General features: G+C 46.8%; 2 protein-coding genes and 1 long non-coding RNA gene across 4 annotated transcripts; 2 read left to right on the forward strand and 1 right to left on the reverse strand.

Moving 5' to 3' along the window:
* Positions 1-7,559: 7,559 nt before the first annotated feature.
* Positions 7,560-94,318, forward strand: rnf13 (ring finger protein 13). 2 transcript variants are annotated; one of them, NM_001141810.1, is made up of 10 exons: positions 7,560-7,720; positions 20,030-20,234; positions 20,361-20,441; positions 35,923-36,048; positions 72,221-72,308; positions 75,928-76,018; positions 76,952-77,057; positions 77,871-77,964; positions 89,442-89,522; positions 92,257-94,315. In NM_001141810.1, exons 2-10 carry the CDS (start codon positions 20,121-20,123, stop codon positions 92,616-92,618), a joined length of 1,143 nt encoding a protein of 380 aa, NP_001135282.1. In that variant the 5' UTR covers positions 7,560-7,720; positions 20,030-20,120; the 3' UTR covers positions 92,619-94,315. The 2 variants fall into 2 exon arrangements, with proteins under 2 accessions (NP_001135282.1, XP_014005216.1); XM_014149741.2 differs by lacking the exon at positions 7,560-7,720 and adding an exon at positions 7,928-8,363 and having other exon boundaries at positions 92,257-94,318.
* LOC123727852 (uncharacterized) lies at positions 86,981-87,539 on the forward strand. The gene is made up of 2 exons (XR_006759783.1): positions 86,981-87,041; positions 87,262-87,539. It is a non-coding gene; the product is annotated as an uncharacterized lncRNA (long non-coding RNA).
* Positions 94,319-95,895: 1,577 nt separating the features above from the next.
* Positions 95,896-102,430, reverse strand: LOC106574126 (profilin-2). Its single transcript, XM_014149743.2, has 3 exons — positions 102,111-102,430; positions 99,589-99,781; positions 95,896-97,759 (listed from the first exon to the last, which is right to left on the reverse strand). The coding sequence occupies exons 1-3, from the start codon at positions 102,237-102,239 to the stop codon at positions 97,662-97,664; spliced, it is 420 nt and encodes a 139-aa protein (XP_014005218.1). The 5' UTR covers positions 102,240-102,430; the 3' UTR covers positions 95,896-97,661.
* Positions 102,431-144,179: the final 41,749 nt, after the last annotated feature.

Here is a 144,179-nt window from a genome sequence, read left to right on the forward strand (position 1 = left end):
TTCTGAAGTCCTATGTAACAACAATGTTGCTGTTGTCGTAATCACATGTAATAAATAAGATATTGTCGCGTACACCGGATAGGTGCAGTGAAATGTGTTGTTTTAGACGGGGCCCCTGGAGCAAATTAAGGTTAAGAGCCTGGAACAAGGACACATTTTTCACCTTGTCGGCTCGCGTATTCGAACCAGCGTCCTTTCAGTTACTGGCCCAACACTCTTAACTGCTAGGCTACCTGCCTCCCCCCTCTAACCACTAGGATACCTGCCTCCCCCCTCTAACCACTAGGCTACCTGCCTCCCCCCTCTAACCACTAGGCTACCTGCCTCCCCTCTCTAACCACTAGGCTACCTGCCTCCCCCCTCTAACCACTAGGCTACCTGCCTCCCCCCTCTAACCACTAGGCTACCTGCGGCCCCCCTCTAACCACTAGGCTACCTGCCTCCCCCCTCTAACCACTAGGCTACCTGCGGCCCCCCTCTAACCACTAGGCTACCTGCCTCCCCCTCTAACCACTAGGCTACCTGCCTCCCCCTCTAACCACTAGGCTACCTGCCTCCCTCCTCTAACCGCTAGGCTACCTGCCTCCCCCCTCTAACCACTAGGCTACCTGCCTCCCCCTCTAACCACTAGGCTACCTGCCTCCCCCCTCTAACCACTAGGCTACCTGCCTCCCCCCTCTAACCACTAGGCTACCTGCCTCCCCCCTCTAACCGCTAGGCTTCCTGCCTCCCCCTCTAACCGCTAGGCTACCTGCCTCCCTCCTCTAACCACTAGGCTACCTGCCTCCCCCTCCTAACCACTAGGCTACCTGCCTCCCCCCTCTAACCACTAGGCTACCTGCCTCCCCCCTCTAACCACTAGGCTACCTGCGGCCCATATGTATAAAAAACTTGATGTCAAGTCTGACTGTATTACATTACGTCTCACTCATTACGCAAATGTTTTTCTTAGTCATTTTGAAACTACACAAGTGTCTAATCTAATATTGAGATGAGTCCTTGTCCCTGACAAACTGTCGCTTATATCTAACTAAATGCCTGAAAGTGACAGTTTACTCAGCTCAACATTGTCAGATGTTTCAGGCCTAAAAATATGTCCTATCATTTTGGCGGTAATCGTCATCAAAAATGATTAACCACCATTTAAAGTGATTATCCACCGTTAAAAATGATGAATCACCATTTAAAGTGATTATCCACCGTTAAAAATGATGAATCACCATTTAAAGTGATTATCCACCGTTAAAAATGATAAATCACCATTTAAAGTCATTGGTTTACATTTGTCTTACTTTTTTTTTTTTTTTATCTTCAATTATTAAGTATTTAATTAATTCTACACTACATATTAAGATTCGTATCTGAAAGCCCTCAAAACCATACGCTAGCTGTTGTAGTTCTGGGATCTTCATCAAATAAAAATATTTCTGTTTTTAAATAACGTGCATATTCAAATAGCCTACTTTCAAATATTATTTGTGTTTTCTGAGCAGTATTCCAAATAGTTCAAATATGATCTGTTTTTCTGAAACCTGTTTTTGGATATCAAAAGGAAATAATTGCCTTTAGTTGATTCTCTACATTCAACTACCTCTAATATTTGAAAAGTTAGTATTTTCAAGTAAACTATAAAGATACAAATTTTCTGCACAGGTCTGCTGTACTTCCATTATGTAGGTTTAGCTTCCATGCACGTTGTTTTCTCAAATGAGCTTCTTTTAAGCATTTAGTTGGACGCAGCATCCTCTTATTCAGGTAAACTCTCTTTCTTGAGGTAACAATGAGTTAAAGAAGGCGATTGAGGATTTCATGGTGGTGGGAGGGACTGCTTTGCTCTATTTAGAGGTCATCTGGATGTGTTGTGTTTGGTTCCTATGGTAACATAGGCAGCAAATAGAACAATGATTAGAGATTCGGTTTTTTTGTTGTTCAGTTCACAAGATTCAATGGTGAACATGGGGAGAAAAGTAGAGCGAAATAATGAATGGTCTGTCTACAACTGGGCTCCAGTCTGGGTTTGCTTTCATGTTAGAACAGTGTGTCTGGTTCAATAGAGCTCAGTAAAACCACTAGACAAATAACTGTAAAAAAGAAAATATGAAAAAAGAGAAGACACTTTCAGAAAAAATGTACATCATTCAATGGTAGAACAATCCAAAGCCACTTTTCATGTAGTAAAAGTAATAACAAGTTTGGGGGACTCCAATAAGTCATTTTGTTCAGACCAAATGCAGATAATAAGTATACCAACATTGATCCTCTCCATGCCATTCAGAAAATCTGCAATGCAGTATGCTGCCAAACTGAAAGATGTGTTGCTGCCTAACTGAAAGATGTGTTGCTGCCAAACTGAAAGATGTGTTGCTGCCTTACTGAAAGATGTGTTGCTGCCTTACTGAAAGATGTGTTGCTGCCTAACTGAAAGATGTGTTGCTGCCAAACTGAAAGATGTGTTGCTGCCTAACTGAAAGATGTGTTGCTGCCTAACTGAAAGATGTGTTGCTGCCTGACTGAAAGATGTGTTGCTGCCGAACTGAAAGATGTGTTGCTGCCTTACTGAAAGATGTGTTGCTGCCTTACTGAAAGATGTGTTGCTGCCTAACTGAAAGATGTGTTGCTGCCAAACTGAAAGATGTGTTGCTGCCTTACTGAAAGATGTGTTGCTGCCTAACTGAAAGATGTGTTGCTGCCAAACTGAAAGATGTGTTGCTGCCTAACTGAAAGATGTGTTGCTGCCGAACTGAAAGATGTGTTGCTGCCTAACTGAAAGATGTGTTGCTGCCGAACTGAAAGATGTGTTTCTGCCTAACTGAAAGATGTGTTGCTGCCTAACTGAAAGATGTGTTGCTGCCTAACTGAAAGATGTGTTGCTGCCTATCTGAAAGATGTGTTGCTGGCAAACTGAAAGAAGTATTGTTGCCTAACTGAAAGATATACTGCTTGCCAAAGGAATTTCTATTACCGTCACATGATTGTTTGGTAGACTTTTACAATTGTGTTGTAAAGTTTTACAGAGGACTCAACTAATTTGCATGTGACCTTTTAAAATAACTATCTGTCTCCGAGTGCTGGGAGCTGTGCAGGATTTTATCACACAAAGGCAAAACAGTTGTCGCTCCTAGCTGTTGAATCAATAATGGTGGTTTTCACCCAAGACCTTTGAATGTAGGTGGGGGAATTGATCAATGGGAGGGTAGTCATATCCTCAAAAGAATGTAGGTCAGCAACCAGCTACTTATGCCATCAATAATAGTCCCACACCAGTGGCGGTCGGTGACATTTAAGATGTGGGAGGACAATTATTTATATTATGAGCATGGCCTTATTTCTATTAGAGTATATCTATTACAGTATACAGTCTATTACAGTATACAGTATATCATTTATATTCCATTCACCCAGCTCAATGTAACAACGCTAAGTTTAGGCTAATACACAATGCTCTTATTTTCCTTATATCTCATCATGCAGTTGCTACAATCTAGCCTATGAATGAAAGTTTACAACGTAGGTGCATAGGTCGAGAGAATTTTGAGGAATCAAGGTGACAGACAGTGACAGATTCAATGCCGCCTTGCACACTCTTGCCTGCATCTAGCTGATATAGGTGCAAACGAGAGTTTCTACTGGACAAATTCAGGTATGTTTTTCCCCGTTTTGTTCCGTTTGCTTCCGTTTAAGAAATGTTTTTCAACAGAACTGGCGAAATGGATACACCCCTGATCACACGCAAACACAGTTCACTTTCGTAGCAGCCACATACAAACAGCATGATCATTTTGCTCATTATATAATTCCTTCTCGCATGTACACACTCTCCTCCTCTCACCTTTTCCCTTCGCTTGTGAACTTCAGTGTACAACACATCAGCTGTCTGTGACCAGGTGAACAAACCTTTCCAAGCCAAACCTTCATATTATAACCACTACACACAGGCTACATCGTTGTCGCCATATTAGCTAATGTCATAATCAACATACAGAAGATACTAGAACTAACGCATTAGGAAACCCACTACAATCATGCAGTACGGTGTATAGTCAGCAAGCAGTTTAGCAGTTACACCGGCGGTTGCAATAAATTAATACAACCAAAAGCTTAACTTCACTTGGAAGAGTTCCAGTGTTGGATAGCCATAGCCAGCTAACTAACATAGCATCCCTCTCTGTTTGAGCAGGGTGTTTGAGTAGGCTAAACTAGCTAGCTGCATTCGCAACAAAAAAATACAACGGATTATCTCTCTCTCTCCCTCTCTCTCTTGCTTCTCCTTCATTTTTAAAGAAATTAATTTGTTCAAAACTCTTAAACTAAGCCTCCTGAGTGGCGTAGCGGTTTAATGCACTGCATCGCAGTGCTTGAGGCGTCACTACAGGCCTGGGTTCGATCCCTGCAAACAGGAGACCCATAAGGTGGCGCACAATTGACCCAATGTCGTCTGGGTTAGGGGAGGGTTTGGCCGGCCGGATGTCCTTGTTTCATCGCGCTCTAGCAACTACTGTGGCGGGCTGGACGCAATGCACGCTGACACGGTCGCCAGGTGCACACCAATGTATCCTCTGACACATTGGTGTGGCTGGCTTCCGGGTTAAGTGGGCATTGTGTCAAGAAGCAGTGCGGCTTGGCTGGGTTGTGTTTTGGAGGATGCACGGCTCTCGATCTTTGCCTCTTCTGAGTCCGTACAGGAGTTGCAGCAATGAGACAACACTCGCTGGAGCGCGATGAGACAAGGACATCCGGCCAGCCCAAACCTCCCCTGAACCCGGACATCACTGGGCCAATTGTGTGGCACCACATGGTTCTCCCGGTCGCGACCGGCTGCGACAGAGCCTGGACTCTCACCCAGAATCTCTAGTGGCACAGCTAGTACTGCGATGCAGTGCCTTAGACCACTGAGACAGAGCCTGGACTCGCACCCAGAATCTATAGTGGCACAGCTAGCACTGTGATGCAGTGTCTTAGACCACTGGGCCACTTGGGAGCCTGCAGCGACTCTCTCCAGTCTGCAGCCTGCAGCGACGCTCCCCAGCCCGGAGTCTCCAGCGACGCTCCCCAGCCTAGAGTCTACGGAACAGGAGCTACGCCCAGAGCCACCTCCGTAGTGGGAGGATTGGGGGGGGGGTGTAGCACAGGGACCGTTGTTGATGGTGGCCACCCTCCCTTCCCTCCCTTTAAGTTTGGGGTTCTTTTTGTGGGTTTTTTGAGGTGCATTCGGGGTCTGCACCTTTGGAGGGGTACTGTCACGTCCTGACAAGTAAAAGGGGTTATTTGTTATTGTAGTTTGGTCAGGGCGTGGCAGAGGGTGTTTGTTTTGGGTGTTTTTGGTTTATGTTCTATATTTTCTATGTGTATATATAGTTTTCTATTTCTATGTTGGGTTTTTGGCAATGACCTCCAATTAGAGGCAGCTGGTTGTCGTTGTCTCTAATTGGAGGCCATATTTAGTTGGGTTAGTTTTCTCTTGTGTTTTGTGGTGGTTGTTTCCAGTATAGTCTGTGCACCTTACTGGACTGTTTTCGTCGTCAGTTTATTTTGTTTAAGTGTTTTCTTTAATAAAGAAAGAAGATGTGCACTTTACCCGCTGCGTTTTGGTCCAATCCTTACGACGCCTGTGACACACCCATTCAGAAACAGTACGTGACTTACACCAGGAAGTAGGCGGGACTTTCATAAGGTAAAGAGCCTCACAGTGGAGGTGTCATAATACCCATAAAACCTAGCAGTCAAACAGTTCCAATAACTCTTCCAACATTCATTTGTCCCATAGGGGATTTTAGAAACATTTTTTTTTAACCTTCATTTATCTAGGTAAGTGAGTTAAGAACAAATTCTTATTTCAATGACAGCCAAGGAACAGTGGTTTAACTGCCTCGGAACAGGGGCAGAACAAGAGATTTTTTACTTTGTCAGCTCAGGGATTTGATCTTGCAACCTTCCGGTTACTAGGCCAATGCTCTAACCACTAGGCTACCTGCCGCACTTACAATAAGGGCTGTGTGTTGTGTAGGCTTACCCTGGTGTAACGTTCTGATAACCATGTAAATCTCTTTCGGACAAGGTGACTTTTATCAATATATTTCGGCTCCATTTACTCTCAGGTTCGAAAAGGCTAATTAGCATCAAAGTAGACATCATGCAAAAACACAAATCCCAGCAAGTTCCTGCACATTATCTCTAGCTGATACCTTTGCTAACAGGTACTGTGTCAATTTAAAACTTGAACAAGACAGTTGACAATTTAAAGAAATGTAGCCAATTTATTCATTACTACATTTAGCTGACATTAGATATTTAATCGAGAGATTCTTACCTTTGCCTCAATAGTCTCATCCAGATCATCATGGCATTTGTAGTTCTTTATGATAGCCACATTAGCATTTCATTTTGAGGGGGTAAATACAGACAAATACATTTTAGTCATTGAGCAGACACTCTTATCCAGAGTGATTTACAGTAGTGAATGCATACAACTCACACATTTTTTTCCCCATACTGGACCCCTGTGGGAATCAAACCCACAACCCTGGTGTTGCAAACACCATGCTCAACCAACTGAGCCACACAGGATATATTGATAAAAGTCCCCTTGTCCTAGAAAGATTTAGACGGTATTCAAAACGTCACGCCAGAGTAAGCCTACACGAAACAAAGCAATTATTTTAAGTGTTTCTAAAATACCCTATGAGAAAAAGGTTTTATGGGTATGACTCTGTGGTACTCTTATTGTTACAGAAAACACCAGTGTACATACAGGAATTATACAACCAACCAACCAACCAACCAATTACAGATTATTCAAAGACAGGTATTGATTGCTTTTACAGCTTTCTTATTCGAAGGATGTAGAATAACCTAGAACGCCTTATAGAAAACAAGGAAGACTGGGTCTTTATTAGTGAATTTACATGTATTAATGACTTTTTTTTCCCATTATTACAATTACATTTAAGCACATTAACCCATAATAAACAAAAGTATTCAAGACTATTATCAATTATAAATCTATAAATACCTTGCAATAATTTCTTTATACGTAGACAATGCCAAAATGAATGCAAAACTTTTTCTAGATGCTTTTCCCAAAAAGAACAATTCATGGTACTTTTTTTTTGTTTCTTCAGGTAATGATTCGCAGGGTTATACTTATGGATAATTCTGAAAGAGACCTTTTTGACCTTGTTAACAAGCAGCTATTTGTGTGGTACAATAACTAAACCTTCCAAAATATATTATTAACAATGTATTCCAGGCCAGCACTGCCCCGCCATTCGCTTCGCTATTATTCTCCCACATCTTGCGCTCGAATTCATAGTCAAACTGTCAGCCACCCAATTTAAACCTTTGCGTACATGGTCATACACCCCACACGTACAAAGACTATATATATTTGAGATCATTTTTCTACTGTAAATACATGATGCATCACGTGGTTACGTTTACCTCAGGAAACAGTTTCGGAAAGGAAAGATTGATTGTCATTCCGTCCAATCAGCAGCAACAATCTGCTCTGGGGTGGGCGGGGGTTGCAGATAGAGGAAGCTCTACACAACACTCACATGAAGGAGCTGGCTAGCTACGGATTATTGTTGACGTTCTGTTGTACTGACTTGTTAAAGTAAAGGAATAAAGTTGTTGCGATCATACGTATAGATAGCAATTTATTGTAATGTCAATATTATTCGCATATTTTTTAAACCAGAGGAAACTTCGGTCTGATTCAAAGGTAACTTTCCACGATCTAATGTTAGTTATCTAGCTAGCTGTTAGCAACGTCAAATACGCTGGTGTTTAGACTCGAGTCATGTCATGATGTTGCTATGAAGCTTGGGAGTTGCAAAACTGGCCTAATAATCGTATTTAGCTTGCTAATAACGGTAGCTTGCTCCATCGGGTATATTTAGAAGACTTGCAATAGCTTGCTAAACAGGTTTGGCACCTCTACAGCTGCCATATATTGTTAGTATCATAAAACCCGATTTACCACTTCTGCAGCTGTGTTTACGTTAGCCGGTGGTCATGACTCTCAGTTCCACTACATTACACATAATATTCATTGGACGAAGGCGTATTCTGTATGGGGGATGTTATCCGCGACGCATCGCTTGCGGTACGGTTTTGGAAAACAAAAGGTTATATTGATACACGCCTTTTTATAGGAATATGGTTCCCATATGGCCATATTTCCATGTTACAGCGCGTGTTTACCGGAAAACAGACGGGAGACCGAGTGGACTACTTGTGCTAATTAGCTATCTGCGTTTCCAAACACTGTATGTGTAAACGGAAGACATATGCCACAAACGTGTTGTCTTATCACTGAAAAATACTGTCGGCTGCTGTGTTAAAAGCGGTTAAAACAGTGTACAGTAAGTATGTATTTTGCATTTGTAAAATGTTTGATGTGATATGAAAGTCCAGGGATTTATTTTTCTATAACTGTATCGCAATGGAGAATCGATTCACGTTTAGATGGAACATTTGGCTGCTTTGGCTTCCAGAGCCAATTCGCCCTTTAAACAGCACATGTAAGGTTTTAAGGTCCTTGGACTAAGGAGTAAGGTTTGGCTCTTTAGTCCAATACTGGGCTATGATTAAGTAGGCTAGCTAGATAGATGGGAGATTTGTGACAAGAATAATATTAGCTAAGAAGTTAGCTTGGCTAACTGAATAGGTTGTTATTCAAGTAGGCTATGCGGTTAAAGTCGCTATCTGTCATACTGCTGGGTAGTCACATTACATGGGACTACATTGCCACATGACTTTGACATCATCCATCTTTTGCAACAAATACCATGACTTCTACTTTTAGGCTTTACATTACGAAGATCATAACATCTGTAGTGAGTATCTCACAGCAAATGTCCCCGTACTTTTGAAAGGACCTACCTACTTGAAACTTGAAATTGTTTATTTGTGGCTTTACACACCTGTGCCACCTTGAAACATACAACAGATCATGTTTAAATGAATATTCAATATTTGGGGAGATATTTTGTGTTATTAGTAGCGCTTGGTTCTGTATGGCTATCTGATGTTGTCTAATACATGTTATTTCCTCTCTGTCAGCATCTGTCATCACTGAGAGGCACAGTAGTAGGTCTACTCTTGATAAGCCTTTTATATATTTTCCTGACGACTCACCCTGAGTTTGAATTCCGCTGCTCTATTGATCGTAACACATTGTTTGAATCTGGCATCCTAGAAGTCGTTTGTGTGACTTCAAAAGGAGGGGTGTTGTACAAAACAAATTAATCAGCAATTGGATCATCTCTAACAAATCTAAGCAATCAGAATTTCAAAGTTGATAACGTCATCATGTAGGCTGTCTCTGGCCCAACTGCCGTTTTCTGGGACCAATCAGAATAGTCAGAATGTGTTTGGCCAGAGCGATGTGGATGGGTAGCCAGGGGTGCAACTTTCACTGCAGATGGGTGGGGGTCATGGCCCCTCACATTCTGAAATTGCATTCCCCCCCCCCCCCTTCCCACTTTTATCATTGGAATGTGATCCGCAACAATGGGTTTTAGGACCATGAGGACGCCTCCGAGCAGTCGGGTATGCTGTTTGGAGTGTTAAGCCGGCTGGATTTAGGACCACGCAAACACCACAGAGCGGTTTGACGGGCTGTGTGAAGGCAAAGCTTCTGGAAGGCTGGCTGGACCATCCCGGGAGAGTTGAGCATAGTTCAGTGTCTGTGTTGCGCTCTTTCACCGAGTTGTAAAAGCAAGCAGAGCAGAAACTGGCTTCTCTTTAGCTGACTGATGTAGCTGGCATGGTAACAGCAGTTTAACTTAACAGAAAAAAACAGAACTAGTGTTTGTTCACAGTGCTGAGCTAGTATTGTAACTGACGTAACGTTAGCTAATGTTTCTTTCCCTCTCGACTGAGGTGAATGAATTAGCTACGCTAGCTAGTAGCTACTATAGCCAGGCCAGCTCTTCGCAAGTTGATGTACCAATAGAGAGAGGGAGAGAGCTGACCAAAGGTTGGCTAACGGTAGCTATTGTTTTTGCCACAATCACATTAGTCCTGAATCAAACAATGAAACCATCAGCCAAATGATTGAAGATTGATATTTAGTTGTTTCAGTGCAATGTGAATAAAAAATATATATATTAGTCAGTATGGCAGTTTCGATATCTAGTTCCCTACTTTTCTCACTGACACAGTAGTAACCCGACTCCAACCTGCTACCGCAAGAACTGGTCCCAAACCCACCCGCAGTCCCACAATGTTATTTTAGGCTTGTTTGACGCAGCTCACTTGCCAGCCATGGTCCTAGCAATTTTATGCCCTATATGCACAAAAGTACATTTAAATTACCAGAGATTCTCACATTGCTCTTACATTGTATTACTAGGCTAGATCAGCCACTATGATAGATGTAGATTGAAGAGAGCAGAGCTGGAGAGACTTACTTTCTCTCAAACTATTTCTTATACAGTGGGGGGGGGGAAGTATTTGATCCCCTGCTGATTTTGTACGTTTGCCCACTTACAAAGAAATGATCAGTCTATCATTTTAATAGGTTTATTTGAACAGTGAGAGACAGAATAACAACAAAAAAATCCAGAAAAATGCATGTCAGAAATGTTATAAAATGATTTGCATTTTAATGAGGGAAATAAGTATTTGACCCCTCTGCAAAACATGACTTAGTACTTGGTGGCAAAACCCTTGTTGGCAATCACAGAGGTCAGACGTTTCTTGTAGTTGGCCACCAGGTTTGCACACATCTCAGGAGGGATTTTGTCCCACTCCTCTTTGCAGATCTTCTCCAAGTCATTAATGTATCGAGGCTGACGTTTGGCAACTTGAACCTTCAGCTCCCTCCACAGATTTTCTATGGGATTAAGGTCTGGAGACTGGCTAGGCCACTCCAGGACCTTAATGTGCTTCTTCCTTTGTTGCCTTGGCCGTGTGTTTTAGGTCATTGTCATGCTGGAATACCCATCCACAACCCATTTTCAATGCCCTGGCTGAGGGAAGGAAGTTCTCACCCAAGGTTTCATGGTACATGGCCCCGTCCATCATCTCTTTGATGCGGTGAAGTTGTCCTGTCCCCTTAGCAGAAAAACACCCCCAAAGCATAATGTTTCCACCTCCATGTTTGACGGTGGAGATGGTGTTCTTGGGGTCATAGGCAGCATTCCTCCTCCTCCAAACACGGCGAGTTGAGTTGATGTCAAAGAGCTCCATTTTGGTCTCATCTGACCACAACACTTTCACCAGTTGTCCTCTGAGTCATTCAGATGTTCATTGGCTAACTTCAGACGGGCATGTATATGTATTCTTGAGCAGGGGGACCTTGCGGGCGCTGCAGGATTTCAGTCCTTCACGGCGTAGTGTGTTACCAATTGTTTTCTTGGTGACTATGGTCCCAGCTGCCTTGAGATCATTGACAAGATCCTCCCGTGTAGTTCTGGGCTGATTCCTCACCGTTCTCATGATCATTGCAACTCCACGAGGTGAGATCTTGCATGGAGCCCCAGGCCGAGAGATATTGACAGTTCTTTTGTGTTTCTTCCATTTGCGAATAATCGCACCAAATGTTGTCACCTTCTCACCAAGCTGCTTGGCGATGGTCTTGTAGCCCATTCCAGCCTGGTGTAGGTCTACAATCTTGTCCCTGACATCTTTGGAGAGCTCTTTGGTCTTGGCCATGGTGGAGAGTTTGGAATCTGATTGATTGATTGATTGCTTCTGTGGACAGGTCTTTTTTACAGGTAACAAGCTGCGGTTAGGAGCACTCCCTTTAAGAGTGTGCTCCTAATCCCAGCTCGTTACCTGTATAAAAGACACCTGGGAGACAGAAATCTTTCTGATTGAGAGGGGGTCAAATACTTATTTCCCTCATTAAAATGCAAATCAATTTAAAACATTTTTGACATGCGTTTTTCTGGATATTTTTGTTATTCTGTCTCTCACTGTTCAAATAAACCTACCATTAAAAGTATAGACTGATCCTTTCTTTGTCAGTGGGCAAACGTACAAAATCAGCAGGGGATCAAATACTTTTTGTGCACCTGATTTCTCAGGTATGGCTACTGAACTTGAAACAGCAAGAATGATGACAGTGACACTTGCTATGTTTTGCATATACAGTGGGGCAAAAAAGTATTTAGTCAGCCACCAATTGTGCAAGTTCTCCCACTTAAAAAGATGAGAGAGGCCTGTAATTTTCATCATACGTACACTTCAACTATGACAGACAAAATTAGAAAAAAATCCGGAAAATTACATTGTAGGATTTTTAATGAATTTATTTGCAAATTATGGTGGAAAATAAGTATTTGGTCACCTACAAACAAGCAAGATTTCTGACTCTCACAGACCTGTAACTTCTTCTTTAAGAGGCTCCTCTGTCCTCCACTCGTTACCTGTATTAATGGCACCTGTTTGAACTTGTTATCAGTATAAAAGACACCTGTCCACAACCTCAAACAGTCACACTCCAAACTCCACTATGGCCAAGACCAAAGAGCTGTCAAAGGACACCAGAAACAAAATTGTAGACCTGCACCAGGCTGGGAAGACTGAATCTGCAATAGGTAAGCAGCTTGGTTTGAAGAAATCAACTGTGGGAGCAATTATTAGGAAATGGAAGACATACAAGACCACTGATAATCTCCCTCGATCTGGGGCTCCACGCAAGATCTCACCCCGTGGGGTCAAAATGATCACAAGAACGGTGAGCAAAAATCACAGAACCACACGGGGGGACCTAGTGAATGACCTGCAGAGAGCTGGGACCAAAGTAACAAAGCCTACCATCAGTAACACACTACGCCGCCAGGGACTCAAATCCTGCAGTGCCAGACGTGACCCCTGCTTAAGCCAGTACATGTCCAGGCCCATCTGAAGTTTGCTAGAGAGCATTTGGATGATCCAGAAGAGGATTGGGAGAATGTCATATGGTCAGATGAAACCAAAATATAACTTTTTGGTAAAAACTCAACTCGTCGTGTTTGGAGGACAAAGAATGCTGAGTTGCATCTAAAGAACACCATACCTACTGTGAAGCATGGGGGTGGAAACATCATGCTTTGGGGCTGTTTTTCTGCAAAGGGACCAGGACGACTGATCCGTGTAAAGGAAAGAATGAATGGGGCCATGTATTGTGAGGTTTTGAGTAAAAACCTCCTTCCATCAGCAAGGGCATTGAAGATGAAATGTGGCTGGGTCTTTCAGCATGACAATGATCCCAAACACACCGCCCGGGCAACGAAGGAGTGGCTTCGTAAGAAGCATTTCAAGGTCCTGGAGTGGCCTAGCCAGTCTCCAGATCTCAACCCCATAGAAAATCTTTGGAGGGAGTTGAAAGTCCGTGTTGCCCAGCGACAGCCCCAAAACATCACTGCTCTAGAGGAGATCTGCATGGAGGAATGGGCCAAAATACCAGCAACAGTGTGTGAAAACCTTGTGAAGACTTACAGAAACGTTTCACCTGTGTCATTGCCAACAAAGGGTATATAACAAAGTATTGAGATAAACTTTTGTTATTGACCAAATACTTATTTTCCACTATAATTTGCAAATAAATTCATTAAAAATCCTACAATGTGATTTTCCAGATTTTTTTCTTCTCTCATTTTGTCTGTCATAGTTGAAGTGTACCTATGATGAAAATTACAGGCCCCTCATCTTTTTAAGTGGGAGAACTTGCACAATTGGTGGCTGACTAAATACTTTTTTGCCCCACTGTACCTATAGGATATAGCCTACCTTTTAGGAGGACAATTTGCAGGCGGAGATAAATAAATTGGTAACCAATACTTATTGAAATTGAAAATGTGCACCATTGTAGCCTTTTCCATTTCAATTATTACATTTTCGATTGCACTTCGACTCACGTTGGTTGAGCGCCCTCTACTTATTTCCATTATCAATAGCCTATTTATTTACAGATATTGTAGTAAACTACAGTCTAATAATATTTAAGTTAACTGCCACGTGATTCTCCGACCATGTATGCAGCCTAGTCTATTTCAATGAGACTACACATACTAGGGACACTTGAACACGCACACCCAGCTAGGAGAGGAAGGCTACTGATGTTGAAGCAGCGAAATTTGAGCGTGTGATTAATGTGTTTTTAATACAATAGCTAGGCTAACGCATACAAAGCAGAAAGAGGACCGTTTCCAAATAATCTGTGGGACAACAGTTTAATCTGACTGTCCGCAGCATGAACAATGCCGACCACGCTGCAATGATCTCTGTCGGGACTCACAGGCATCACAAGGGAATGCAGCCCTCTAGTGTATAGTCAGTACACAACACTACTCATCATGTCTTAGCAGGATCAGATGGTGACAGTGGTCCCAACAGGGTCAGACAGCCAGGGAAAATCAGTCTACAGAGCTCAGGTGAATTTTGCAGTATATTAACAGTATCAGTGAATGAAACAAAGTTCCATCTTGAGTTGATGGGTAGATCTACAGTAGCTACAGGACAGCAGTTTAAAGAAACAGTCTGGGATCTGGGAATAATGGTCATTTCAATTATTGAACCATTGATTCTATTCTTGGATAATATAATGTATAAATGTACACCAAGGTAATTCTTCGTCATGCCTGATCTTATGAGGATCAGATGGTGACATGGGTCTCAGCAGGGTCAGGTAACCAGGGAAGACCAGTCTGTGACAGGGGTCTCAGCAGGGTCAGGTAACCAGGGAAGACCAGTCTGTGACGGTGACAGGGGTCTCAGCAGGGTCAGGTAACCAGGGAAGACCAGTCTGTGACGGTGACAGGGGTCTCAGCAGGGTCAGGTAACCAGGTAAGACCAGTCTGTGACGGTGACAGGGGTCTCAGCAGGGTCAGGTAACCAGGGAAGACCAGTCTGTGACAGGGGTCTCAGCAGGGTCAGGTAACCAGGGAAGACCAGTCTGTGACAGGGGTCTCAGCAGGGTCAGGTAACCAGGGAAGACCAGTCTGTGACGGTGACAGGGGTCTCAGCAGGGTCAGGTAACCAGGGAAGACCAGTCTGTGACGGTGACAGGGGTCTCAGCAGGGTCAGGTATCCAGGGAAGACCAGTCTGTGACGGTGACAGGGGTCTCAGCAGGGTCAGGTAACCAGGGAAGACCAGTCTGTGACGATGACAGGGGTCTCAGCAGGGTCAGGTAACCAGGGAAGACCAGTCTGTGACAGGGGTCTCAGCAGGGTCAGGTAACCAGGGAAGACCAGTCTGTGACGGTGACAGGGGTCTCAGCAGGGTCAGGTAACCAGGGAAGACCAGTCTGTGACGATGACAGGGGTCTCAGCAGGGTCAGGTAACCAGGGAAGACCAGTCTGTGACAGGGGTCTCAGCAGGGTCAGGTAACCAGGTAAGACCAGTCTGTGACGGTGACAGGGGTCTCAGCAGGGTCAGGTAACCGGGGAAGACCAGTCTGTGACAGGGGTCTCAGCAGGGTCAGGTAACGAACGACAACGAACATTGTCGCTGGGTGAGTACATCTGACAATGTGCTCTCCCGTCCATTGGACATTTTGTTTGCAGGAACTCGCTCCTTTTCACTCGTTCCACTCGTCCAAGTGCCGATGTATTTGTGGCATGATGTGAACATTACGAATTTGTGTCACTACCAAAGTCTAATGGTTTTAAATGACTGTTTTGTATTGTCTGGAAACTCACTTGTAGACTTCGCTTGCAGTAGGTCTCTTAAAAAAGAGAAGCCGTGCAAAGTTATTAAACAGAGGTGCCTAGTTATTCTTCTTTTGTTGATATCAGGTAACGTGCAGCCTAACCCTGGCCCTGAAATGCAATGTCTCCAAACCCCCTCTGATTTTAAATCAAGATCTGGTCTTGGTATTTTTCATTTAAATGTACGCAGCCTGTTGTCAAAAATGGATGGGGTTAGGATTTGGGCTAAATCAACTGATGCTGATATAATTGTGTTTTCTGAAACCTGGCTCAGCAAGTCTGTTCTTGATACGGATATTTGTATAACTGGTTACAATGTTTATCGCACTGATCGGGTTAAGAAAGGTGGGGGTGTGGCTATATATGTAAAAACGAAATTCCCTGTAAGTGTGGCAAAGTCTGAAACTATTTGTAAACAGTTGGAATTTCTTGCTTTGAATATTGAGGTTTCTAAGGGTCTTTCTATAACTGTGATTGGCTGTTATAGACCCCCCTCTGCTCTAGGTGATGCATTTTCTTCTTTGACGCACCTCATGTCTAAACTTCTTTACAGTGAAATGATTTTGATTGGTGATCTTAACTGGTGTTGGTTAATGCCGGTGTCTGATGATTTAAAAATGTTTTGTAATTCTATGAATCTTACCCAGTTGATTAACTCACCCACTCGCCCTAATCTAAAATGCCCTGATAAATCTACCCTGATTGATTTGATATTGACAAATGTTCCACATAAATATTCTGCGGTTGGTGTTTTTTGTAATGATTTAAGTGACCATTGTGCTGTTGTTGCTATTAGAAATACTAAGATTTCTAAGTCTAACCCGCGTTTTATTCGTAAGAGAAATCTGAAGTGTTTCATTGAGCAGGCTTTCTTTCATGATTTGTTTTATTTTGACTGGAGCAAGATTGAGCTTATCCCTGATGTGGAAACTGCCTGGAAATTCTTTCATGATGGTTTTCTCCAAATAGTAAACAGACATGCTCCATTCCGCAGGTTCAGGGTTAAAGGGAGGGATAATCCATGGTTTTCGTCTGAGCTTTCTTGCATTGTTCACGACCGTAATCTAGCCTGGGCTAAAGCAAGGAAATCGTGTTCTGATGCTGATTGGCTTGTTTTTAGGCAGTTACGAAACAAGTGTTCTTCTCTTCTCAGGAAGGCCAAATCTGAATATTTTATGTCTGTTACCACTGATAACCTGAATGACCCTAGAAAGTTTTGGAAGGCTATTAAGTCTATGTCTGGTAACTGCAATGTTAATGAATTACCGTCATGTGTATTGAAGGACTCTGTTGCTATATATGACAAAACTGAAATGCTGAATTGTTTCAATGAGCACTTTGTATCATCTGGTAGGCTGTTTGATTCAGTGTCCTCTGTCTCTGTACAACCTTGTGTGGATGAACCAGTGAGAGCTGGTCAAACTTTTAGCTTTTTGCCATTCTCAGTGCAGGTGGTACATAAAGCCCTGAAATCCTTAGATCAGAGAAAGCCTGCAGGTCCTGATCTTTTGGATCCCTGCTTTTTAAATCTGGCAGCTGATTTCATAGCTGAACCACTTGCATATCTGTTTAATCTAACCCTGGAATGTAATGAAATTCCAAAGATCTGGAAATCAGCATTTGTCCTGCCACTTTTAAAAGGGGGGAGATCCAACTCTTTTAAATAATTATAGGCCAATCTCAAAGCTGTCACCCCTGGTGAAAATACTTGAAACCCTTGTGAGTGACCAGCTAAAAGAGTTTTTATATACTAACTCTATTTTATCAATGTACCAATCGGGTTTCAGGAAGAAGCATAGCACAATTACAGCAGCCATGAAGGTTTTAAATGATATCACTGAAGCTCTTGACAAAAAACAGCATTGTGTCTCACTTTTTATTGATCTCTCTAAGGCTTTTGATACAGTTGATCATGCTATACTAAGGCAGAGATTGTCGAGTGTAGGTCTTTCAGAGCATGCAGTTGCATGGTTTGTTAACTATCTGTCTGATAGAACTCAGTGCACTCAATTTGATGGGCTTAGGTCTGTTAAATTGTCTGTCTTAAATGGTGTGCCCCAAGGCTCTGTACTTGGTCCTCTCTTATTCACTATTTATATAAATAATTTAGACAAAAATGTCCAAAATGCACAACTTCATTTTTATGCTGATGATACTGTTATTTACTGTTGTGCTTCATCTCTTACAAAAGCTTTCCAGAACTTGCAAACTGCTTTTAATACTGTTCAACATACCTTGTCTCAATTGAAGCTTATCCTCAATACTGACAAAACTAAACTTCTGGTGTTTTCTAAAGCAAGAAATAGACCCCTGAACCTTTCACCTATTACTACCTTTCAGGGCAAGGAGATTGAGGTTGTAACCTCATATAAATATCTTGGAATTTTGATTGATGATGGCCTCTCTTTTAAAATGCATATTCAACAACTTACAAAAAATTGAAGCTGAAATTAGGATTTTATTTTAGGAATAAGGCTTGTTTTTCTTTTGAAGCCAGAAGGAGGCTAGTATCAGCTACATTTATGCCTTTACTAGACTATGGGGATATTTTATATATAAATGCTTCCGCTCAGTGTTTGAGATCAATTGACACCCTTTACCATGGCACTTTGAGATTTATTTTAAATTGCAAAACCCTTACGCACCACTGCACTTTGTATACCAGGGTTGGCTGGCCTTCTCTAGTCACTCGTAGGCTCAGTCACTGGTATACTTTTATTTACAAAGCCATTTTGGGTTTACTACCTTTTTATTTGGGCATTTTTATTGTTCAGAAATGTGGTGGGTACTCTCTTCGTTCGAGGGACTTTATCTTGCTAACTGTTCCAAATGTCCGAACTGAATTTGGTAAAAGGGCTTTTATGTACTCTGCGCCATCGTCTTGGAATGCCTTACAAAATACTTTTAAACTGGAAGAACTTGTCCCGATTGGTATTTTTAAATCACTGATGAATGATCTTGAGACTGATTCCCTGACCTGTCAATGTTTTTAATTTGCTGTTTTTGATTTTGTTATATTCTTTGTTAATTTTATGGTTTTTACTAGATTACTTGTAGTTTTTCATGTTGTTTGTCTAATTTTTGTAATGACTTGGCGCTGCCTATCTTGGCCAGGACGCTCTTGAAAAAGAGATTTTAAATCTCAATGAGCCTTTCCTGGTTAAATAAAGGTTAAAAAAAAAAAAAAAAAAACCAGGGAAGACCAGTCTGTGACGGTGACAGGGGTCTCAGCAGGGTCAGGTAACCAGGGAAGACCAGTCTGTGACGGTGACGACGGTGACAGGGGTCTCAGCAGGGTCAGGTAACCGGGGAAGACCGTTCTGACGGAGCTGAGGTAAATTCTTGCAGATACAACACTTTATTCTCTCTGTGCAGCAAACACTGGACAAGCAAGAAGCTTCAAAGATGTAAACTATTTTAAGGCAGTCTGACAAACCTCTAAAGTTGATTTCCAAACCGTATCAAGGGTTGATAGAGGCTTTTCCCGATGACACAAAACAAAACTGTGAGGAAGACCTGGTAGAAGCTATTGATGTTGATGATGATGATGATGATGAATGGATACAGATATGTTTGAATGCCCAGTCATGTTCATATCATCTCAGACATAAATTACTGCAGGTGAAGACCATCCATAGAACATTCTATATGCCAGTGAAACTGAATATCACGCACTGAGAAATGTCATTCCTCTGCTGGAGGTGTTAAACACAAAAGGTGACATATTTGCATATGTTATGGTCTTGTGAAGGCTGGCTGAATTCTGGCAAAGAGTATGTTCTTTTATCTCACCATGTCTACAGATTCTCTCTTCTCCCTGTTTTTGTTTGCTTGGAAATGTTGATACTGGAGACTTATCTGAAGAAACTGTGTAACCTAGCATTTATAGTGGCTAAGACATGCACTGCCATTCATTGGAAGATTGGTTATCCTCCCACAATGTCAAGTTATGTATTGCTAGCTTGGATTTATTACTAGATTAAGGGTATACTGGGGAACTTTCATAAGGCCTGGATGCCTTATATGGAATACAGTACGGTAAAAGGAGTCTATATTGAAAACATGCCCTCGTCAGGGGAGATACCTATATAGGCAATCCCTAGCTGCTGGGCTGCTCAGTCCTGTGGGTTGTCACTCGGGTCTTGGCCTAACACCCCCAAAACCAATAAATTAATGTTTCACTAAGGTCCTAAAGCTGAGTGGGGTGTGTTGGGTAGAGGTCGACCGATTATGATTTATGTAATTACAGTTTTCCAGTGGAACTTTGGGGTGTTTGTTCTGTGGGAGGCTGGGAGCAGACGTAGGCCAACAGACATTGACAATTTTGTGTGTGTGTGTGTGTGTGTGTGTGTGTGTGTGTGTGTGTGTGTGTGTACGTACACTGCAGGTGTGAGAGCTTCCAGTGCTGGGACAGTCCGTCCGTGTGTGTGTGTCTGCGCAGGTGTGTGTCAGTTGACTGGCACAGCGCGGAATGCAAGATGCTGCTCTCCCTTGGGATGCTGATGCTGTCTGCCACACAGATCTACACCATCTTCACCGTGCAGCTCTTCGCCTTCCTCAACCTGCTGCCCGTTGAGGCCGACATCTCTGCCGTGAGTTTCCGCAGACAGAGACGGGCGGATGGACAGACAGACACGCAGACAGACTGAATGACTGACTGACCAAGAACTATTAGTTATTAACTCCACATGTGATATGTATTCTTCTTTCTCTTTCAGTACACATTTGACAACAAAACGGGTACTTTTGATGACCTGCCTGCACGCTTTGGGTACCGGCTGCCCAGCGATGGACTCAAGGTGGGTACAACAAGGGTCATTTTCTTTCTGTCAAATGCAAATGTTTAATCACAGGCTTACAAATCCCTGCAGTTCATTACAGGACTCAATATGTCGACTGATACATATACCCTGTAATTCTTACTGCTATTGACACTAGTTAAAGTATAACCAATGATATACAGTATCTCTCTCTCTCTGGTCAAAATGTATGCACTGAATATGGTGCATTTTGGGATGCGGATTTGTGTTGTGGCCAAACTGGAACTACAGATAAGTGCACTGTGTTGTGAATGTGCAGCAGCAAGATTACCATGGCTTTCTAATGAGAATGAGGTCATGGGTTGTGAGGTGACCCACACACAGCTGGCAACAGGGCTGACTCATGTCTGTGCTTCTAAGCCAGGCCATTGTGTGTCCCCCCCCCCTCAGTGAAGAGCTTGTTTTCCATCGCTATGCTTGCCTTGCTCTCTTACTAACCTCTCTGTTTGAAATGTCCATGATGAATCATTCATTTCAGTCTCTTGTTGAAACGTCCATGATGAATCATTCATTTCAGTATCTTGTTGAAATGTCCATGATGAATCATTCATTTCAGTCGGGTTGAAACGTCCATGATGAATCATTCATTTCAGTGTCTCGTTGAAACGTCCATGATGAATCATTCATTTCAGTATCTTGTTGAAACGTCCATGATGAATCATTCATTTCAGTCTCTTGTTGAAACGTCCATGATGAATCATTCATTTCAGTCTCTTGTTGAAACGTCCATTGAAAAAGAGCATCATTAATTGGTGGTGAACTCCGATAGAGGTGCCGATTTAGATATAGGTGCAACTGCACCGGCGAACACGACAAATGAGAAGTAGGATGGACTACTGGACGTTTTTGGTGTAACAGAGCATGAATGACCATAAAATCACTAACACACAGTTAGCGAAACTGAAAGAGCAAACCACCTCATTTATAACCACGGTAAGGTGACTGGGAATATGGTCGAATACAAAGTGCAGTTATGATCTCCATAAGGCAATCAAACAGCCAAAACGTCAGTACAGAGACAAAGTGGAGTCGCAGTTCAACGGCTCAGACGCGAGACGTATGTGGCAGTGTCTTCAGACAATCACAGATTATAAAGGGAACACCAGCCACGTCACAGACACCGACGTCTTGCTCCCAGACAAGCTAAACACCTTCTTCGCCCGCTTTGAGGATAACACAGTGCCACCGATATGGGCCGCTCCAGAGAACTGTGAGCTCACGTTCACCGTGGCCGACGTGAGTAAGACATTTTAAGCGTGTTAACCCTCAAAAGGCTGCCGGCCTTGATGGCATCTCTAGCCGCAACCTCAGAGCATGCGCAGATCAGCTGGCTGGAGTGTTTACGGACATATTCAATCTCTCCCTATCCCAGTTTGCTGTCCCCACATGCTTCAAGATGTCCACCATTGTTCCTGTACCCAAGAAAGCAAAGGTAACTGAACTCGGATGATGCAATCGCCATTGCACTGCACACTGCCCTATCCCATCTGGACAAGAGGAATACCGATGTAAGAATGCTGTTCATTGACTATAGTTCAGCCTTCAACACTATAGTACCCTGTCGGTGTGGTGGGTCATTGTCCTGTTGAAAGACAAATGATAGTCCCACAAAGCGCAAACCAGATGGGATGGTGTATCGCTGCAGAATGCTCTGGTAGCCATGCTGGTTAAGTGTGCCTTGAATTCTAAATGAATCACAGACAGTGTCACCAGCAAAGCACCATCACACCACCTCCTCCATGCTTCATGGTCGGAAGCACACATGCAGAGATCATCCGTTCACCTACTCTGCGTCTCACAAAGACACGGCGGTAGGAACCAAAAATCTCAAATTTGGACTCATCAGACCAAAGGACAAATTTCCACCGATCTAATGTCCATTGCTCATGTTTCTTGGCCCAAGCAAGTCTCTTCTTATTATTGGTGTCCTTTAATTGTGGTTTCTTTACAGCAATTCAACCATGAAGTCCTGATTTCACGCAGTCTCCTCTGAACAGTTGATGTTGAGATGTTACTTAAACTTTGTGAAGCATTTATTTGGGCTGCAATTTCTGAGGCTGGGTGAGTTCTTGACATTTACGGCATTGACTGACTTTCATGTCTTAAAGTAATGATGGACTGTAATTTCCCTTTGCTTATTTTAGCTGTTCTTGTCATAATATGGACTTGGTCTTTTACCAAATAGGGCTGTCTTCTGTATACCAACGCTACATTGTCACAACACAATTGATTGGCTCAAACGCATTAAGAAGGAAAGAAATTCCACAAATAAACTTTTAACAAGGCACACCTGTTAATTGAAATGCATTCCAGGTGACTACCTCATGAAGCTGGTTAAGAGAATGCCAAGAGTGTGCCAAGCTGTCATCAAGGCAAATAATAATCTCAAATATAAATTTACTTTGTTTTGTTTACCACTTTTTTTTGGTTACTACATGATTCCAAATGTGTTATTTCATAGTTTGTCTTCACTATTATTCTACAATGTAGAAAATTGTTAAAATAAAGAATAACCGTGGAATGAGTAGGTGTGTCCTAACTTTTGACTGCTACTGTATTTTTATACTCCGGACTCCCACAATGCTAGGCCTTATTTCTATATTTCTTAAATCCATTCTTTTACTTTTAGATTTGTGTGTATTGTGAGATATTACTTCACTGCTGGAGCTAGGAACACAAGCACTTCGCTACACCCGCAATAACATCTGCTAAACGTGTGTATGCAACCAATAAAATTTGATTTGATTTATGAAATCCAGGGCGGAGGCTTGTACTTGTAGGAAGGGTCCAGTGGTGAGTTGTGTTGAGGTGGTGCAGAGTTCTTCTGACCTGTAGTCTCTCTGCACCCTTGTTCCCAACTAAATTGCAGGTAGGAATGGGGTTGTGCTACCCCATTAGATAGGGCCTGTGATTGGCTGACCAGGTCAGCGGACTGTGTTCCCTGGAGAACTGGTCCTTTACACAGAGGTGTGAAGTGGCCTCTGCCACTGGACAAGGAGGTCAGACTGAGGTGGGGATGGTACCCTCTGCCACAGCTGAAAAGTCACAGAGTTTGTCTCTATGTCCTAGCCAGAGAGAGGGGTTCAGTGAAGGTTTAATAATAGAATGTATGTAGTACATGATCCCTCAGTCAAATCATTTTTTGCGAGCATGGCTGTGTGTCTGTCCCCTTGGCCGCTCGTTAAAGGCCGGTGGTTGTAGGGCACTGAGGAATGTCCCACATTCCCATGTAGTCACCCCTTTGGTGGAATGGTTGGAGTGGGCAGTGAGGGACAAGGTCACCCTTTGGTGGAATGGATTGAGGGACAAGGCGATCGTGATGTCCATGAGGCAGGGTCGTCCAGCAGGAGTGGGGACAGTCCGTGTCCATGCTGCTGGAGGTCTCCAGGTCTGGATGACAGACCCAGGAGTGGAGCTGGGTCAGGTGCTGAGGCGTCAGTAGGTGAAGGAGTGGATGATAGACCCAGGCTGGTGCTGAACTGGTTCCCAGGAACGGCAGTGGACATGGAGATCAGAACTGCGATCTGGTGTGATGCTGGCAGGTCCAGGAGAGACGGTGAAGTCTTATGTGCTAGATTGTACGCCGACTGGGACTCTGACTGTAGAGTCCGCTTGGGCGTGAGATCCAGGCCATGCCGGTCTGCGAGGGCAGACGGTAGTGTAGGGACTAGCACCAGTGTTGAGTCCGGTGATGTCTGGTCCAGGAGAGACACCAGCTGGTGTGTCTGCTCGAGTGTCTATTGAGGGGCTGGCTCGGGCACTTGTGGATCTGGTCCTGCAGGTTGCGGAGTGGAGCTGGGCTAGGTGCTGGAACAATCTGGGCCTCTGTAGCTGTCGCGGGGCAGGCTTGGGCACTGGCAGTCGCTGATCTGGCTGCACCACTGGCGTCGGTTTGGCTGACTGGAGCAGGTTGGATAGGACTGGGTGTGGCTCTGGCAACGGTGGAGGCCGGGTTGGTTCCGGCGGCGACCTGGGCATGTGAATGGATGCCCGTTGTGCAATCGATTTGGGTGGCAAGATCCAACTCTGGCAGCTGCTGGACGGACTTGCGTGCTGGGGGCTGCAAGGTTGGCTGGAGCTCGGGGCTTCGTTCCTGGTTGGACATACTGAAGTCCTGGTTGCTGTCTGATGGGCCAAAGCACTGGCTGGTGCACCGGGGTAACCTGTGGCCACTCCACGAGTCGGTGGCGGCTGGACCTGTGGCCATGGCACCCAGGCCTTTTGAGGCTGCTGCACCTCCTGGTCACAGGATACAGCTGGTCGATCCTGTGGTACACAGGGACTTAAGGTGCAGGCCAGGTGTTGGGGAGGGGTGCTACCAGTACCCAGTCGGCGGTTGCGGATCTGGTGAGTGCTGGACAAGAAAAGCATTTAGGACCTGCGCTGTGGGTTCTCTCTGCCAACGGAGTGCCGTGCGTTGGTCCTGGTGTATCGTGCAACTCTTCACAGCTACCTGGGTTAGGACGGTGGGTGGGGGGTGGGTTAGGACGGTAGGTGGGGGTTGGGCTAGGACGGTAGGTGGGGGTTGGGCTAGGACGGTGGGTGGGGGTTGGGCTACGACGGTGTGTGGGGGTTGGGCTAGGACGGGGTGGGTTAGGACGGTGGGTGGGGGGTGGGTTAGGACGGTGGGTGGGGGTTGGGCTAGGACGGTGGGTGGGGGTTGGGCTAGGACGGTGGGTGGGGGTTGGGCTAGGACGGTGGGCGGGGGTTGGGCTAGGACGGTGGGTGGGGGGTGGGCTTGGACAGGGGCTGGGACAGGGAGTGGGCTGGGACAGGGGGTGGGCTGGGACTGGGGCTGGGCTGGCGAAGAGCAGGGGTCACGTCTGTGTGCGCAGCCTGCCAGGCTTACTTAAGTAAGGCATCGGGTTATGAAAGCTGAGGGATTTAAAGGCCTACTCTCTTGTTCTCTTTTTCATCGTTTTTTTCTGTTTTGCTCTCTCTCCAAGCAAACCATCTCCTTTTTTCTCTCTTTCTTATTTACTGTCTCTCACTCCACCTCTGTACTTCTCCTCCCTAGTGATGGAGAATACCTCATGATAAGCTGAAGACCGTACTATTTACCAAGAATTTTAGTCTATATTTTTTTGTAGCTGTCTATTTACCACCACAAACCAATGCTGGCACTGAGACTGCACTCAACGAGCAGTATAGGGCCATAAGCAAAAAAGAAAATGTACATCCAGAGGATTCGCTCCTATTGGCCGGTGATTTTAATGCAGGGAAACTGAAATCCGTCTTACCTCATTTTAACCAGCATGTCACTTGTGCAACTAGAGGCGAAAAAAACCCTCAACTCAATCACCTACACTCCACACACAGAAACGCATACAAAGCTCTCCCTCGCCCTCCATTTGGCAAATATGACCATAACTCTATACTCCTGATTTCTGCCTACAAGCAAGAACTTAAACAGGAAGTACCAGTGATGCGCTCAATACGGAAGTGGTCTGATGAAGCAGATGCTAAGTTACAGGACAGTTTCGCTAGCACAGACTGGAATATGTTCTGTGACTCATCCGATAACATTAAGGAGTTTACCACATCAGTCACCGGCTTTATTAATAAGTGCATTGATGACATTTTCCCCACAGGATATAAACGTATGGTCACTAACCGGAAGCCATTTATTACAGGCAACATCTGAGCTAAAGGCTAGAGCTGCTGCTTTCAAGGAGTGGGACACTAATCCGGACGGTTGTCAGAAATCCCACTACGACCTCCGACATAACATCAAACAGTCAAAACATCAATACAGGACTAAGATTGAATCATACTATGCTGGCTCTGATGCTCATCGGATGTGGCAGGGGTTGCAAACTATCATGGATTACAAAGGGAAACCCAGCCGCGAGCCTACCAGATGAGCTAAATTCCTTCTATGCTCGCTTTGAGGCAAGCAACACTGAACCATGCATAAGCGCACCAGCTGTTCCCGACGACTGTGTGATCTCGCTCTCTGTAGCAGATGTTAGAAAGACCTTTTTAAACAGGTTAACATTCACAAGGCCATGTGGCCAGACAGATTACCAGGACTCTTACTCGGGTAACCGGGATCAGCTGGCAAGTTCAACCTCTCCCTGACCGTCTATAATACCTACATGTATCAAGCACCATATTCCCAGCGCCCAAGAACGCCAAGGTAACCTGTCTAAATGACTATTGCCCTGTAGCACTCACATCTGTAGCCATGAAGTGCTTTGAAAGGCTGGTCATGGCTCACATCAACACCATCATTCCAGACACCCTGGACCCACTCCAATTAGCATACCGCCCCAACAGATCTACAGATGATACAATCTCTGTTGCACTCCACACTGCCCTTTCCCACCTGGACAAAAGGAACACCTACGTGAGAATGCGGTTCATTGATGATAGTTCAGCATTCAACACCATAGTCCCCTCTAAGCTCATCACTAAGCTCAAAACCCTGGGACTGAACACCTCCCTTTGGAACTGGATCCTGCACTTCCTGATGGGCCGCAACTACAACATCTGCCACGCTTACCCTCAACACAGGGTCCCCCTCGGGTTCGTGCTTAGTCCCCTCCTGTACTCCCTATTCAATCATGACTGCGTGGCCACTCTAACACCATCATTAAGTTTGCTGACAACACAATGATGGGGGGGGGGTATGCAGACCCGTGAGCAACTGCAGCACCTCATGATTTTTAGATTTTTTTTGTGGGCCCCACCCCCGTCAAAGTTGCCCATCTCTGGCCTAGAGGGAAGGGGTCAGTGACCTGGCAGTGTGGTGCCAGGACAACTTCTCAACATCATCAGACAAAGGAACTGATCATGGACTACAGGAAACGGCGGGGCGAGTACGCCCCTATCCACATCGACAGGGCTGTAGTGGAGCGGGTCGAAACTTCAAGTTCCTCGGTGTCCACATCACTAAGGACCTATCATTGTCCACACACTCAAGCACAAATAAAACATCACAAATCACCCAGAAAAACAGTTACATTTGTCCACAAATAAGTCACCAATTAATACTTTCAATTGCTTTCAATGGCACCAGAACATCATACATTTTGTTCCAGCAGTACGGTGGATTAAAACTAAAAGCAGATTTACCTAGCTCGGTGGAGACCCTTGAAACCTTGAGTTAACCAATCCTGTGAACGGGTTAGACAAGCTCAGTTGTTGATTTAAAATATAATTAAATTTTCCTCTGCGTTGTTGGGAAGGGCCCATAAGTATTTCACTCTTAATCTTCACCTGTTGTTTACGAAGCATGTGACCAAATAAAATTTGTTCTGAAAAATTGCTACAGTTATATGTGGCAGAACTCCAGTATTGTTCATCCTATGGCTTGTTCTCCATCTTCTTTTAAATAGTGAGCACTTTTTTTTATTTCCGTGACTGATTTTAAAACTCTCTTGTCCCTCTGTAGCAGACAGAAGAATTGTGATATCGTATTGTGAGGTCCCTGGTAATTCCCAGCTCTACTTCTCCCCCCCCTCCCCCAAGCCCAGCCACTTCACACACTCGTTTGAACTCTCTGCCAGCGTCTGTGTGGATGCACTGCGGCGCTTTGAGCAAGGCAGGCGTGGCAGCCCACACCCTAGGGCTCATCGTCTGTCTCACTTTGACATCTTGTTCCATTAGTGTTCCATCTTGTAAAAACAATATGGTGTCCTACATGTTAGTTCGGCTGCCATTTGGCTTCAGCAGGTCGCCCTGCGACGGTTGCAGTTCTACCAGTGGCATGCTGTCAGTGTTTGGACAGTAACTTGTCCTGCTGTGTTAACAAACTGTTTGGTAAATGTGGCGTGTCGACCATGTTTCGGTCTACTGTCCAGTGATTATCTGTGCAGTCGGGTGCACTGACCCAGAACCCATTTCTTCTGTTTGGTGCTTAAAGGGGAAATCTGTAGTTTATACATTCATTTTGACTTTTTTAAAGTAATGATATGTACCCAGTGATTCTTGAAGAATATAACTTATAAATGTTTCATGAGCTTAGTTCAACTGTTGTCTCCCATCAGAACCTGAAGTATAGCTTGTTTTACTCCAATGCTTGTTTACATATACTTTGTTTACAAACACTTCGTATAGCTTCAAAACATGGTTAAAACGATCATTTTGATATAATGGCTGGCCACTCCTTACATCCATAGCTTGGTTATGAATTTGAGTGGTTACATTTCTCCAGCACCACCCCTGAGCGTTTTTAATAAAACAGGGGCGGTGAGCTAGCTTTGTTATTGTTTCAACTGCTGATTGTAGCTTTATGGAACACCACTACTATTCCCTTATGGCTTCCACCTCTCCAGTCCCTGTGAAGGCTAGTGAACCACGGAAGAACTGAGAGAAGAATGTTTAGGAATGAACTGCAGCAGCTTCCATGTCCCAACGGATTGCAGTCCTGATGGAACAAACTTTCCATCCTACAATGGCGCCTGCAGCTTGTCCCAGAATCACAAGACACTTACCAGCTTGCTTGTCTCTCATGATTTCCCAGTGGGCCTCATTCTGGGCTTTCTTTCAGTGGAACCACACCCCTCCCATGCCCCGAAATGGCACAGTGTATGACTAGTCGTGTGTCCCAAATGGGACAACTGGGATCATTAAAGGAAAGTGTGCGAAGTGAACGTGCGCCAGCCATTCCCTCAAGGGTGAAATAGTACTAAAGGCAATGATATTAGTGACAGAAATGTAGCCGAGTCCTGATGTTCTCTTCTAGAACACAGTGTGTCACGAACAGAGGTTTTCCCGCTAAATCTCCTGTCTGTTCAATAGGATGTAACAGAACTTTCTAGTTGAAATGTATCATGTTGAAAAATGACTTGTTGTCTGTCAGCTTCATTCTATTTCTATCTACATCGGTAGGAATTCCCCCTGAATACACCCCTTCCTCTTTTAATTTGGTCAAAGCAATGGTTTTCATGTTGTGTTCCTCATGCGAAGCACCGGACTTTCACTTCCACTCTTCTTACAAACTATAGACTGAACATCGATACCAGCGTGACCTGGGGATGGTTTATGCTGCCAAGGTTGCAAAAACTGGTGTTAGATTAGGCCCTGTTTACGTTTAAATATGTTATTCCTCCCTACTTTGGGGTAGTCTAATCACTAATCTAACATGACTAGAATGCTGTAGGCTATGTGCTGGAAATGCTGATTTACCCCTATCAAGTCATGTCAGATCTGTGATTAGTTAAGGAAGGATAATAAAAATTTGTCTGAGTCGCTTCCCAGTTTATTTGGGGTAAATATATGCAGAGAGATTCCTAGGGCTTTGTTCAATTAGTGATAAAGCAGCAGATAATTGCCCTGGGGGAACTTAACGGAACAGTGACTGGCTTTTAGCAGGGACAGGAAGCACTGTGTCATATCCTGTCATATGTCTGGCTCGGGATGCAGGAGTGGGAGTGGCCTGGGAAGTTGAAGGGCAGCTGGATTCGGCCTGTGGCTTTGGAGATGGGATGCGGCTATGTACACATGTTTTAAAAGGGGAAAAATCATGCTGACCCATTTCCATTCCACACAGCTACAGGGCCTTCAGAAAGTATTCACATCCCTTAACTTTTTCCACATTTAGTTGTGTTACAAAGTGGGATTAAAATGGATGTATTTTTTTGTTGGTCCACAATCTACACAAAATACTCTGTCAAGTGGAAGGAAAATGTGTGAAAAATGAAACACTGACATACTTTTGTGTGTGTGTGTGTGGACACAGCTTCAAATTAGTGGATTCGGCTATTTCAGCCACACCCGTTGCTGACAGGTGTATAAAATCTAGCACACAGCCACGCAATCTCCATAGACAAACGCTGGCAGTAGAATGACCTTACTGAAGAGCTCAGTGACTTTCAATGTGACACAGTCATAGAATGCCACCTTTTCAACTAGTCAGTTCGTCACATTTCTGCCCTGCTGGAGCATTTGAATCCCTGGTCGTTGTGTTTTTTGAACTGCTGCTTGCGTTCGCAAAGGGAAATGTTTTGTTAGCCTTAACCTACTTAGAGATTGAAACCCATGCAGTCAGATCCTGAAGCCTGACTTTCATCTGAGCGTGTCCCAGTCCTCTATCTATACCACTGTGTTACAGTGGCCTGGCCTGGCACTCCTAGGATGTGCCACAAATGGCACGGACCCTGGTCAAAAGTAGGGCACTACATAGGGAATAGGGTGCCATAGGCCCTGGTCAAAAGTAGGGCACTACATAGGGAATAGGGTGCCATTTGGGACGCAGACCCAATTCAGAAAATACCACTTTATTGTTCTGTATCAAGTATTACAACCCAGTTTTGGCCTGTAAAAATGTTCCACTTGATTCCTTATTTCATGCGACAGATCAACATTAAAATGGAGAAGTTGATATGTTTCTGGGTGCCGATATTACTTGATTTCCTAGATAAAATGTTTGGCTCTGCTGGTTTAGTTCCCATTTTTTGTGCTGTCTACAATTAACCTTACATGTTAGATCCTTGTCATGTCATCTGCTTAGTGTGCATGTGCTTAGTGTGCATGTGCTTAGTGTGCTTAGTGTGCATGTGCTTAGTGTGCGCGTGCTTAGTGTGCGTGTGTGCGTGTATGTGCTTTGTGTGCATGTGCTCAGTAGTTTCACTGTAACATGAGATTGAGGGGTTTAGCCATTCTTCAATACAGTTGAATCCGTTGAGCTGCTGCTCCTCTGTGTGCAGTGTATCTATGAAACCTTCTCTACTAATCTGATTTTTAGATTCATTCATTTTAATCTGCTTAAAACTGCACAAACTGGAGGCTATTTAATAATTCCTCTGTTTTTCCTCTGTTATTACCGAAGCAAATCCATAAACAGGGTCTGCGTGAGTGACATTTTACGGACTGGGATTAGGTATAGACCTGGGTTTAGTGACATTTCCGGACTGGGATTAGGTATAGACCTGGGTTTAGTGACATTTCCGGACTGGGATTAGGTGTAGACCTGGGTTTAGTGACATTTCCGGACTGGGATTAGGTATAGACCTGGGTTCAAATACTGTCTTATTCTGTGCTTGATTTGAGTTTGTTCCATGAAACCACATAATCAAATAGTCTCAAAATTGTAATATTCATAATCTGTCAGGCCAAAGAAAACACTCAAGTATTTTTCAAATAGTATTTGAATCAAAGTCTGATTTAGGTTTCACGACCACTAGGTAATCCCGCAGTGCAGGAGGAGGAAGATGACTGTATTGTCTGTAAATGCCCTACAGATAGAAATGGGTAGTGATTTCCCCATCCAGTTGGGTTTGGGTAAGCGTGATCCAGTCCCGCTGTCCTCCAGAGTGGAAAGTCTCTCAGCACTGCGTCAAGTCAATGCTGAAACGTCAGAGGAAACCCACCTCCAGCACCAAAATGCTTCCTCTTTTATATGGTAAGGAAATGATTTACCAACATTGGCCCCGGATTCAAAACCTGAAACGAACAATCGGCTGTTAAACTTTAAAAATAACGTTTAAAAAAATGGCAGGTGTTTTATTGTATTTTTCCCCTTAAAAGTATACTGTGTTCTGTACAGAGGAGTGTTTCGGCATTTCCTTGTGGGTCCATTGCCAATAGGGGGAGCTATTGCAGCTTGTTCTGAGCCAGGTGTGAATGTGAGGCAGTGGCACAGTGTTGTCATAGCAGGCTTTGCAGAAGGTATCCAGTGAGATTTCCAGTCTGTGTTCCTTTTGGAAACAGGATTCAATATAAAGTAGACCATGTATCAGCTTCCATTGCCAGTTCTTCACTACCTCTGTGTATCAAATCAAGAATGGAACAAGCTTTTGGAGCGACTGACAACATAAAAGGAAACACTTGATTAAATGAGGGATACAAAGCATATTGAAAGGCAGTTGCTTCCACACTGGTATAGTTCCTGAGTTAATTAAGCAATTAACAATCCCATCATACTTACATGTATAAAAATGCCCAGTTGCCCATTTATTTTGGCTAGAAGAAGAGATCTTTGACGTTGAAAGAGGAGTCTCAGAGAACCGAAGGACGTTTAAAGGGTGTCTCAGTCACCAGATCTCAACCCAATTGAACACTAATGTGATGTTCTGGAGCTGGACCTGAGACATATGCTACGGTGCAGCTGTTCCGCTCAGCTGGTGGTGGCCCCACACCCTATTAAGACACTATGTTGGTGTTATCTTTTATTTTGACAGTTACCTGTACATATGAGTTGCTGTCCATCCTCTGGGGAAGTTGATGGTATGTTTTTATACCTTTTACTCTTTCATTGATCATCCTTTTTTATTTGGAGAGATTGACCTCAATGTGGCAGCTTGCAAGAGTTGTGTCGCTGCCATTCAGAAAACACACACACACACACAGTCTTAGCGGTGTAAGGCGTGTACACACACAGAGAAAAGTACTGGCAATGCAGGAAGTCTGGGTCTGTTTTTGAAGTTCTAGGCACTGGCATGTCTCCTGAGACTGAACTCAAGCTCCTCCACTAAACCTTTCACCGCTGGCTGTAGCTGGTGCTGAGTCAAGGCCCCACCCCCACCCAATCCCACAGCAATTTACAGCTCAGCTGCGTCCCAGATCGCACCCTATTGCCGACATGGTGTACTACTTCTGACCGGGCCTTAAAGGCCTCTGTGTATATGGGGAATAGGGTGGGTGCCGTTTTATCTCCCGAGTGGCGCAGTGGTCTAAGACCCTGCATCTCAGTACTACAGACCCTGGTTCCATTCCAGGCTCTATCACAGTAGTCTAAGGCACTGCATCTCAGTGCAAGAGGGGTCACTACAGACCCCGGTTCGATTCCAGGCTGTATCACAACCTGCCGCGATTGGGAGTCCCATAGGGCGGAGCACAATTGGCCCAACGTCGTCCGGGTTTGGCCGGTGTAGGCCGTCATTGTAAATAAGAATTTGTTCTTAACTGACTTGCCTAGTTAAATAAAGGTTAAATAAACAACAATTTGGGACACAACCCTCTCTCTCAGCCTGTCACCCCGGGCAACCATCTGCACTCACACCTGATAGGATGTGCAGTTACACTGTATTTAAGATGTGCAATGCAGAAATCACTCTGCCATTTCCTGGTTGCTAAAATTCTAATGGTTCATCTAATTTCAGTTTGTGACAAAACAAGCAGGTCTAGTGTAGAGAGTCATTGTACCATCTAAACCGCTGAGAAATATAATTTACATCGCCAAATAATACTCAGCTGTTTTTTTTAAGCTGGTGTACAAAAACCGAAAGTAAAAGACTCAACTAAACTTAAGAACGGGAAGCATAGAAATAGCGCACATAGAACAGATCTGTCTTTTCAATGAGAATTACAGATCTATAACAAATTTCTATGTGAATTTGGGCTGGTCGTCCAATAAGTTACATATTGCAGCTTTTAATAGTGCAAGGAAATGTGACAGATATTACCAAATCAATAAATCTGGTTAAATGTGAAGCCATGTTGGCGGGAGGTTACTGTGAAGCCATGTTGGCGGGAGGTTACTGTGAAGCCATGTTGGCGTGAGGTTACTGTGAAGCCATGTTGGCGTGAGGTTACTGTGAAGCCATGTTGGCGTGAGGTTACTGTGAAGCCATGTTGGCGTGAGATTACTGTGAAGCCATGTTGGCGTGAGGTTACTGTGAAGCCATGTTGGCGTGAGGTTACTGTGAAGCCATGTTGGCGTGAGGTTACTGTGAAGCCATGTTGGCGTGAGGTTACTGTGAAGCCATGTTGGCGTGAGGTTACTGTGAAGCCATGTTGGCGTGAGGTTACTGTGAAGCCAGCTGGCGTGTGGTTACTGTGAAGCCAGTTGGCGTGAGGTTACTGTGAAGCCAGTTGGCGTGAGGTTACTGTGAAGCCATGTTGGCGTGAGGTTACTGTGAAGCCATGTTGGCGTGAGGTTACTGTGAAGCCAGCTGGCGTGAGGTTACTGTGAAGCCAGCTGGCGTGAGGTTACTGTGAAGCCATGTTGGCGTGAGGTTACTGTGAAGCCATGTTGGCGTGAGGTTACTGTGAAGCCATGTTGGCGTGAGGTTACTGTGAAGCCATGTTGGCGTGAGGTTACTGTGAAGCCATGTTGGCGTGTGGTTACTGTGAAGCCATGTTGGCGTGTGGTTACTGTGAAGCCATGTTGGCGTGTGGTTACTGTGAAGCCAGCTGGCCTGAGGTTACTGTGAAGCCAGCTGGCGTGAGGTTACTGTGAAGCCAGCTGGCGTGTGGTTACTGTGAAGCCAGCTGGCGGGAGGTTACTGTGAAGCCAGCTGGCGGGAGGTTACTGTGAAGCCAGCTGGCGTGTGGTTACTGTGAAGCCAGCTGGCGTGTGGTTACTGTGAAGCCAGCTGGCGGGAGGTTACTGTGAAGCCAGCTGGCGGGAGGTTACTGTGAAGCCAGCTGGCGGGAGGTTACTGTGAAGCCAGCTGGCGTGTGGTTACTGTGAAGCCAGTAAAACAAAACACTGGAGAGCAGCAGTTTGTTCAGGAGGGCACAACATTACAGAATATTCAGATAGAAATAGAATGTGCAGAACAGATAGGATTATCTGTCTTGTAGAAGAGAATTGTGTCATTTGGCTCTATTCATTACATTTCTGTCTGCAATGTAATGAACGTTTCACTCACTGAAGAAACCCCAGGACACCTCTCCATGAATGGAAACACTTGAACAGTACCTCAGTGTAATTGGACAGCATCAGGCCCTGAAATTAGGCCTGCCTCTCTGGCTGTGTTCTGACAGGCTGAGTCATGCCCGAGGCGGGTCCGAGACTCCAGAGCTGCAGGACCTGCTGGGTTTCATTAGCACAATGCTCTGTGGATCACACCCTGTGGAGTCTGACTCACTGGGGGTATAGATGTTACCATTTTGGCCAATTTTGGCACCGATATTCCCTTGAAAATAGCATTATAACTCAAGGACTGCCAATTTGGCTACCCATCTCAAATCAAGTTTACCAGCCAAACTCATTTTCACTCTTTTTCTCTCACTCCCCCTCTCTCGTTCTCTCTACCCCCTCTCTCTCTCTCTCCCTCCTCGTTCTCTTTCTCTCTCCCTCCCTCCCTCCTCTCTGGTGCTCTCTCCCTCCGCCCCTCCCTCTCTCATTCTCTCTCCCTCCCTCCTCTCTCTTTCAAAAAGTGAAATATTGCAGCTTTAATTAAAACAAAATTCAGGACCCATATTGACTGTTACTTTAGCCATTTACATGTTTTTATTTTATTCAATTGTTATTTGTCATTTCTGTTATCTTGGTTCAGTACGTGGCTCACCATTTCTCTCTAGTCTAATTGATCTAATTTTACATGTTTGATCTTCCAGTGAATATTTATTTAGAATCCAGGGAATAATTATTTCCAGCGAATGTTTCTGTTGAGGAGAGCAAAGATAAAAATGGACACTACCGCAATTTTCAGTTTTTGGTATTGGAACGTAAAGTTACTTAGTCGACAGAATCCATCACACACACACGTTGCTTGGTCGTGTTGACCATGTTCCTAATACAGCGAATAACTGATGCTCTAACTGTACTGTGATGTCACACCAACAGGGCTTTCTGATTGGTGCACGGCCCGCAAATGCCTGCGAGCCCATCGACCCACCCCCTATCCGGGACAACCTCACTGGCGCCTTCATCGTGCTCATCAAGCGCTTCGACTGTAACTTTGACATCAAGGTAAGGTGCATCGCACTCACAAAAACCTCCCCACATGATGTATTATTGGTTTTCCCTAAGTGGTCCCTAGCCACTTATACAACATCAGATATTTTAGCATCCCCCTAATGGTTAAGGTTACGATTGGGGTTAGGATAATCTGATCCAAGATATGTTTTAATTCTACCTCAAGGCCCCCTTATGGTCTACGATGAAGTTACCACTTAGCACTGATCCAGACTCAGTTTCCTCTCTTACCTCCTGATGGGATTGGGAAAGCTGATCCTAAGGCACAACTTCTGCCTCGAGGCCCTCTTACATGCAGCACAGTACACAGGAAATGGCTGTTGCCCAGTCAGGACTTCCTGTTCTGGCACTGAACCCATCCCTCCGTCCCTCCCTCCTTTCATCCCCAGCTTCTCTCGTGTTCCATTAACTTGGTGCCCTCAACGAAATACAAAGCTGTAAACAAAGGAATTGTCATCATTTTAACATGGTATTTTTATTTATTTTTTATTTATTTCACCTTTATTTAACCAGGTTTGCCAGTTGAGAATAAGTTGTCATTTATAACTGCGACCTGGCCAAGATAAAGCAAAGCAGTGCGACAAAAACAACAACATAGAGTTACACATAAACAAATGTACAGTCAATAACACAAAATAAAAATATGTACAGTGTGTGCAAATGTAGAAGAGTAGGGAGGTAGGCAATAAATGGGTCATAGTGGCGAAATAATTACAATTTAGCATTAATACTGGAGGGATAGATGTGCAGATGATGATGTACAAGTAGAGATACTGGGGTGCAAAAGATCAATAAATAATATGGGGATGAGGTAGTTGGGTGTGCCATTTGCAGATTGACTGTGTACAGGTACAGTGATCGGTAAGGTGCTCTGACAGCTGATGCTTAAAGTTAGAGAGGGAGATACAGGACTCCAGCTTCAGAAATTTTTGCAATTCGTTCCAGTCATTGGCAGCAGAGAACTGGAAGGAAAGGCAGCCAAAGGAAGTGTTGGCTTTGGGGATGACCAGTGCAATATACCTGCTGGAGCGCGTGCTACGGGTGGGTGCTGCTATGGTGACCAGTGAGCTGCGATAAGGCAGGGCTTTACCTAGCAAAGACTTACAGATGACCTGGAGCCAGTGGGTTTGGCGACAAATATGTAGTGAGGGCCAGCCAACGAGAGAATACAGGTTGCAGTGGTGGGTAGTATATGGGGCTTTGGTGACAATACGGATGGCACTGTGATAGACTGCATCCAGTTTTCTGAGTAGAGTGTTGAAGGCTATTTTGTAAATGACATCGCCGAAGTCAAGGATCGGTAGGATAGTCAGTTTGGCAGCATGAGTGAAGGATGCTTTGTTGCGAAATAGGAAGCCAATTCTAGATTTAATTTTGGATTGGAGATGCTTAATGTGAGTCTGGAAGGAGAGTTTACAGTCTAACCAGACACCCAGGTATTTGTAGTTGTCCACATATTCTAAGTCAGAACCGTCCAGAGTAGTGATGCTAGTCGGGCGGGAGGGTGCGGGCAGCAATCGGTTGAAGAGCATGCACTTAGTTTTACTAACATTTAAAAGCAGTTGGAGGCCACGGAAGGAGTGTTGTATGGCGTTGAAGCTCGTTTGAAGGTTTATTAGCACAGTGTCCAAAGAAGGGCCAGATGTATACAGAATGGTGTCGTCTGCACCAGAGACTGCCAGAGGTGGATCAGAGAATCACCAGCAGCAAGAGCGACATCAATGATGTATACAGAGAAAAGAGTCGGCCCGAGAATTGAACCCTGTGACACCCCCATAGAGACTGCCAGAGGTCCAGACAACAGGCCCTCCAATTTGACACACTGAACTCTATCTGAGAAGTAGTTGGTGAACCAGGCGAGGCAGTCATTTGAGAAGCCAAGACTATTGAGTCTGCCGATAAGAATGCGGTGATTGACAGAGTCAAAAGCCTTGGCCAGGTTGATGAAGACAGCTGCACAGTTACTGTCTTTTTTATCGATGGCGTTTATGATATCGTTTAGGACCTTGAGCGTGGCTGAGGTGCAACCATGACCAGCTCGGAAACCAGATTGCACAGCGGAGAAGGTACGGTGGGATTCGAAATGGTCAGTGATCTGTTTGTTAACTTGGCTCTCGAAGATTTTAGAAAGGTAGGGCAGGGTTGTTATAGGTCTATAACAGTTTGGGTCTAGAGTGTCTCCACCTTCGAAGAGGGGGATGACCACAGCAGCTTTCCAATCTTTGGGGATCTCAGACGATACGAAAGAGAGAATAGGCTAGTAATAGGGGTTGCAACAATTTTGGTGGAAAGTTTTAGAAAGAGAGGGTCCAGATTGTCTATCTCAGCTGATTTGTAGGGATCCAGATTTTGCAGCTCTTTCAGAACATCAGCTGTCTGGATTTGGGTGAAGGAGAAGCGGGGGGGGAGGGCTTGGGCAAGTTGCTGCAGGGGGTGCTGAGATGTTGGCCAGGGTAGGGGTAGCCAGGTGGAAAGCATGGCCAGCCGTAGAAAAATGCTTATTGAAACTATCGATTATTGTAGATTTATCGGTGGTGACAGGGTTTCCTAGCCTCAGTGCAGTGGGCAGCTGGGAGGAGGTGCTCTTATTCTCCATGGACTTTACAGTGTCCCAAAAGTTTTGGGAATTAGTGCTACAGGATGCAAATTTCTGTTTGAAAAAGCTAGCCTTAGCTTTCCTAGCTGACTTTGTATATTGGTTCCTGACTTCCCTGAAAAGTTGCATATAGCGGGGGCTATTCGATGCTAATGCAGAACGCCACAGGATGTATTTGTGCTGGTCAAGGGCAGTCAAGTCTGTGGTGAACCAAGGGCTATATCTGTTTTAGGGGGGGTTTGACAGTGATGAGCGTTGGTCGTTTGACCGCAAAACCCATTACGCACGCAGGCAATGAGGCAGTGATCGCTGAGATCCTGGTTGAAGACAGCAGAGGTGTATTTAGAGGGCAAGTTGGTCAGGATGATATCTAAGAGAGTGCCCATGGTTACGGATTTAGGGTTGTACCTGGTAGGTTCCTTGATAATCTGTGTGAGATTGAGGGCATCTAGCTTAGATTGTAGGACGGAAATGGTTTTAAGCATGTCCCAGTTTAGGTCACCTAACAGCATGAGCTCTGAAGATGGATGGGGGCGATCAAGTCACATATGGTGTCCAGGGCACAGCTGGGGGCTGAAGGGGGTCTATAACAAGCGGCAACGGTGAGAGACTTGTTTCTGAAAAGGTGGATTTTAAAAGTAGAAGCTTGAATTGTTTGGGCACAGACCTGGATAGTAAGACAGAACTCTGCAGGCTCTCTCTGCAGTAGATTGCAACTCCGCCCCCTTTGTCAGTTCTATCTTGTCGGAAAATGTTATAGTTAGGGATGGAAATTTCTGGATTTTTGGTGGCCTTCCTAAGCCAGGATTCAGACACGACTAGGGCATCAGGGTTGGCGGAGTGTGCTAAAGCAGTGAATAAATCAAACTTAGGCTTCTAATGTTAACATGCATGAAACCAAGGCTTTTACGGTTACAGAAGTCAACAAATGAGAGCGCCTGGGGAATGGGAGTGATGCTGGGGGCTGCAGGGCCTGGGTTAACCTCTACATCACCAGAGGAACAGAGGAGGAGTAGGATAAGGGTATGGCTAAAGGCTATAAGAATTGGTCATCTAGTGCATTCGGAACAGAGTAAAAGGAGCAGACATCTGGGATCAGACATCTGGGAGCAGACATCATAGATTCAAGGCATAATGTACAGACAAGATATGGTAGCATGTGAATACTGTGGAGGTAAACCTAGGCATTGAGTGATGATGAGAGAGGTTTTGTCTCTAGAGGCACTATTTAAGCCAGGTTAGGTCACCGCATGTGTGGGGGGTGGAACAAAAGGTAAGGCATATTGAGCAGGGCTGGAGGCTCTGCAGTGAAATAAGACAATAATCACTAACCAAAACAGCAGTAGACAAGGCATATTGACATTTGGGGAGGGAGAGAGAGAGAGGGAGGGAGGGAGGGAGGGGGGAAGATGGGAAAGAAAAAGTGAGAGAGAGAGAGAGAGACGGGGAAGAAAAGGAGGTGAGAGAGACGGTGAAGAAAAGGAGGTGAGAGAAGGGGAGGGAAGGTGGGGGATGCGATATGTGAGGAGAGAGAGAGAGACAGAATAAAAAGCTCTGATTTTGATCATTTGAGCCATAGCATCATAGACTGTCTGCCTCTCAGATGACAACATATGATACATGCTTCAAATGAACAATACTGAGGATGAAGGTGAAAACACACAATCGTGCACAAGGAAGCACAGTTCCTCACAAGAGAGGAAAGAAGAGGGAGAGAACACAGTTTTATTGTGTCTGTGAAATCATAGCAGGAGTAAAGAGAGGATGAGAGGAGACGGAATCACACGGAGATGGTAGGAAATGAGAGGAGACAGAATCACACATAGATGGTAGGAAGTAAGCGGAAACAGAATGATAAGATTAAGGGAAGAGAAAGAAGAGAACGAGGGAAAGAGTAGAGCTCTGGAGCTGGCTGTAGTCCCTGGTCTCTGGAGCTGGCTGTAGTCCCTGGTCTCACAGCTCCCCTCCGCCCCACCAAGCTACACAGCTCCCCTCCGCCCCACCAAGCTACACAGCTCCCCTCCGCCCCACCAAGCTACACAGCTCCCCTCCGCCCCACCAAGCTACACAGCTCCCCTCCGCCCCACCAAGCTGCACAGCTCCCCTCCGCCCCACCAAGCTACACAGCTCCCCTCCGCCCCACCAAGCTACACAGCTCCCCTCCGCCCCACCAAGCTACACAGCTCCCCTCCGCCCCACCAAGCTACACAGCTCCCCTCCGCCCCACCAAGCTACACAGCTCCTCTCCGCCCCACCAAGCTACACAGCTCCCCTCCCCCCACCAAGCTACACAGCTCCCCTCCACCCCACCAAGCTACACAGCTCCCCTCCCCCCACCAAGCTACACAGCTCCCCTCCGCCCCACCAAGCTACACAGCTCCCCTCCGCCCCACCAAGCTACACAGCTCCCCTCCGCCCCACCAAGCTACACAGCTCCCCTCCGCCCCACCAAGCTACACAGCTCCCCTCCGCCCCACCAAGCTACACAGCTCCCCTCCGCCCCACCAAGCTACACAGCTCCTCTCCGCCCCACCAAGCTACACAGCTCCCTCCCCCCACCAAGCTACACAGCTCCCCTCCACCCCACCAAGCTACACAGCTCCCCTCCCCCACACCAAGCTACACAGCTCCCCCCCGCCCCACCAAGCTACACAGCTCCCCCCTCCGCCCCACCAAGCTACACAGCTCCCCCCTCCGCCCCACCAAGCTACACAGCTCCCCTCCACCCCACCAAGCTACACAGCTCCCCTCCACCCCACCAAGCTACACAGCTCCCCTCCACCCCTCCGCCCCACCAAGCTACACTACTCCCCTCCCCCTCCACCCCACCAAGCTACACAGCTCCCCTCCGCCCCACCAAGCTACACAGCTCCCCTCCGCCCCACCAAGCTACACAGCTCCCCCCCTCCGCCCCACCAAGCTACACAGCTCCCCTCCGCCCCACCAAGCTACACAGCTCCCCTCCGCCCCACCAAGCTACACAGCTCCCCTCCCCCCCACCAAGCTACACAGCTCCCCTCCGCCCCACCAAGCTACACAGCTCCCCTCCGCCCCACCAAGCTACACAGCTCCCCTCCGCCCCACCAAGCTACACAGCTCCCCTCCGCCCCACCAAGCTACACAGCTCCCCCCCGCCCCACCAAGCTACACAGCTCCCCTCCCCCCACCAAGCTACACAGCTCCCCCCCGCCCCACCAAGCTACACAGCTCCCCCCGCCCCACCAAGCTACACAGCTCCCCCCTCCGCCCCACCAAGCTACACAGCTCCCCCCCTCCGCCCCACCAAGCTACACAGCTCCCCTCCACCCCACCAAGCTACACAGCTCCCCTCCACCCCACCAAGCTACACAGCTCCCCTCCACCCCTCCGCCCCACCAAGCTACACTACTCCCCTCCCCCTCCACCCCACCAAGCTACACAGCTCCCCTCCGCCCCACCAAGCTACACAGCTCCCCCCTCCGCCCCACCAAGCTACACAGCTCCCCTCCGCCCCACCAAGCTACACAGCTCCCCTCCGCCCCACCAAGCTACACAGCTCCCCTCCCCCCCACCAAGCTACACAGCTCCCCTCCGCCCCACCAAGCTACACAGCTCCCCTCCGCCCCACCAAGCTACACAGCTCCCCTCCGCCCCACCAAGCTACACAGCTCCCCTCCCCCCCACCAAGCTACACAGCTCCCCCGCCCCACCAAGCTACACAGCTCCCCTCCCCCCACCAAGCTACACAGCTCCCCCCGCCCCACCAAGCTACACAGCTCCCCCCCGCCCCACCAAGCTACACAGCTCCCCCCGCCCCACCAAGCTACACAGCTCCCCCCGCCCCACCAAGCTACACAGCTCCCCTCCGCCCCACCAAGCTACACAGCTCCCCTCCCCCCTCCACCCCACCAAGCTACACCGCTCCCCTCCACCCCACCAAGCTACACCGCTCCCCTCCACCCCACCAAGCTACACCGCTCCCTCCACCCCACCAAGCTACACAGCTCCCCTCCCCCCTCCACCCCACCAAGCTACACAGCTCCCCTCCCCCTCCACCCCACCAAGCTACACAGCTCCCCTCCACCCCACCAAGCTACACAGCTCCCCTCCCCCCTCCGCCCCACCAAGCTACACTACTCCCCTCCCCCTCCTCCCCACCAAGCTACACGGCTCCCCTCCTCCCCACCAAGCTACACAGCTCCCCTCCGCCCCACCAAGCTACACAGCTCCCCTCCGCCCCACCAAGCTACACAGCTCCCCTCCGCCCCACCAAGCTACACAGCTCCCCTCCGCCCCACAAGCTACACAGCTCCCCTCCGCCCCACCAAGCTACACAGCTCCCCTCCGCCCCACCAAGCTACACAGCTCCCCTCCGCCCCACCAAGCTACACAGCTCCTCTCCGCCCCACCAAGCTACACAGCTCCTCTCCGCCCCACCAAGCTACACAGCTCCCCTCCCCCCACCAAGCTACACAGCTCCCCTCCACCCCACCAAGCTACACAGCTCCCCTCCCCACACCAAGCTACACAGCTCCCCTCCACCCCACCAAGCTACACAGCTCCCCTCCACCCCACCAAGCTACACAGCTCCCCTCCACCCCTCCGCCCCACCAAGCTACACTACTCCCCTCCCCCTCCACCCCACCAAGCTACACAGCTCCCCTCCGCCCCACCAAGCTACACAGCTCCCCCCCTCCGCCCCACCAAGCTACACAGCTCCCCTCCACCCCACCAAGCTACACAGCTCCCCCCTCCGCCCCACCAAGCTACACAGCTCCCCTCCGCCCCACCAAGCTACACAGCTCCCCTCCCCCCACCAAGCTACACAGCTCCCCTCCGCCCCACCAAGCTACACAGCTCCCCTCCGCCCCACCAAGCTACACAGCTCCCCTCCGCCCCACCAAGCTACACAGCTCCCCTCCCCCCCACCAAGCTACACAGCTCCCCCGCCCCACCAAGCTACACAGCTCCCCTCCCCCCACCAAGCTACACAGCTCCCCCCGCCCCACCAAGCTACACAGCTCCCCCTCCGCCCCACCAAGCTACACAGCTCCCCCCCTCCGCCCCACCAAGCTACACAGCTCCCCCCCTCCGCCCCACCAAGCTACACAGCTCCCCTCCACCCCACCAAGCTACACAGCTCCCCTCCACCCCACCAAGCTACACAGCTCCCCTCCACCCCTCCGCCCCACCAAGCTACACTACTCCCTCCCCCTCCACCCCACCAAGCTACACAGCTCCCCTCCGCCCCACCAAGCTACACAGCTCCCCCCTCCGCCCCACCAAGCTACACAGCTCCCCTCCGCCCCACCAAGCTACACAGCTCCCCTCCGCCCCACCAAGCTACACAGCTCCCCTCCGCCCCACCAAGCTACACAGCTCCCTCCCCCCACCAAGCTACACAGCTCCCCTCCGCCCCACCAAGCTACACAGCTCCCCTCCGCCCCACCAAGCTACACAGCTCCCCTCCGCCCCACCAAGCTACACAGCTCCCCTCCCCCCACCAAGCTACACAGCTCCCCCGCCCCACCAAGCTACACAGCTCCCCTCCCCCCACCAAGCTACACAGCTCCCCCCGCCCCACCAAGCTACACAGCTCCCCCGCCCCACCAAGCTACACAGCTCCCCCCGCCCCACCAAGCTACACAGCTCCCCCCGCCCCACCAAGCTACACAGCTCCCCTCCGCCCCACCAAGCTACACAGCTCCCCTCCCCCTCCACCCCACCAAGCTACACCGCTCCCCTCCACCCCACCAAGCTACACAGCTCCCCTCCACCCCACCAAGCTACACAGCTCCCTCCCCCCTCCACCCCACCAAGCTACACAGCTCCCCTCCCCCTCCACCCCACCAAGCTACACAGCTCCCCTCCACCCCACCAAGCTACACAGCTCCCCTCCCCCCTCCGCCCCACCAAGCTACACTACTCCCCTCCCCCTCCTCCCCACCAAGCTACACGGCTCCCCTCCTCCCCACCAAGCTACACAGCTCCCCTCCGCCCCACCAAGCTACACAGCTCCCCTCTGCCCCACCAAGCTACACAGCTCCCCTCCGCCCCACCAAGCTACACAGCTCCCCTCCGCCCCACCAAGCTACACAGCTCCCCTCCGCCCCACAAGCTACACAGCTCCCCTCCGCCCCACCAAGCTACACAGCTCCCCTCCGCCCCACCAAGCTACACAGCTCCCCTCCGCCCCACCAAGCTACACAGCTCCTCTCCGCCCCACCAAGCTACACAGCTCCCCTCCGCCCCACCAAGCTACACAGCTCCCCTCCTCCCCACCAAGCTACACAGCTCCCCTCCTCCCCACCAAGCTACACAGCTCCCCCCTCCACCCCACCAAGCTACACAGCTCCCCTCCGCCCCACCAAGCTACACAGCTCCCCTCCGCCCCACCAAGCTACACAGCTCCCCCCCGCCCCACCAAGCTACACAGCTCCCCCCGCCCCACCAAGCTACACAGCTCCCCCCGCCCCACCAAGCTACACAGCTCCCCTCCGCCCCACCAAGCTACACAGCTCCCCTCCGCCCCACCAAGCAACACAGCTCCCCTCCGCCCCACCAAGCTACACAGCTCCCTCCCCCGCTCCCTCCGCCTCACCAAGCTACACAGCTCCCCTCCGCCCCACCAAGCTACACAGCTCCCCTCCGCCCCACCAAGCTACACAGCTCCCCTCCGCCCCACCAAGCTACACAGCTCCCCTCCACCAAGCTACACAGCTCCCCTCCACCCCACCAAGCTACACAGCTCCCCTCCCCCTCCGCCCCACCAAGCTACACTACTCCCCTCCTCCCCACCAAGCTACACAGCTCCCCTCCCCCCTCCACCCCACCAAGCTACACAGCTCCCCTCCACCCCACCAAGCTACACAGCTCCCCTCCCCCCTCCGCCCCACCAAGCTACACTACTCCCCTCCTCCCCACCAAGCTACACAGCTCCCCTCCCCCCTCCACCCCACCAAGCTACACAGCTCCCCTCCACCCCACCAAGCTACACAGCTCCCCTCCACCCCACCAAGCTACACAGCTCCCCTCCACCCCACCAAGCTACACTGCTCCCCTCCACCCCACCAAGCTACACAGCTCCCCTCCCCCCTCCGCCCACCAAGCTACACTACTCCCCTCCCCCCTGCTCCCCACCAAGCTACACAGCTCCCCTCCCCCTCTGCCCACCAAGCTACACTACTCCCCTCCCCCTCCTCCCCACCAAGCTACACGGCTCCCCTCCCCCTCCGCCCACCAAGCTACACTACTCCCCTCCCCCTCCTCCCCACCAAGCTACACGGCTCCCCTCCCCCTCCGCCCACCAAGCTACACAGCTCCCCTCCGCTCCACCAAGCTACACAGCTCCCCTCCCCACACCAAGCTACACAGCTCCCCCTCCACCCCACCAAGCTACACAGCTCCCCCTCCACCCCACCAAGCTACACAGCTCCCCTCCACTCCACCAAGCTACACAGCTCCCCTCCCCCCACCAAGCTACACAGCTCCCCTCCCCCTCCACCCCACCAAGCTACACAGCTCCCCTCCCCCTCCACCCCACCAAGCTACACAGCTCCCATCCACCCCACCAAGCTACACAGCCTCCCCCCGCCCCACCAAGCTACACTACTCCCCTCCCCCTCCTCCCCACCAAGCTACACGGCTCCCCTCCACCCCACCAAGCTACACAGCTCCCCTCCCCCCTCCTCCCGACCAAGTTACACAGCTCCCCTCCCCCTCCACCCCACCAAGCTACACAGCTCCCCTCCACCCCACCAAGCTACACAGCTCCTCTCCACCCCTCCACCCCACCAAGCTACACAGCTCCCCTCCTCCCCACCAAGCTACACAGCTCCCCTCCCCCCACCAAGCTACACAGCTCCCCTCCCCCTCCACCCCACCAAGCTACACAGCTCCCCTCCCCCCTACCAAGCTACACAGCTCCCCTCCCCCCTCCACCCCACCAAGCTACACAGCTCCTCTCCACCCCTCCACCCCACCAAGCTACACAGCTCCCCTCCCCCCTCCACCCCACCAAGCTACACAGCTCTCATCCCCAGTCCACCACACCAAGCTACACAGCTCCCCTCCACCCCACCAAGCTACACAGCTCCCAGACTTTTTACTGTACCCGAAGTGTAAATGTCAGTGAAACAAAGCAGAATCCAGGAATCCATTTTGGCCCCCTTACGGAGAGCATTGCGCTAAACAGTACCATGTGACCGTTTGAAAGAGAGAAGGATTGTTTCAGCAATAATAGGAGATAACAACGGTGTGTATTGAGTGTAGTGTCTGAAAGACGTGCCACTCTGTGGTAGTGGAGGGGAGACGTGCCACTCTGTGGTAGTGGAGGGAGACATGCCACTCTGTGGTAGTGGAGGGGAGACGTGCCACTCTGTGGTAGTGGAGGGAGACGTGCCACTCTGTGGTAGTGGAGGGGAGACGTGCCACTCTGTGGTAGTGGAGGGGAGACGTGCCACTCTGTGGTAGTGGAGGGGAGACGTGCCACTCTGTGGTAGTGGAGGGGAGACGTGCCACTCTGTGGTAGTGGAGGGGAGACGTGCCACTCTGTGGTAGTGGAGGGGAGACGTGCCACTCTGTGGTAGTGGAGGGGAGACGTGCCACTCTGTGGTAGTGGAGGGAGACAGTCATACAGGGCTAACTGATAGCCAGGGAGGCTTTAAGAAACCCACTGGACCAGTGCACCATCCACATTAGTGGCCTGCTATTTTCAATCTATACTATATAATTAATGTTAGTTCACTATGTAGATTATTTAGCACCCGTGTGCTGCACATGCAGCCTAGTTGGAGAGGAATCATCTGTCGAGCACCTCTCAACTGGTTGTTGCATGCATCAGCTCACAGAAGAACGACGTCGGTAGGTTAGGTTGTCAGATCTACCAGTAAATGTTAACTAAGGCAACAATGAGAATGCGAACCAGTTATTGAAAATGTTTAGTTGAAAGTCTTGGTTGAATGAAAATACTTTTACCCCCCCAAAAAACTTCCCAATTTAAATGATGACTGCAAAGTAGGCCTACCAGGCAGAATGATATGATGATGAGCTGTATCAATCGGAAGGGCATTTATTTTTCAAACTCTGCCTTCACATGTAGGCTACACTGTAGACCTATGTTGACATTACAGAAACACTGCAGTCAAACACAACGGTGTCTTGCTAGGTGCACAGTTGTATTTAAAGGGCAACCCCAAAGTGTGATTTTGAGAGTAGAAACTAATGGGGAAAACCCCAGAAAAACTAAACTGGAAAACAGAATTAATCAAATGATAATGCTGATTTTATAGGGCCCTACAACGTAGCCTGCTGATTGGTCAAAATCAACTAACAATAACACCCTTTTCAATTCAACTGTAGCCTGCTGATTGGTCAAAATCAACTAACAATAACACCCTTTTCAATTCAACTGTAGCCTGCTGATTGGTCAAAATCAACTAACAATAACACCCTTTTCAATTCAACTGTAGCCTGCTGATTGGTCAAAATCAACTAACAATAACACCCTTTTCAATTCAACTGTAGCCTGCTGATTGGTCAAAATCAACTAACAATAACACCCTTTTCAATTCAACTGTAGCCTGCTGATTGGTCAAAATCAACTAACAATAACACCCTTTTTGAGATTGCATCAAGTTTCATTTTTTCCCCCCAATAAATATAAATAATACAAATAAAAAAAAACAGTAAATATGAAATTGCAAAGTTAAAATGTAATTATTTGTGTATGAAGGGTAGGTTATTATAGGCTAGTTTGGTCAGTCTGATTTAATTAAAGATAAAATCACCTGATATTGAAACGATACACACATCATCCACTACCCTGTGAGATATTGGCCCGGGCCAATAGGCTTGGGCCAAATGCCATTGACAAATTGACCTGAATGTCAAGCCTTGTTTTAGAACAGCAGCCTCCTGGGGTAGATTCGTTTTAGAGGGCTCACAGCTAAAGGAGAAGTGGGGATGAAGAGGGGGGGGGGGGGGTGTACAAGGTTAGCACTTCCTGCATGCTGGGCCTCTGAAATGAGGGGAGATGAAGGGGGGGGGGGGGCTGGTTGGTGACCCATTTGACCCCAGCTGTGGGGGAAGGAAACCCGACACTACACTACACCGCCCCACTTTCTCTCCCCCCCCTCCGTGCCCGCCTGTGTGAAAAGAGGCCCTCCTCCTCTCTTCCCCCCCCTCCTTACCAAGCTTCGCCTGGGACAGAAAGCGGAAAGCCGGTGAATCGACCCTTTTCCTGCCCCTCTCACCACGAAACGCACTCTTAATATAGAGGCACAAAATGGCCGTGTTGTGTAACGCACATGCTCTGTCATACAGTGTAAAGGCAAGGCGTCAAAATGCTTCAGTTCGGCTGGCGCCTATCCGACCTCGGCTAGCCGAACCAAATGAGTGTGCTCGCATACTCCCTTACAAGGCCTTTGCTTGAAAAAATGAGAAAAAAGCGGCAATAGTACTGTTTGTCCATTTTGAAAGTGAGTGGTCCCTCTTTGAATTAAACCCTACTGTTGACCAATCACAGACGAAGGGGCGTAGACTTCGGCTTAAAACTGGCTTGCCTCCAGAAAAAAATGCCCGAACAACAAAAATAAACTTGCCAATGAACAAAATGTATTTTTACATTGCCAAAGCAAATGGAATAGACAAACTTATATTTTGTTTTTGCCATAAACATATAAAAGTGACAAGTTCTGTTTATAATACCTGACTGACTTACAGTACGGTTTAGTAGTCATTGACCTTAGCTTTCAGCACCTGGTGTTCCCAGGTCTCCTCCCATCCAAGCACTAACCAGCCCGACCCTGCTTAGGTTCAGTCACTGACCTTATGACTATTACTGCTTTCACTTAGGATTTATGGTATTTTGTCTGTAAAACTAATTGGGTAATGTTTATTTGACCCCCTTACAAACAGGCCCATTTTTACCACATTCTTGTGATGTAGGTGGGCACCTATTGTAATAAATCCATTGAAAGGAAAGGGGGATACCTAGTCAGTTGTACAACTGAATGCATTCAACTGAAAAGTGTCTTCTGCATTTAACCCAACCCCTCTGAATCAGAGAGGTGCGGGGGGCTGCCTTAATCGACATCCACGTCTTCGGCGCCCGGGGAACAGTGGGTTAACTGCCTTGTTCAGGGGCAGAACGGCAGATGTTCACCTTGTCAATATGCACCATAAAAAATAGTCCATAATTGATTCGTTTAGGCAGGTCCTAAGAAACATTATAAGACTAATGAAATGTATTTATTTTAAAAGATGGAATGTCATTTTTTGTTTGTTACATCCAAATGAATGAAATCAATAGTTCATTTAGTTTAATTAAACAGACAAGACACACCTACCTCGATCACAGTCAACACACATATTTTGTAGTAAGAATATAATTAAATATAACAATAACATACAAATATTTTTCTCACACAACTTGCATCATGGTAACATGTGGAACCGCTGTCATATAATAAAAAGCTGTATTTTGAAACAGAAGCAATGTGCAAAACCGATGTCAAAGCTGAAGTGCATCCCTATATAACGTAGGTACATGATGTGCATCCCTATATAACGTAGGTACAGGACGTGCATCCCTATATAACGTAGGTACAGGACGTGCATCCCTATATAACGTAGGTACAGGACGTGCATCCCTATATAACGTAGGTACAGGACGTGCATCCCTATATAACGTAGGTACAGGACGTGCATCCCTATATAACGTAGGTACAGGACGTAATGACGCCACGTAAAATGTTGCGCTATACATGCAACACAGCATTCCTAACCTAGCCCACAATGTCTGCTGTGTGGATCGAGCAGTCAACAAGTCAAGCAGTCATTTGAAAGAGTAACAAAATTTCAGCGAGACAACTCAAAGGCGAAATCCATTAAAGCCAAAATAATGGAATTCGTTGCCCTTGACAATCCCTTGTCGTGGGTGATGTTGGCTTTCGCCGACTGGTCGAGCACCGGTTAACACTGCCAAGTGCGCTATTTTTCAGATGTTGCCCTACCGGAGTTACACGGTAATAGCGTCACTGCTATTAGCTTCACGACATACATACTATGGAACGCCGTTTGGGTCTTTGTGTGTCAAAAAAGATGCAGTAGCACTGTCAAAGCTGTACAAAAAAAGTCAACAAACAAGCAAACACCGACCACAAATTATGTGTTTACAATACCGAGTTGGTAATAAAGCATCATTTGTTCGACCGCAACTTCTGGGGTAGCTAGCTTTAGCTTGGTACCTAGCTAGCACCAATACTGCCAGCCTGAAAACAATGACCAGTAGAAACTGCAGTCATTTTCATTATTCTTAGCAATGATTTAGGAATCCTTGTGAGTAAGTATTAGCTAGGTTGCCACTTGTTGTTCGCCTATTGTCATTGAACTTCAGTTCATGAAAATAAATAGCTAACCAGCTACTTAACCCTGTTGCCCAAAGCTAACGTTATAATCAGCCAGCTAGCTTCATCTGGCTATGGAGGCTCGAACGGACCGGGTTATGTGTTGTGAAGCTAGCCACAATAAGGATCAGGCACAATAGTGAAATTTGCAGTTTGCCTTCAAAATAAAAGCATGTAATTGACAGTAATGCAAATGAATACAAATAGTAGAATTATGCCATACTTTTATTTTGAAGCCTAACCGCAAAGTCCACTATTGTGGCTAATCCTTATTGTGGCTAGCTTCACATAGATGGGTCCGACCACCATTAATCAAATAATAACTGTCTTGTAAATTAGGGTTATTTTAGATGATGACACCTAGCTATATAGTTAGCTAGCTAACTTTAGCTACTGAAACAGATTGTCGTTTTGCTATGTTTTTGGGGAAGAATATTTTTGCATCCATGACCTAGCTAGCACTGTAGGTGTGCGAGACAACTTTATCAGCATCATAGCATACGTATCGTTGAATCAGTGTGGCATGTGAAATACGAGTGATAGTGTAATCCATGTGCAATAACTAGGTAAATGAATGAACGCGTTAAATTATTATGTGATGTGCAGTCATATTCAGGTCCTGATTGGTCAACAAGCTTATCTGACTCATCAAATAGAGATTTTTTTATTTTTTTTATTATTTTTTTTATACACGCAAAGACCCAAACGTTCCATAGAAATCCTGGTTGAGAATGAAACGACTGAACAAATGAACATCGAAACAGCACAGCAAGTAAGTGAAAGAAATAGGTTTTGCTGGTAATGGGGACATACCTAAATGCCAACAAAATAACTTTCTTGTGTGTGTGTGACCTTTATTTAACTAGGCAAGTCAGTTAAGAACAAATTCTTATTTACAATGACTGCCTACCCCGGACGAAGCTGGGCCAATTGTGAGCCGCCCTATGGGACTCTCAATCACGGCCGGATGTGATGCAGCCTGGATTCGAACCAGGGACTGTAGTGACGCCTCTTGCACTGAGATGCAGTGCCTTAGACCGCTGCGTCCGTGTGTGTGTTAACTATTTAACTGTACTAGAATGCTTAAAAGGCCGCTAACATTTTTAATATCAGTTATTGGTACTAGGGTTTCTTTGGCAAGGAAAATATTGGATATCGGCGACAAAGCCTCTTATTTCCGCCAAATGACCTAGTCATGATTGCATTAAAGTTCTGCCTACAGCTTAGTATGAAACGTAGCCGTAATGCTGAGGTGGTATTGGCACACACTACGTTCTTACATCTAGACGTTCCGCTAGCGGAACACCTGCTCCAATATCCAATGATAGGCGTGGCGCGAATTACAAATTCCTCAAAAATACAAAAACTTCAATTTTTCAAACATATGACTATTTCACAGCATTTTAAAGACAAGACTCTCCTTTATCTAACCACACTGTCCGGTTTCAAAAAGGCTTTACAGCGAAAGCAAAACATTAGATTATGTCAGCAGAGTACCAAGCCAGAAATAATCAGACACCCATTTCTCAAGCTAGCATATAATGTCACAAAAAACAAAACCACAGCTAAATGCAGCACTAACCTTTGATGATCTTCATCAGATGACAACCCTAGGACATTATGTTATACAATGCATGCATGTTTTGTTCAATCAAGTTCATATTTATATCAAAAACCAGCTTTTTACATTAGCATGTGACGTTCAGAACTAGCATACTCCCCGCAAACATCCGGTGAATTTACTAAATTACTCACGATAAACGTTCACAAAAAACATAACAATTATTTTAAGAATTATAGATACAGAACTCCTCTATGCACTCGATATGTCCGGCCGTGATTGGAAGTCCCATAGGGTGGCGCACAATTGGCCCAGTGTCGTCCGGGTTTGGCCGGGGTAGGCCGTCATTGTAAATAAGAATTTGTTCTTAACTGACTTGCCTATTTAAATAAAGGTTAAAAAAAAATTATTTAAAAAAATATATCCCTAATCTTATGTGTATGACTCGACTGGGTCAGGGTGTATCCTATGTGTATGACTCGTCTGGGTCAGGATGTATCCTATGTGTATGACTCGACTGGGTCAGGATGTATCCTATGTGTATGACTCGACTGGGTCAGGATGTATCCTATGCGTATGACTCGACTGGTTCAGGATGTGGCTTATCTCCTGTTGTTATGTCTCTGTACTGTTGTGGTATCAACACAGTCCGTGCTGCTCTGCTCCCCTGACCTTAATGACATGTGGCCTGGTGATCTCATCTCCAGGGAGTGGCGCACACACACACACACACACACACACACACACACACACACACACACACACACACACACACACACACACACACACACACACACACACACACACACACACACACACACACACACACACACACACACACACACACACACACACACACAGAGTTTCAGTGCTATAGTGCAGCTGTGCATTATTATCAGTTGCAAAGCCCCTCCCTGCAGTTTCAATAGCTCTTATCTAATCAGAAGTCTGAACCTTGAAACGAAGCCCCACTTTGCAGCAGATTCTTTCCTAAAGCGAGAGATGGAGAGAGAGAGAAAGGGAGGGAGAGAGGTTGATGCAGGGAAAGGGGGGAGAACAAGAGAAGGAAAGCGAGAGAGATCAAGGAGTGTGAATCAAGCCTAGAGAAGAGAGGAGGGGGGGAACTGATGTGCAGCTACTGTATAAACAGTAGAGGGAGGGAGAACAGAGAGAGCCTCAGTTGGCCAGGAGAGGAAAAGGCTGACAACTCCAGGCCAGGAGACGTTGGTTTTTGGCTGCACCACCGTTTTGAGGAGCCCTGATTCTGCAGTGCTGGCTGACAACGCAGCAACACACACATTGACGCGGCAGTAATTACTGATGCTATCAGCTGTCTCTGTCATCATCGATAAGGCTACGGATCCCACTGTTGTGAAATGGTTTCATCATTAGAGGAATACAGTACTTAAACATTTCATATTCTTTATTTACTTCACTCTGAGAGTATTTCAATTTTATTATACAGCTTTCCCCACTCCCTGTCCTGCCCATACACATTTAAATCAAATGTTATTAGTCACATGGGCCGAATACAACAGGACCTTACAGTGAAATGTTTACTTACGAGCCCCTAAACAACAATGCCGTTTAAAAAAATACGGATAAGAAATAAAAGTAACAAGTAATTGCTCCAAGTGCTAACAGTTGCAGTACAGTTTGTCCACCTCTCTGCTCTCTACGCTTCTGCCCATAGACTATCTATCAGGCATTCCACAGGTTTACAGTACTGTACTAGTTAGTCAGACATCTCCAGATGGTTCCATTTAAACAGCTCTATCCATGACCAATGAGCTTCCTCTTAACTCCTGCCTCCCACATTACCCAGCTGTCCCGTACTGGACGTGTTTTCAGAACACAGTGTAGTGGTCACACACACACACTACCACCACTGCAAATTCTTCCTGGTTACTCTTCACCATTCAAAACTGATACGAGATGACTTCTCCCTCCTCTAAGTTCACCTTTCACCTTGTTTAGTTCCTGGTTAGTGTTTTTTACCATGACATAACCAGGTTCATATAGGATACTGTTTTGTAGCCACACGCTAATTAAGTCATAAGAGTCTACATTTGGGAATTTAATTGCAAGTGTTCCCTCTTTTTTTTTAAATTCATATTCCCTTTCTGACATTGACTTGTGTATTTTCATATGAGGGAGAACGTAGAGCACTGAGGCAGAAAGTAAGGTACAGGTAATGAAATTAGCTTCGTTAACAGAACTTTGTATTTAGCACCATCTGGTAAACCATATCTCAATCAAATTGGCATTAAAGGTAGACTCAGCGATATGACGTAGGTGCACAAAGTAAACCGCATAGTGGGGTCAATTTCCACAACTAAGAGCGTTAAAGCGTGAGGCTCAACTTCTCAGCTGTTTTTGTCCCATACCTACCACGCTCTAACAGCGTGAAGTGAACCCATGCACATGTGCAGATACTGTGTGTGACGGTGAGAGCGAAGTCTTGCATCTCGCTCATCTCAATATCTGCGGTGCTGCTCGTAGCCACGTAATTTCTCTTGAGTCTACCTTCTAAGTTCAAAATGGTAACCCTACTTAGAATTTTCTACAGTCAAACTGGAAATGGGATGAAAAGCACTGAAGAAAATAACAATTCTTGTGAATTTGTCATTTATCGTCAACAATCCTCAATACACCTGAATGTTTGCACATAAGAGGTAGCTAACACCTTTCCTTGGTGACTGACACTGACCAGTGACCACCAATAAACATTCCTTGGTTGACCCAGTTGCTTTGTGAGACATAAATTCAAACACATCCATGCTGATACTGAGCAGAACTGCAGAAGCCTGAAAGCTCACATTGCACCCCAGTCTGTCACCAACACATCAGGACGCTAGAGAGTGTAGCTCTGCTACACAGATGGTCCAGTCTAGGTCTGTTACGGTGACCCTATTACCGGCAGTCATGAGTCATGACCACAGTCAAATTCCATGTGACTGTTGAGAGTCACGGTAATCTCCTTTTATGCACTCTGCGTTGGTAGTGCCCAAGTCGCTAACGACTATCCGGTCGCTAATGGACTGCTACACTCAGGGCTCTATTATCCCTCCATCAGGTCCTAATGGCCTGGTACTCAGGGCTCTATTATCCCCCCCATCCGGTCGCTAATGGCCTGGTACTCAGGGCTCTTTTGTCTCTCCATCTGGTCGCTAATGGCCTGGTACTCAGGGCTCTATTGTTCCTCCATCAGGTCCTAATGGCCTGGTACTCAGGGCTCTATTGTCCCTCCATCAGGTCCTAATGGCCTGGTACTCAGGGCTCTATTGTCCCTCCATCAGGTCCTAATGGCCTGGTACTCAGGGCTCTATTGTCCCTCCATCAGGTCCTAATGGCCTGGTACTCAGGGCTCTATTGTCCCTCCATCAGGTCCTAATGGCCTGGTACTCAGGGCTCTATTGTCCCTCCATCAGGTCCTAATGGCCTGGTACTCAGGGCTCTATTGTCCCTCCATCAGGTCCTAATGGCCTGGTACTCAGGGCTCTATTGTTCCTCCATCAGGTCTTAATGGCCTGGTACTCAGGGCTCTATTTTCCCTCCATCAGGTCCTAATGGCCTGGTACTCAGGGCTCTATTGTTCCTCCATCAGGTCCTAATGGCCTCGTACTCAGGGCTCTATTGTCCCTCCATCAGGTCCTAATGGCCTGGTACTCAGGGCTCTATTGTTCCTCCATCAGGTCCTAATGGCCTGGTACTCAGGGCTCTATTTTCCCTCTAACCACTTTGACATCAATGCAAATATAATCTAAAATCCCATCTCAAACTCATCAAAACAGTATCATGCTTTTAAAACTCACCGTTGGGCTCCATTTTTGGACCTCACTGTGATTATCAATTTGAAGAAAGAAGTTCAACAACAAGTTTAAAATGAGTAGAAAATATGGTGTTTGTGGATGTTGTTTCAAACCCAAACACAACGAAGTGGACATCGTTTTCTAACTTATTGATTAATTCACAGCGTTTAAGATGTTGAATTTAGAACACCCAAAGGCATGTTAGAGCTGCTGCATACGCTGATATACGAGTCCCCCCCCCTCCAACCGCATATTACGCACGGCAGATTTTCATTATATATATATATATATATATATATATATTGGAGTAAAGACTAGACCACTTACATAAGTGGTCTAGTCTATACTCCAAAATGAAACAAGTAATCATAATCACCTTTGTGTGTGGACTGTATTATTATGCGTACTGGATGGACTGGCTACCCTTTGCTGCGCTCCAAGCGTTCTATCCATGGGAGAGAACGTACAGGCCTAGGTGATGCTGCTGCTTCTTTGATTGTGCACGGCGACTTAGAGGTAGCCTACAATTATAGTGAATCTGTATTTGATTTTGAATAGCCTAGTAATAGGGCATTTAAAAACAAAACTACTTTCATAATTAATAGGCTGACACGTTACCTTTTTCGCTATAGAATATATCTCACCACCGTGAGTTTCCATCTCCTCCTCTTTCTCCTTAATTCCTTTCTCAAGCGAGCGTGCAGAGATAGGGGCTGTCAACAGTTTTAATGAAATATGTTTTGTTGTGAAAACAATATTTCACTTGGTTTCCCAAAGTAACCACTGGGTAGCTGCAGGAACAGGGTTGGAGAGCCCATGGCGTACAGAGATTGGGCGGAATATCACCTGTCGTGCAGCATGTTCCTCGAACAGTGGTTGATGCATGAAGTTGCTGGGAAAACGACCTCCATTCGCTGTTTGAGTGCGTAGATGACACGTCTTTTCCCCTCTGCCACTACCCATTTGATAATGGGCCGTTCTAAATTCAAACAAATTTTACGCGTTAGTAAAATCTGATGGGTGAAAATATGATCACATGATTAGAGAACGGGGTGTGCCACCTGAGGTAAGAAACAGAGCTCAGCCTGTAGTCGCATCAAGCAGCCCATATATGTTTGGATTTCTAAAAACTTCTAAGGTTTTTCATCATTCGCAACTAAATTATCCAAATATCTCTAAATCTAGCATATAGGACCTGTTTCAAGTGATCATTGATATGCTCAACATAGCTACTTCATATGCACACTCACTCCAGAATGGGGGGAAAATATCCTATCCATTTTAGTCAGCTAAATTCATTTGTATTATTCTTATAAAAGAATGGCACAGGACTTGTGCATATCTTGTCAGCTACACTGAACAAAAATATAAACGTAACAATTTCAAAGATTTTACTGAGTTACAGTTCAAATGAGAAATCAGTCAATTGAAGTAAGTTCATTGAACCCTAATCTCTGGATTTCACATGACTGGGAATACAGATATGCATCTGTTGGTCAGAGATATGGATGTGGATCAGAAAACCAGTCAGTATCTGGTGTGACCACCATTTGCCTTGTGCAGCGTGACACCAATCCTTCGCATTCAAGTTGATCAGGCTGTTGGTTGTGGAATGTTGTCCCGCTCCTTTTCAATGGATGTGTGAAGTTGCTGGATATTGGCAGGAACTTGAACACGCTGTCGTACACGTCGATCCAGAGCATCCCAAACATGCTCAATGGGTGACATGTCTGAGTATGCAGGCCATGGAAGAACTGGGACATTTTCAGCTTCCAGGAATTGTGTACAGATCCTTGCAACATTGCCATCAATAAAATGCAATTGTGTTCGTTGTCTGTAGCTTATGCCTGCCCACACCATAACCCCACCACCACCATGGGGCACTCTGTTCACAACGTTGACATCAGCAAACCGCTCGGCCAAACGATGCCATACACGCTGTTTGCCATCTGCCAGGTACAGTTGAAACCGGAATTCATCCATGAAGAGCACACTTCTCTAGTGTGCCAGTGACCATCGAAGGTGAGCATTTGCCCACTGAAGTCAGATCAAGACCCTGGTGAGGACAATGAACACGCAGATGAGCTTCTCTGAGATGGTTTCTGACAGTTTTTGCAGAAATTCTTTGGTTGTGCAAACCCAAGGTTTCATCAGCTGTCCGGGTGGTTGGTCTCAGACGATCCCGCAGGTGAAGAAGCTGGATGTGAGGCCGGTTGGACATTCTGCCATATTCTCACAAACAACGTTGGAGACGGTTTATGGTAGAGAAATGAACATTAAATTCTCTGGCAACAGCTCTGGTGGACATTCCTGCAGTCAGCATGCCAATTGCACGCTCCTTCAACTTGAGACATCTGTGGCATTGTGTTGTGTGATAAAGCTGCACATTTTTGTGGTCCTTTATTGTCTCCAGCACAAAGTGCACCTGTGTAAAGATCATGCCGTTTTAATCAGCTTCTTGATATGCCACACCTGTCAGGTGGATGGATTATTTTGGCAAAGGAGAAATGCTCACTAACAGGAATGTAAACAGATTTGTGCAAACATTTTGAGAGAAATAAGCTTTTTGTGCGTATGGAACATTTCTGAGAACTTTTATTTCAGCTTATGAAACATAGGACCAACACTTTACATGTTGCGTTTTATAATTTTTTGTTCAGTATAAATGAACTGGCCTACAGCATGGTGCATAGCCAGATAATAGTGTAGGCCGACTCCAATTCTGTTCTTCTGAAATACATTTTCTTCATATCATAATGTTTTTGTTGTTGTTAACCAAAATAATAATAACTAAAATAATGTATTTATTATGATGATTTATATTAAATGGACTTATTCGATATAAAAAAAAATCTATATATAGATGTTTGGAGGCCTGGAGTTGCTAAAAGTGTATGTTAATTAATGGTCAATAACCGTGAGACCAGTCAGTCATTTGCATGATAATAACCGGCCGACAAAATGCAATGACTGCCAAAGCCCTAGTCCAGTCTCTCTATAATTCATCATACACAGGTTATTAACCCTTCACAAAGGCTTCACGAAGACGCTATGTTCATTCGGTGTTGTAGTTATTCTTTAGCTAACCTTGGGCTTCCAGCGTGCTAAAATGGGAGAGTGAAACATTTTTGTTTCTTACCGTGGACCTCAGTTTAGAGGTTTAGACTTCAATAAATACTCTGTCAAGCTGACAGTAAAGGAAATGCATCATTAAAGTGCTTTTGTTTTATTGTCACCCAGGAATTACAGTAATTAACAATAATGGCTGTTCAATTCTGATCGATGATGTTGTTACTCTGGTGCTTGTTTGCAGACATTTGGTGCCTTCAGGCTGGGATTAAGAAAAGAGCTGTGTGTGTGTGTGTGTGTGTGTGTGTGTGTGTGTCCGTCCATCCAAGCATGCGTGTGTTTATGTGTGCTATCGATTTCTCATTGTGAGGGTTCATGACTCGGTAGGCTCTGATTTGCACCTTTTTTTTCTTCTTTTCATTCTCTCTCTCTCTCGCTCTCTCTCTCATTCCGCAATGAGGAATGCACTGAATGTCCTTATCTCTGCCCATGCAAACATTCTGTGAGCCAGTAGAGGTTGAATTCCTCTCAGATTCCAGGCAGACTACACACTGGCATTAGAGGAGAAGCAATTCTCACCAGTACACGAGGACCCTTCAAAACCGCTTAAATAACATGAAAAAACGCTTAAATAACATGAAAAAAGCCAAACGCTTATAGAATACTTGAAAAAATCCCCAAAGGATGCTTATTTGCAGTGCTGCTGGTGGCAACGTCGTTTAGCTGAGTCTACCTTTTAAGAACACTGAACAACATTTAAACAACATGAACAGAAATGCTAAGTCTAGCTCCTCACTTCAACCACCATCATAGGGTTCTCAAGGCTTTCCCCAAAAAACATCCCAATTAAGGGGCTCCCGAGTGGTGCAGCGGTCTGAGGCACTGCATCTCAGTGCTGGAGGCATCACTACAGACCCTGGTTCCATTCCAGGCTGTATCACAGCGGTCTAAGGCACTGCATCTCAGTGCTAGAGGCATCACTACAGACCCTGGTTCCATTCCAGGCTATATCAAAGCGGTCTAAGACACTGCATCTCAGTGCTAGAGGGGACACTACAGAAACCCTTGTTCGATTCCAGGCTGTATCACAACCGGCCGTGATTGTGCGCAGAATTGGCCCAGTGTCGTCTGGGTTTGGCCGGTGTAGGCCGTCATTGTAAATAATAATTTGTTCTTAACTGACTTGCCTAGTTAAATAAAACATGTAAAAAATGTAATGATCAGTAACATGATGATTTGTATCAATTGCGGGGCGTTTGTTTTGCCAACTCTGCCATCACATGTAGCCTACACTGTACATTGTGCTGTACAAAACCACCACAAGTCTCTATTACTGTACAAAACCACCACAACGGTCTATTACTGTACAAAACCACCACAACGGTCTATTACTGTACAAAACCACCACAACGGTCTCTATTACTGTACAAAACCACCACAAGTCTCTATTACTGTACAAAACCACCACAACGGTCTCTATTACTGTACAAAACCACCACAACGGTCTATTACTGTACAAAACCACCACAACGGTCTCTATTACTGTACAAAACCACCACAAGTCTCTATTACTGTACAAAACCACCACAACGGTCTATTACTGTACAAAACCACCACAACGGTCTCTATTACTGTACAAAACCACCACAAGTCTCTATTACTGTACAAAACCACCACAACGGTCTCTATTACTGTACAAAACCACCACAACGGTCTCTTACTGTACAAAACCACCACAGCGGTCTCTATTACTGTACAAAACCACCACAACGGTCTCTATTACTGTACAAAACCACCACAACGGTCTCTTACTGTACAAAACCACCACAACGGTCTATTACTGTACAAAACCACCACAAGTCTCTATTACTGTACAAAACCACCACAACGGTCTATTACTGTACAAAACCACCACAACGGTCTCTATTACTGTACAAAACCACCACAACGGTCTCTATTACTGTACAAAACCACCACAACGGTCTCTATTACTGTACAAAACCACCACAACGGTCTCTATTACTGTACAAAACCACCACAACGGTCTATTACTGTACAAAACCACCACAACGGTCTCTTACTGTACAAAACCACCACAACGGTCTATTACTGTACAAAACCACCACAACGGTCTATTACTGTACAAAACCACCACAACGGTCTATTACTGTACAAAACCACCACAAGTCTCTATTACTGTACAAAACCACCACAAGTCTCTATTACTGTACAAAACCACCACAACGGTCTATTACTGTACAAAACCACCACAAGTCTCTATTACTGTACAAAACCACCACAAGTCTCTATTACTGTACAAAACCACCAACGGTCTATTACTGTACAAAACCACCACAACGGTCTCTATTACTGTACAAAACCACCACAACGGTCTCTATTACTGTACAAAACCACCACAACGGTCTCTTGTACTGTACAAAACCACCACAACGGTCTATATTACTGTACAAAACCACCACAACGGTCTCTATTACTGTACAAAACCACCACAACGGTCTCTATTACTGTACAAAACCACCACAACGGTCTCTATTACTGTACAAAACCACCACAACGGTCTCTATTACTGTACAAAACCACCACAACGGTCTCTATTACTGTACAAAACCACCACAACGGTCTCTTTTACTGTACAAAACCACCACAACGGTCTCTATTACTGTACAAAACCACCACAATGGTCTCTTGTACTGTACAAAACCACCACAATGGTCTCTTGTACTGTACAAAACCACCACAACGGTCTCTATTACTGTACAAAACCACCACAACGGTCTCTTGTACTGTACAAAACCACCACAACGGTCTCTATTACTGTACAAAACCACCACAACGGTCTCTTGTACTGTACAAAACCACCACAACGGTCTCTATTACTGTACAAAACCACCACAACGGTCTCTTGTACTGTACAAAACCACCACAACGGTCTCTATTACTGTACAAAACCACCACAACGGTCTCTTGTACTGTACAAAACCACCACAACGGTCTCTATTACTGTACAAAACCACCACAACGGTCTCTTGTACTGTACAAAACCACCACAACGGTCTCTATTACTGTACAAAACCACCACAACGGTCTCTTGTACTGTACAAAACCACCACAACGGTCTCTATTACTGTACAAAACCACCACAACGGTCTCTTGTACTGTACAAAACCACCACAACGGTCTCTATTACTGTACAAAACCACCACAACGGTCTCTATTACTGTACAAAACCACCACAACGGTCTCTATTACTGTACAAAACCACCACAACGGTCTATTACTGTACAAAACCACCACAACGGTCTCTTGTACTGTACAAAACCACCACAACGGTCTCTATTACTGTACAAAACCACCAACGGTCTCTATTACTGTACAAAACCACCACAACGGTCTATTACTGTACAAAACCACCACAAGTCTCTATTACTGTACAAAACCACCACAACGGTCTCTATTACTGTACAAAACCACCACAACGGTCTCTATTACTGTACAAAACCACCACAACGGTCTCTATTACTGTACAAAACCACCACAACGGTCTCTATTACTGTACAAAACCACCACAACGGTCTATTACTGTACAAAACCACCACAACGGTCTATTACTGTACAAAACCACCACAACGGTCTATTACTGTACAAAACCACCACAACGGTCTCTATTACTGTACAAAACCACCACAACGGTCTCTATTACTGTACAAAACCACCACAAGTCTCTATTACTGTACAAAACCACCACAACGGTCTCTATTACTGTACAAAACCACCACAAGTCTCTATTACTGTACAAAACCACCACAACGGTCTCTTGCAATTGAATCAAAGGGCAACTACACCCTCCATTTTTTTGTAGGGAGGGATTGTCCCCAGACTTCTCCTGATATGCTTTAAGCATTGTTGTGGACTTAGAACTTCCAATTGTTTTAGTTTTTCTATAAAAAAGTGAGTGAAAATCTGAAAATGAACTGGGAAAAATAAAACCGGGAAAAACGTAATTGATCAAACTGATTTTATAGGGCTGTTCTCTAACAATAACACCCCTTTTTGAGATTGTGCAAAGGTTTACATTTTTTTCCCTCCAAACAGTCAATGTAAATATGATATTGTAATGTTAAAGTGTAATTATTTGTTAGGGTAGGTCATTGTAGGCTACCTGCTCAGCCCGCAAATTAAAGATAACATTTAAATGTTGCGCATCATCCACTTTCGTGGGCCAATATTATTTTAATTCGGGCCAGTAGGTTTCGGCTGGTAATGGCCTGGTGTGCCGCTGGAAAATTTACCTGAACGTCAAGCTCTGCAAGGGCATGCTAATTTAAAAATATGGCTAGTCGTTATTAGCCTGGTTCTGGATGGAATGCAGGTACATTGTGGGCATGGTTTCCCAAAAGCATCTTAAGGCTAAGTCCATCTTCAGAACCTTCGTAGGAGTATCGCTAAATCTCTGAGCTAAAAACCAAAACCATCGTTGTTAATGTTGCACTTGAAAATGCTTGGAATCTTAACGCCTGCCTCAGACTACTCGTAGAACAGCCTAGTGCATCATTTGATGATTTCCCCCTGAATCCTGTGTCACTTTATACAAAGAAGATCTATGTTAAACATAATCACATGGTTTTCTTCTCTCTGTGACCTACGATAACTTTATTATTATTTATTTAACTAGGCAAGTCAGTTAAGAACTAATTATTATTTACAATGACGGCCTACCCCGGACAGGTCAAGTATAAAATGCTTCAAATGAAAACTGAGATGACTGCATTAAAATATCAACCGTAGGCAAAAGGCTTATTTCAATCATATTGAAATATATTTCATGTGCAATCAATTGTTCCATGTTGCTTCTTGTAAGATACTGTCTGTAATTTGTCTCAATATATTTCATGATGTGTAGTCTAACGTGTGCAATGATGTACCAAATCTGTGATTTTAGTGAATTTTTATTGGAAAAGCATTAGAATAAGCCGCCTCAAAATTTGCAGCCGTAGGTGCTTATATCTCTCTAGGAGCTGATCCGTCATCAGTATTGTGAGCAGCGTTCCCTTTCTTTTGATACTATCAGTATCGACAGATGCTCCAACGACGCAATATCCATCGCTATTGGAAAACCGAGCAGCTGTAAAATATATATATATATAATTGGTGCGACCAAGTCATGTGCTGGTGCCATCAACTGAAAAACTGGTAGCATCAGTGGGAAAAGTTAGTCTGGAACTCTTGCCTCATCGGGTTGGATTTGTCTCCTCTGTTCCAGTGTGTAAGCTTTTTATGCAGTGGGAATGAAGGGGGTGGGTTGAGACAGCATCAGGGCTGTTAGACTTAACAAGAATTATCTGCTGGCTCTCTCTGTCTCTCTTCAAAGGCAGCCTCCTTAAGGAGACACACAAAGAAGCACACACACACACGTTCACACACAAATACACCCACACGAATCAGAGCGCAGAAAATGACAGTGATTAACAAAAGGCTGTGCTAATGTCTGCTAGCATCTTGATTCCGTCAAACAACTCTTCGCTCATCCGCTTTGTCTGAATGAACAATTACATTTTGTTATCTTAGCATAGCAACAGAAAATTATACCAGACTATTATATTGGATATAATGTGGGGAGTGAAAGCCTAGAATAACCTATAGGCTCAGGGCTTAAACAAGCTATCGCTAGGCTACTTTGGTGCAGTCAGTGGAGAGAGCCACACATCCATTATTTATCTCAACAGATGAGGTTCGCTGCTCTGGCTATCTGGGCTCACAGCGAGTTCCGTGTGACTGAGAGAACCTGATTTCTCAGCTCTCTTCATGGTTTATTTTGTTACAGTATTTCCCTGTGCTTCACTCTCACTTGCAATTTACACCAAGGATAACACATCTTTAGCCCATATCATTTATGAGGGGACTTCTTAGAAGGATTTTATTCCTTTTTATGTTTTGTTTTTGTAAGTGAAGTTGAATTTAGGCATATGGTTATAACATCTAAAGTGATTCAAGCGTCTAATATGACATTTTCTTCCCGCTGTTTTGCAATTGTAGCATCCTTACACACTACACTTACACACTACACTTACATCCTTTCACTTACACACTACACTTACACACTTCACTTACATCCTTTCACTTACACACTACACTTACACACTTCACTTACACACTTCACTTACATCCTTTCACTTACACACTACACTTACACACTACACTTACACACTACACTTACACACTACACTTACACGCTTCACTTACATCCTTTCACTTACACACTACACTTACACACTTCACTTACATCCTTTCACTTAGTCTAGTTGTACATTTAAGTATTTGATTTGGTCTTGATTGAATTTAAAGCCAAGGATCTATGTAGTTAGGGGAGGATGTGGGGTCTTGGCTTCTCCATTAACTGGACGTTTAAAGACCGTAAGACCTTCGTGTGTTTATGCAAGAATTTGGCTGTAGCTAAAAGGTGCGTGTTCGGGCGAGAGAGAGAAACTAGTACAGACCACAGCAGGGTGGAAGGGTGGAAGAAACCTCTGTAGTTTACCACACTTACTGTGACAGTCTGTTTGGCTGTCTACTCTGTGAGTAAAGGAAACAGGCCATTGCCTTTTTACACACACACACACACACACACCACAATATCACAGGCTTCCTCAACAATTTCAACCATGACTTAAACTGGAATTCTGCACCAACCATAACAGGTTGCCTTGCCAACCCAGCCTGTGTGCGTATAGGCCATGATGATCCACACAGAGAAAGACCATGCAGGTCTAAACAAAATGGCTGCCAAACAGGAAATACTGATGAGATGTGTTGACACGACTGCCATATTGCATCTCCATCCCAAAGCTCTTGCTTGGAAGTGTACTTCACCAGACTGCCAAGAACCTTGCCCTCATCCAGGCCAAGGTGGTGAGACACGGTAGTGATGACACCATAGGCCTTGTTGATCTCTGCACCAGACAGGATGCCCTTGCCAGCATACTTGGGGTCCAACATGTACACTGCGGCATGTATGGGCTACAGGCAGAAGTCTTCACACTTTTTGATGTATTTCAGAACTGCAGTTTCCTCTGCTTGGAGCAACAGTGAAGTGGGCAGGGCAGTACGGATTTCTTCTCTTACATCTGCAAGCAGAGTCTGAACATCAGACAGGATGGCATTGTCTCCCTAAATCCATGCAATGGCTACTGCTATAGGTTTCTGGAGTTTCAGGCTGCGTTCCACTCTCTCCCAAAATACATCCAAAATACATCATCCAGGAGGATCCTCTTGATGGGGCAGTCCATATCGGCAGACTGTGATATGGCCATTTCTTGGAGAGACTCTTTCCCCTCCAGGAGACTGTCAAACATGATGACAACACCATCCCAACGGGTGTTGCTGGGCAGCTTCAATGTGGTGCTCTTATTTTTCTCACTTTGCTTGGTGAGGTAGATTGCTGCTATAACTTGATGACCCTTCACATACCTAACCATTTCCTTGGCTCTCTTGTAGAGTGTATCCATCCATTGTTTTCAGTGACATGATGTCCTTGAGGAGCAGATTCAATGCATGAGCAGCACAGCCAATGGGTGTGATGTGAGGGTAGGACTCCTCCACTTTAGACCAAGAAGCCTTCATGTTCGGAGCATTGTCTGTCACCAGTGCAAATACCTTCTGTGGTCCAAGGTCATTGATGACTGCCTATAGCTCATCTGTAATGTAGAGACCGGTGTGTCTGTTGTCCCTTGTGTCTGTGCTCTTGTAGAATACTGGTTGAGGGGTGGAGATGATGTAGTTAATTATTCCTTGCCCACGAACATTCGACCATCCATCAGAGATGTTTGCAATACAGTCTGCTTTCTCTATGATTTGCTTGACCTTCACTTGAACTCTGTTGAACTCTGAATCCAGCAAATGAGTAGATAAAGCATGTCTGGTTGGAGGGGTATATGCTGGGCGAAGAACATTCAGAAATCCCTTCCAATACACATTGCCTGTGAGCATCAGAGGTGAACCAGTTGCATACACAGCTCGAGCAAGACGTTCATCAACATTTCTCTGACTACGTTCCTCCATTGAGTCAAAAAAACGTTTGATTCCAGGAGGACCATGAGCTGTTGCTATCGGTAAGGTGTCTGATTCATCATTTTCGCCTCAAATAGAAGTAGAGGGACTTTTGTCAGAGGTTGCTTGTTGTGAGCGCTGGGGGAACTTTATGCACTTGGCCAGATGATTCTGCATCTTTGTTGCATTCTTCACATATGATTTGCCACAGTATTTTCAAATGTACACAGCTTTTCCTTCTACATTAGCTGCAGTGAAATGTCTCCACACATCAGATAGTGCCCGTGACATTTTCCTGTAAAGATTAGGAAAATGTTTTATAAAAAAATAACCCAAATACAATCCCATGTACAGATAAATAGTTAAGCAGTTAGATTAAACAACTACTTTGTAAGATAAATATTTAAAAATGAAACATATGGAAACAGGTGAATTAAGTTAGCAGGCTCAAGCAAGCTAAAACCCACATGGTAGCAAAAACTAACGAGCAGAAATTGTTAACAAGTTAGAAAGGTTTTAAACATACTTTGCTGTAGGCTACTATTTACTAAATATATTCACCCCACCCAGTATTGTAATCAAAACTTACCAGAAAGCATGTAGTCCTTGGCCCAGACAGTGTAGTAGTGTGGGCTCAATAGCATCTCATTAGTGTGCAAGATCTTGAGAATCAGCTGCACATGTGATGGAAGAATGCACTGTGCATGCAGAGGGTTGCAATTCCATTGAATTGTGGATAGTTTAACCAAAATATGGCACAACACCTAGTATTGCCTTGTGTACCCTACAAAAAGGTTCACTGTTATAAGCTAACTTCTTTGATGAATTTAAGCAAAGTTCCCCAAATTCCAGAGCTTAATTTCCATGGAAAAATTCTGTAAATTTACTGGAAAGTTTCTGACCCTTTGCAACGCTAGTGCTTGGGGTCGTTGTCTTGTTGGAAGGTGAACCTTTGCCCCAGTCTGAGGTCTTGAGCGCTCTAGAGCAGGTTTTCATCAAGGATGTCTCTGTACTTTGCTCCGTTCATCTTTTCCTCACATCCTGACTAGTCTCCCAGTCCCTGCCACTGAAAAACCTCCCCACAGCATGTTGCTGCCACCACCATGCTTCACCGTAGGGATGGTGCCAGGTTTCCTCCAGAAAGGACGCTTGGCATTCAGGCCAAAGAGTTCAATCTTGGTTTCATCAGACCATAGAATCTTGTTTCTCATAGTCTGAGAGTCCTTTAGGTGCCTTTTTGGCAAACTCCAAGCAGGCAGTCATGTGCCTTTTATCGAGGAGTGGCTCCCGTCTGGTCACTCTACCGTAAAGGACTGATTAGTGGTGTGCTGCAGAGATGGTTGTCCTTCTGGAGGGTTCTCCCATCTCCACAGAGGAACTCTGGAGCTCTGGCAGAGTGACCATCGGGTTCTTGGTCATCTCCCTGACCAAGGACCTTCAGAAATATTTTGGTACCCTTCCCCACATCTGTGCCTCGACACAATCCTGTCTCAGAGCTCTACAGACAATTCCTTCGACCTGACATGCACTGTCAACTGTGGGACCTTATATAGACAGGAGTGTGCCTTTCCAAATCATGTCCAATTAATTGAATTTACCACAGGTGGATACCAATCAAGTTGTATAAACATTTCAAAGATGATCAATGGAAACAGGATGCACCTGAGCTCAATTTCAGGTCTCATAGCAAAGGGTCTGAATACTTATGTAAATAAGATATTTCAGTTTTTTTGTGCAAAGAATTTCAAAATCTTTTTTGAGAAAAAAAAAGATTTAATCAATTTTAGGTTAAGGTTGTAAAGTAACAAAATGTGGAAAATTTAAGGGGTCTGAATACTTTCCAAATGCACTGAATACGTCCCCTTCTTTTCATCCATAGCCCAGTGGCAGTTTGTGAATATAAATGAAGGCTGTAAAGCAGTATTACTTAATTCATGATATTTCCTCTTCTCATCAAGTTTTTCTTGTTTTGGAGCGTCAATTGTAGCAGGGACACAGTTACATGAGGGAGAGGGACCAATGTTTACCACTGCAGGGGAAGCTGTTGTATTTTAAACTCAAACATGTTTTCTTTTCTTTTCTTTCTCCTGAGAGTACAGTTTTCGACATGGAGCCCGAAGCACACTCTCAGGTTCCATGGCTACATGTTAACCTGTAGGGCACACTGTTATTACTGGAGTCTGCCAGTACATGTCATAACATTACATACCCTCTATAAGTTAATGTCAATGCATACCATCGACTCTATGAAATAAGTTATTTTAGCCTTTAGATTTCTTTCAGAATGCTATGTGTTTAGCCACATTACATACTATGCTAATTATGTTGATTAAGGCAGCCCTCCGATTCAGAGGGGTTGGGTTAAATGCAGAAGACACATTTCAGTTGAATGCATTCACTTGTACAACTGACTAAGTATCCTCCCTATTTTAATTCTAGCCTCATTGTCCTTCGTGTTTTGGTGTGACCATATAGCATGTCATTATACACACAGTGCACCTATGGACCAGACGTCTGCGCGGCCATTATCACGTATTTAATCACACACTCACTCCCTGCCCCGAAGGGATGTCAGTTACAGTACAGTTCAATCCCTCCCCTTAAGCCAGTAGGCCTATCCCAGGGCCCAGAGAGTATGGGTGATGGAGTTGGAATGAGGGCTTGGCAGAGGCGTTGGGGACCGTACGGAGATAGTTACTGCATTACATTTGACATTTTAGTCATTTAGCAGACACTCTTATCCAGAGCGACTTACAGTAGTGAGTGCATACATTTCATACATTTCAATTAATTTCATACATTTTTTTTTACCCGTACTGGCCCCCCGTGGGAATCGAACCCACAACCCTGGCGTTGCAAACACCATTGCAAACACCATGCTCTACCAACTGAGCCACAGGGAAATATATCCATACTGCAGTATGGATATCTCTATACCGTAACTATCTTCATACCGTATCCATGCAGCATGGATACGGTATGAAGATAGTTACTGCAGCATGGATACGGTATGGAGATAGTTACTGCAGTATGGATACGGTATAGAGATAGTTACTGCAGTATGGATACGGTATAGAGATAGTTACTGCAGTATGGATACGGTATAGAGATAGTTACTGCAGTATGGATACAGTATGAAGATAGTTACTGCAGTATGGATACGGTATAGAGATAGTTACTGCAGTATGGATACGGTATGAAGATAGTTACTGCAGTATGGATACAGTATGAAGATAGTTACTGCAGTATGGATACGGTATGAGAGATAGTTACTGCAGTATGGATACGGTATAGAGATAGTTACTGCAGTATGGATACGGTATAGAGATAGTTACTGCAGTATGGATACGGTATAGAGATAGTTACTGCAGTATGGATACGGTATAGAGATAGTTACTGCAGTATGGATACGGTATAGAGATAGTTACTGCAGTATGGATACGGTATAGAGATAGTTACTGCAGTATGGATACGGTATAGAGATAGTTACTGCAGTATGGATACGGTATAGAGATAGTTACTGCAGTATGGATACGGTAAAGAGATAGTTACTGCAGCATGGATACGGTATAGAGATAGTTACTGCAGCATGGATACGGTATAGAGATAGTTACTGCAGCATGGATACGGTATAGAGATAGTTACTGCAGTATGGATACGGTATAGAGATAGTTACTGCAGTATGGATACGGTATAGAGATAGTTACTGCAGTATGGATACGGTATAGAGATAGTTACTGCAGTATGGATACGGTATAGAGATAGTTACTGCAGTATGGATACGGTATAGAGATAGTTACTGCAGTATGGATACGGTATAGAGATAGTTACTGCAGTATGGATACGGTATAGAGATAGTTACTGCAGTATGGATACGGTATAGAGATAGTTACTGCAGTATGGATACGGTATAGAGATAGTTACTGCAGTATGGATACGGTATAGAGATAGTTACTGCAGTATGGATACGGTATGAAGATAGTTACTGCAGCATGGATACGGTATGAAGATAGTTACTGCAGTATGGATACGGTATGAAGATAGTTACTGCAGTATGGATACGGTATGAAGATAGTTACTGCAGTATGGATACAGTATAGAGATAGTTACTGCAGTATGGATACAGTATAGAGATAGTTACTGCAGCATGGATACGGTATAGAGATAGTTACTGCAGCATGGATACGGTATAGAGATAGTTACTGCAGCATGGATACGGTATAGAGATAGTTACTGCAGCATGGATACGGTATAGAGATAGTTACTGCAGCATGGATACGGTATAGAGATAGTTACTGCAGTATGGATACGGTATGAAGATAGTTACTGCAGTATGGATACGGTATGAAGATAGTTACTGCAGTATGGATACGGTATGAAGATAGTTACTGCAGTATGGATACGGTATAGAGATAGTTACTGCAGTATGGATACGGTATGAAGATAGTTACAGCAGTATGGATACAGTATGAAGATAGTTACTGCAGTATGGATACGGTATGAAGATAGTTACTGCAGTATGGATACGGTATAGAGATAGTTACTGCAGTATGGATACGGTATGAAGATAGTTACAGCAGTATGGATACGGTATAGAGAGTTACTGCAGTATGGATAGAGTATCCATAGGATCCATAGGAACCACACACACTTAACACAAATATTTTGTCTCCCGCAGGTGCTTAATGCCCAGAAGGCCGGGTACAAGTCGGCCATTGTTCACAACGTGGACTCTGATGACTTAATCAGCATGGGATCCAATGATCGTAAGTCCCCCCCTCTGACAATCCTCCTCCTCTGTACAAACACATAAACAAACAAACATGCAGCAGCACTACACACAGTCTTCTGTTCATTTGGGTAGTAGAGGAGTAGAGGGGTAGTATAGTAGAGGTGTAGAGGGCTAGTATATTAGTGGAGTAGAGGGGTAGGGTAGTATAGTAGAGGGGTAGTGGAGTAGAGGGGTAGTATAGTAGTGGAGTAGAGGGGTAGTATAGTAGTGGAGTAGAAGGGTAGTATAGTAGTGGAGTAGAAGGGTAGTATAGTAGTGGAGTAGAGGGGTATTGGAGTAGTTTATTAGTGGAGTAGAGGGGTAGTATAGTAGAGGGGTAGTATAGTAGAGGGGTAGTATAGTAGTGGAGTAGAGGGGTAGTGGAGTAGAGGGGTAGTGGAGTAGAGGGGTAGAGGGGTAGTGGAGTAGTGGAGTAGTATAGTAGTGGAGTAGAGGGGTAGTGGGGTAGTATAGTAGTAGAGTAGAGGGGTAGTGGAGTAGTGGAGTAGAGGGGTAGTATAGTAGAGGGGTAGTATAGTAGTGGAGTAGAGGGGTAGTGGAGTAGAGGGGTAGTATAGTAGTGGAGTAGAGGGGTAGTGGAGTAGTGGAGTAGAGGGGTAGTATAGTAGTGAAGTAGAGGGGTAGAGGGGTAGTATAGTAGTGGAGTAGAGAGGTAGAGGGGTAGTGGAGTAGAGGGGTATTGGAGTAGTTTATTAGTGGAGTAGAGGGGTAGTATAGTCAGAGGGGTAGTATAGTAGTGGAGTAGAGGGGTAGTATAGTAGTGGAGTAGAGGGATAGTATAGTAGTGGGGTAGTATAGTAGTATAGTAGTGGAGTAGAGGGGTAGTATAGTAGTGGAGTAGAAGGGTAGTATAGTAGTGGGGTAGAGGGGTAGTATAGTAGTGGAGTAGAGGGGTATTGGAGTAGTTTATTAGTGGAGTAGAGGGGTAGTATAGTAGAGGGGTAGTATAGTAGAGGGGTAGTATAGTAGAGGGGTAGAGGGGTAGTATAGTAGTGGAGTAGAGGGGTAGTATAGTAGTGGAGTAGAGGGGTAGTATAGTAGTGGAGTAGAGGGGTAGTATAGTAGTGGAGTAGAGGGGTAGTATAGTAGTGGAGTAGAGGGGTAGTATAGTAGTGGAGTAGAGGGGTAGTATAGTAGTGGAGTAGAGGGGTAGAGGGGTAGTATAGTAGAGGGGTAGTGTAGTAGTGGAGTAGAGGGGTAGTATAGTAGTGGAGTAGAGGGGTAGTATAGTAGTGGAGTAGAGGGGTAGTATAGTAGTGGAGTAGAGGGGTAGTATAGTAGTGGAGTAGAGGGGTGGTATAGTAGTGGAGTAGAGGGGTGGTATAGTAGTGGAGTAGAGGGGTAGTATAGTAGTGGAGTAGTGGAGTAGTGGAGTAGAGGGGTAGTATAGTAGTGAAGTAGAGGGGTAGAGGGGTAGTATAGTAGTGGAGTAGAGAGGTAGAGGGGTAGTATAGTAGTGGAGTAGAGGGGTAGTATAGTAGTGGAGTAGAGGGGTATTGGAGTAGTTTATTAGTGGAGTAGAGGGGTAGTATAGTAGAGGAGTAGAGGGGTAGTATAGTAGTGGAGTAGAGGGATAGTATAGTAGTGGGGTAGTATAGTAGTAGAGGAGTAGAGGGGTAGTATAGTAGAGGGGTAGTATAGTAGTGGAGTAGAGGGGTAGTATAGTAGTGGAGTAGAGGGGTAGTATAGTAGTGGAGTAGAGGGGTAGTATAGTAGTGGAGTAGAGGGGTAGTATAGTAGAGGGGTAGTATAGTAGTGGAGTAGAGGGGTAGTATAGTAGTGGAGTAGAGGGGTAGTATATTAGTGGAGTAGAGGGGTATTGTAGTAGTGGAGTAGAGGGGTAGTATAGTAGTGGAGTAGAGGGGTAGTATAGTAGAGGGGTAGTATAGTAGTAGAGTAGGGGAGTAGAGGGGTAGTATAGTAGGGGAGTAGAGGGGTAGTATAGTAGTGGAGTAGAGGGGTAGTGGGGTAGTATAGTAGTGGAGTAGAGGGGTAGTATAGTAGTGGAGTAGAGGGGTAGTATAGTAGTATAGTAGAGGGGTAGTATAGTAGTATAGTAGAGGGGTAGTATAGTAGAGGGGTAGTATAGTAGCGGAGTAGAGGGGTAGTATAGTAGTATAGTAGAGGGGTAGTATAGTAGAGGGGTAGTAGAGTAGGGGAGTAGAGGGGTAGTATAGTAGTAGAGTACAGGGGTAGAGGAGTAGAGGGGTAGTGTTGTAGTATAGTAGTGGAGTAGAGGGGTAGTATATTAGAGGGGTAGTATAGTAGTAGAGTAGGGGAGTAGAGGGGTAGTATAGTAGTGGGGTAGTATAGTAGTGGGGTAGTATAGTAGTGGGGTAGTATAGTAGAGGGGTAGTATAGTAGAGGGGTAGTATAGTAGTATATTAGAGGGGTAGTATAGTAGTAGAGTAGGGGAGTAGAGGGATAGTATAGTAGTAGAGTAGGGGAGTAGAGGGATAGTATAGTATTGGAGTGAGTAGAGTAGATGTAGCTTTGATTCCCAAACCTCGGGGTGTAGAGGAGCATTAGGACACGCTGGGAGCTGCTGCATCCATGGCACCAAGTCCAACTCGTAATGTCGTTGTGGAGGTATGTAGTGCCGTAGTTTACAGTACGTCTCCAAACGGTTCAACTCCGTCCAAGCGGATCGCTCAGCCTTCGCTACCGTCACATGAAGGAGTTTTTGGGAGGAGAGATATCTGTTTCTCAACTGCTTTTTCTTCACATCATTTTCTCCGTGTCTCCTCCGTCTCTCACGTCTCCTCCGTCTCTCACGTCTCCTCCGTCTCTCACGTCTCCCCCGTCTCTCACGTCTCCCCCGTCTCCCCCGTCTCTCACGTCTCCCCCGTCTCTCACGTCTCCTCTGTCTCTCACGTCTCCTCCGTCTCTCACGTCTCCTCCGTCTCTCACGTCTCCCCCGTCTCCCCCGTCTCTCACGTCTCCTCCGTCTCTCACGTCTCCTCCGTCTCTCACGTCTCCTCCGTCTCTCACTCCAGGGCGTATGACAACATATCATGAGTAACGGTGACAGCTCCTCATGCTGGTAACTGTCTAGAACGGATCATCCGGTCGGATGGCTTCTTTTCAAACATTGGGCAGTGAGCCATTTCTTAATTTAGCAGCCATCCAACAGATTTCTGCCACTGGGGTTCGGTGGGCCTTAACAACTGCCCGCAGTCACACATGAGCAGAATACTAAATGACAGTGGCACAAGTGGGCATCAGCCTGGGTCCCATAGACTACCTCATCTGAAAACTATCTCATCTGAAAACTATCTCATCTGAAAACTACCTCATCTGAAAACTACCTCATCTGAAAACTACCTCATCTGACAGCTTTAAAGATCTGGGGTTCGCCATGATTATGGTCTATCTAAGTAAATGTTTTCAGAAAAGGCCAGATGTTGAACTGCGTTGATATACAGCAAACAGGCCCTTCTTTCTATTCCAGTATTTTTCCCCAATAGCTGACTGGTATCTTGGCATTTCCTTCAAAACGTAATGTTATTTCATGATGGTCTAGTGTTATTTCATGGACATCAATATGTAGCCACTCCACATGTGTATAAATAACTTCCTCCTTTCCCATTTAGTGGATATTTTGAAGCAAATCGACATTCCATCAGTGTTTGTTAGTGAAGAGACTGCCAACTCCCTGAAAGAAGACTACACATACGACAAGGGGTGAGTCGGACGTAAATCTAATTTCCATGTCTATCAACATCAAGGCTAATTCAAGCCTCTGACATTACAGGCACCTTAACTGGCATAGCCTAACTGGGCTCTTTAACAATGATGTCCACATAAATCTGTCTGCGTCATGTTGTTAAATAATATATTCCTTTATTCAATGAATTCAGTGGAAAGACAACATAAACCGGATTGTCCATCTTTTTAAAGAAATATATTTCTATCTTTATGACGTAATAATGTAACACAATGTGTTGACTTGTCGGCGTCGTAAAGCAGATAATCTGCCTCACGACGGACGGGTCATCACTTTCCCAGCGCTCTGCCCGAGATCAGTGGATCATCTGGGAATTTAAAATGTCTCGAGTTCCTCAAAAATAGCCGACGAAATAGGCAGACTGCCATGTTGTCACTAATGGACCTCTTTCTCCTCCTTGATATCAACCCTGCATTCAGGTTAGCATCTCTGTTAACCAGGTATACTATAAATGTACATGAGTGGCCAATCCTCAGTCTGTTTGCCTGGAAATATTGTGTTGTTCTCTAGCAACGTTAACTGAATTAGCCTACTATGTATTTGGGCAACAACGATGACAGGGAGAAAAGTAAATGGGTCTTATAGCACCATAACCCATTATTTCAGTGTGATGGACGGAGTTGTTTTCTCTTTCAGTTTAAAATGTAAATGAGTCGCCTCGAGATGACAGGCTGTGTCCAAATGCTCCAATCATAACGACTCCTTTTTTAGGTCACTATGGGTGCGTTCCAAATAGCATCCTATTCTTTTATATAGTGCACTATATAAGGAAGTGTACTTTATAGGTTAAAGGGGGAGCCCTTTGGGATGCAGATCATTATTTGGAGTGTGTTATTGTCAGTTATAAACCCTCTTGAATATATCTCCATAATGGTGCTGTTGTTCTCCAGGGGTCATGTGGTCCTCATGCCAGACTTCAGCCTGCCTCTGGAATACTACCTGATTCCCTTCCTCATCACCGTGGGAATCTGCCTCATCCTCATCGTTGTTTTCATGGTAGGCAAATACACTGGAGAGTTAATTCATTCATGTGATTGAGTCAATGGTGGCATGGCAGATCTGTGGGAATCCCAGTAACACTAGCAGTTCTGGGGGGTGGGGTGGCAGTGCCCCTGTGACAACAATTTTGGATCCCCTTGTGGCCCCCCTAAATGTGGAGTATGAAATAATTTTTACATACATCTTTGCTATTGTTCTTTTTTTACATCCATTATTAGACAGTGGCAACGCGGAACATGGTCTTTTGCCTGCAATGCAGTGAAGAAAACGATATGACAACAATAACGTCTAATGTAACTGGCCCCTCTAACAATACAACTGGCCCCAGCTTGGCCCCCCCCCCCAGTTCAAATGGTCTAGAACCGCCACTGCCCAGTAGTAGGGAGTTTTCTAGAATGTTCTGGTCTCAGGGCACTAGGCATAGGGCTGGTGATGATATCATCAAGCTAGGACGAATACGATTTGTTTCTAGATAACTCAAACATTATTACGAGAAGAAGAACCAGTTACCCAAGCCATCCCATTTCCTACAGAATTGACACAAGAATGTTGATTAATGTAATTATGTTAAATGCCTTAGTTGCTTTAGTATTAGTTGTGGAATTTTTCAACTGCAGAGAATTCTTATAATTTGAAAAAACATTCAATCAAATGGTGACGTTAGACTTTTGGCAAGAGGGTGCATGGTTAGAAGTACAAGGGCATTGTTCGGTTCAGAACAACTCTTGTGGAGTATTCATCAGGATTTTCGGTGAGGTTAAGGGGCTTAAAACTCACTAACTGACTGTTGACTTTTCCCTATTCGCTCAGATCACCAAGTTTGTCCAGGACAGACACAGGGCTCGGAGAAGCCGTTTGCGCAAGGACCAACTGAAGAAACTACCCATTCACAAGTACAAGAAAGGTATGGATGGATATAGCTATCAACATGGCAATCTGGACAGTTTTGTGTTAAGCATTGATGGCACTCCCCTCATGATGTGTAATGCCCTGATCTTTTTACATCTGTGAAGTGTTGTAGTAATGTCTGTTAGTCTGTTTTTCTCACTTTGTGTTAATGTAAAACTGCTTCAACACAGGCTCAGGTCGCCTCCGCTGAGGGAGTACCTGTGTACATGGGGATTTGACATGGGAGAACAAAGAGTCTTAAAATAGTTTTGTCTTTGTTTGCCTGCCTTTTGTATGCGTCAACAACACAAAGATTGAAATGTGGCTTTATGATCGGAAAGCACACTACCCTTGTATGAGGGCATTATCTATCGACCTTTGTCCTCAACGAACAGTTGACCGTAAACGCAGATTCATCCTAACCCTCGACCTAGATGACAACTCCAAACTGACCTTATCTCAACCGGCTCTAGCCTAGTGTCATGTGACTGGGCCACGATGAGGATGACGTTAAGAATGACTTATGAAATAATGAGATTAGCCAGGCTGTCATTGGAAATAAGAATTGGTTCTTAATTGACCTTTCTGGTCAAATAAAGGTTAAACAAATATATAAAAAAAATACGGCTTGATTTTCCAAAAAGCCAACCCCACAGATTAAGGCTTCTTACTCTTGAGACTAAATACAGGGCTGAAGGTGAGTAATGCCACTATCTCAATATAAATACATCTTCTGTTTACCTTGAGGGAGGTATTTTAAACTCCTGAATTGAAACTCCTGGACTTCAGAGGTTTTCCTCCATTTTGCACTTGTCTCTCTTAGCGCAGGAGGAATTTATAGTCCATACTTTTGCATTGCAAATAGTGTTTGTCCAAGATAGTCTGTAAATGTCAGTCCTGAGTAGCATGTTGGCTGCATTCATTCTTCTTTTCACACTGGGAAGGAGTTTAGATGCCTCTGCCGGGTTTGGGGTGGGAAGCCATTAAAAATCTGCTGTGCAGGGAACACTGAGGAGATTTTGTCTGAGTCTGGCTGGCGCATACCAAGTAGCCCCCTCGCAGAGCTTATAATGGGGGTATGGCAAGACTCCTCCCTCTGGCTGGCAGTAGCATGTGCTCTGAGGAGAGGCAAACGGGCAACAGTGCGACAGCCCTTGTCTGACTGACTGTTTCCGCGGGCGTTCCAGAGAGTTCAGACGTCCCAGGGAATGAATCATCAGTGAGCTGGGTTTCTGCTCACTCTGCCAGTGTTGTGGCGATTCAAAGCGGGGACACCAAATCTCTACCTAATCACCCTTTTAAGCCCTGAACTCCGGATCCCTGCAATCATCGCACAGAATGGGTCTGTGGGGACTCCGGAAGGCCTCGCCGTTTTTATAGAGCGTTTAAGTAGTGGCAGGTAAGGGGATAGAATTGAGTGTTATCAACGACAGAGATTGGACTGTTTTGTATTTAAAACTATGATCTGAGGGTTTTCTCGCTGCTGATTGGCCTGTTAGGCCTGAAGGGGAGTATGCCAATATTGTTAGTTGTTCCTAATAGGCCGAAGTGGGTTTGCCAGCTTGGCGCCATTTCAACGTGGAAGGTGAGTAGCTAGGCTAGCAGAGCTATGTTCTGGGATGGAATTGCATCCCAGATTCACACTCGTCCGTGGCCAAACCTTGCAGCCGCCCCATACATCTCTCTCTCTACATGGGGCGGCTGATGAATCATGGAGCCTTTTAAAATCACTCGTCTGACACGTTCTGTGCTCATTGTTTACACGAACGGGCTGCTCTTTATACGCAACTCAGCGCTCATGTTCTCCAGCCCGGGGTATTTTTAGCTATCCCTAACACCACTCTGCGACAGCAGAGTTCTTCTGTCTTGGCTGGCTTTCTGGCTTCTGCTGCGATGTGGTAATGATGCCTAATGGTGCCCTCAGCCACTCGCCTCCTCCCCCTCAGCTAAACCTTGATGCCTGCTGAGTCTGGTCTGTAGGGATTTGTTTTAGCAGGCTGTATGATACTGTGATGCCGTCTGTCTGTTTTGAATGGTTTTGTGGGCCTGGTCCTCATTGGCTGTGTGTGTGTGTGTGTGTGGTGTGTGTGGACAACTGAAAGAGAAGGCCTGTCACTAAGGGATTTGGATTGGAACCAGTCTGTGCACACTGCAAAATGAAAATGTTAATTGAAGATGGGAACCACACGCCGCAATGATTTAATCGCATCATCTCCCACAAGTGCCTACAAGTCAGACAATTAAAATCAACTTCTCTCTGCGCTGGCCTCGATGTCCTGTGCTGATAACACATCTAACCTACAGCCAGTGTTAACAATGCTAATCTAATGGTATCACCACAGATAAAAGGGGAAACCCAGATAGTTCATAGGGGGTATAAATCACAAGCAACCATTTTTAGAACTTCCAGTCGCCACCAAATATGGTGATGAGAGGAAGTCCAGTGGCGGGAAGATGGAGCAAGATGAAACTGGGCTGACCTTTAACACATTTTCTCATCAAAGAAATATTCTGTTCCCAAAACAAATATCTGTCACGAACAGAGTGTATATACGTTTTGTAGACGACTCTTTGCCAAAGTTTCCAAAAACTGCATTGTTTAGGGCGAATTGAGTTATCGCGCAAACGCACTTCAGAGTAGGCGTTCCTTAACGGAAATATGCAAATACATGCTAAAAACACACCAATAGGATCTCGCTCGTTCGTGCTTGGCTCTATACCCACCTCCTTACTTGTTCTACTCACTGTGTTCATATGCTCCCTTTGGAAACGACGCAGATGAACTATCTTCAGTTAGTTACCAGTATCTTTGAAATCACACTGGAGTGTTTTTAGTTGTTTTCCCTGTCATTCCAGGGGCTGTTTGGGGGCTGCGAGACTCATCCCACAGAAGCACAGTGTGCACTGATGCAATTATACCTCCAGTGGTGTGAATAAAGCGAGTATTAATTCCCTTAACTGAGCGATGCAGGCTTCTATGGGCAGCGGGATGACATGTGGGCGAGATGCTAGCTGATTAGCCGGCCTAGCGTATTGTCTGTGCCTTTGCAGAGCGGTGCGTCTAGCCTGCAGCGTTAATGAGAAATTTTGTGTGTGCGTGTGTGTGTGTGTGTGTGAGAGAGAGAGACACGGGCGTGGGATGATGTCAGACTTGCATGTCTGGAGATGAGACTCACATGCAGAACACACTGTACATAGAGCACAATGGGAGGGGCTCTGAATAGACCAGTACCTGTGTCAATGCCATGTACAATAGCAGCGTAATTACCACACAATACTAGTCTGAGGAGTATTATGTAAAGCATACAATAATACTAGGCTAGTAAACATGATGTAATACTAACGTTAGCTAATTCTGGAGCACAGGGCCTAGTACCACTGTGACGTTTCTGTACCTTGTGTTGATGATAACTGTTTGCAAGCCTTGTTGTTATCCCTTGATTAGCTTTTGCATTAGCTTTGATGCTATCCCTAGTTTTAGTTCCTGTGGTCTTCCTAGGAGGCTAATGCAGTTTTATAGCTCCTCGAGTATTGACTTTGGTGTGGCCTTATTGCTAGCCCGTGCATTATCCATATAAGCTTGCCGTGTGACTGTGTGCTTTTTGATTGTCTTTCCGGCTCTGGTTAAGGCGGAGGGTGTGTGTTTGGTGTCGCCACCAGATGAGGAGCAAACACAAGAACCTCAATACCAGAGAAAGCCAGGGAGATTAATTTCCCCTCGCTCTAGTTCACCCTTCTAAAACCACTCAACCCAAGATGGTACCTCATTGCTCCATGTCTGAGAGGGACCGGGCTCTCCCTCTGACCCCTGCGTCTCTCCCCGGGGCTCTCTGACTGATGAGTCAGTGTCTGTGCTCCTCCCCTGTTCCAGCCCTGGGCTGAATATATACACTCTGAGGCTTTGTGAACAGTGAGGCAGGAAGATGGTGATAAAGCCCTTCTATCTGTAGGTAGCTGTGCAGATCTGTGCCCGTCACACAAAGTCACAAGTGTACACACACAAACACATTGTCTCCTCGCTCTGATTAGTTCAGTAGGGCAGTATGATTCTTCCTAAGACCCAGGAATGCTGGCTGGTTGACTGGCTGGAGCAAAATAGAAGACTTGTATTGACATTCTGGCTCTTTTTAAACTACTGGCCCCCAAAATCCTTAGGGGCCTCTTCAACACGATGTCAGTTGAGGGTAGTGTTGAAAAGAGCCTATCGCAATCAGCGATATTGGGATAATAACGTGTTAATCAAACCGTATAGAGAGTCTGATTTAACATTATTGACTAAACAGAGACTCTTCCAAATGGTTAAAGGTTTAATGCTTCAATAATTTGTTTTTTTGACGCTGCTGTGTAAAAAAAGGTTATTGAATCCTTCGTTCCCACATATGTTGACGTGTGATGTATCTAATGTAAACAGTGATATCATCACTACTAACAGTACTCAGTACATTGAGTGTAAAGTTCCAGGAAATGTGAGTAATATGCTCACATCAGCTCCTCTGGTCAGCATGAGTAGTTTAATCCCTTTGCTTTTGTGAGAAGGGATGACCAGACAGTGAATTTTGCTCAACCAGATAATTCTGCCGCCATGCTTCTCTCTGACCGACACAAACTTGAACTGCTTGATAGAGACAGTGGCCTTGAAGAATATACTGAAATTAGACCAATCAGATTATGCCCTCGTAGTAATGTAGATATCATAAAATGAAGACTGTAAAATGAACTTGAAGTGAGGCAAGTTTAGACTCCCGAGTGGCACAAGGCACTGCATCTCTGTGCTAGAGGCGTCACTACAGACCCTGGTTTTGAGTCCAGGCTGTATCACAACCGGCCGTGATTGGGAGTCCCATAGCGCGGCGTACAATTGGCCCACCGTCGTTCCGGGGTAGGCAGTCATTGTAAATAAGAATTTTGTTCTTAACTGACTTTCCTAGTTAAATAAAGGTAAAAAAAAATTTTTTTTAAACAAGCTCAATGGAGTACTGACGACCATAAGGCACACGTTTTGTTTACTTTGCTATATCAGGTTGTTAAACTGAGCTGTTACGCTGCGGAGCAGGTCTTAGATGTCACTGTGTTTGTGCCTTCTGTTATTCACTATGTCTTACTTCATACCACTAATGATACTAAGCAGTGCACCACTGAGTTTGTGGTGTTGGAAGTATTTTTCTGCTTAGTGCTAAACTTCACTCAGAATAGCCCAGCGACACAGTTCAGCATTTCCTGAGTGTGCCTGACCCATGACTTTTATAAAACGCTCCCCTTCTCTCACCCCTCTGTCCAGCACTGGGTTAGAGAGAGAGAGAGGGAGAGAAGGAAGAGAGACTGGGGGAAATAAAAAGAGAGGAAGTGTGACAGAGAGAAGCAAGAGAGTTGGAGAAAGGCGACAGAGACAGTCTGAGAAAAAGTGAACGAGACAGAGGCAGAGGGGGGGGGGGGGGGCAGAAATAAAGAAGGGGGCAGAGGAAGGGGGAAAAATGAGGGAGAGTGACGTTACTGTAGGAGGGAGTGGCCGTGACTCCTCATCCTTATACGGTCACATGCAGTCCTGGCACGGATACTGGGGAACAGCCAAAACATGCTCATTTAAAGCTCACATAAACACTGGCCCCTCCACAGCACTGCACATCCTCCTCCCCACAAGCGAAGTGGCAGGGAAGAATGCTGTGGAATTTCGAAAGGGAGTGCATTTAGAATTCCTGGGCTTTTAGAGGGAGCGTTTTTTTTTACTTGACCCTAGCCAAAAAGTCCTCTGGAACGTCAGGACTGAAAAAGGAAATGCGCATAGGCCCTGTTCAGCAGCCGCCTACCTGGCAGCCATTTTGGAAAGAGTGAGAACTTAGTACGAAACGAATGTAGAGGAATGACCAGTGTGAGAATGTAGGGGAATGACCAGTGTGAGAATGTAGAGGCATGACCAGTGTGAGAATGTAGAGGAATGACCAGTGTGGTGTGAGAATGTAGAGGAATGACCAGTGTGAGAATGTAGAGGAATGACCAGTGTGGTGTGAGAATGTAGAGGAATGACCAGTGTGGTGTGAGAATGTAGAGGAATGACCAGTGTGAGAATGTAGGGGAATGACCAGTGTGAGAATGTAGAGGAATGACCAGTGTGAGAATGTAGAGGAATGACCAGTGTGAGAATGTAGAGGAATGACCAGTGTGAGAATGTAGAGGAATGACCAGTGTGGTGTGAGAATGTAGAGGAATGACCAGTGTGAGAATGTAGGGGAATGACCAGTGTGAGAATGTAGAGGAATGACCAGTGTGAGAATGTAGAGGAATGACCAGTGTGAGAATGTAGGGGAATGACCAGTGTGAGAATGTAGGGGAATGACCAGTGTGAGAATGTAGAGGAATGACCAGTGTGAGAATGTAGGGGAATGACCAGTGTGAGAATGTAGGGGAATGACCAGTGTGAGAATGTAGGGGAATGACCAGTGTGAGAATGTAGGGGAATGACCAGTGTGAGAATGTAGAGGAATGACCAGTGTGAGAATGTAGGGGAATGACCAGTGTGAGAATGTAGGGGAATGACCAGTGTGAGAATGTAGGGGAATGACCAGTGTGAGAATATAGAGGAATGACCAGTGTGAGAATATAGAGGAATGACCAGTGTGAGAATATAGAGGAATGACCAGTGTGAGAATGTAGGGGAATGACCAGTGTGAGAATGTAGGGGAATGACCAGTGTGAGAATGTAGGGGAATGACCAGTGTGAGAATGTAGAGGAATGACCAGTGTGAGAATGTAGAGGAATGACCAGTGTGGTGTGAGAATGTAGGGGAATGACCAGTGTGGTGTGAGAATGTAGAGGAATGACCAGTGTGAGAATGTAGGGGAATGACCAGCGTGAGAATGTAGCGGAATGACCAGTGTGAGAATGTAGGGGAATGACCAGTGTGAGAATGAAGGGGAATGACCAGTGTGAGAATATAGAGGAATGACCAGTGTGGTGTGAGAATGTAGGGGAATGACCAGTGTGGTGTGAGAATGTAGGGGAATGACCAGTGTAAGAATGTAGAGGAATGACCAGTGTGAGAATGTAGAGGAATGACCAGTGTGAGAATGTAGAGGAATGACCAGTGTGAGAATGTAGAGGAATGACCAGTGTGGTGTGAGAATGTAGGGGAATGACCAGTGTGGTGTGAGAATGTAGGGGAATGACCAGTGTGAGAATGTAGAGGATTGACCAGTGTGAGAATGTAGAGGAATGACCAGTGTGAGAATGTAGAGGAATGACCAGTGTGAGAATGTAGAGGAATGACCAGTGTGAGAATGTAGAGGAATGACCAGTGTGGTGTGAGAATGTAGAGGAATGACCAGTGTGAGAATGTAGGGGAATGACCAGTGTGAGAATGTAGGGGAATGACCAGTGTGAGAATGTAGAGGAATGACCAGTGTGAGAATGTAGAGGAATGACCAGTGTGAGAATGTAGGGGAATGACCAGTGTGAGAATGTAGAGGAATGACCAGTGTGAGAATGTAGAGGAATGACCAGTGTGAGAATGTAGGGGAATGACCAGTGTGAGAATGTAGAGGAATGACCAGTGTGAGAATGTAGGGGAATGACCAGTGTGGAGAATGTAGAGGATTGACCAGTGTGAGAATGTAGGGGAATGACCAGTGTGAGAATGTAGGGGAATGACCAGTGTGAGAATGTAGAGGAATGACCAGTGTGGTGTGAGAATGTAGGGGAATGACCAGTGTGAGAATGTAGGGGAATGACCAGTGTGAGAATGTAGGGGAATGACCAGTGTGAGAATGTAGAGGAATGACCAGTGTGTAGAATGTAGGGGAATGACCAGTGTGAGAATGTAGGGGAATGACCAGTGTGTGAGAATGTAGGGGAATGACCAGTGTGGAGAATGTAGAGGATTGACCAGTGTGAGAATGTAGGGGAATGACCAGTGTGAGAATGTAGGGGAATGACCAGTGTGAGAATGTAGAGGAATGACCAGTGTGAGAATGTAGGGGAATGACCAGTGTGAGAATGTAGAGGAATGACCAGTGTGGTGAGAATGTAGGGGAATGACCAGTGTGAGAATGTAGAGGAATGACCAGTGTGGTGTGAGAATGTAGGGGAATGACCAGTGTGAGAATGTAGAGGAATGACCAGTGTGAGAATGTAGAGGAATGACCAGTGTGAGAATGTAGAGGAATGACCAGTGTGAGAATGTAGAGGAATGACCAGTGTCAGAATGTAGAGGAATGACCAGTGTGAGAATGTAGGGGAATGACCAGTGTGAGAATGTAGAGGAATGACCAGTGTGAGAATGTAGAGGAATGACCAGTGTGAGAATGTAGAGGAATGACCAGTGTGGTGTGAGAATGTAGGGGAATGACCAGTGTGAGAATGTAGGGGAATGACCAGTGTGAGAATGTAGAGGAATGACCAGTGTGAGAATGTAGAGGAATGACCAGTGTGAGAATGTAGGGGAATGACCAGTGTGAGAATATAGAGGAATGACCAGTGTGGTGTGAGAATGTAGGGGAATGACCAGTGTGGTGTGAGAATGTAGAGGAATGACCAGTGTGAGAATGTAGAGGAATGACCAGTGTGAGAATGTAGAGGAATGACCAGTGTGGTGTGAGAATGTAGGGGAATGACCAGTGTGGTGTGAGAATGTAGGGGAATGACCAGTGTGGTGTGAGAATGTAGGGGAATGACCAGTGTGGTGTGAGAATATAGAGGAATGACCAGTGTGGTGTGAGAATATAGAGGATTGACCAGTGTGAGAATGTAGGGGAATGACCAGTGTGGTGTGAGAATATAGAGGAATGACCAGTGTGAGAATGTAGGGGAATGACCAGTGTGAGAATGTAGGGGAATGACCAGTGTGGTGTGAGAATGTAGGGGAATGACCAGTGTGGTGTGAGAATGTAGGGGAATGACCAGTGTGAGAATGTAGAGGAATGACCAGTGTGAGAATGTAGAGGAATGACCAGTGTGAGAATGTAGGGGAATGACCAGTGTGGTGTGAGAATGTAGAGGAATGACCAGTGTGAGAATGTAGAGGAATGACCAGTGTGGTGTGAGAATGTAGGGGAATGACCAGTGTGAGAATATAGAGGAATGACCAGTGTGAGAATATAGAGGTATGACCAGTGTGAGAATATAGAGGAATGACCAGTGTGGTGTGAGAATGTAGGGGAATGACCAGTGTGGTGTGAGAATGTAGGGGAATGACCAGTGTGAGAATGTAGGGGAATGACCAGTGTGAGAATGTAGGGGAATGACCAGTGTGAGAATGTAGGGGAATGACCAGTGTGGTGTGAGAATGTAGGGGAATGACCAGTGTGGTGTGAGAATGTAGAGGAATGACCAGTGTGAGAATGTAGAGGAATGACCAGTGTGAGAATGTAGAGGAATGACCAGTGTGAGAATGTAGAGGAATGACCAGTGTGGTGTGAGAATGTAGAGGAATGACCAGTGTGAGAATGTAGAGGAATGACCAGTGTGAGAATGTAGAGGAATGACCAGTGTTGTGTGAGAATGTAGGGGAATGACCAGTGTGAGAATATAGAGGAATGACCAGTGTGAGAATATAGAGGTATGACCAGTGTGAGAATATAGAGGAATGACCAGTGTGGTGTGAGAATGTAGGGGAATGACCAGTGTGAGAATGTAGGGGAATGACCAGTGTGAGAATGTAGGGGAATGACCAGTGTGAGAATGTAGGGGAATGACCAGTGTGAGAATGTAGAGGAATGACCAGTGTGAGAATATAGAGGAATGACCAGTGTGAGAATGTAGAGGAATGACCAGTGTGAGAATGTAGAGGAATGACCAGTGTGAGAATGTAGAGGAATGACCAGTGTGAGAATGTAGAGGAATGACCAGTGTGAGAATGTAGAGGAATGACCAGTGTGGTGTGAGAATGTAGGGGAATGACCAGTGTGGTGTGAGAATGTAGAGGAATGACCAGTGTGAGAATGTAGAGGAATGACCAGTGTGAGAATGTAGAGGAATGACCAGTGTGGTGTGAGAATGTAGGGGAATGACCTGTGTGGTGTGAGAATGTAGAGGAATGACCAGTGTGAGAATGTAGAGGAATGACCAGTGTGAGAATGTAGAGGAATGACCAGTGTGGTGTGAGAAAGTAGGGGAGTGACCAGTGTGGTGTGAGAATGTAGAGGAATGACCAGTGTGGTGTGAGAATGTAGGGGAGTGACCAGTGTGGTGTGAGAATGTAGAGGAATGACCAGTGTGAGAATGTAGGGGAATGACCAGTGTGGTGTGAGAATGTAGAGGAATGACCAGTGTGAGAATGTAGAGGAATGACCAGTGTGGTGTGAGAATGTAGGGGAATGACCAGTGTGAGAATGTAGAGGAATGACCAGTGTGAGAATGTAGGGGAATGACCAGTGTGAGAATGTAGGGGAATGACCAGTGTGGTGTGAGAATGTAGAGGAATGACCAGTGTGAGAATGTACGGGAATGACCAGTGTGGTGTGAGAATGTAGGGGAATGACCAGTGTGAGAATGTAGAGTAATGACCAGTGTGAGAATGTAGGGGAATGACCAGTGTGAGAATGTAGGGGAATGACCAGTGTGGTGTGAGAATGTAGAGGAATGACCAGTGTGAGAATGTAGGGGAATGACCAGTGTGAGAATATAGAGGAATGACCAGTGTGAGAATGTAGGGGAATGACCAGTGTGAGAATATAGAGGAATGACCAGTGTGAGAATATAGAGGAATGACCAGTGTGAGAATATAGGGGAATGACCAGTGTGAGAATATAGAGGAATGACCAGTGTGGTGTGAGAATGTAGAGGAATGACCAGTGTGGTGTGAGAATGTAGAGGAATGACCAGTGTGAGAATGTAGAGGAATGACCAGTGTGAGAATGTAGGGGAATGACCAGTGTGAGAATATAGAGGAATGACCAGTGTGGTGTGAGAATGTAGGGGAATGACCAGTGTGAGAATATAGAGGAATGACCAGTGTGGTGTGAGAATGTAGGGGAATGACCAGTGTGAGAATGTAGAGATTGACCAGTGTGAGAATGTAGAGGAATGACCAGTGTGAGAATGTAGAGGAATGACCAGTGTGAGAATGTAGAGGAATGACCAGTGTGAGAATGTAGGGGAATGACCAGTGTGAGAATGGAGAGGAATGACCAGTGTGAGAATGTAGAGGAATGACCAGTGTGAGAATGTAGGGGAATGACCAGTGTGAGAATGTAGAGGAATGACCAGTGTGAGAATGTAGGGGAATGACCAGTGTGAGAATGTAGAGGAATGACCAGTGTGAGAATGTAGAGGAATGACCAGTGTGAGAATGTAGGGGAATGACCAGTGTGAGAATGTAGGGGAATGACCAGTGTGAGAATGTAGAGGAATGACCAGTGTGGTGTGAGAATGTAGGGGAATGAGTCAGTTGTCAGCAGTTTGACTCAGCTCTTCATTGAAATAAATGCAGGCAACACAATGTCTTTTTAAGGAGGATGTTTATGCATATTGTCCTGCCATTGAGCTTTGTCTTTTTGACCCAGGCGACGTCTACGATGTGTGCGCCATCTGCCTCGACGAGTATGAGGATGGAGACCAGCTCCGGGTCCTTCCCTGCTCCCACGGTGAGCCTGACCTGACCAACACATACCCCCAACAACCTACTGTCCTCTACCCCCAACAACCTACTGTCCTCTACCCCCAACACATACCCCCAACAACCAACTGTCCTCTACCCCCCCAACACATACCCCCAACAACCTACTGTCCTCTACCCCCAACAACCTACTGTCCTCTACCCCCAACAACCTACTGTCCTTTACCCCCAACAACCTACTGTCCTCTATCCCCCCAACACATACCCCCAACAACCTACTGTCCTCTACCCCCAACAACCCACTGTCCTCTACCCCCAACAACCTACTGTCCTCTACCCCCAACAACCTACTGTCCTCTACCCCAACAACCTACTGTCCTCTATCCCCCAACACATACCCCCAACAACCAACTGTCCTCTATCCCCCCAACACATACCCCCAACAACCTACTGTTCTCTACCCCCAACAACCTACTGTCCTTTACCCCCAACAACCTACTGTCCTCTATCCCCCAACACATACCCCCAACAACCTACTGTCCTCTACCCCAACAACCTACTGTCCTCTACCCCAACAACCCACTGTCCTCTACCCCCAACAACCCACTGTCCTCTACCCCCGACAACCTACTGTCCTCTACACCCCCAACAACCTACTGTCCTCTACACCCCCAACAACCTACTGTCCTCTACCCCCCAACACATACCCCCAACAACCTACTGTCCTCTACCCCCAACAACCTACTGTCCTCTACCCCCAACACATACCCCCAACAACCAACTGTCCTCTACCCCCCCAACACATACCCCCAACAACCTACTGTCCTCTACCCCCAACAACCTACTGTCCTCTACCCCCAACACATACCCCCAACAACCAACTGTCCTCTATCCCCCAACACATACCCCCAACAACCCACTGTCCTCTACCCCCAACAACCTACTGTCCTCTACCCCCAACAACCTACTGTCCTCTACCCCCAACAACCTACTGTCCTCTACCCCAACAACCTACTGTCCTCTATCCCCCCAACACATACCCCAACAACCAACTGTCCTCTATCCCCCCAACACATACCCCCAACAACCTACTGTCCTCTACCCCCAACAACCTACTGTCCTCTACCCCAACAACCTACTGTCCTCTACCCCAACACCCCACTGTCCTCTACCCCAACAACCTACTGTCCTCTACCCCCAACAACCTACTGTCCTCTACCCCCAACAACCTACTGTCCTCTACCCCCAACAACCTACTGTCCTCTACCCCCAACAACCTACTGTCCTCTACACCCCCAACAACCTACTGTCCTCTACACCCCCAACAACCTACTGTCCTCTACACCCCCAACAACCTACTGTCCTCTACACCCCCAACAACCTACAGTCCTCTACACCCCCAACACCCTACTGCCCTCTACACCCCCAACACCCTACTGCCCTCTACACCCCCAACAACCTACTGTCCTCTACCCCCAACAACCTACTGTCCTCTACACCCCCAACAACCTACTGTCCTCTACACCCCCAACAACCTACTGTCCTCTACACCCCCAACAACCTACTGTCCTCTACACCCCCAACAACCTACTGTCCTCTACACCCCCAACAACCTACTGTCCTCTACACCCCCAACAACCTACTGTCCTCTACACCCCCAACAACCTACTGCCCTCTACACCCCCAACAACCTACTGTCCTCTACCCCCAACAACCTACTGTCCTCTACACCCCAACAACCTACTGTCCTCTACACCCCCAACAACCTACTGTCCTCTACACCCCCAACAACCTACTGTTCTCTACACCCCCAACAACCCACTGTCCTCTACCCCCAACAACCTACTGTCCTCTACCCCAACAACCTACTGTCCTCTACCCCCAACAACCTACTGTCCTCTACCCCCCAACAACCTACTGTCCTCTATCCCCCCAACAACCTACTGTCCTCTATCCCCCCAACAACCTACTGTCCTCTATCCCCCCAACAACCTACTGTCCTCTACCCCCCCAACAACCTACTGTCCTCTATCCCCCCAACAACCTACTGTCCTCTACCCCCCAACAACCTACTGTCCTCTACACCCCCAACAACCTACTGTCCTCTACCCCCCCAACAACCTACTGTCCTCTACCCCCCCAACAACCTACTGTCCTCTACACCCCCAACAACCTACTGTCCTCTACACCCCCAACAACCTACTGTCCTCTACACCCCCAACAACCTACTGTCCTCTACCCCCAACAACCTACTGTCCTCTACACCCCCAACAACCTACTGTCCTCTACCCCCAACAACCTACTGTCCTCTACACCCCCAACAACCTACTGTCCTCTACCCCAACAACCTACTGTCCTCTACCCCCAACAGACACACCCAGTAGGTCATGTGAATGTGATATCTCAGTGGGAATACCCGTGCTGCTCCTGGAGCCAAGCCCGGCTTCTGCATCATCCCAGAAAATCATCCATTTGGCTCACTAATAGGAAGCTGGTCTAAGCTCTGAACCACACCAGCTCCTGGACATCGGGCGCTGCTCAGCTTTAGGGAACGTCTTGAATAGAATTCAATGTCACGTCCGTATTTTGACTTTTGTGAACTTGAATTAATTCATGACTTATTGGGAGGAAATCAACAGATTTACTTTTGAACTCAACCTTATGATCTCCAACCCTAGTGATCTGTATCCGGGGTAAAACACCTACATGATGCTGCCTATGATTGTAATGACCCAGGTCGTTTCTCCTCTCCCTCCCTGTAGCTTACCACAGCAAATGTGTGGACCCCTGGCTAACCAAGACCAAGAAGACGTGTCCCGTGTGCAAGCAGAAGGTGGTCCCCTCTGCAGGTGACTCCGACTCCGACTCGGAGGGCGACAGCGGGGCCGAGGAGAACGAAGTGTCTGAGAGCACCCCGCTGCTGCGTTCCCTGGCCTCCACCAGCGGCCACTCCTTCGGCACCATGTCAGGGGCCTCTCGCTCCGAGCCTGATCAGGAGTCCTCGGAGTATGAAGACACCAGCGACGACAGCGAGGAGGACGTCACCGTGGAGACTGAGACGGTGGTGGTCCAGCTGCAGGAGCCTCGTCCCGATGACCACGACGCGCCTGATTGGTTGGCCTGAGTTGACGGACAGGACACCGGTTCCCCTGCCTCTCCCTCCCCACTCACCCTACAGGCTTGCAGCGGCAGAGACTCACGCTGGACGCGCAACCGAGATTGTGTGTTTAATTTTGAAGTCCCCGTTTAATAAAAATAAATTTTTATCTCTTAAGTTTAGAATGCAAATCACCATAATAATAAGATCGTTGTATGTTTAACCTGATTACTGAGCAGTGTCATGGCGTGTTTTGGGCTAACTGACAACATTGATTTCACAGGAACATTGCGGTCAGTAGACTGTAGTGTATTGTACTGTAGTTCAGTCTGTATGGGGTGGTAGTACACCGCAGACGTCCTCAGACTGTGGTTATACTCATCACCGTGAGAAAGGGCTCAACACCAACTACGAAGGAATGCGTTGTGTGTATATATATATAATGTATAGATCACTATGCGTAACATCTTAAAACATTATTTTGATAGCTTGCATATCTGTATGCCTCTGTATCAGAAGGTGAGGAGTTCTAATATTGTATATATTCTTGCTGCTTGTATAGAAATATCTTCAAGTATTATGCAGCAGCCTTTTATAAATTGATTGAACTGACCTTTTTCCATAAGACTATATAGAAATGAGGCCATGGGAACAGGGTTTTGTCAATCGGTCTCGAGCCAGAGATAATGGAGTCAGAGAAGTACGATTTGGAACGTTGATAATGCAAAGGCAAAATGAAAACAAACTGTTTGTGGTGCTGCATTCAGCCAAAGGAAGTTGTTTGTTTGCCCAATGTTATGCGTTTCCTCAGAAGTCATATGTAATACAAGCAGAATGGGGCTGGGAGACAGTTCTGTTCATACCCACGTCTACACTGCTACAAGCAGCCTGTTGGCTTAATCTAGACATACCAGAGAAATCAATTCCCTGAAATACAAGACATCATTGGTGGATGAGTCTTGCAACATGTATTTGGTGTCATATCATTTCAATACTGTAAATAGGTAGTTCTACAAGTATACAGAACTAAAATATAAAACGCAACATGTAAAGTGTTGGTCCCATGTTTCATGACCTGAAATAAACAAATCCTAGAAATGTTTCATACGCACTAAAAAAAAATGTATGTTTTGTGCACATTTGTTTACATACCTGTGAGTGAGCATTTCTCCTTTGCCAAGATTATCCATCAACCCACCTGACAGGTGTGGCATATCAAGAAGCTGATTAAACAGCATGATCATTTAATGTTCATTTCTCTACAATAAGCTGCCTCCAACTTCATTTTAGAGAATTTTGCAGTACGTCCAACCGGCCTCCCAACCACAGACGACGTGTAACGCCAGCCCAGGACCTCCACACCTGACTTCTTCACCTGCGGGATCGGCTGGGGGGGTAGGGGTGCCGAGGAGTATTTATGTCTGTAGTAAAGCTCCTTTGTAGGGGGAAAAACTCATTCTGATTGGCTGAGCCCCAGCCATGTGAAATCCATAGATTAGGGCCTAATGAATTTATTTCAATTTACTGATTTACATATGAACCAAGTCAGTCAAATCTTTGAAATTGTTGCATGTTGCGTTTATATTTTTTTCCCTAACATGAAGTGTTTTATGTTAAGTCCTGTTGCCTTTCCTTTTTATTTGATATGTCTTGTACCATGTCTCACCAGTGTCTACATGCAATCTAATTTCACTTCAATAAACAAAAAAACATGTTTGTCAACAGAATGCTGATGCCCTCCATCCATTTCAAGAGTTCTCATTATGGCACACAGCCTGTTATTGTGTTCATTGTGATGAGTCCTGTTCTCACCTGGATCCTTTGTGCTGATCTTGTCCATATTCTGTTTGTACCCACATTGACAGATACATTGTCAGCAGATCATTCTGAACACCTCGAGAGGGTAGTCAAACACGCATTATGTCTGGATATCTTACAGGTGTAGACAGATCTGGACAGAGAAGTCATTTAATGTATTATTCCACACTCTAGTCATAGACAGGTGGCACCAGTGACGGATTACAATGGGTCTTAAAATAAATATTTTGAAAGACCAGCTGTTAAAATGTGCATTAAAGAGCCCAGGAAATCTAGTCACAGTGCAGACAGTGGACAGAAACCATTTTAATACCATGTGTATACAATCAGAATGTAGACAAGACCAGGACAAAGGACTCATGTTAGCACTAAGTATAAACAGGGCTAAGGTTGTACAGCATTTTAATGATTGATCAGGAGAGGTATTGAGAGAGGATCAGTAAACCATTAAAATCTTCAATGTTACAGCGCACACTGCAGCCAGGACAATGGTTTCTGAAACCCAGTCTCTTTGATCAGACTTGTAGGTAACAGGCTACATGGTGGCCTAGATCTCTCCCCGTGACATAACCAGACAAATTACTTCGACGTCAGCTTTGAAAAAAAATCTGCTGTATTATGTCCAATTGATGCAGGTTACATGAGGGGAAAAGCCTGTTCCAATTGTCTGATACTTGCCAAGTCGTGGACTACACCCTTTATGAGAAAGCTGTATTTTTTTTAAATGGGAGACGCTGAAGACGGATCACATGTCAAGTTGTTGCAGTGACATTACTCTACATTCCTAGTTTGGTTACTTCGATCAGAAACACATTTAGACATATCAAGTCCACAAAAATCAAAAGGGTTGTAATATATAACTATCAGTACAGTGAAGAGGAACATGCGCTCTACCCTGAATTAAGAGATTCACTCCCAACCACAGGTTGTAATGAGTCATTGAAAAGGCAATGTGTAACCCCCTTTCGCAGAGATCACATTGCCTTTAAAACCTGCAGTCGGATTGCATCGCAGCCTGTGCCTAGTTTCACACCCCTGTTCAAATGGTTATACATTGCTACACTAATTCTATGCTGATACAAAAAGGTCAGACCAAAGCTTCAGTTTAGACTAGCCTATATAAAAAAATACAATAAAACACCCAAAGTAAAAAGAAACTAAAGCTGTACTTCGCAGCTGATGGCCACGTATATTTTAGCTATATCCCCCCATCATGCTGGGGATTCCCAGGCGTAACTGTGCCACACACCCTCATGCGTCTACTAAGGAACACTTCCTCCATGTTTCCCAACAACTTTTTAGGGGGGGGGAGAGATTAACAAAGAGCATCTCAGCTGAACTATTGAGCTCCAGGCTAGGATGGCAAGAACCACCTGATTGCCTTCTGAAAACTGCTGCTCTGGCTCAAAAATCCTTTCCCCCCAGAGCTAAGGTCCCACGCCAAATAGAGAGTAGAGTTCAACTGGAAAAACAAGCACAAAATCAATCTGCTTGGAATTTATTTATTTGATCTGTCTGTAAACAAGGTGATAAATTAATTTATGGCATTTCTTGGTTTATGCATATGAAGTGTTAAGAGACTGTATCCCAAGTGTTAGAAAAAGGAGTGTCGGGAAAGAAACTCAGCAAATGAAGGTTAAGTCGTACACACATCCCACAAGGCCTGAACATTGGCACTGATGAGAAAGGAAAAAAATGAGAGAAAAAAAAAAGTGCCAATGAAATGACTCCTTCCTGGGCAGCTGTTAAAAATCCATCATACAATAGAAATCGATGTTTCAACATTATGGTACAGGATACACAACTTTGGTATACAAGTTTCCACAAGACAAAGAGTTCTTATTCCAACCAAGCCCATCTCCCATTTAAATTGTGTAATTCCTACTTTATTTTTTTAGGGTCTTTTCAAATTGGACATTACATTAAGTACAGAGCTTGAAAAGAAAGTTTGATACCATATCTTAGTTGAACACGAGTACAAGGCCATTTATTCCACAGTCATTTCTTCACACAGCATGGGTTTAGAAATGCTGTAATTCATTTCTTTAATAAAAAAAAAATATGAAGTTTACAAATGTTGACTGCTCGATTTCATCCACAGCAAACCCTCCCTCCCGTTTGCCTTCAACAGAACGATGTGGTTTTACATTAGTGTTGTTTTGCCTTCAGTGGGAAAGATGAGGCTAGAAGGCATCCTTCACAATGATTTAGAGCGATTGTATATATACCCAAAGCTGTGACTAAAATTGGTCCTATGAAAAATGTCAAACTGGATATATATCTACTGTCCAAAATGGCAGCCTTTAAAAAAAAAACAAGGAAATGTATTACAGGAGCTGGCAAACAGTTTTAAGTGTCTGAGCCATTGTAACGATGGAATGTCCATGATGGGGGTTCATGTAGTCAAGGTGGTCATGAAGAGGACATGGAAGAGATTCTGCCTGCATCAACAATGTCGATTTTGCCTTCTGACTCAATCAATACCAAAACTGATAGTCTGCCATGACTGCATTGAAGCGCAACCCCCCCCCCCAAAAAAAACCCCATCCGGTACAGAGTAGTGTGGCTCAGAGAGGGAGATAAAGGGGAGTTTAGGGTGTAGTGATTGGTTAATGGATGAGTGTTCCTTCCGTGTACTGATGTAGTGTCACCTATGGACAAACAGGAAGAGGGGGAAGGAGCTACAGACATTTGGCAGGAGTTACAGGGAGGGGGCAGAGGGAACAACAGGATTTCAGTAGGCTCAAAGATATGCATGCGGCCCCCACCGCCCCCAAAAACATGCTCTAGAAAAGGAAGACAATGAGCTTGGTTACAGCTCAAGTGCTCCAAAGGCATCGGCTGCTCAAGAGTGAACTTCCGGGGCACCATCACACGAAATGTCAGTTCATCAATTTAGGTTTCCTTCACTTTATTAGAGTTTTTTTTTATTATTATATTTTTCCACGGAGCATTGGCCAGAATGGTGCAAGTTTTTTTTTTCAGTTTTTTTTTTTACAAGTATAGATTTGTCACAATGTCCTGTTAACAACATGCTCATTTTTTTTGTAACTATGGTGCAACAGTGCTAGAATGGAATTGAGTACAGTGTGAATGCATCAAGATGACTGGGAAAGAACAAGAGAAAAGGGGGGAAAAAAACAAAAAAGGGGGGGACAATAGGAGGGTCTGGGGAGAAAAGCAAGCAACTACCAACTAAAACTGGAAGAGTGTGTTATGGGTGAACTGCTAGGTGGCTGGGCCGATGCTGCTTTAGTATCCAGACTTCCTCAGGTAGTCAGCCATTGTATACGCTTTCTTGTTGAGCTGTCCTCCATGGACACCTTCCTTCCCCATGACTAAAACCAACGCTGAAATACACAAAGGGGGAAAAAAAACAAGAGCAGAAATTAACAGATGTGTTGGTGGTGGGAGGCTACATTGTTGACGTCAGGGTCTTAACCATGTGACCCTGTACTGCTACTAACCCTTCCAGGAAGTATTTTAATTAGGACTGCTTGAAAATAACCTTCCCTCAACTACAACACTAAGGCTAAGTCAAGACTAGAACAGAGAATCCCTCAAATATTTTGCCATTACATATGCCTTCTTATTCAATCCACCTCCATTGACCCCTTCTTTGCCCATTATAAGAACCAAGACTGAGAAAAAAAATAGAAAAAAATAAAACGAGACAAGGGAAATTTAGAGAATGTGAAGTTGGGAGATCTTAAAAACAAACAAATTAAAGTTCAAGAAAACAGTCCAATCAACACAAGCAGGTGGTTATAGTACGAAGGAAGACAGGAAGAGGCTCCCACCCATAGCCAATATGCAAGCATTCACTTTATTAAAGCTTCTGGCCTTGGACAGGGAGAAGAAAAACATGCAAAGCGGACACTAAAGTGATGCAATAGCGCCGACGATTCCAATAAAGTCCATTAGCCTATTTTACTGTACGCCAACATTAACCTTCCTACTCTTCTGAACTAATAAGAGGAATGTCTGAATCATTCCCCTATGTTAACAAAGTCCATAAATGGTGTCTTTACCCATTTTGGAAGCCTTGACATTAACTGCAGTAAGCAACAGCTGACCACAAATGGCTCAGTTTCTAAACCGAGGAAGAGTTAAAAAAATAAAAAAATAAAAAGTTAAAGGGGGAAGGCAGCAATGACAAATGTTGTAAATTAGAAAGAAAACGCCCTGGTCTTAAGCCTTTCCTTTATCCTCTACTTATCCAACTGAGTCTACATGGCATGCCAGCAGTAAGGAGGAATGAGAAAGGGAATGCTTTAACTCACTGACACCTACATTAACACAATACAGCATGCTTGCAGTACCTCAATACATATGAACCGAAGCAAAATCCTTCAGTACCACTATCTGAAGGGGACTAGGTTTACCATGTGATGGGGTGGGGATAACTTAAACTGGACACTTTAGACTTGATGTGAGGAGAAAGGTGTGTCAATTAGAGGGATAGGGGTTACGCATGCCCAGCGACAGAAAACCTCCCACCTGTGAATTACAAGTCGGGGGAGTTATGGACTTAATCCTGCTAGGGGACCTGGGAGAATAGAGACTGGAAAAGGCCCAACTCACAGGCACAGTGTTTTTCAAATGACCACCTCGCCTTCAAAATTGGTCAGACCAACATGGAATTGGTGGATCATTTGACTGGCTAGCAGTTAGTGTGCTCGAATCAGATCTGATACAAAACTAACACTTATTTCCAACATTTGTACTTGATTGGCTTTGTTGACCTGAAAAATAAAAAAATACTTGAAATTGAACTTTCCCCTCTAAACGAAACCCTCCCTGGACAAGTTAAAAACCATTATACTGCATGAACCTTAATAACACCCTCCACCCCCCCCACAGACAATAGTTGGAGGTAATGCATTAAAAGGTAGGTTATGTGCTTCACATAATGACATCAATATATCAAGACTAAGAAAGCTTTCCACATTTCAGTTGTGTCATCATTTATACAATTTTAAGCCCATCTAGGGAATGACGCAGCAAATTGGCACATGCATCAAACGGTTGATGATTTAACGTGTCAAGTTTTAATTGCACAAGTCTCTTAAATACATATATAGTGAGAGGAAATGTGAATACCAGTATATTGTACATGCACAGCAAACTACAGCGTTTAATGTTTGAGTGAGCAGTGAAGAAATGGGATGGACACTACCTTTGCCGGCTTTGCCTATGGAAACGTTGTATGTGGGCTCTCCTCCTTGACTCTTTGTCCTGATGTCCATTGTCCAGTCCCCGTCGGCGTGGAGGCTGTCTCTGATGACAGAGCATTTCTTTTGGCCTAGGGTCAGCCCACCACAGAAGAACGCTTCTCGGTCCTTACCTACAATGATGTCGATTTCGTCAACCTATGGATGACCATGTAAAGTTTGAAAGCCATTCATTTTCATTAGCAAAAAATAATATTCATTATTCCACTACCGATAAGATAAGGGCCAATGTTACAGCCTGATTTCCTCAAATACACTGTGTAAAATAGTAGGACTCAGCTAAATAAAAATTCCTGAGAGCCTTATTTGGCAGTCAAATGCAGTCTGACTTTGGAAATAATTTAGGCAATGTTTGGAGTCGCTGTTGTCCAGTTCATTTCATAAGTATTGCAGGTCACATTTGTCCTACCAAGCACAAAGAAACATGCCAAATGATTTGTTCAGGGTACCTTGTGATAGAGACTGACACATTGTAACCATCTTACTCAGCTCTGATAGGACAGTGTCCAGATTCCTCATGTGGTTTGTTGAATATTTATGCATTCTCAGTAGACCATACCTTGGCACAGTTAGTAAGTAGCTCTAGCTGGTCAAAAGACTAGTTAGATTTCAACACTAATACAGTACTAAGGGAAAGGGGGATACCTAAGTCAGTTGTACAACAATGCATTCAACTGAAATGCGTGTTCCGCATTTAACCAAACCCCTCTGAATCAGAGCGGTGTGGGGGGCTGCCTTAATCCACATCCACGTCTTTGGGTGCTGGGGAACAGTGGGTTAACTACATTGCTCAGGGGCAGAATGGCAGGTTTTTACTGTCAGCTCGGGGATTCAACCAAGCAACCTTTCGGTTACTGGCCCAACGCTCCTGCCCTGCCAGGCTACCTACCTACTAACTGTTAAGACTATGCAACCCCTTCGTTTTGCATGTTTGATCGAATCGTATTTTAGGAGATTAGACCATCCCTAGCTGGCCTCCTCCTGTAAGTCAGTCTAAAACACTAGAGGTTACTTTTTTTATTACCTTTATTTAACTAGGCAAGTCAGTTAAGAACAAATTCTTATTTACAGTGACGGCCTTGAGGTTAACTGAAACCAGAGCAACGCTGTCCACCGAGGCAATATACAGGACAACTGACAGTTTGCCTACAACCTGTAACATTTGACCATATGCTTAACAGAGCAAGTGCCAAGTCGTTCATTTCACATCCATGAGAATGTGCCCAGGGTACCAACCAGCTAATGATTAACTGTCTAGCCAAAGCTTAGCAAAGCAGCTAACTAGAATACTGACAAGGAAGCAGCTCACTGAAAATTAACCCCCATTACACACGGATATCGATACAGGACCAGCGAATTTCAATTGGAGTGTGGAATCATACATCCTGCCGCAGTCCCATCCTGGCTAGAAAGATAGTCAACGTTTGGTAGCTAAAACATGTTTTATTGAGCTAGCATGCATCCAACTACGATCCCGACGGAAACTACGGAAGAAATGTCCTCCTGTACGCGCGTTTATTTAAATGCTGCAATCTGGAAATTGACAACACAGGCAATCCTTGCTAAAATAGTTAATTTCCATGCTTGCTAACTAACAAAATGGAGGGTTCATGAATGACCAGGAATAATGCAATGTTAGCTTAAAAAAAAAAACGTCCAAACTAATAGTATATTGTTGTACAACGACCAATGTGCTTCGAGCTGGTGCATATAATTTAAGTTCCCATACGATTACTTGCGTAGACTGGAAGGGTCAAAAAAATGAATAAAAGCAGGCAGAGGCGGCGCCATCTTGGGAAATTAAAAGGGGCGGCAGCATTGCAGCGAGGGCCTGATTCACAAATGCATTTACGAACTCCGCGGAGTCTACAATTGTACATTTAACATATGAATGCAGCGCAATGATCCGCCAACTTCGCCTAATCACTTTCGGATCTGGATGACCTGAGAGAGTGCCATTTTTCACCGCCGCTCCTCCCAAAGCCCGCATTGCCGGCTAGACATAACAGGGAAACTGGTTTCAATTTAACATTTGTGGTAACACGTTTTCCTAACGCACACTTTAAGGCTTAATGTGGGGAGTTACCTATGCTAACAGACGCCAAATAGCCTGGCTAATGTGTTGATAACTAGTTAAATGTGTCAGTCAGCTGGTTAACGTTAACAGTTAACTTGCTAGACCACAACTAAATTTAATATAGTTTGTGGTCCTAAACCTATTCACTGATATTTCAAATAACCATGTGACAAGTCTTAATAACTCTACCGAAAAACACCGGATAGCATGTGTTAGTTAACTCGCTAGCGTAACTAGCTAACACATGCTGCCTGTCTAGAGCCCGTTCCGTCTGGGGCTTTCCCCTTTAGGCAGGGCCCAACTCCCATATTTAAACAGACTAAAATACCGGCATTTACCGAGTTCGTAGATTAGTCTTTTAAATTATTATTTTAAAAAAAATGTCCTTACCGTTATGTTAACAAATGTACCACCGGGAAACGATGCCCAGACATATTTGGCGTCCGTATACCCAACAATGGCGGAGTCCTGGCAGCTGCCATCGGCCATCAGGTTATCCACGTAGCCTTGCCAGGACATACTTGCGTATTAGTTCAAATGTGGATATATATATTTAATAAAAAAAATATATATGTGACAGGTACGCTGGAGCAACAGTGATGGTATTATAAGCTGTATTTTCGGTGATTTTGTAGTCTCCCAACAATTCCCCAGCTCCGTCACGTCCCCGCTTTCTTCTGGGTCTGAAGAAGAGAAGCCTCACAGCAAACGGGTTGGGTGTAGTCCTTCAATAAATCACTCCGCCCAGTCGTTGTTAGGCTGAACTTTATTGCAAATCGTCGGTTGTCGCGGATGAATAAAACGAGTGTTCCTAAGAATGATTTGTACGGTGTGGTATCTATTTTATTTTTATATTTTTACAAATTTGTCAATATGCTGAATTTTTTTTTTTTTTAAATCGTTTTGTAAGTCAATCTTATGTGGTATTTTACACAAGCCATATGCTCCTTCTGACCAGTGACAGACTTAATTTTTTCATATGACATAGTCCTTCTTTTCCCGCCACGATGTCCTTTATGAATCAAAGTATGTCATTGGAATTTCTATTCAATTGATGGCATATATATATCATCAATGATCCTCGTCAGATTCTTGTGCGATAATTTGTCAGATATTTAAGATTGAAAGCATGCAATAGTGACATTTAATTTGTGTTAGACAGTTAGTCAGTCTACAATTAGTCCGTTTGCAATGTTACTTATTTTACAACAAACAAGTCTGAGATCCCAAACTAGCCTATTTAGCTCCACTTTATTAGAAAATAGAGGTCGCCATATTTGGAGACATTTAATGCATGTGATTGAACTAGCATAAATTCTGGTGGCAGGTCAGACCAGTGTGACGCCTATTACAATAAATGTTGTGTACAGAATAAAGACACCTGTTGGTTACATATTAACTCACTCAGGGTGTAACAATATTGGAGTAGATGTTTATTCCGTTTGTTAATCGCCATCTGCATGGGTACAGCATGATAGAATAGATGTTCGGCATTTTCTCAGAAGCTGTATGTAGCATATAACAACAACAAACAAAAAAAGTGGGAAAGTGGTAAACAGAGCAACCTCTTTCTAGCCAGGTCCCAGATCTTTGTTCTATCTTGTCAACCCATTGTCTCTCATTGTCATGGCAAGTTGATGATAGCACAAACACATCAGGGACCAGGCTAACCTCTTTCCACATGTTCTCATCGACTTGCTCTTAAAAAAAAAGAACATTATCTGAGTGTAGGCATCATTTCATTTCCCCAGAGAGGCAGAATGTGACCATTGTCTCTGATCTTTAAAAATATATATATATTACCTAGGATGATTCATTCATCCCTTGGCCCTCTCTCTCCTTTGGCTGAGTTATTACCCATGACTCTACCCCTTACCCCTTGTGCAATTCATCCAATCCAAACACTTTGCACCCTGAGAATTTGCATGATATTGCCCTGTTGTTGGGACTATTTACTTCAGAGGTGTGGTTTGTTTTGCTGAGTTCAATGTTCATGTACTTGTCACATATTGATACAAAGGTTCTAAGTAATATGTTCAGGCAGGGAAGGCCAAAAAACAAGTGGAGACGCTCCACTGAGTAAAGCGGGGATCTCCTGGCTAGAGGCAAAAGCCTTCTCACAGAAGAGACTGAGGTGGAGAGCCATGGTAGAAGCCCAATGTTCCCAAAGGGCCAAGAGGTTTAAGTAAGCATTCCTCATCAAACCAGGATCTGATATATAAATACACACAACTTCCTTCTCTTACCTCCCTATTGAAATAACCACAGTATGTGAAAGTCTCTGTTTTTCCAGAAAGGTGCAGAGGAACATAGCAATATAGCATTAGTTTCTCTCCACCTAGGTAGAATAACTTAGTCCGGAATACGTGGAGTTTCACCTTGCCTTATCTGTGTGTTGTCAAATAACCAACCCTAATCCTAACCTTCTCCTAACCTGCCAAGTTAATGATCCTAACCTTCTGCGTAAATTCTCCTAACCTGCTACGAAATAGCAACTTCTGGTCGTAGCTATGCTCCCTCTAGTCAGAACCTCCAATCTGCTGACCACGCCCATATCCATCCTATGTAGTTGGTTACCAGGCCAACCCTTGTTGGGTGGAGGTAGTTTGACCAACCAGCTGAGTGAGTCACTCAGCCAATGAGTCATGGACAGAAAGCTGACCTGTTTTTTCTTTTTTTTTTACTGAGGAAATAACTCAGCAATAGTAAACTGCTGGCAAGGCAACCCTGATATGGTCACTCACTAATATGTCATAGCACCCTTACAATAGTCCTATTGTATAGTCCAGGGATGGGCAACTAGCCCGCCCCCCCCCCTTAAAAAAAATAAGGAAGAAAAGGCCCGCGGATTATTGACACAAATAAAATAAAAATGAAAGTCAGTCTGAGTCTCAAATGTTGAGAGTTAGAATAGTAGAATACACAAGGTGCAATTTTGAAATTTGGTTGTTCATCAGTAGTTTTCTTCTTGTTATGTCAGTCACTGACAGTCACTCAATTAGCGCATCTCAGGTAACATTTTTAAGATTGGTAAGTTAGTCTAGCCAGCTACAGTTTCTAAACTTGTAATAATCATGGTAAAATTACAGACCGGGGGTGGCTCCCATTAATTTTGTTAGTCACTCTAACTCAGATATCATATTCGAAACTGCAAACATTTCTCTCCACCCTATAGCAAAATTAGTACAATTGCAGGAAATTAGCTCTAAAACTGCCAATTTTTCTCTCCACCCCATGGAAACATTTGTGTAATTGCATGGAATTAGTTATTGAACTGCAAAATCTTCTCTACGCTCCATGGCAAAATGTGTAGAATTGCAGGAAATTAACTCTAAACTTAAATGTTTTCTCTGCACTATCAAGAAAAGGGGCACTAAAATGCTTTGTTCGCAAGGTGAGCGGGTACCCTCAACCCACTACCCCCAACAAAATGTAACTTAGGGCGGGCCCCCCCAACAAAATGTCACTTAGAGCCCCCAAAAGGCTAGGGCCAGCTCTGACTGCATGTGTGGGTACGGATGTGGGTACTCAGATCTGCGAGCAACTGCGGCCCCTCATGATGAGTTCAGATTTTTCATCCCTGGTAATATAGTCAGAGGCAGAAATATTATTCTGCTACTGTTACAGCTTCTCGGCTCTGGAAGCTCATTGTCATTCACTGGTGTTCACTAATAACCTGGGAATCAACCCACTACTAATAACCTGAGTGTCAACCCACTACTAATAATCTGAGTAACAACCCACTACTAATAACCTGAGTATCAACCCACTACTAATAACCTGAGTATCAATCCACTAATAATAACCTGAGTATCAACCCACTACTAATAACCTGAGTATCAACCCACTACTAATAACCTGAGTATCAACCCACTACTAATAACCGGAGTATCAACCCACTACTAATAACCTGAGCATCAACCCACTACTAATAACCTGAGTATCAACCCACTACTAATAACCGGAGTATCAACCCACTACTAATAACCTGAGCATCAACCCACTACTAATAACCTGAGTATCAACCCACTACTAATAACCTGAGTATCAACCCACTACTAATAACCGGAGTATCAACCCACTACTAATAACCTGAGTATCAACCCACTACCAATAACCTGAGTATCAACCCACTACTAATAACCTGAGCATCAATCCACTACTAATAACCTGAGTATCAACCCACTACTAATAACCTGAGTATCAATCCACTACTAATAACCTGAGTATCAACCCACTACTAATAACCTGAGTATCAATCCACTACTAATAACCTGAGTATCAACCCACTACTAATAACCTGAGCATCAATCCACTACTAATAACCTGAGTATCAATCCACTACTAATAACCTGAGAATCAATCCACTACTAATAACCTGAGTATCAACCCACTACTAATAACCTGAGTATCAATCCACTACTAATAACCTGAGTATCAACCCACTACTAATAACCTGAGTATCAATCCACTACTAATAACGTGAGTATCAACCCACTACTAATAACCTGAGTATCAACCCACTACTAATAACCTGAGTATCAACCCACTACTAATAACCTGAGTATCAACCCACTACTAATAACCTGAGTATCAACCCACTACTAATAACCTGAGTATCAACCAACTACAAATAACCTGAGTATCAATCCACTACTAATAACCTGAGCATCAACCAACTACTCTGTCATGTATGGATGGACCTCCCCTGACTCTACACCACACCAAGACAGGACCACATATACAGACTGATATATGGGACTGGAGGAACAACAGTGATAAATGGGACTAGAGGAACAACAGTGGTATATGGGACTGGAGGAACAACAGTGATATATGGGACTGGAGGAACAACAGTGATATATGGGACTGGAGGAACAACAGTGATATATGGGACTAGAGGAACAACAGTGATATATGGGACTGGAGGAACAACAGTGATAAATGGGACTAGAGGAACAACAGTGGTATATGGGACTAGAGGAACAACAGTGATATATGGGACTGGAGGAACAACAGTGATAAATGGGACTAGAGGAACAACAGTGGTATATGGGACTGGAGGAACAACAGTGATATATGGGACTGGAGGAACAACAGTGATATATGGGACTAGAGGAACAACAGTGATATATGGGACTAGAGGAACAACAGTGGTATATGGGACTGGAGGAACAACAGTGATATATGGGACTGGAGGAACAACAGTGATAAATGGGACTAGAGGAACAACAGTGGTATATGGGACTGGAGGAACAACAGTGATAAATGGGACTAGAGGAACAACAGTGATATATGGGACTAGAGGAACAACAGTGATATATGGGACTAGAGGAACAACAGTGATATATGGGACTAGAGGAACAACAGTGATATATGGGACAAGAGGAACAACAGTGATATATGGGACTAGAGGAACAACCGTGATATATAGGACTACAGGAACAACCGTGATATATGGGACTAGAGGAACAACAGTGATATATGGGACTAGAGGAACAACAGTGATATATGGGACTAGAGGAACAACAGTGATATATGGGACTAGAGGAACAACAGTGATATATGGGACTGGAGGAACAACAGTGATATATGGGACTAGAGGAACAACAGTGATATATGGGACTAGAGGAACAACAGTGATATATGGGACAAGAGGAACAACAGTGATATATGGGACTAGAGGAACAACAGTGATATATAGGACTATAGGAACAACCGTGATATATGGGACTAGAGGAACAACAGTGATATATGGGACTAGAGGAACAACAGTGATATATGGGACTAGAGGAACAACAGTGATATATGGGACTAGAGGAACAACAGTTATATATGGGACTGGAGGAACAACAGTGATATATGGGACTAGAGGAACAACAGTGGTATATGGGACTGGAGGAACAACAGTGATATATGGGACTAGAGGAACAACAGTGATATATGGGGTTAGAGGAACAACAGTGATATATGGGACTAGAGGAACAACAGTGATATATGGGACTGGAGGAACAACAGTGATATATGGGGTTAGAGGAACAACAGTGATATATGGGACTGGAGGAACAACAGTGATACGTATATGGGACTACAGGAACAACAGTGATATATGGGACTAGAGGAACAACAGTGATATATGGGACTATAGGAACAACAGTGATATATGGGGACTAGAGGAACAACAGTGATATATGGGACTGGAGGAACAACAGTGATATATGGGACTAGAGGAACAACAGTGGTATATGGGACTGGAGGAACAACAGTGATATATGGGACTAGAGGAACAACAGTGATATATGGGACTAGAGGAACAACAGTGATATATGGGACTGGAGGAACAACAGTGATATATGGGACTAGAGGAACAACAGTGATATATGGGACTAGAGGAACAACAGTGATATATGGAACTAGAGGCACAACAGCGATATATGGGACTAGAGGAACAACAGTGATACGTATATGGGACTAGAGGAACAACAGTGATATATGGGACTAGAGGAACAACAGTGATATATGGGACTAGAGGAACAACAGTGATATATGGGGTTAGAGGAACAACACTGATACGTATATGGGACTAGAGGAACAACAGTGATATATGGGGTTAGAAGAACAACAGTGATATATGGAACTAGAGGAACAACAGTGGTATATGGGACTAGAGGAACAACAGTGATATATGGGACTAGAGGAACAACAGTGATATATGGGACTGGAGGAACAACAGTGATATATGGGGTTAGAGGAACAACAGTGATATATGGGACTAGAGGAACAACAGTGATATATGGGACTGGAGGAACAACAGTGATATATGGGACTAGAGGAACAACAGTGATATATGGGACTGGAGGAACAACAGTGATATATGGAACTAGAGGAACAACAGTGATATATAGGACTAGAGGAACAACAGTGATATATGGGACTAGAGGAACAACAGTGATATATGGGACTAGAGGAACAACAGTGATATATGGGACTAGAGGAACAACAGTGATATATGGGACTGGAGGAACAACAGTGATATATGGGACTAGAGGAACAACAGTGATATATGGGACTAGAGGAACAACAGTGATATATGGGGTTAGAAGAACAACAGTGATATATGGAACTAGAGGAACAACAGTGATATATGGGACTAGAGGAACAACAGTGATATATGGGACTAGAGGAACAACAGTGATATATGGGACTAGAGGAACAACAGTGATATATGGGACTGGAGGAACAACAGTGATATATGGGGTTAGAGGAACAACAGTGATATATGGGACTAGAGGAACAACAGTGATAAATGGGACTAGAGGAACAACAGTGATATATGTGACTAGAGCAACAACAGTGATATATGGGGTTAGAGGAACAACAGTGATATATGGGACTTGAGGAACAACAGTGATATATGGAACTAGAGGAACAACAGTGATATATGGGACTAGAGGAACAACAGTGATATATGGGGTTAGAGGAACAACAGTGATATATGGGACTAGAGGAACAACAGTGATATATGGGACTAGAGGAACAACAGTGATATATGGGGTTAGAGGAACAACAGTGAAATATGGGACTAGAGGAACAACAGTGATATATGGAACTAGAGGAACAACAGTGATATATGGAACTAGAGGAACAACAGTGATATATGGGGTTAGAGGAACAACAGTGATATATGGGACTAGAGGAACAACAGTGATATATGGGGTTAGAGGAACAACAGTGATACGTATATGGAACTAGAGGAACAACAGTGATATATGGGACTAGAGGAACAACAGTGATACGTATATGGGACTAGAGGAACAACAGTGATATATGGGACTAGAGGAACAACAGTGATATATGGGACTAGAGGAACAACAGTGATAAATGGGACTAGAGGAACAACAGTGAAAATGGGACTAGAGGAACCACAGTGATATATGGGGTTAGAGGAACAACAGTGATACGTATATGGAACTAGAGGAACAACAGTGATATATGGGACTAGAGGAACAACAGTGATATATGGGACTAGAGGAACAACAGTGAAATATGGAACTAGAGGAACAACAGTGATATATGGGGTTAGAGGAACAACAGTGATACGTATATGGAACTAGAGGAACAACAGTGATATATGGGACTAGAGGAACAACAGTGATATATGGGACTAGAGGAACAACAGTGATATATGGGACTAGAGGAACAACAGTGATATATGGGACTAGAGGAACAACAGTGATATATGGAACTAGAGGAACAACAGTGGTATATGGGACTAGAGGAACAACAGTGATATATGGGACTTGGGGAACAACAGTGATATATGGAACTAGAGGAACAACAGTGATATATGGAACTAGAGGAACAACAGTGATATATAGGACCAGAGGAACAACAGTGATATATGGGACTAGAGGAACAACAGTGATATATGGGACTAGAGGAACAACAGTGATATATGGGACTAGAGGAACAACAGTGATATATGGGACTAGAGGAACAACAGTGATATATGTGACTAGAGGAACAACAGTGATATATGTGACTAGAGCAACAACAGTGATATATGGGGTTAGAGGAACAACAGTGATATATGGGACTAGAGGAACAACAGTGATAAATGGGACTAGAGGAACAACAGTGATATATGTGACTAGAGGAACAACAGTGATACGTATATGGGACTAGAGGAACAACAGTGATATATGGGACTGGAGGAACAACATTGATATATGGGACTACAGGAACAACAGTGATATATGGGACTTGAGGAACAACAGTGATATATGGAACTAGAGGAACAACAGTGATATATGGAACTAGAGGAACAACAGTGATATATGGGACTTGAGGAACAACAGTGATATATGGAACTAGAGGAACAACAGTGATATATGTGACTAGAGGAACAATAGTGATATATGGGACTGGAGGAACAACAGTGATATATGGGACTAGAGGAACAACAGTGATATATGTGACTAGAGGAACAACAGTGATATATGTGACTAGAGCAACAACAGTGATATATGGGGTTAGAGGAACAACAGTGATATATGGGACTAGAGGAACAACAGTGATAAATGGGACTAGAGGAACAACAGTGATATATGTGACTAGAGGAACAACAGTGATACGTATATGGGACTAGAGGAACAACAGTGATATATGGGACTGGAGGAACAACATTGATATATGGGACTACAGGAACAACAGTGATATATGGGACTAGAGGAACAACAGTGATATATGGGACTTCAGGAACAACAGTGATATATGGGACTTGAGGAACAACAGTGATATATGGAACTAGAGGAACAACAGTGATATATGGAACTAGAGGAACAACAGTGATATATGGGACTTGAGGAACAACAGTGATATATGGAACTAGAGGAACAACAGTGATATATGTGACTAGAGGAACAATAGTGATATATGGGACTGGAGGAACAACAGTGATATATGGGACTAGAGGAACAACAGTGATATATGGGACTGGAGGAACAACAGTGATATATGGGACTAGAGGAACAACAGTGATATATGGGACTAGAGGAACAACAGTGATATATGGGACTTGAGGAACAACAGTGATATATGGAACTAGAGGAACAACAGTGATATATGTGACTAGAGGAACAATAGTGATATATGGGACTAGAGGAACAACAGTGATATATGGGACTAGAGGAACAACAGTGATATATGGGATTAGAGGAACAACAGTGATATATGGGACTAGTGGAACAACAGTGATATATGGGGTTAGAGGAACAACAGTGATACGTATATGGGACTAGAGGAACAACAGTGATATATGGGACTAGAGGAACAACAGTGATATATGGAACTAGAGGAACAACAGTGATATATGGCATTAGAGGAACAACAGTGATATATGGGGTTAGAGGAACAACAGTGATATATGGGACTAGAGGAACAACAGTGATATATGGTACTAGAGGAACAACAGTGATATATGGCATTAGAGGAACAACAGTGATATATGGGGTTAGAGGAACAACAGTGATACGTATATGGAACTAGAGGAACAACAGTGATATATGGAACTAGAGGAACAACAGTGATATATGGGACTAGAGGAACCACAATGGTTTGTTCCCTAAAGATGACCCAGAGAGATAACGATTACAAGAAATCTTATGCCTTCCAAGACCCCCTGCTGTCATTCAACAATGTGGGGTCCGTGAAATCTTTGTCTGATTTGGGTAATCCCTATAATCTGGGCGGTTTTGTATTTCCCATCTGTGTGAATAGTTGGGGAGACTATCTCCATTACAGACAAATTATGTTGCCCCATAATTAGTTTGTTCACTCATTATGTTGAGTGTCCCCCCTCCCCCGAAACAAATCAGGAGATTGCAATCATGTTATTGGGTGGTGGTAACATGTCATTTAATGAAACAAAATGAAACGGGTGAAATTAAATAATGAAGGTGGGATTTATTTTGCTGTATTCATACACCGCTTGTACAAAACATTAAGGACACCTGCTCTTTCCATGACATAGACTGACCAGGTGAATCCAGGTGACTCCAGGTGAATCCAGGTGAATGCTATGATCCCTGATGGATGTGATTTGTTTAAATCCACTTGAATCAGTGTAGATGAATGGGAGGAGACAGGTTAAAGAAGGATTTGTAAACCTTGAGATGAGAGAGACATGAATGGATTGTGTACGTGTGCCATTCAGAGGGTGTTGTGAAACCCAGTGAGCAAGAAATATTGAAAAAAATGTGTATTCAATCTTTTTAACGTCTTGTGCTCATAGGGCACACAGAGCACTAATGGATTATGGGGAAGTGTGTGCACTCTGAATATAGAGAGATGCGATTTTAATATATCACTAACACAGGAGTTTGGTGGCACCTTAATTGGGGAGGACGGGCTTGTGGTAGTGACTGGAGCAGAATCAGTGGAATGGTATCAAATACATGAAACACATTGGTTTCCAGGTGTTTGATGCCATTCCATGGACACCATTCCAGACATTATTAGTGCCGCCCTCCCCTCAGTGGCCTCCACCGATCAGTAAACACTTTCACATTCTATTCTATTCTACAAGCCCCAAGAGATTTAAAAACTCAGAATTACTCATTTTCCATGTTTTCTCCTTTCTGCCGGCATAAACGCATCTTTCCTTATCGACATTTCAAGGCGACATTAATAAATGAAGGAATGTGTCTGTCCAACCCTTCCACACAGTAATCTCAGGGCACTTTAACTGGCGAGAACAGGCTCATAGTAATGGCTGGATCAGAATAAATGGAATGGTCTCAAACACGTCAAACACGAACGGTCTCAAGCACATAGTTTCCATGTGTTTAGGACCAGTCCTTTTAACTCAGGGTTTCCCAAACTCGGTCCTCGGGACCCTGAGGGGTGAACGTTTGTTTTGTTTTGCCCCTAGCACTACACAAATGATTAAAATAATTAACTCATCATCAAGCTTTGATAACTTTATTCAGCTGTGTAGTGTTAGGGCAAAAATCCAAAACGTGCACCCCTTGGGCTCCAGAGGATCGAGTTTTGGAAACGCTGCCATTGACTCCATTCCATGCCGTCCTCCCCTCACTTGCTTCCTCTGCATCCATTGTTTCACACCCATGAAATGGTGTTTGTATTCAATTTATTTAGCTGACTTAATAGACGGCACCTCGCCTATCGCAGAACATTGTGATGACTTGGCCTTGAGATAAGGAGGTTGTGGAGTGAATGACTGGAATAGCCTGGAAGCTAGAGGAATTTCAGAGGTATTTCACTTCCCTGTGAGAGGTCTGAGTGGTGTGAGGCAGGATTTCCAGAGGGACCATCATTCAAGAGGAATGGTGACATTAGTCACAGTTGTTTTTTCCTTGAGCTGTTTCAGCGTAGTGCATTAAAAATTGAGGAGGAGCAGGTAGAGAAGACGGGAGGATTGGTGGTTGTTTTCATCCTCAACACTCCTGACCCTCTGTCACGCCCAGTGGAAAATCAATACAACAGCCCACAGCTAATTGTTGATCAATGCGCCAAGTAAAACGAAAAATCCTTAGAGATCATGTTTTTCAGGAAACCATATTCTCATAACAGGCAGGTTATGTAGACTGTCTCTCCCTAGCTGGCCTGCTGAAAAATACAGCATAGACCAGTCTACGTTTCAAGCTGGTTCATGCTGGTCTATGTTGGCCAAGCTGGTCTCATGTAAAAAAAAAAAAAATACAGCAAGAGTCGCAGCACAGAATGAAGAAATAAAACAGCACTAAAATGTGTATTGGTTAGTTTCACCACTGTTGTTAGGGAAAACAATAACATTTATCTTAACTCCCCACCAATCAATACATGTCTAAGATTTCTTCCTGAGATTGCTATAATAGGTCAGATCTAGCCACTTTCTTATTTGTGGACTTTACATTTTTTTGTTTTGATCCTTGTTTTGCTGGTCCAGAATGGTCTAGCTGGTTAGACTGGCTGACCAGCTGGCGATGCTGTGGACCAGTTTATGCTGGTGATGCTGTGGACCAGTTTATGCTGGTGATGCTGTGGACCAGTTTATGCTGGTGATGCTGTGGACCAGTTTATGCTGGTGACGCTGTGGACCAGTTTATGCTGGTGATGCTGTGGACCAGTTTATGCTAGTGATGCTGTGGACCAGTTTATACTGGTGATGCTGTGGACCAGTTTATGCTGGTGATGCTGGTCCAGAATGGTCTAGCTCAGGGGTTTTCAAACTGGGGTCTGCGCTGTTGGGGGTCCACAAAAAATTATAATATCTAATTTTGAAAATATTTTTGGGGGATTTTTCTGAATCCCATTAGCTACAAGAGATACCATCGTGGATATAATTTTTAGTATGAAGGAAGTTAGAGGTAGTTTCACGAGCCAATGCTAACTAGCATTAGTGCAATGACTGGAAGCATAACGTGACTTGCAGGCCCGATGTGGCCACTCTATTAGGGAAAAACTAGGCCCTCGAAGTAAGGCCTTGTGATATACAGGTAACTGCAAAAAATAAAGGAAACCCGAGTAAATGAGGAATATAAAGTATTTTGAAAGCAGGTGTTCCCTCACAGGTGTGGTTCCTGAGATAATTAAGCAATTAACGTCCTATTATACTCAGTCATCTATATAGTATGTTTCCCGCGCGCGTGTGTGTGTGTGTGTGTGTGTGTGTGTGTGTGTGTGTGTGTGTGTGTGTGTGTGTCAGTCAGTCAGTCAGTCAGTCAGTCAGTCAGTCACCAACTCTCAACACTTATAGGAGATTCTGGAGCACTGCCTGAGACAGTGTTTTCTGACTACCATCAGCAAAACACCAAATGATGGTATATCTCTTGGGAGAGTGGTGTTGCAAGCTGTTCTGACGGCTGGTCGTGGCCCAACGCCCTATTAAGACATTATGCTGGTGGTTCCTTTATTCTGGCAGTTAATTGTATGTAATGTAATGTCTTAAATAATGAAGCACCTTGATGCTGGTACACTGGTGACCAACATATACTAGTACACTGGTGACCAACATATACTAGTACACTGGTGACCAGCTTATGCTGGTATGTTGGTCAACACTGTCCAAAACACAGCGAAAGACTGGTGACCAGCAAAAACTCAGCCAAGACTGGTGACCAACAAAAATACAGACAAGGCTGGTGACCAGCAAAAACACAGCCAAGACAGGTGACCAGCAAAAATACAGCCAAGACTGGTGACCAGCAAAAACACAGAAAAGGATGGTGACCAGCAAAAACACAGACAAGACTGGTGACCAGCAAAAACACAGAAAACGATGGTGACCAGCAAAAACACAGACAAGACTGGTGACCAGCAAAAACACAGAAAAGGATGGTGACCAGCAAAAACACAGACAAGACTGGTGACCAGCAAAAACACAGAAAAGGATGGTGACCAGCAAAAACACAGACAAGACTGGTGAACAACAAAAACACAGCCAAGACAGGTGACCAGCAAAAATACAGCCAAGACTGGTGACCAGCAAAAACACAGAAAAGGATGGTGACCAGCAAAAACACAGACAAGACTGGTGACCAGCAAAAACACAGCCAAGACAGGTGACCAACAAAAACACAGAAAAGGATGGTGACCAGCATGACTAGCCTATGCTGGACTATGCAGTTTTTTTCAGCAGGGTGTAAAAAGTATGTGTAATTTGCAGTAAAACATGAATATAATACCACAATATGTAAACAGTGCTCTCCCTCTCTCTCTCTCTCCCTCCCTCTTCTTTCCACACTATATGACAGAAAAGTGCACTCCCACCTTCTGCATCACCACTCCCACTAATTCCACCAATCCTAACCCTCACACTAATCAAACAGGTCATGATGAATCAAAAGGAAGTCCAGCCTCACTTGCCAATCAAATGAGTGAAATGCATATTGCGTTACAAATCCCAGCATGTCCAGTAGCGACCCATACAAAAAGACAGTGTGTTCATTGGTCACCCATTCGCCCCCACAACACCCTCACACCCTCCGTGGAGAGTGGATCAACACAACCATTGAGCCAACCTCATGACTGCAACGCGGGAGTGTCACACACACACATACACATACACACACACACACACATGCCCGCATGCATGCACGCAAAACATGCACACATGCACACTGGACATGGCTGCCCCAAGGCCTTTGGATTCACTTGTGGTATGGTGGGCTCATACCCTGTGTCTCTGCCAGAAGAAAGCGGCAGGGGGGGATATGACAGAGCCATGCTGTGCTCCACCACTCACTTCTGCCCATCTGCAGCCATAAACCAGCTCAGAGGACAGCTGCAGCCGACTGTGCCCCTGAGAGTCAGCCTCCCGCCCCTGGACGGTGCTCACAGAATCCCCCCTTCACACCCCCTCTCCAGGGGCACCCTCCTCCCGCCAAGTCCCAGCCACCACGTAACTGATGCTCACTGTCCCTTAACCAGCGGCAAGCCACCAAAAGACCATTAAGTCATGCAGAACAACTACTCAGTTACATATCAGTCAGTCTCCAAATAACTTAGATGGAGATGGATTATAGATAGAGACACTCATTGGCTTTGTGGAAGTATGGTATTAATGTATTATGCACAGTGCAGATGCACATAGTCTTTCTACATGGAAGGATGGTATTATAATGTACAGTCTGGTATAATAGTCAACTGTTCTGGGGACTGAATGGAAGTGATTCATCTGAAGGAGAACTGGAGTCCTGTCCTTGGAAAGCCACATTTGCCTGAGGAGTTATACATTCAGAATAGTCTTGGGTCCTAGGATTAGTACCCTACCTGTACTCACCTGCTCTGTTAACCCTACCTGCACTCACCTGCTCTGTCTACCCTACCTGCACTCACCTGCTCTGTCTACCCTACCTGCACTCACCTGCTCTGTCTACCCTACCTGTACTCACCTGCTCTGTTAACCCTACCTGCACTCACCTGCTCTGTCTACCCTACCTGAACTCACCTGCTCTGTCTACCCTACCTGCACTCACCTGCTCTGTCCACCCTACCTGTACTCACCTGCTCTGTCTACCCTACCTGCACTCACCTGCTCAGTCTACCCTACCTGCACTCACCTGCTCTGTCTACCCTACCTGTACTCACCTGCTCTGTTTACCCTACCTGCACTCACCTGCCCTGTCCACCCTACCTGCACTCACCTGCTCTGTCTACCCTACCTGCTCTCACCTGCTCTGTCCACCCTACCTGCACTCACCTGCTCTGTCCACCCTACCTGCACTCACCTGCTCTGTCTACCCTACCTGTACTCACCTGCTCTGTCTACCCTACCTGTACTCACCTGCTCTGTCTACCCTACCTGTACTCACCTGCTCTGTCTACCCTACCTGTACTCACCTGCTCTGTCTACCCTACCTGTACTCACCTGCTCTGTCCACCCTACCTGTACTCACCTGCTCTGTCTACCCTACCTGCACTCACCTGCTCTGTCTACCCTACCTGCACTCACCTGCTCTGTCAACCCTACCTGTACTCACCTGCTCTGTCCACCCTACCTGTACTCACCTGCCCTGTCTAACCTACCTGTACTCACCTGCTCTGTCAACCCTACCTGCACTCACCTGCTCTGTCAACCCTACCTGTACTCACCTGCTCTGTCCACCCTACCTGTACTCACCTGCTCTGTCAACCCTACCTGTACTCACCTGCTCTGTCCACCCTACCTGTACTCACCTGCTCTGTCAACCCTACCTGTACTCACCTGCTCTGTCAACCCTACCTGCACTCACCTGCTCTGTCTACCCTACCTGTACTCACCTGCTCTGTGATACCCTACCTGTACTCACCTGCTCTGTCACCCTACCTGTACTCACCTGCTCTGTCTACCCTACCTGTACTCACCTGCTCTGTCTACCCTACCTGTACTCACCTGCTCTGTCTACCCTACCTGCACTCACCTGCTCTGTCTACCCTACCTGAACGCACCTGCTCTGTCTACCCTACCTGAACTCACCTGCTCTGTTAACCCTACCTGTACTCACCTGCTCTGTTAACCCTACCTGCACTCACCTGCTCTGTTAACCCTACCTGCACTCACCTGCTCTGTCAACCCTACCTGCACTCACCTGCTCTGTCAACCCTACCTGCACTCACCTGCTCTGTCTACCCTACCTGTACTCACCTGCTCTGTCCACCCTACCTGTACTCACCTGCTCTGTCCACCCTACCTGCACTCACCTGCTCTGTCAACCCTACCTGTACTCACCTGCTCTGTCCACCCTACCTGTACTCACCTGCTCTGTCAATCCTACCTGTACTCACCTGCTCTGTCAACCCTACCTGCACTCACCTGCTCTGTCTACCCTACCTGTACTCACCTGCTCTGTGATACCCTACCTGTACTCACCTGCTCTGTCTACCCTACCTGTACTCACCTGCTCTGTCTACCCTACCTGTACTCACCTGCTCTGTCTACCCTACCTGTACTCACCTGCTCTGTCTACCCTACCTGCACTCACCTGCTCTGTCTACCCTACCTGAACGCACCTGCTCTGTCTACCCTACCTGAACTCACCTGCTCTGTTAACCCTACCTGTACTCACCTGCTCTGTTAACCCTACCTGCACTCACCTGCTCTGTTAACCCTACCTGCACTCACCTGCTCTGTCAACCCTACCTGCACTCACCTGCTCTGTCAACCCTACCTGCACTCACCTGCTCTGTCTACCCTACCTGCACTCACCTGCTCTGTCCACCCTACCTGTACTCACCTGCTCGTCTACCCTACCTGTACTCACCTGCTCTGTCTACCCTACCTGCACTCACCTGCTCTGTCTACCCTACCTGCACTCACCTGCTCTGTCTACCCTACCTGCACTCACCTGCTCTGTCTACCCTACCTGAACTCACCTGCTCTGTCTACCCTACCTGCACTCACCTGCTCTGTCTCCCCTACCTGCACTCACCTGCTCTGTCTACCCTACCTGCACTCACCTGCTCTGTCTACCCTACCTGTACTCACCTGCTCTGTTTACCCTACCTGCACTCACCTGCTCTGTCCACCCTACCTGCACTCACCTGCTCTGTCCACCCTACCTGTACTCACCTGCTCTGTCTACCCTACCTGTACTCACCTGCTCTGTTTACCCTACCTGCACTCACCTGCTCTGTCCACCCTACCTGCACTCACCTGCTCTGTCTACCCTACCTGTACTCACCTGCTCTGTCTACCCTACCTGTACTCACCTGCTCTGTCTACCCTACCTGTACACACCTGCTCTGTCTACCCTACCTGTACTCACCTGCTCTGTCTACCCTACCTGCACTCACCTGCTCTGTCTACCCTACCTGCACTCACCTGCTCTGTCAACCCTACCTGTACTCACCTGCTCTGTCTACCCTACCTGTACTCACCTGCCCTGTCTAACCTACCTGTACTCACCTGCTCTGTCTACCCTACATGCACTCACCTGCTCTGTCAACCCTACCTGTACTCACCTGCTCTGTCTACCCTACCTGTACTCACCTGCTCTGTCTACCCTACCTGCACTCACCTGCTCTGTCAACCCTACCTGTACTCACCTGCTCTGTCCACCCTACCTGTACTCACCTGCTCTGTCAACCCTACCTGTACTCACCTGCTCTGTCAACCCTACCTGCACTCACCTGCTCTGTCTACCCTACCTGTACTCACCTGCTCTGTTAACCCTACCTGTACTCACCTGCTCTGTCTACCCTACCTGTACTCACCTGCTCTGTCTACCCTACCTGTACTCACCTGCTATGTCTACCCTACCTGTACTCACCTGCTCTGTCTACCCTACCTACACTCACCTGCTCTGTCTACCCTACCTGAACTCACCTGCTCTGTCCACCCTACCTGTACTCACCTGCTCTGTCTACCCTACCTGAACTCACCTGCTCTGTCTACCCTACCTGAACTCACCTGCTCTGTTAACCCTACCTGTACTCACCTGCTCTGTTAACCCTACCTGCACTCACCTGCTCTGTTAACCCTACCTGCACTCACCTGCTCTGTCAACCCTACCTGCACTCACCTGCTCTGTCAACCCTACCTGCATTCACCTGCTCTGTCTACCCTACCTGAACTCACCTGCTCTGTCAACCCTACCTGCACTCACCTGCTCTGTCTACCCTACATGAACTCACCTGCTCTGTTTACCCTACCTGCACTCACCTGCTCTGTCTACCCTACATGAACTCACCTGCTCTGTCTACCCAACCCGAACTCACCTGCTCTGTCAACCCTACCTGTACACACCTGCTCTGTCTACCCTACCTGAATTCACCTGCTCTGTTAACCCTACCTGCACTCACCTGCTTTCTACCCTACCTGCACTCACCTGCTCTGTTAACCCTACCTGTACTCACCAGCTCTGTCTACCCTACCTGAACTCACCTGCTCTGTCAACCCTACCTGTACTCACCAGCTCTGTTAACCCTACCTGCACTCACCTGCTCTGTCTACCCTACCTGCACTCACCTGCTCTGTCAACCCTACATGAACTCACTTGCTCCGTCTACCCTACCTGCACTCACCTGCTCTGTCTACCCTACATGAACTCACCTGCTCTGTCCACCCTACCCGAACTCACCTGCTCTGTCAACCCTACCTGTACACACCTGCTCTGTCAACCCTACCTGAACTCACCTGCTCTGTCTACCCTACCTGAACTCACTGCTCTGTCTACCCTACCTGTACTCACCTGCTCTGTCTACCCTACCTGTACTCACCTGCTCTGTCTACCCTACCTGTACTCACCTGCTCTGTCTACCCTACCTGCACTCACCTGCTCTGTCTACCCTACCTGCACTCACCTGCTCTGTCAACCCTACCTGTACTCACCTGCTCTGTCTACCCTACCTGCATTCACCTGCTCTGTCTACCCTACCTGAACTCACCTGCTCTGTCAACCCTACCTGCACTCACCTGCTCTGTCTACCCTACATGAACTCACCTGCTCTGTTTACCCTACCTGCACTCACCTGCTCTGTCTACCCTACATGAACTCACCTGCTCTGTCTACCCTACCTGTACTCACCTGCTCTGTCTACCCTACCTGTACTCACCTGCTCTGTCTACCCTACCTGTACTCACCTGCTCTGTCTACCCTACCTACACTCACCTGCTCTGTCTACCCTACCTGAACTCACCTGCTCTGTCCACCCTACCTGTACTCACCTGCTCTGTCTACCCTACCTGAACTCACCTGCTCTGTCTACCCTACCTGAACTCACCTGCTCTGTTAACCCTACCTGTACTATCCTGCTCTGTTAACCCTACCTGCACTCACCTGCTCTGTTAACCCTACCTGCACTCACCTGCTCTGTCAACCCTACCTGCACTCACCTGCTCTGTCAACCCTACCTGCATTCACCTGCTCTGTCTACCCTACATGAACTCACCTGCTCTGTTTACCCTACCTGCACTCACCTGCTCTGTCTACCCTACATGAACTCACCTGCTCTGTCTACCCTACCCGAACTCACCTGCTCTGTCACCCCTACCTGTACTCACCTGCTCTGTCTACCCTACCTGAATTCACCTGCTCTGTTAACCCTACCTGCACTCACCTGCTTTCTACCCTACCTGCACTCACCTGCTCTGTTAACCCTACCTGTACTCACCTGCTCTGTCTACCCTACCTGAACTCACCTGCTCTGTCAACCCTACCTGCACTCACCTGCTCTGTCTACCCTACATGAACTCACCTGCTCTGTCAACCCTACCTGTACTCACCAGCTCTGTTAACCCTACCTGCACTCACCTGATCTGTCTACCCTACCTGAACTCACCTGCTCTGTCAACCCTACCTGCACTCACCTGCTCTGTCAACCCTACATGAACTCACCTGCTCCGTCTACCCTACCTGCACTCACCTGCTCTGTCTACCCTACATTAACTCACCTGCTCTGTCTACCCAACCCGAACTCACCTGCTCTGTCAACCCTACCTGTACACACCTGCTCTGTCTACCCTACCTGAATTCACCTGCTCTGTTAACCCTACCTGCACTCACCTGCTTTCTACCCTACCTACACTCACCTGCTCTGTTAACCCTACCTGTACTCACCTGCTCTGTCTACCCTACCTGAACTCACCTGCTCTGTCAACCCTACCTGTACTCACCAGCTCTGTTAACCCTACCTGCACTCACCTGCTCTGTCTACCCTACCTGCACTCACCTGCTCTGTCAACCCTACATGAACTCACTTGCTCCGTCTACCCTACCTGCACTCACCTGCTCTGTCTACCCTACATGAACTCACCTGCTCTGTCCACCCTACCCGAACTCACCTGCTCTGTCAACTCTACCTGTACACACCTGCTCTGTCAACCCTACCTGAACTCACCTGCTCTGTCTACCCTACCTGAACTCACTGCTCTGTCTACCCTACCTGTACTCACCTGCACTGTCTACCCTACCTGTACTCACCTGCTCTGTCTACCCTACCTGTACTCACCTGCTCCGTCTACCCTACCTGCACTCACCTGCTCTGTCTACCCTACCTGCACTCACCTGCTCTGTCAACCCTACCTGTACTCACCTGCTCTGTCTACCCTACCTGTACTCACCTGCTCTGTCTACCCTACCTACACTCACCTGCTCTGTCTACCCTACCTGAACTCACCTGCTCTGTCCACCCTACCTGTACTCACCTGCTCTGTCTACCCTACCTGAACTCACCTGCTCTGTCTACCCTACCTGAACTCACCTGCTCTGTTAACCCTACCTGTACTCACCTGCTCTGTTAACCCTACCTGCACTCACCTGCTCTGTTAACCCTACCTGCACTCACCTGCTCTGTCAACCCTACCTGCACTCACCTGCTCTGTCAACCCTACCTGCATTCACCTGCTCTGTCTACCCTACCTGAACTCACCTGCTCTGTCAACCCTACCTGCACTCACCTGCTCTGTCTACCCTACATGAACTCACCTGCTCTGTTTACCCTACCTGCACTCACCTGCTCTGTCTACCCTACATGAACTCACCTGCTCTGTCTACCCTACCCGAACTCACCTGCTCTGTCACCCCTACCTGTACACACCTGCTCTGTCTCCCCTACCTGAATTCACCTGCTCTGTTAACCCTACCTGCACTCACCTGCTTTCTACCCTACCTGCACTCACCTGCTCTGTTAACCCTACCTGTACTCACCTGCTCTGTCTACCCTACCTGAACTCACCTGCTCTGTCAACCCTACCTGCACTCACCTGCTCTGTCTACCCTACATGAACTCACCTGCTCTGTCAACCCTACCTGTACTCACCAGCTCTGTTAACCCTACCTGCACTCACCTGCTCTGTCTACCCTACCTGAACTCACCTGCTCTGTCAACCCTACCTGCACTCACCTGCTCTGTCAACCCTACATGAACTCACCTGCTCCGTCTACCCTACCTGCACTCACCTGCTCTGTCTACCCTACATGAACTCACCTGCTCTGTCTACACTACCCGAACTCACCTGCTCTGTCAACCCTACCTGTACACACCTGCTCTGTCAACCCTACCTGAACTCGCCTGCTCTGTCTACCCTACCTGAACTCACCTGCTCTGTCTACCCTACCTGTTCTCACCTGCTCTGTCTACCCTACCTGTTCTCACCTGCTCTGTCTACCCTACCTGCACTCACCTGCTCCGTCTACCCTACCTGCACTCACCTGCTCTGTCTACCCTACCTGCACTCACCTGCTCTGTCAACCCTACCTGTACTCACCTGCTCTGTCTACCCTACCTGTACTCACCTGCCCTGTCTAACCTACCTGTACTCACCTGCTCTGTCTACCCTACCTGCACTCACCTGCTCTGTCAACCCTACCTGTACTCACCTGCTCTGTCTACCCTACCTGTACTCACCTGCTCTGTCTACCCTACCTGCACTCACCTACTCTGTCAACCCTACCTGCACTCACCTGCTCTGTCTACCCTACCTGCATTCACCTGCTCTGTCTACCCTACCTGAACTCACCTGCTCTGTCAACCCTACCTGCACTCACCTGCTCTGTCTACCCTACATGAACTCACCTGCTCTGTTTACCCTACCTGCACTCACCTGCTCTGTGTACCCTACATGAACTCACCTGCTCTGTCTACCCTACCTGTACTCACCTGCTCTGTCTACCCTACCTGTACTCACCTGCTCTGTCTACCCTACCTGTACTCACCTGCTCTGTCTACCCTACCTACACTCACATGCTCTGTCTACCCTACCTGAACTCACCTGCTCTGTCCACCCTACCTGTACTCACCTGCTCTGTCTACCCTACCTGAACTCACCTGCTCTGTCTACCCTACCTGAACTCACCTGCTCTGTTAACCCTACCTGTACTCACCTGCTCTGTTAACCCTACCTGCACTCACCTGCTCTGTTAACCCCACCTGCACTCACCTGCTCTGTCAACCCTACCTGCACTCACCTGCTCTGTCAACCCTACCTGTACTCACCTGCTCTGTCTACCCTACCTGTACTCACCTGCCCTGTCTAACCTACCTGTACTCACCTGCTCTGTCTACCATACCTGCACTCACCTGCTCTGTCAACCCTACCTGTACTCACCTGCTCTGTCTACCCTACCTGTACTCACCTGCTCTGTCTACCCTACCTGCACTCACCTGCTCTGTCAACCCTACCTGCACTCACCTGCTCTGTCTTACCCTACCTGCATTCACCTGCTCTGTCTACCCTACCTGAACTCACCTGCTCTGTCAACCCTACCTGCACTCACCTGCTCTGTCTACCCTACATGAACTCACCTGCTCTGTTTACCCTACCTGCACTCACCTGCTCTGTCTACCCTACATGACCTCACCTGCTCTGGGTACCCTACCTGTACTCACCTGCTCTGTCTACCCTACCTGTACTCACCTGCTCTGTCTACCCTACCTGTACTCACCTGCTCTGTCTACCCTCCCTACACTCACCTGCTCTGTCTACCCTACCTGCACTCACCTGCTCTGTCTACCCTACCTGCTCTCACCTGCTCTGTCTACCCTACCTGCACTCACCTGCTCTGTCCACCCTACCTGCACTCACCTGCTCTGTCTACCCTACCTGTACTCACCTGCTCTGTCTACCCTACCTGTACTCACCTGCTCTGTCTACCCTACCTGTACTCACCTGCTCTGTCTACCCTACCTGTACTCACCTGCACTGTCTACCCTACCTGTACTCACCTGCTCTGTCCACCCTACCTACACTCACCTGCTCTGTCTACCCTACCTGAACTCACCTGCTCTGTCTACCCTACCTGTACTCACCTGCTCTGTCTACCCTACCTGTACTCACCTGCTCTGTCTACCCTACCTGTACTCACCTGCTCTGTCTACCCTACCTGTACTCACCTGCACTGTCTACCCTACCTGTACTCACCTGCTCTGTCCACCCTACCTGTACTCACCTGCTCTGTCTACCCTACCTGCACTCACCTGCTCTGTCTACCCTACCTGCACTCACCTGCTCTGTCAACCCTACCTGTACTCACTTGCTCTGTCCACCCTACCTGTACTCACCTGCCCTGTCTAACCTACCTGTACTCACCTGCTCTGTCAACCCTACCTGCACTCACCTGCTCTGTCAACCCTACCTGTACTCACCTGCTCTGTCCACCCTACCTGTACTCACCTGCTCTGTCAACCCTACCTGTGCTCACCTGCTCTGTCAACCCTACTTGCACTCACCTGCTCTGTCTACCCTACCTGTACTCACCTGCTCTGTGATACCCTACCTGTACTCACCTGCTCTGTCTACCCTACCTGTACTCACCTGCTCTGTCTACCCTACCTGTACTCACCTGCTCTGTCTACCCTACCTGCACTCACCTGCTCTGTCTACCCTACCTGAACGCACCTGCTCTGTCTACCCTACCTGAACTCACCTGCTCTGTTAACCCTACCTGTACTCACCTGCTCTGTTAACCCTACCTGCACTCACCTGCTCTGTTAACCCTACCTGCACTCACCTGCTCTGTCAACCCTACCTGCACTCACCTGCTCTGTCAACCCTACCTGCACTCACCTGCTCTGTCTACCCTACCTGTACTCACCTGCTCTGTCCACCCTACCTGTACTCACCTGCTCTGTCAACCCTACCTGTACTCACCTGCTCTGTCAACCCTACCTGCACTCACCTGCTCTGTCTACCCTACCTGCACTCACCTGCTCTGTCTACCCTACCTGCACTCACCTGCTCTGTCTACCCTACCTGCACTCACCTGCTCTGTCTACCCTACCTGCACTCACCTGCTGTCTACCCTACCTGTACTCACCTGCTCTGTCTACCCTACCTGCACTCACCTGCTCTGTCTACCCTACCTGCACTCACCTGCTCTGTCTACCCTACCTGCACTCACCTGCTCTGTCTACCCTACCTGAACTCACCTGCTCTGTCTACCCTACCTGCACTCACCTGCTCTGTCTCCCCTACCTGCACTCACCTGCTCTGTCTACCCTACCTGCACTCACCTGCTCTGTCTACCCTACCTGTAATCACCTGCTCTGTTTACCCTACCTGCACTCACCTGCTCTGTCCACCCTACCTGCACTCACCTGCTCTGTCCACCCTACCTGTACTCACCTGCTCTGTCTACCCTACCTGCACTCACCTGCTCTGTCTACCCTACCTGCACTCACCTGCTCTGTCAACCCTACCTGTACTCACCTGCTCTGTCTACCCTACCTGTACTCACCTGCCCTGTCTAACCTACCTGTACTCACCTGCTCTGTCTACCCTACCTGCACTCACCTGCTCTGTCAACCCTACCTGTACTCACCTGCTCTGTTTACCCTACCTGTACTCACCTGCTCTGTCTACCCTACCTGCACTCACCTGCTCTGTCAACCCTACCTGTACTCACCTGCTCTGTCCACCCTACCTGTACTCACCTGCTCTGTCAACCCTACCTGTACTCACCTGCTCTGTCAACCCTACCTGCACTCACCTGCTCTGTCTACCCTAACCAGTACTCACCTGCTCTGTGTACCCTACCTGTACTCACCTGCTCTGTCTACCCTACCTGTACTCACCTGCTCTGTCTACCCTACCTGTACTCACCTGCTCTGTCTACCCTACCTGTACTCACCTGCTCTGTCTACCCTACCTACACTCACCTGCTCTGTCTACCCTACCTGAACTCACCTGCTCTGTCCACCCTACCTGTACTCACCTGCTCTGTCTACCCTACCTGAACTCACCTGCTCTGTCTACCCTACCTGAACTCACCTGCTCTGTTAACCCTACCTGTACTCACCTGCTCTGTTAACCCTACCTGCACTCACCTGCTCTGTTAACCCTACCTGCACTCACCTGCTCTGTCAACCCTACCTGCACTCACCTGCTCTGTCAACCCTACCTGCATTCACCTGCTCTGTCTACCCTACCTGAACTCACCTGCTCTGTCAACCCTACCTGCACTCACCTGCTCTGTCTACCCTACATGAACTCACCTGCTCTGTTTACCCTACCTGCACTCACCTGCTCTGTCTACCCTACATGAACTCACCTGCTCTGTCTACCCAACCCGAACTCACCTGCTCTGTCAACCCTACCTGTACACACCTGCTCTGTCTACCCTACCCCCCCTGCTCTGTCCCCCACCCACACCTGCTCTGTCTCCCTACCTGAATTCACCTGCTCTGTTAACCCTACCTGCACTCACCTGCTTTCTACCCTACCTGCACTCACCTGCTCTGTTAACCCTACCTGTACTCACCTGCTCTGTCTACCCTACCTGAACTCACCTGCTCTGTCTACCCTACCTGCACTCACCTGCTCTGTCTACCCTACATGAACTCACCTGCTCTGTCAACCCTACCTGTACTCACCAGCTCTGTTAACCCTACCTGCACTCACCTGCTCTGTCTACCCTACCTGAACTCACCTGCTCTGTCAACCCTACCTGCACTCACCTGCTCTGTCAACCCTACATGAACTCACCTGCTCCGTCTACCCTACCTGCACCACCTGCTCTGTCTACCCCACCTGAACTCACCTGCACTGTCTACCCACCCGAACTCACCTGCTCTGTCAACCCTACCTGTACACTACCTGCTCTGTCAACCCTACCTGAACTCACCTGCTCTGTCTACCCTACCTGAACTCACCTGCTCTGTCTACCCTACCTGTACTCACCTGCTCTGTCTACCCTACCTGTACTCACCTGCTCTGTCAACCCTACCTGCACTCACCTGCTCTGTCTACCCTACCTGCACTCACCTGCTCTGTCTACCCTACCTGCACTCACCTGCTCTGTCAACCCTACCTGTACTCACCTGCTCTGTCCACCCTACCTGTACTCACCTGCCCTGTCTAACCTACCTGTACTCACCTGCTCTGTCTACCCTACCTGCACTCACCTGCTCTGTCAACCCTACCTGTACTCACCTGCTCTGTCTACCCTACCTGTACTCACCTGCTCTGTCTACCCTACCTGCACTCACCTGCTCTGTCAACCCTACCTGCACTCACCTGCTCTGTCTACCCTACCTGCATTCACCTGCTCTGTCTACCCTACCTGAACTCACCTGCTCTGTCAACCCTACCTGCACTCACCTGCTCTGTCTACCCTACCTGAACTCACCTGCTCTGTTTACCCTACCTGCACTCACCTGCTCTGTCTACCCTACCTGAACTCACCTGCTCTGTCTACCCTACCTGTACTCACCTGCTCTGTCTACCCTACCTGTACTCACCTGCTCTGTCTACCCTACCTGTACTCACCTGCTCTGTCTACCCTACCTACACTCACCTGCTCTGTCTACCCTACCTGAACTCACCTGCTCTGTCCACCCTACCTGTACTCACCTGCTCTGTCTACCCTACCTGAACTCACCTGCTCTGTCTACCCTACCTGAACTCACCTGCTCTGTTAACCCTACCTGTACTCACCTGCTCTGTCAACCCTACCTGCACTCACCTGCTCTGTTAACCCTACCTGCACTCACCTGCTCTGTCAACCCTACCTGCACTCACCTGCTCTGTCAACCCTACCTGTACTCACCTGCTCTGTCTACCCTACCTGAACTCACCTGCCCTGTCTAACCTACCTGTACTCACCTGCTCTGTCTACCCTACCTGCACTCACCTGCTCTGTCAACCCTACCTGTACTCACCTGCTCTGTCTACCCTACCTGTACTCACCTGCTCTGTCTACCCTACCTGCACTCACCTGCTCTGTCAACCCTACCTGCACTCACCTGCTCTGTCTTACCCTACCTGCATTCACCTGCTCTGTCTACCCTACCTGAACTCACCTGCTCTGTCAACCCTACCTGCACTCACCTGCTCTGTCTACCCTACATGAACTCACCTGCTCTGTTTACCCTACCTGCACTCACCTGCTCTGTCTACCCTACATGAACTCACCTGCTCTGTTCACCCTACCTGTACTCACCTGCTCTGTCTACCCTACCTGTACTCACCTGCTCTGTCTACCCTACCTGTACTCACCTGCTCTGTCAACCCTCCCTACACTCACCTGCTCTGTCTACCCTACCTGCACTCACCTGCTCTGTCTACCCTACCTGCACTCACCTGCTCTGTCTACCCTACCTGCACTCACCTGCTCTGTCCACCCTACCTGCACTCACCTGCTCTGTCTACCCTACCTGTACTCACCCGCTCTGTCTACCCTACCTGTACTCACCTGCTCTGTCTACCCTACCTGTACTCACCTGCTCTGTCTACCCTACCTGTACTCACCTGCACTGTCTACCCTACCTGTACTCACCTGCTCTGTCCACCCTACCCGCACTCACCTGCTCTGTCTACCCTACCTGAACTCACCTGCTCTGTCCACCCTACCTGTACTCACCTGCTCTGTCTACCCTACCTGTACTCACCTGCTCTGTCTACCCTACCTGTACTCACCTGCTCTGTCTACCCTACCTGTACTCACCTGCACTGTCTACCCTACCTGTACTCACCTGCTCTGTCCACCCTACCTGTACTCACCTGCTCTGTCTACCCTACCTGCACTCACCTGCTCTGTCTACCCTACCTGCACTCACCTGCTCTGTCAACCCTACCTGTACTCACCTGCTCTGTCCACCCTACCTGTACTCACCTGCCCTGTCTAACCTACCTGTACTCACCTGCTCTGTCAACCCTACCTGCACTCACCTGCTCTGTCAACCCTACCTGTACTCACCTGCTCTGTCAACCCTACCTGTGCTCACCTGCTCTGTCAACCCTACTTGCACTCACCTGCTCTGTCTACCCTACCTGTACTCACCTGCTCTGTGATACCCTACCTGTACTCACCTGCTCTGTCTACCCTACCTGTACTCACCTGCTCTGTCTACCCTACCTGTACTCACCTGCTCTGTCTACCCTACCTGCACTCACCTGCTCTGTCTACCCTACCTGAACGCACCTGCTCTGTCTACCCTACCTGAACTCACCTGCTCTGTTAACCCTACCTGTACTCACCTGCTCTGTTAACCCTACCTGCACTCACCTGCTCTGTTAACCCTACCTGCACTCACCTGCTCTGTCAACCCTACCTGCACTCACCTGCTCTGTCAACCCTACCTGCACTCACCTGCTCTGTCTACCCTACCTGTACTCACCTGCTCTGTCCACCCTACCTGTACTCACCTGCTCTGTCAACCCTACCTGTACTCACCTGCTCTGTCAACCCTACCTGCACTCACCTGCTCTGTCTACCCTACCTGCACTCACCTGCTCTGTCTACCCTACCTGCACTCACCTGCTCTGTCAACCCTACCTGCACTCACCTGCTCTGTCTACCCTACCTGCACCTCACCTGCTTGTCTACCCTACCTGTACTCACCTGCTCTGTCTACCCTACCTGCACTCACCTGCTCTGTCTACCCTACCTGCACTCACCTGCTCTGTCTACCCTACCTGCACTCACCTGCTCTGTCTACCCTACCTGAACTCACCTGCTCTGTCTACCCTACCTGCACTCACCTGCTCTGTCTCCCCTACCTGCACTCACCTGCTCTGTCTACCCTACCTGCACTCACCTGCTCTGTCTACCCTACCTGTACTCACCTGCTCTGTTTACCCTACCTGCACTCACCTGCTCTGTCCACCCTACCTGCACTCACCTGCTCTGTCCACCCTACCTGTACTCACCTGCTCTGTCTACCCTACCTGCACTCACCTGCTCTGTCTACCCTACCTGCACTCACCTGCTCTGTCAACCCTACCTGTACTCACCTGCTCTGTCTACCCTACCTGTACTCACCTGCCCTGTCTAACCTACCTGTACTCACCTGCTCTGTCTACCCTACCTGCACTCACCTGCTCTGTCAACCCTACCTGTACTCACCTGCTCTGTTTACCCTACCTGTACTCACCTGCTCTGTCTACCCTACCTGCACTCACCTGCTCTGTCAACCCTACCTGTACTCACCTGCTCTGTCCACCCTACCTGTACTCACCTGCTCTGTCAACCCTACCTGTACTCACCTGCTCTGTCAACCCTACCTGCACTCACCTGCTCTGTCTACCCTAACCAGTACTCACCTGCTCTGTGTACCCTACCTGTACTCACCTGCTCTGTCTACCCTACCTGTACTCACCTGCTCTGTCTACCCTACCTGTACTCACCTGCTCTGTCTACCCTACCTGTACTCACCTGCTCTGTCTACCCTACCTACACTCACCTGCTCTGTCTACCCTACCTGAACTCACCTGCTCTGTCCACCCTACCTGTACTCACCTGCTCTGTCTACCCTACCTGAACTCACCTGCTCTGTCTACCCTACCTGAACTCACCTGCTCTGTTAACCCTACCTGTACTCACCTGCTCTGTTAACCCTACCTGCACTCACCTGCTCTGTTAACCCTACCTGCACTCACCTGCTCTGTCAACCCTACCTGCACTCACCTGCTCTGTCAACCCTACCTGCATTCACCTGCTCTGTCTACCCTACCTGAACTCACCTGCTCTGTCAACCCTACCTGCACTCACCTGCTCTGTCTACCCTACATGAACTCACCTGCTCTGTTTACCCTACCTGCACTCACCTGCTCTGTCTACCCTACATGAACTCACCTGCTCTGTCTACCCAACCCGAACTCACCTGCTCTGTCAACCCTACCTGTACACACCTGCTCTGTCTACCCTACCTGAATTCACCTGCTCTGTTAACCCTACCTGCACTCACCTGCTTTCTACCCTACCTGCACTCACCTGCTCTGTTAACCCTACCTGTACTCACCTGCTCTGTCTACCCTACCTGAACTCACCTGCTCTGTCTACCCTACCTGCACTCACCTGCTCTGTCTACCCTACATGAACTCACCTGCTCTGTCAACCCTACCTGTACTCACCAGCTCTGTTAAACCTACCTGCACTCACCTGCTCTGTCTACCCTACCTGAACTCACCTGCTCTGTCAACCCTACCTGCACTCACCTGCTCTGTCAACCCTACATGAACTCACTTGCTCCGTCTACCCTACCTGTACTCACCTGCTCTGTCTACCCTACCTGTACTCACCTGAACTGTCTACCCTACCTGTACTCACCTGCTCCGTCTACCCTACCTGCACTCACCTGCTCTGTCTACCCTACCTGCACTCACCTGCTCTGTCAACCCTACCTGTACTCACCTGCTCTGTCTACCCTACCTGCATTCACCTGCTCTGTCTACCCTACCTGAACTCACCTGCTCTGTCAACCCTACCTGCACTCACCTGCTCTGTCTACCCTACATGAACTCACCTGCTCTGTTTACCCTACCTGCACTCACCTGCTCTGTCTACCCTACATGAACTCACCTGCTCTGTCTACCCTACCTGTACTCACCTGCTCTGTCTACCCTACCTGTACTCACCTGCTCTGTCTACCCTACCTGTACTCACCTGCTCTGTCTACCCTACCTACACTCACCTGCTCTGTCTACCCTACCTGAACTCACCTGCTCTGTCCACCCTACCTGTACTCACCTGCTCTGTCTACCCTACCTGAACTCACCTTCTCTGTCTACCCTACCTGAACTCACCTGCTCTGTTAACCCTACCTGTACTCACCTGCTCTGTTAACCCTACCTGCACTCACCTGCTCTGTTAACCCTACCTGCACTCACCTGCTCTGTCAACCCTACCTGCACTCACCTGCTCTGTCAACCCTACCTGCATTCACCTGCTCTGTCTACCCTACCTGAACTCACCTGCTCTGTCAACCCTACCTGTACACACCTGCTCTGTCTACCCTACCTGAATTCACCTGCTCTGTTAACCCTACCTGCACTCACCTGCTTTCTACCCTACCTGCACTCACCTGCTCTGTTAACCCTACCTGTACTCACCTGCTCTGTCTACCCTACCTGAACTCACCTGCTCTGTCTACCCTACCTGCACTCACCTGCTCTGTCTACCCTACATGAACTCACCTGCTCTGTCAACCCTACCTGTACTCACCAGCTCTGTTAACCCTACCTGCACTCACCTGCTCTGTCTACCCTACCTGAACTCACCTGCTCTGTCAACCCTACCTGCACTCACCTGCTCTGTCAACCCTACATGAACTCACTTGCTCCGTCTACCCTACCTGCACTCACCTGCTCTGTCTACCCTACATGAACTCACCTGCTCTGTCCACCCTACCCGAACTCACCTGCTCTGTCAACCCTACCTGTACACACCTGCTCTGTCAACCCTACCTGAACTCACCTGCTCTGTCTACCCTACCTGAACTCACTGCTCTGTCTACCCTACCTGTACTCACCTGCTCTGTCTACCCTACCTGTACTCACCTGAACTGTCTACCCTACCTGTACTCACCTGCTCCGTCTACCCTACCTGCACTCACCTGCTAAGTCTACCCTACCTGCACTCACCTGCTCTGTCAACCCTACCTGTACTCACCTGCTCTGTCTACCCTACCTGCATTCACCTGCTCTGTCTACCCTACCTGAACTCACCTGCTCTGTCAACCCTACCTGCACTCACCTGCTCTGTCTACCCTACATGAACTCACCTGCTCTGTTTACCCTACCTGCACTCACCTGCTCTGTCTACCCTACATGAACTCACCTGCTCTGTCTACCCTACCTGTACTCACCTGCTCTGTCTACCCTACCTGTACTCACCTGCTCTGTCTACCCTACCTGTACTCACCTGCTCTGTCTACCCTACCTACACTCACCTGCTCTGTCTACCCTACCTGAACTCACCTGCTCTGTCCACCCTACCTGTACTCACCTGCTCTGTCTACCCTACCTGAACTCACCTGCTCTGTCTACCCTACCTGAACTCACCTGCTCTGTTAACCCTACCTGTACTCACCTGCTCTGTTAACCCTACCTGCACTCACCTGCTCTGTTAACCCTACCTGCACTCACCTGCTCTGTCAACCCTACCTGCACTCACCTGCTCTGTCAACCCTACCTGCATTCACCTGCTCTGTCTACCCTACCTGAACTCACCTGCTCTGTCAACCCTACCTGCACTCACCTGCTCTGTCTACCCTACATGAACTCACCTGCTCTGTTTACCCTACCTGCACTCACCTGCTCTGTCTACCCTACATGAACTCACCTGCTCTGTCTACCCTACCCGAACTCACCTGCTCTGTCACCCCTACCTGTACACACCTGCTCTGTCTACCCTACCTGAATTCACCTGCTCTGTTAACCCTACCTGCACTCACCTGCTTTCTACCCTACCTGCACTCACCTGCTCTGTTAACCCTACCTGTACTCACCTGCTCTGTCTACCCTACCTGAACTCACCTGCTCTGTCAACCCTACCTGCACTCACCTGCTCTGTCTACCCTACATGAACTCACCTGCTCTGTCAACCCTACCTGTACTCACCAGCTCTGTTAACCCTACCTGCACTCACCTGCTCTGTCTACCCTACCTGAACTCACCTGCTCTGTCAACCCTACCTGCACTCACCTGCTCTGTCAACCCTACATGAACTCACCTGCTCCGTCTACCCTACCTGCACTCACCTGCTCTGTCTACCCTACATGAACTCTCCTGCTCTGTCTACCCTACCCGAACTCACCTGCTCTGTCAACCCTACCTGTACACACCTGCTCTGTCAACCCTACCTGAACTCACCTGCTCTGTCTACCCTACCTGAACTCACCTGCTCTGTCTACCCTACCTGTTCTCACCTGCTCTGTCTACCCTACCTGTACTCACCTGCTCTGTCTACCCTACCTGCACTCACCTGCTCCGTCTCACCCTACCTGCACTCACCTGCTCTGTCTACCCTACCTGCACTCACCTGCTCTGTCTACCCTACCTGTACTCAGCCTGCTCTGTCTACCCTACCTGTACCACCTGCTCTGTCTAACCTACCTGTACTCACCTGCTCTGTCTACCCTACCTGCACTCACCTGCTCTGTCAACCCTACCTGTACTCACCTGCTCTGTCTACCCTACCTGTACTCACCTGCTCTGTCAACCCTACCTGCACTCACCTGCTCTGTCTACCCTACCTGCACTCACCTGCCCTGTCTACCCTACCTGTACTCACCTGCTCTGTCTACCCTACCTGCACTCACCTGTTCTGTCAACCCTACCTGTACTCACCTGCTCTGTCTACCCTACCTGTACTCACCTGCTCTGTCTACCCTACCTGCACTCACCTGCTCTGTCAACCCTACCTGCACTCACCTGCTCTGTCTACCCTACCTGCACTCACCTGCTCTGTCTACCCTACCTGAACTCACCTGCTCTGTCAACCCTACCTGCACTCACCTGCTCTGTCTACCCTACATGAACTCACCTGCTCTGTCTACCCTACCTGCACTCACCTGCTCTGTCTACCCTACATGAACTCACCTGCTCTGTCTACCCTACCTGTACTCACCTGCTCTGTCTACCCTACCTGTACTCACCTGCTCTGTCTACCCTACCTGTACTCACCTGCTCTGTCTACCCTACCTACACTCACCTGCTCTGTCTACCCTACCTGAACTCACCTGCTCTGTCCACCCTACCTGTACTCACCTGCTCTGTCTACCCTACCTGAACTCACCTGCTCTGTCTACCCTACCTGAACTCACCTGCTCTGTTAACCCTACCTGTACTCACCTGCTCTGTTAACCCTACCTGCACTCACCTGCTCTGTTAACCCCACCTGCGCTCACCTGCTCTGTCAACCCTACCTGCACTCACCTCCTCTGTCAACCCTACCTGTACTCACCTGCTCTGTCTACCCTACCTGTACTCACCTGCCCTGTCTAACCTACCTGTACTCACCTGCTCTGTCTACCCTACCTGCACTCACCTGCTCTGTCAACCCTACCTGTACTCACCTGCTCTGTCTACCCTACCTGTACTCACCTGCTCTGTCTACCCTACCTGCACTCACCAGCTCTGTTAACCCTACCTGCACTCACCTGCTCTGTCTACCCTACTTGAACTCACCTTCTCTGTCAACCCTACCTGCACTCACCTGCTCTGTCAACCTTACATGAACTCACCTGCTCCGTCTACCCTACGTGCACTCACCTGCTATGTCTACCCTACATGAACTCACCTGCTCTGTCTACCCTACCCGAACTCACCTGCTCTGTCAACCCTACCTGTACACACCTGCTCTGTCAACCCTACCTGAACTCACCTGCTCTGTCTACCCTACCTGAACTCACCTGCTCTGTCTACCCTACCTGTTCTCACCTTCTCTGTCTACCCTACCTGTTCTCACCTGCTCTGTCTACCCTACCTGCACTCACCTGCTCCGTCTACCCTACCTGCACTCACCTGCTCCGTCTACCCTACCTGCACTCACCTGCTCTGTCAACCCTACCTGTACTCACCTGCTCTGTCTACCCTACCTGTACTCACCTGCCCTGTCTAACCTACCTGTACTCACCTGCCGTGTCTACCCTACCTGCACTCACCTGCTCTGTCAACCCTACCTGTACTCACCTGCTCTGTCTACCCTACCTGTACTCACCTGCTCTGTCTACCCTACCTGCACTCACCTGCTCTGTCAACCCTACCTGCACTCACCTGCTCTGTCTACCCTACCTGCATTCACCTGCTCTGTCTACCCTACCTGAACTCACCTGCTCTGTCAACCCTACCTGCACTCACCTGCTCTGTCTACCCTACATGAACTCACCTGCTCTGTTTACCCTACCTGCACTCACCTGCTCTGTCTACCCTACATGAACTCACCTGCTCTGTCTACCCTACCTGTACTCACCTGCTCTGTCTACCCTACCTGTACTCACCTGCTCTGTCTACCCTACCTGTACTCACCTGCTCTGTCTACCCTACCTACACTCACATGCTCTGTCTACCCTACCTGAACTCACCTGCTCTGTCCACCCTACCTGTACTCACCTGCTCTGTCTACCCTACCTGAACTCACCTGCTCTGTCTACCCTACCTGAACTCACCTGCTCTGTTAACCCTACCTGTACTCACCTGCTCTGTTAACCCTACCTGCACTCACCTGCTCTGTTAACCCCACCTGCACTCACCTGCTCTGTCAACCCTACCTGCACTCACCTGCTCTGTCAACCCTACCTGTACTCACCTGCTCTGTCTACCCTACCCGTACCACCTGCCCTGTCTAACCTACCTGTACTCACCTGCTCTGTCTACCATACCTGCACTCACCTGCTCTGTCAACCCTACCTGTACTCACCTGCTTGTCTACCCTACCTGTACTCACCTGCTCTGTCTACCCTACCTGCACTCACCTGCTCTGTCAACCCTACCTGCACTCACCTGCTCTGTCTTACCCTACCTGCATTCACCTGCTCTGTCTACCCTACCTGAACTCACCTGCTCTGTCAACCCTACCTGCACTCACCTGCTCTGTCTACCCTACATGAACTCACCTGCTCTGTTTACTCTACCTGCACTCAACTGCTCGTCTACCCTACATGAACTCACCTGCTCTGGGCACCCTACCTGTACTCACCTGCTCTGTCTACCCTACCTGTACTCACCTGCTCTGTCTACCCTACCTGTACTCACCCGCTCTGTCTACCCCACCCACACTCACCTGCTCTGTCTACCCTACCTGCACTCACCTGCTCTGTCTACCCTACCTGCTCTCACCTGCTCTGTCTACCCTACCTGCACTCACCTGCTCTGTCCACCCTACCTGCACTCACCTGCTCTGTCTACCCTACCTGTACTCACCTGCTCTGTCTACTCCTACCTGTACTCACCTGCTCTGTCTACCCTACCTGTACCACCCGCTCTGTCTACCCTACCTGTACTCACCTGCACTGTCTACCCTACCTGTACTCACCTGCTCTGTCCACCCTACCTGTACTCACCTGCTCTGTCTACCCTACCTGCACTCACCTGCTCTGTCTACCCTACCTGCACTCACCTGCTCTGTCAACCCTACCTGTACCACCTGCTCTGTCCACCCCACCTGTACTCACCTGCCCTGTCTAACCTACCTGTACTCACCTGCTCTGTCAACCCTACCTGCACTCACCTGCTCTGTTAACCCTACCTGTACTCACCTGCTCTGTCCACCCTACCTGTACTCACCTGCTCTGTCAACCCTACCTGTGCTCACCTGCTCTGTCAACCCTACTTGCACTCACCTGCTCTGTCTACCCTACCTGAACTCACCTGCTCTGTGATACCCTACCGTACTCACCTGCTCTGTCTACCCTACCTGTACTCACCTGCTCTGTCTACCCTACCTGTACTCACCTGCTCTGTCTACCCCACCTGCACTCACCTGCTCTGTCTACCCTACCTGAACGCACCTGCTCTGTCTACCCTACCTGAACTCACCTGCTCTGTTAACCCTACCTGTACTCACCTGCTCTGTTAACCCTACCTGCACTCACCTGCTCTGTTAACCCTACCTGCACTCACCTGCTCTGTCAACCCTACCTGCACTCACCTGCTCTGTCAACCCTACCTGCACTCACCTGCTCTGTCTACCCTACCTGTACTCACCTGCTCTGTCCACCCTACCTGTACTCACCTGCTCTGTCAACCCTACCTGTACTCACCTGCTCTGTCAACCCTACCTGCACTCACCTGCTCTGTCTACCCTACCTGCACTCACCTGCTCTGTCTACCCTACCTGCACTCACCTGCTCTGTCTACCCTACCTGCACTCACCTGCTCTGTCTACCCTACCTGCACTCACCTGCTGTCTACCCTACCTGTACTCACCTGCTCTGTCAACCCTACCTGAACTCACCTGCTCTGTCTACCCTACCTGAACTCACCTGCTCTGTTACCCTACCTGTTCTCACCTGCTCTGTCTACCCTACCTGTTCTCACCTGCTCTGTCTACCCTACCTGCACTCACCTGCTCCGTCTACCCTACCTGCACTCACCTGCTCTGTCTACCCTACCTGCACTCACCTGCTCTGTCAACCCTACCTGTACTCACCTGCTCTGTCTACCCTACCTGTACTCACCTGCCCTGTCTAACCTACCTGTACTCACCTGCTCTGTCTACCCTACCTGCACTCACCTGCTCTGTCAACCCTACCTGTACTCACCTGCTCTGTCTACCCTACCTGTACTCACCTGCTCTGTCTACCCTACCTGCACTCACCTGCTCTGTCAACCCTACCTGCACTCACCTGCTCTGTCTACCCTACATGAACTCACCTGCTCTGTCTACCCTACCTGTACTCACCTGCTCTGTCTACCCTACCTGTACTCACCTGCTCTGTCTACCCTACCTGTACTCACCTGCTCTGTCTACCCCACCTACACTCACCTGCTCTGTCTACCCTACCTGAACTCACCTGCTCTGTCCACCCTACCTGTACTCACCTGCTCTGTCTACCCTACCTGAACTCACCTGCTCTGTCTACCCTACCTGAACTCACCTGCTCTGTTAACCCTACCTGTACTCACCTGCTCTGTTAACCCTACCTGCACTCACCTGCTCTGTTAACCCCACCTGCACTCACCTGCTCTGTCAACCCTACCTGCACTCACCTGCTCTGTCAACCCTACCTGTACTCACCTGCTCTGTCTACCCTACCTGTACTCACCTGCTCTGTCTAACCTACTGTACCACCTGCTCTGTCTACCCTACCTGCACTCACCTGCTCTGTAACCCTACCTGTACTCACCTGCTCTGTCTACCCTACCTGTACTCACCTGCTCTGTCTACCCTACCTGCACTCACCTGCTCTGTCAACCCTACCTGCACTCACCTGCTCTGTCTTACCCTACCTGCACTTCACCTGCTCTGTCTACCCTACCTGAACTCACCTGTTCTGTCAACCCTACCTGCACTCACCTGCTCTGTCTACCCTACATGAACTCACCTGCTCTGTTAACCCTACCTGCACTCACCTGCTCTGTTAACCCCACCTGCACTCACCTGCTCTGTCAACCCTACCTGCACTCACCTGCTCTGTCAACCCTACCTGTACTCACCTGCTCTGTCTACCCTACCTGTACTCACCTGCCCTGTCTAACCTACCTGTACTCACCTGCTCTGTCTACCATACCTGCACTCACCTGCTCTGTCAACCCTACCTGTACTCACCTGCTCTGTCTACCCCACCTGTACTCACCTGCTCTGTTTACCCTACCTGCACTCACCTGCTCTGTCAACCCTACCTGCACTCACCTGCTCTGTCTTACCCTACCTGCATTCACCTGCTCTGTCTACCCTACCTGAACTCACCTGCTCTGTCAACCCTACCTGCACTCACCTGCTCTGTCTACCCTACATGAACTCACCTGCTCTGTTTACCCTACCTGCACTCACCTGCTCTGTCTACCCTACATGACCTCACCTGCTCTGGGTACCCTACCTGCACTCACCTGCTCTGTCTACCCTACCTGTACTCACCTGCTCTGTCTACCCTACCTGTACTCACCTGCTCTGTCTACCCCTCCCTACACTCACCTGCTCTGTCTACCCTACCTGCACTCACCTGCTCTGTCTACCCTACCTGCTCTCACCTGCTCTGTCTACCCTACCTGCACTCACCTGCTCTGTCGACCCTACCTGCACTCACCTGCTCTGTCTACCCTACCTGTACTCACCTGCTCTGTCTACCCTACCTGTACTCACCTGCTCTGTCTACCCTACCTGTACTCACCTGCTCTGTCTACCCTACCTGTACTCACCTGCACCGTCTACCCTACCCGTACTCACCTGCTCTGTCCACCCCACCTGTACTCACCTGCTCTGTCTACCCTACCCGCACTCACCTGCTCTGTCTACCCTACCTGCACTCACCTGCTCTGTCAACCCTACCTGTACTCACCTGCTCTGTCCACCCTACCTGTACTCACCTGCCCTGTCTAACCTACCTGTACTCACCTGCTCTGTCAACCCTACCTGCACTCACCTGCTCTGTCAACCCTACCTGTACTCACCTGCTCTGTCCACCCTACCTGTACTCACCTGCTCTGTCAACCCTACCTGTGCTCACCTGCTCTGTCAACCCTACTTGCACTCACCTGCTCTGTCTACCCTACCTGTACTCACCTGCTCTGTGACACCCTACCTGTACTCACCCGCTCTGTCTACCCTACCTGTACCACCCGCTCTGTCTACCCTACCTGTACTCACCTGCTCTGTCTACCCTACCTGCACTCACCTGCTCTGTCTACTCCTACCTGAACGCACCTGCTCTGTCTACCCTACCTGAACTCACCTGCTCTGTTAACCCTACCTGTACTCACCTGCTCTGTTAACCCTACCTGCACTCACCTGCTCTGTTAACCCTACCTGCACTCACCTGCTCTGTCAACCCTACCTGCACTCACCTGCTCTGTCAACCCTACCTGCACTCACCTGCTCTGTCTACCCTACCTGTACTCACCTGTTCTGTCCACCCTACCTGCACTCACCTGCTCTGTCAACCCTACCTGTACCACCTGCTCTGTCAACCCTACCTGCACTCACCTGCTCTGTCTACCCTACCTGCACTCACCTGCTCTGTCTACCCTACCTGCACTCACCTGCTCTGTCTACCCTACCTGCACTCACCTGCTCTGTCTACCCTACCTGCACTCACCTGCTGTCTACCCTACCTGTACTCACCTGCTCTGTCTACCCTACCTGCACTCACCTGCTCTGTCTACCCTACCTGCACTCACCTGCTCTGTCTACCCTACCTGCACTCACCTGCTCTGTCTACCCTACCTGAACTCACCTGCTCTGTCTACCCTACCTGCACTCACCTGCTCTGTCCCCCACCTGCACTCACCTGCTCTGTCTACCCTACCTGCACTCACCTGCTCTGTCTACCCTACCTGTACTCACCTGCTCTGTTTACCCTACCTGCACTCACCTGCTCTGTCCACCCTACCTGCACTCACCTGCTCTGTCCACCCTACCTGTACTCACCTGCTCTGTCTACCCTACCTGCACTCACCTGCTCTGTCTACCCTACCCGCACTCACCTGCTCTGTCAACCCTACCTGTACTCACCTGCTCTGTCTACCCTACCTGTACTCACCTGCCCTGTCTAACCCACCTGTACTCACCTGCTCTGTCTACCCTACCTGCACTCACCTGCTCTGTCAACCCTACCTGTACTCACCTGCTCTGTTTACCCTACCTGTACCACCTGCTCTGTCTACCCTACCTGCACTCACCTGCTCTGTCAACCCTACCTGTACTCACCTGCTCTGTCCACCCTACCTGTACTCACCTGCTCTGTCAACCCTACCTGTACTCACCTGCTCTGTCAACCCTACCTGCACTCACCTGCTCTGTCTACCCTAACCAGTACTCACCTGCTCTGTGTACCCTACCCGTACTCACCTGCTCTGTCTACCCTACCTGTACTCACCTGCTCTGTCTACCCTACCTGTACCCACCTGCTCTGTCTACCCTACCTGTACTCACCTGCTCTGTCTACCCCACCTACACTCACCTGCTCTGTCTACCCTACCTGAACTCACCTGCTCTGTCCACCCTACCTGTACTCACCTGTTCTGTCTACCCTACCTGAACTCACCTGCTCTGTCTACCCTACCTGAACTCACCTGCTCTGTTAACCCTACCTGTACTCACCTGCTCTGTTAACCCTACCTGCACTCACCTGCTCTGTCAACCCTACCTGCACTCACCTGCTCTGTCAACCCTACCTGCATTCACCTGCTCTGTCTACCCTACCTGAACTCACCTGCTCTGTCAACCCTACCTGCACTCACCTGCTCTGTCTACCCTACATGAACTCACCTGCTCTGTTTACCCTACCTGCACTCACCTGCTCTGTCTACCCTACATGAACTCACCTGCTCTGTCTACCCAACCCGAACTCACCTGCTCTGTCAACCCTACCTGTACACACCTGCTCTGTCTACCCTACCTGAATTCACCTGCTCTGTTAACCCTACCTGCACTCACCTGCTTTCTACCCTACCTGCACTCACCTGCTCTGTTAACCCTACCTGTACTCACCTGCTCTGTCTACCCTACCTGAACTCACCTGCTCTGTCTACCCTACCTGCACTCACCTGCTCTGTCCACCCTACATGAACTCACCTGCTCTGTCAACCCTACCTGTACTCACCAGCTCTGTTAAACCTACCTGCACTCACCTGCTCTGTCTACCCTACCTGAACTCACCTGCTCTGTCAACCCTACCTGCACTCACCTGCTCTGTCAACCCTACATGAACTCACTTGCTCCGTCTACCCCACCTGTACCACCTGCTCTGTCTACCCTACCTGTACCACCTGAACTGTCTACCCTACCTGTACTCACCCGCTCCGTCTCACCCTACCTGCACTCACCTGCTCTGTCTACCCTACCTGCACTCACCTGCTCTGTCAACCCTACCTGTACCTCACCTGCTCTGTCTACCCTACCTGCATTCACCTGCTCTGTCTACCCTACCTGAACTCACCTGCTCTGTCAACCCTACCTGCACTCACCTGCTCTGTCTACCCTACATGAACTCACCTGCTCTGTTTACCCTACCTGCACTCACCTGCTCTGTCTACCCTACATGAACTCACCTGCTCTGTCTACCCTACCTGTACTCACCTGTTCTGTCTACCCTACCTGTACTCACCTGCTCTGTCTACCCTACCTGTACTCACCTGCTCTGTCTACCCTACCACACTCA

Source organism: Salmo salar, chromosome ssa16, assembly GCF_905237065.1.
Source record: "Salmo salar chromosome ssa16, Ssal_v3.1, whole genome shotgun sequence".
NCBI lineage: Eukaryota > Metazoa > Chordata > Actinopteri > Salmoniformes > Salmonidae > Salmo > Salmo salar.

Bases quoted from the DNA above. Each gene is read 5' to 3' on its own strand.
- rnf13 (NM_001141810.1), top strand. From the start codon at position 20,121: ATGCTGCTCTCCCTTGGGATGCTGATGCTGTCTGCCACACAGATCTAC. The intron at 76,019-76,951 runs GTGAGTCGGACG...GTTGTTCTCCAG, and splicing joins GACTACACATACGACAAGGG to GGGTCATGTGGTCCTCATGC. The intron at 77,965-89,441 runs GTATGGATGGAT...TTTTTGACCCAG, and splicing joins CATTCACAAGTACAAGAAAG to GCGACGTCTACGATGTGTGC.
- LOC106574126 (XM_014149743.2), bottom strand. From the start codon at position 102,239: ATGTCCTGGCAAGGCTACGTGGATAACCTGATGGCCGATGGCAGCTGC. The intron at 99,782-102,110 runs GTAAGGACATTT...GGTCATCCATAG, and splicing joins GTACATTTGTTAACATAACG to GTTGACGAAATCGACATCAT. The intron at 97,760-99,588 runs GTAGTGTCCATC...TGTGTATTTCAG, and splicing joins CATAGGCAAAGCCGGCAAAG to CGTTGGTTTTAGTCATGGGG.